At 33.9% G+C, this 142,657-nt stretch overlaps 14 protein-coding genes, 2 non-coding genes and 2 pseudogenes across 26 annotated transcripts; 12 read left to right on the top strand and 6 right to left on the bottom strand.

The window, feature by feature from the left end:
• Nucleotides 1-7,470: 7,470 nt before the first annotated feature.
• LOC120213224 (eukaryotic translation initiation factor 6-2-like) lies at nt 7,471-10,986 on the top strand. 2 transcript variants are annotated; one of them, XM_039211373.1, is made up of 9 exons: nt 7,471-7,540; nt 9,191-9,249; nt 9,386-9,482; nt 9,554-9,639; nt 9,724-9,768; nt 10,001-10,131; nt 10,360-10,470; nt 10,570-10,825; nt 10,862-10,986. In XM_039211373.1, coding segments are annotated over exons 2-9 (738 nt in total). In that variant the 5' UTR covers nt 7,471-7,540; nt 9,191-9,239; the 3' UTR covers nt 10,864-10,986. The 2 variants fall into 2 exon arrangements, with proteins under 2 accessions (XP_039067304.1, XP_039067305.1); XM_039211374.1 differs by lacking the exon at nt 10,862-10,986 and having other exon boundaries at nt 10,570-10,853.
• Nucleotides 10,987-12,674: 1,688 nt separating this feature from the next.
• On the top strand, nt 12,675-16,067 carry LOC120213219 (sarcolemmal membrane-associated protein-like). 2 transcript variants are annotated; one of them, XM_039211368.1, is made up of 4 exons: nt 12,675-12,832; nt 13,589-14,905; nt 15,044-15,144; nt 15,800-16,067. In XM_039211368.1, the coding sequence occupies exons 1-4, from the start codon at nt 12,698-12,700 to the stop codon at nt 15,801-15,803; spliced, it is 1,557 nt and encodes a 518-aa protein (XP_039067299.1). In that variant the 5' UTR covers nt 12,675-12,697; the 3' UTR covers nt 15,804-16,067. The 2 variants fall into 2 exon arrangements, with proteins under 2 accessions (XP_039067299.1, XP_039067297.1); XM_039211366.1 differs by having other exon boundaries at nt 15,747-16,067.
• Nucleotides 16,068-27,374: 11,307 nt separating this feature from the next.
• Nucleotides 27,375-40,018, top strand: LOC120213216. 3 transcript variants are annotated; one of them, XM_039211360.1, is made up of 9 exons: nt 27,375-28,561; nt 28,939-29,057; nt 29,576-30,202; nt 30,275-30,578; nt 30,908-31,076; nt 31,197-31,287; nt 31,417-31,607; nt 32,401-32,402; nt 40,005-40,018. In XM_039211360.1, exons 1-7 carry the CDS (start codon nt 27,401-27,403, stop codon nt 31,532-31,534), a joined length of 2,589 nt encoding a protein of 862 aa, XP_039067291.1. In that variant the 5' UTR covers nt 27,375-27,400; the 3' UTR covers nt 31,535-31,607; nt 32,401-32,402; nt 40,005-40,018. The 3 variants fall into 3 exon arrangements, with proteins under 3 accessions (XP_039067291.1, XP_039067290.1, XP_039067289.1); XM_039211359.1 differs by having other exon boundaries at nt 27,376-28,561; nt 30,911-31,076; nt 31,185-31,287; XM_039211358.1 differs by having other exon boundaries at nt 27,376-28,561; nt 31,185-31,287.
• LOC120213223 lies at nt 31,991-39,963 on the bottom strand (annotated as a pseudogene).
• Nucleotides 40,019-42,561: 2,543 nt separating the features above from the next.
• On the top strand, nt 42,562-42,635 carry TRNAN-GUU. The gene has a single exon. It is a non-coding gene; the product is annotated as a tRNA-Asn (tRNA).
• Nucleotides 42,636-42,782: 147 nt separating this feature from the next.
• TRNAI-AAU lies at nt 42,783-42,856 on the top strand. The gene has a single exon. It is a non-coding gene; the product is annotated as a tRNA-Ile (tRNA).
• Nucleotides 42,857-55,286: 12,430 nt separating this feature from the next.
• Nucleotides 55,287-69,100, top strand: LOC120213220 (bark storage protein A-like). 2 transcript variants are annotated; one of them, XM_039211370.1, is made up of 7 exons: nt 55,287-55,577; nt 55,684-55,751; nt 56,610-56,765; nt 56,844-57,053; nt 57,156-57,335; nt 58,086-58,280; nt 69,090-69,100. In XM_039211370.1, exons 1-6 carry the CDS (start codon nt 55,349-55,351, stop codon nt 58,260-58,262), a joined length of 1,020 nt encoding a protein of 339 aa, XP_039067301.1. In that variant the 5' UTR covers nt 55,287-55,348; the 3' UTR covers nt 58,263-58,280; nt 69,090-69,100. The 2 variants fall into 2 exon arrangements, with proteins under 2 accessions (XP_039067301.1, XP_039067300.1); XM_039211369.1 differs by lacking the exon at nt 69,090-69,100 and having other exon boundaries at nt 58,086-58,345.
• On the bottom strand, nt 58,585-59,501 carry LOC120213222 (metalloendoproteinase 5-MMP-like). The gene has a single exon (XM_039211372.1). It carries the CDS (start codon nt 59,492-59,494, stop codon nt 58,598-58,600), a length of 897 nt encoding a protein of 298 aa, XP_039067303.1. The 5' UTR covers nt 59,495-59,501; the 3' UTR covers nt 58,585-58,597.
• LOC120213217 (dihydrolipoyllysine-residue acetyltransferase component 1 of pyruvate dehydrogenase complex, mitochondrial-like) lies at nt 63,432-73,354 on the top strand. 5 transcript variants are annotated; one of them, XM_039211363.1, is made up of 23 exons: nt 63,433-63,673; nt 64,257-64,307; nt 64,774-64,831; nt 64,906-64,933; nt 65,976-66,025; nt 66,108-66,152; nt 66,333-66,406; nt 66,699-66,768; nt 67,236-67,424; nt 67,514-67,558; nt 67,665-67,738; nt 68,442-68,511; nt 68,651-69,046; nt 70,203-70,263; nt 70,342-70,386; nt 70,473-70,556; nt 71,443-71,519; nt 71,590-71,652; nt 72,003-72,073; nt 72,167-72,227; nt 72,673-72,733; nt 72,816-72,896; nt 73,030-73,346. In XM_039211363.1, exons 1-23 carry the CDS (start codon nt 63,570-63,572, stop codon nt 73,086-73,088), a joined length of 1,917 nt encoding a protein of 638 aa, XP_039067294.1. In that variant the 5' UTR covers nt 63,433-63,569; the 3' UTR covers nt 73,089-73,346. The 5 variants fall into 5 exon arrangements, with proteins under 5 accessions (XP_039067296.1, XP_039067294.1, XP_039067292.1 ...); XM_039211361.1 differs by having other exon boundaries at nt 64,900-64,933; XM_039211362.1 differs by having other exon boundaries at nt 64,777-64,831; nt 64,900-64,933; nt 73,030-73,345.
• A 170-nt stretch (nt 73,355-73,524) lies between these two features.
• Nucleotides 73,525-75,829, bottom strand: LOC120213221 (uncharacterized protein HI_0077-like). Its single transcript, XM_039211371.1, has 4 exons — nt 75,629-75,829; nt 75,400-75,519; nt 74,554-74,784; nt 73,525-74,084 (listed from the first exon to the last, which is right to left on the bottom strand). The coding sequence occupies exons 1-4, from the start codon at nt 75,824-75,826 to the stop codon at nt 73,689-73,691; spliced, it is 945 nt and encodes a 314-aa protein (XP_039067302.1). The 5' UTR covers nt 75,827-75,829; the 3' UTR covers nt 73,525-73,688.
• A 3,841-nt stretch (nt 75,830-79,670) lies between these two features.
• On the bottom strand, nt 79,671-112,338 carry LOC120213213 (pyruvate kinase 1, cytosolic-like). Of its 2 annotated transcripts, XR_005524777.1 has the most exons (19): nt 112,334-112,338; nt 108,008-108,016; nt 95,000-95,071; nt 94,009-94,105; nt 93,725-93,822; nt 93,365-93,520; nt 92,892-92,969; nt 92,647-92,778; nt 92,312-92,392; nt 92,073-92,144; nt 91,888-91,977; nt 91,410-91,554; nt 91,205-91,293; nt 90,874-90,969; nt 90,530-90,597; nt 90,289-90,388; nt 90,151-90,210; nt 89,856-90,071; nt 79,671-79,731 (listed from the first exon to the last, which is right to left on the bottom strand). XR_005524777.1 is itself a non-coding variant. In XM_039211355.1 (18 exons), the coding sequence occupies exons 3-18, from the start codon at nt 95,066-95,068 to the stop codon at nt 89,919-89,921; spliced, it is 1,584 nt and encodes a 527-aa protein (XP_039067286.1). In that variant the 5' UTR covers nt 95,069-95,071; nt 108,008-108,016; nt 112,334-112,338; the 3' UTR covers nt 89,811-89,918. The 2 variants fall into 2 exon arrangements, 1 of the variants encoding a protein (XP_039067286.1); XM_039211355.1 differs by lacking the exon at nt 79,671-79,731 and having other exon boundaries at nt 89,811-90,071.
• On the bottom strand, nt 79,788-86,073 carry LOC120213212 (annotated as a pseudogene).
• On the top strand, nt 96,026-96,970 carry LOC120213404 (protein PIN-LIKES 1-like). The gene is made up of 4 exons (XM_039211563.1): nt 96,026-96,080; nt 96,363-96,390; nt 96,459-96,697; nt 96,795-96,970. Exons 1-4 carry the CDS (start codon nt 96,026-96,028, stop codon nt 96,917-96,919), a joined length of 447 nt encoding a protein of 148 aa, XP_039067494.1. The 3' UTR covers nt 96,920-96,970.
• LOC120213215 (probable ATP-dependent RNA helicase ddx5) lies at nt 104,323-109,015 on the bottom strand. The gene is made up of 8 exons (XM_039211357.1): nt 108,739-109,015; nt 108,084-108,235; nt 107,582-107,915; nt 107,101-107,189; nt 106,915-107,014; nt 106,078-106,332; nt 104,977-105,149; nt 104,323-104,720 (listed from the first exon to the last, which is right to left on the bottom strand). Exons 1-8 carry the CDS (start codon nt 108,892-108,894, stop codon nt 104,453-104,455), a joined length of 1,527 nt encoding a protein of 508 aa, XP_039067288.1. The 5' UTR covers nt 108,895-109,015; the 3' UTR covers nt 104,323-104,452.
• LOC120213214 (glucomannan 4-beta-mannosyltransferase 9-like) lies at nt 110,565-114,023 on the top strand. Its single transcript, XM_039211356.1, has 8 exons — nt 110,565-110,849; nt 110,991-111,089; nt 111,167-111,419; nt 112,450-112,560; nt 112,644-112,894; nt 112,972-113,171; nt 113,506-113,700; nt 113,783-114,023. The coding sequence occupies exons 1-8, from the start codon at nt 110,613-110,615 to the stop codon at nt 113,943-113,945; spliced, it is 1,509 nt and encodes a 502-aa protein (XP_039067287.1). The 5' UTR covers nt 110,565-110,612; the 3' UTR covers nt 113,946-114,023.
• A 3,152-nt stretch (nt 114,024-117,175) lies between these two features.
• On the top strand, nt 117,176-118,716 carry LOC120213211 (probable O-methyltransferase 3). The gene is made up of 2 exons (XM_039211353.1): nt 117,176-117,970; nt 118,325-118,716. Exons 1-2 carry the CDS (start codon nt 117,185-117,187, stop codon nt 118,628-118,630), a joined length of 1,092 nt encoding a protein of 363 aa, XP_039067284.1. The 5' UTR covers nt 117,176-117,184; the 3' UTR covers nt 118,631-118,716.
• Nucleotides 118,663-130,826, top strand: LOC120213210 (probable O-methyltransferase 3). Its single transcript, XM_039211352.1, has 4 exons — nt 118,663-118,668; nt 120,491-120,495; nt 129,623-130,390; nt 130,481-130,826. Exons 1-4 carry the CDS (start codon nt 118,665-118,667, stop codon nt 130,796-130,798), a joined length of 1,095 nt encoding a protein of 364 aa, XP_039067283.1. The 5' UTR covers nt 118,663-118,664; the 3' UTR covers nt 130,799-130,826.
• Nucleotides 130,827-132,744: 1,918 nt separating this feature from the next.
• Nucleotides 132,745-134,983, top strand: LOC120213034 (salicylate carboxymethyltransferase-like). The gene is made up of 4 exons (XM_039211183.1): nt 132,745-132,880; nt 132,987-133,400; nt 133,461-133,721; nt 134,600-134,983. Exons 1-4 carry the CDS (start codon nt 132,806-132,808, stop codon nt 134,966-134,968), a joined length of 1,119 nt encoding a protein of 372 aa, XP_039067114.1. The 5' UTR covers nt 132,745-132,805; the 3' UTR covers nt 134,969-134,983.
• Nucleotides 134,984-142,657: the final 7,674 nt, after the last annotated feature.

Genomic DNA, 142,657 nt, shown 5'->3' with positions numbered 1-142,657 from the left:
TAGTAAAATAACATTAAGTCGGTGTTAATAATATTTTAAATTTCTAAATTTTACATGAAATATATATTACAACAAGTATTAAAACTTAAACTTTAAATTTTGATACTTATTAAAAAATTTAAAATATTATATATATTGACAATATTTTAAATTTTCTTGATAATTATCAAAATTTATTCAATAAATTTCTTTGAGGTCGCTTAGTCATACCACCCAATATTGGTTAAATATGAAATCAAGCGTGAACCAAGAACAAGTTTATGGTTAGATGTAATGGGCCGCCATCTTCGCCTGAGACTTCAAGTCCACTCCCAACTCATTTTCGTTTTCATTCACGTGGATTTTATTTGAATTTCCAAAGGGGTGTGTGAACCCAAAAAAACAATAGTAACTGAAAAGTGAAACATGATTAAAGAAAGGCAAACTACTTTATTGGTCACCTAATTATTGGGTTATTTTTATTTTGGTCATCAAATTAAAAAAATCAATTTCATCGTTGTTACAAAAAATTATTATTTTAATCATTTGTAGTTTTTTTAATATAAATATGTGATGTATAAAAGATAAGGTGATATATATTTAAAAACATTCAACCATTTGACAATAAACACTTAGACTCCTAACAACCATTTAACAATTAATGGACAATCTTCATCAAGCAATGGGTTATCGAGTAAGACTTTTATGCGATAACCTATCAACTATACGTCTAACAGAGAATCTAGTCTTTCATACAAGGACAAAACATATAGAAGTGCACTACCACTATGATCGCGAGAAGGCCCTTAAATGTGAGATTAAGGTGGTGCCAACAAAGACAAATGAACAAATTATAAATATTTTCACGAAGAGTTTGATTAGATCAAAGTTCGAGAAGTTCAGAGAGGCACTCAGAATGATCTGTAAATCATCTATGGAAAGAAGTTTGCATTGAGGGGAGTGTTGAAATACAATGCAACTTCTAGATAAATATATATAATTATTATTTAGAAGATATGTCTTAGGAATATTCTAGATTAATATATAAAGAGTATATATATATAATTATTCATAAAATAATTTAGACATTTGTTATATATATGATATTATATCTAGAATTACCTATTAGAATAATCTAGATATTTGTAATGTTATATATTAATATGTTGACATGTGTCAACAATCCAATGGACACGAAATATACAAATAGCAATGATTTTTACTATTGTTGTAAAAGTGAAAAAAGGGAAAAGAGTGTCAAAAGTGTCCGTTAGAGAAAGATAGCTTAGAGTTAGAGAAGACAAAAGTAGTGGGATAAGTGTGTAATATTGTGATTGTATATTGTATTGATAAAAGTGTTCTATTCTCTTAAGTTTATCGGTTAAACATTGGTTTATTTTAAGTTAGTAGTGCACTTATGTTAGTTTTATTATATAGTCGACCATGTCACCTGATTGATATATGGTTGGCTCTGCCGCCTGAATGATATATAGTCGATCTTGATGCCTAAGTATTATTGTGCACTAAGAATTTATATAATTAAAGGCTAACCAACATCAAAGAGTTGGTGTAGTATTAGTGATATATCTCGGGTCCTCTATAGTGAGTGAGTTGGGGTCATCGAAGTTTCCAACACTCAACGACAGGGCAGCAATTATGACAGCTACAACATCCACAAAGTCGTCTTTATCCGAGAAAATAATGGTGGTTTTTACACTATTGACATTTTCATTGATGGGCCTTTAGAACCTAAACAGAATAGGTCGCGTCATGTCCTTCCACTGGTATTCGACACTGCTAATGTAGACTCGGTGGTGCCCCTACCTACATGAAACCCATAAAAAATTGCATAATTGGATCCACAAGATCTCCATCGAGAAGGGATGTTGAAGCTTGAATTGGTGAATGCCCAAATTATGATCAACGTTCTCTAGTCGAGTATATGAGCAACTGAGGTGCGAACTGTTAGAACCAAATCATATTAAACATGATTTAATTATAGCGGGAAATTTTGAGATTTTACCTAGAAGGTTGAGATTTTGAAGATTATTTTATATCTTAATCTTATGATACTTTAATTTTATTTATTAATTTATTTCTTTATTAATGGTTTAAAAAAGTTATAAAACATTTAAATTTATATTAGATGAATTTAAACTAATGATTAAAATTAAAAATTAGGGTAAAATACATAAATAGTATATTGATTATAAGATATTGCTTTGTTGAGTCCCTCGACTATTAAAAGTTACAAAATGATCCTCGACTATGAGGAGTTGCTTTATTGAGTCCCTCAACTATTAAAAGTTTCAAAATTATAACACCCCCAATCCGTATTCGACCCGGATCCGAGTCCGAGGTCTCACATCAAATTTCAAAACCTTTACTTATTCAAAATAATGAAAATTTCCCGCTATAATGAAGCTTCATATTATTTCAAAATAAATGTAACCCCCTCAGACCGATGCGGATAACCCGATTCGATCTGGAGTGTCACATTATGACACCCTAATCAGTATAGGAAACTTTTATTAAAACATGTAAATTATAAAATGATTTATCATTATGCATAAATAAAATAGATTTTTAGACTCGTATATAAAAAAAACAATTACATGCCCCCTAATCACATGTACCATACTCTGATAACAACACCTGAAGAATTCCCTTACCGAAGTCGATAACTGCACGGGTACAATTCTTTTAACCTGCAATAGTGAGTAATAGAGTGAGCTTCAGAAAGCTTGCTGAAGAATGTGCAGATACAGATAAACATATATTTTCTTATCGGATAAGACATCTACAAATCTTTATGTTGAGTAGAGATCCTACTGATATTTCATGTAGTAAACTATAGTGCTTTCAGTTCAGATGGAAATATTTCGGATGTCTAGGTTCAAGAGATCATAATAGGTTATCTAGTGTGTTTCCGTAAAACCAGTAAAAATACAATTTTTTTAAAACACATATATATATGCCCCCATCCGTCACGAACAAAATGTGTAGGTTCCCAGAACCATACAACCCCGTCACGTATAGTAAGGCCCTGAGCACAAAGCCGAGGAACCTGCAAGTATTCTTCCTTCAATAATAAACCCAATAAAACATGTTCCGTCCGTAAACGGATATATCAAAAATCAAAACATAATTCAGGTCAAGTATCAGATCATAATCCATGTCATGTATCAGATCAGAATCCATGTCAGTATCAGATCAGAATTCAGGTCATGTATAATAACATAACTCAAATCGAAAATCAGATAAAATATTCATATGATTAGGGAACACACCAGAGTTTACGAATATTATTTAGAGGTACTGGATAATCTTATTTGGCAGAGAAACACATATATTCAGTACGTCGATAGAATGTTAAAATTTAGAATCACTATTGGAAGAGATCAATAACTGATGGAATCATCAGTTATTCAGAATGAGACTTGAGCTGATAAGGAAGAAATGAAGGTTCATGACATTTACAGTTTGTGTCGATCTATCGGATTATCGAAATAACCCAAGCTGAACAACTTCTAGAACTAATACATGTTGACGATCTATTCGTTGTCCTTCCAGGTACTCACTCTTTAATACCAACAATTATTGTTCATAAATCATCTTTGAGTCATCGCTGAATGAATCTTCCAATGGCCTTTATTTCATTTCCTCACTTCAACAATATCGGGAAATGCTGGCGTACTTGATTTTTGGTTCATAACCCACAATAATGGTACACTATGTAAACTCATCAGAGTTTTCAGACATATCCAAATCACTTACTTAATACTCAGTCATTGAGGTTACTTAGTTCATTTAATAGTCAAGTCCAATCCAGTTACTTCGGAGTTTTCCAGAGTAATTCGTACGTTTCTGAATTTCGGATACATATTGTACTCCCGTTCAATTCAAATTGGTCTTCGTGGTTGATTTGTCTAATGAATATCCATTTCTTAGTACCGAATGCTATCTAGTGTTGAGCTGAGCTGAGTATTTCCAAACTTATCATCGATCCAAACTTAAGGGGACGAACAAACATTCAAGTGGTACTTATATCATTCAGGAAATGATATAGCATTAGCGTTGGTTGACAAACTTAAGCTGCGTTCCATAACTTTTAAGAGCAGTACAACATCCATGTTTATTTGGATTTCTTAATTAATCCAAGACATTTATTTATTCTAGGCCATAAGGGTATTTTGGTCATTTTGATGCTCAGTTTGATTTCATTCATTTCAGAGCTCGAGGATATCCAATCATTCCTGAGCTTGGTGATATTCTTGATCATTTTCATTCTAAGGATATTCTGGTCATTTTACAGATCAAGTATATTCCAATAATTCATTTCGTTCGATCTTATTATTAAATTCAAACTTATCATTCATGTAAGTCGAGTATAGGAGCAACTGAGGTGCGAACTTTTTAATTATAAAATAAATACTAAATTTGTGGAAGCGTACCTGAATCTAATGTTGGATATTACCTAGAAGGTTGAGATTTTGAAGATTATTTTATAATTGCTATCTTTCAAGAAGATAAAATTTCCTAGAGTATGAACTCTCTGACGGGATAAGAGAAAATACAAGATGATTTATTTTTTAGGGGCCATAACCCCTTTATATATATGATTTAAGAATAAATTATTGTATGTAATTATAACTCTGCCCCTCATCAAATTATAAATACAACTTTAATAATATATACATTTTTATTTTCATAATACTTCTAATACTCTATGATTTTATAACATAATTGGTCACTTAATTTATTTCATATTTTAGGACAACAATATACATTATAAATATGTGTCCATAATTATAGATTTTAATCTAACACGAATCATGGGAAAGCGTATGTAATTAATATATGTATTGTCGGATTTTCGTATTCATATATGAATCATTGTTCACCAGCACGGTTGTAAAATTGTGATGACATTAGCATTTAGTATGTTTGTTGTTGAACAATGTTATAGATTTTTCCTGGTTGTGTAAGCCCCTGGTTGATACACTGTTAAATCTATCCAAAATAGGCCAAAGTTCACGATCATGATTTTAGTCTTTAATATATATATATATCATGTTCATGTGATACTATTGAGTCCAAGTTTAAGTGAAAGAAAGTCCAAGTTTAAGTGAAAAAAAATTTTGAGTAACATCAAGTACGAACACATAATTTTATATTGAGAGATGAGTTTGTAAAATTTTAAGGGGAGACAATTTTATAAAATTTTAGAGTGTAAAAATATATTTTAATAAAAAAATGTCAAAAAAATCTAAAAGCATATAAAATAATTTATAAATTTGTAAGGAGATAATCATTCTTACCCGCGGCTCATTCCATCCCTAGTAACATAATTATAAACAAGAACAGAACTCAAACACTACATTAGAGATAACATAAAACTCTTCTCTCGATTTGGTATTTGAAAATATTTATTCTTAATAAGATACTTTTATTATTATTATGTCAACTAATTTGATACTTACTATTGACTTCGTTAAATTATTGATACCTGACATTATGAGGTTATAACACGTGATAATATTCATGTTATTATGATACTATCATTATTAAAAAATTACTATAAATACAAAAAGAATATATAAAAGTATTTATATATTTAAAGTTCTTTTTTTAACTTACATCGACGAATTGTTGATTAATGTTGATTTTATTTATACTTTTTAAAATTTCTTATTTTATAGAGTTTTATAATTTTATAATTTTATTTTTAATATTTTTAAATACGTGTTTTTATTTATTTAAAATTATCAATTAAAAGTTTAAAATTTTAAAAGCATCTAGTCTTTTACATTTTGTATTTTTTAAAAAATTTCTTATATATGTTTGAATTATATATATTCCAAGTATTTATATTTTCTGTTAGTGCAGTTTTATTTAGTTAATTAATTTATATTATGGAAAATTCAAAAAATAAATATATTTTCAAATTTCTTATATCTTTAAAATTATATATATTTAACAAATTTATAATTTTAAGATATATATATTTTTTATTTGTTTCTTTTAGAAGATAAATTAGACGTTTTAAAATTATAAATTTTTTCTTAGGGTATATAAATATATTTTTAATTTTGTAATAAATTTTATAATTTTATACAAATTTCCGACAATGATATCCTTGCCAGGTGGCGCCATGTCTACTTGTTAAATGCTCATGACTTAATGACGGTAGTGAGAAATACTAAATTAGTGGCTGATTTGCTATTGTAGGATTCTTGAACAAAATTTGGTTGAATTAAGGTATCACTGTGATTATTTCTCAAGATGATGTGAATGCTATAATAATCAGAGAGTCGCAGGGAACATAGTGTGTCTTTCGGGGAAGACGTCGGGAACACAATGTGTCTTCCTCGTTTTTATGCCGTTGAACAAAACTGAAGACACTATTTTCTCGATTACTTTATGAAGATACACTGTATTTCCGACGTCTTTTAACAGGTATTATAACATTCATACTATACGAAAAAATAATTTCGGTAAAATCTTATTTCAACCAATAACTTTTTTCACAACACTATAAGAGCAATTCAACCTAAATTACTTAATGGAACGGAAATACATGTCTCAAGTTGAGAGTAAAAAAAAGTATCAAGTTGGAAAAACAGTGCATGATACATAAGTCTTTGAACCATAATTCTTTTAATGTAAATAGAAGTGACTTTTTTTTAAAGTTAATATTAAAATTAACATATAATTAAGGTATATGTCTATAATCATTAACCCAATAAATTAGTTATCTGATTGGAAAAACTGTGCATGATACATAAGTCTTTGAGCTATAATTTTTTTAATGTAAATAGAAGTGACTAATTTTAAAAAAATTAATATTAAAATTAACATATAATTAAGATATATATCTATAATCATTAACCCACTAAATTAGTTATCTGATCATATAAAGGAAAGATTAAAAAATACTAAAAAAAATTGAATAAAAGATAGATACAAATAGATCTAATTATATTGACAAACAAATCACAATATTATTATCGTCAATCACAAATCAGAGTCGAGCGTTATGAGAAAGCTATCTCCAAATGCAAGTCAAGTGTCCAAATATATTCCGATAGTCCAAAACAGAAAATATCAACAAGATAATAAATAAATTCATCTTGATAAGTCGATGTGTCGTTAAATCCAACCATGAAAAAATTAAACGATCAAATAATAAAAAATAAATAAATTATCAGAAAATATATCATAAAGATAGAGTTATTAAAAATTTAAAAAAAATAATACTAATAAATAAATTTATTAGTATACTAATTCTATTAGTGTCACAAAATTCTCTTATTTTTTTAATAAATTCAGATAATTATAAAAGAATGTCTTATAATATAATTGTATTTCTGATTTGCAACGAATACTTATATTTATTGGACAATCAAATTGTATTTAATAAATTTCCTTTTGCATTAAAACCCCTCCGAATCTCACACTAATATCTCTTCGCACATCTCCCGCCGTCAAAAAAAAACCTTACTTCTTCCTAAGCCCCTCTTTTGCCTTCCAATTACGAATCGGTAGAATCACAAATAAGGTAATATCTGAAACCCTAAACTTAATTTGAAGAAAAATCCTTTTCTGCTTGAGCCATGAGATTTTCAGTTGTGTTATCACCCTGCTATGTTTGATTGGTTTTCTTCATCTCACTGCTCGTTGTTCTGTCTCATCTCACTGCTCGTTGTTCTGTCTCATCTCATATACTCTCTCTGTTTATTGGTCATCGGTGTGAAATGTGTTTACACCGCTAATGAGGTCTGTTGCGGTGGCGGATGGCGCGCCACCGCTATTTGGAACCCTCACTTTCTGGGATTTAACAGTTTACCTATTTTTTTGCCTTGTTTTACTGTGTGAGTATTTGATTAAGTCGAATTAAATGTTTTGAAATTAATTGAGTTGACGAGTCTTATTCTATAAATCAAATTTTATTTGTTTTTTTTTTCAGAATCTAGTTTATGAAATTTGAATCAATTTATTCCCGTTTTTATTTAAAATTTAATCGTAAATATTTATAAATTTATGATATTTTTTTATTATAATTTGATATACGAATATCATATAGACTAGAATTTAAAAATTAATCCACTAATTATTGAAAATTTGATGTTATTCGAGATTTATTTTATAACTTAACTTAAATTTGAGTTTTTTTCAGTTGAGTCAGTCAAATCTATTCAAGTTTTTTAACGTCGAAAAATTCGTTTTTTTTCTACTCAGTAGAGTGTGAACGGATACTATCTCTCCCTGTATATTTTTTTCCTTTCTTTTCTTTGGTTTCTTCGGTTCAATAAGAATTGTAAGATTTTTGAGACTTAAGTTTTCATATTTATTTATACATTTAATTTTTGCCTTAAACCATACTATATATATATATATATATATATATATATATATATATATATGGATGGATGGATGGATGAATGATATGCAAAATTGCTGATATTGGCCTTAACATAATCTTTCTTCTTTTTGTTTCTGTTGGCATTTGGAATTGATGGTTAGAGCCTAGAGGTTTGTATTTAGTGGCATCAAATATGATATTTCCAAGCAGTTGATTTAGATGATACAGTTTTAGCGAAGCATTTAGCCCAATGATGTGTTTCTGTGTTATGTTGGATCGTGGAGGAGATGTGTAATGAGTTTTATTTATAAAAAAACAACTTTTTATTAGTTGTTATTTGATATCCATGAAATTTCTTTTGACCCTTGTTGTGTGAACTCTTGTTTTGGTTTTTTATCGACCTTCATAGAGTGTAAACTTACAAATTAGTTTACCTACTGTTTATGTCTTTGACTTATTAATGTGATCTTTATTCTTTGTAATCGAGTTACATGAATGAGGGCTAAATGTTGAGAGATAGTTTCGGATAAACTGAAACAACTAGTATAATGTCTACTAGATCATTGGGGAAAGTGCAAAACATTGTGCTTTTGCATTGGAGAAGTTTTGTTTGAGCCTCCAATGTGATCATTTTTAAATGTTCTATTAAGCACCTTTTTTTGGGGGGGGGGGGAAATGTATGAAAAGTTTGTTGTTTGAACTTGATCGCAAGTTTTATGAAAGTGTGTCTTGTTGGAATATGTTATTATGTATGGCGATATGAGGAATATAATTTTCTTTTCTAATCTCAGAATTGTATGATTCTTTTGTTTCCTGGTTGATTAAAACCCACCCTTTTTGTTGCAGAGCTTCTTCCTTTCTGTTTTCATCTTTGATCAATCGTACCCTCTTGATAATGGCAACTAGTAAGTTTCACTTCAGCCTTCAATATGTATATATATCTAATATTCTTTTGATATATTACTAAGATCATGTATATTGATTGGCATTGTATATACTAAGATCACATATATCACGAGTCTCATATTGTAATTTTTGCAGGGATTCAGTTTGAAAATTCATGTGAAGTTGGAGTCTTTTCCAAGCTGACCAACGCTTACTGCTTAGTTGCAATTGGAGGGTCAGAAAACTTCTATAGGTGAGCATGTCTTCTGCAATTTTCTTTTCCTATTCTTGATAATGTATTAAGGTTATATTGGCACCTTGCAGTGCTTTTGAGTCGGAGCTAGCAGATGTCATTCCAGTTGTTAAGACCTCTATTGCTGGCACTAGGATAATAGGACGGCTATGTGCTGGTGAGAAATTTTTGCGACTTTCACAATCTTATCTGTTTGGTGCCTCTGACTTCAATTATCTGAGCTTTGCTTTTGTTCTGACAGGAAATAAGAATGGGCTACTTGTTCCTCACAATACAACAGATCAAGGTAACTTTATGAGCTATTTTGAAGGATGAATGTAATGTCGTTTGACGTTCTTCTATTATTATTTTTTATTATTATTACTAATCTGGATCTGTACTGTGGCATGTAAATCCTAGTGGCTTTTAATCACATACTCTGTCGTTAATTTGAAGTTTAAACTCTGTTGTACGTCACTATTTTTAAAGTTTAACCACGGTTTCCGATATTAATGTTGGATTATTCTTTCTTATTGAAGAACTTCAACACTTGCGAAATAGTCTACCGGATCAAGTTGTTGTTCAGCGGATAGAGGAGAAACTTTCTGCTCTTGGGAACTGTATTGCTTGCAATGATCATGTTGCTTTGACACACACTGATCTAGACAAGGTAAAATTCTATATGCCATTGTAATAATTGATCGATATTTATAATGCTGTTCTTTTAACGGATCAACTATATCCACTTTGAGTTGGCCTTACTCGGGTGAATTTCTATGCATATCTCATCGGTGTGTTATTTTAGTTTTGGAGTAAGATGACAGGAGCATGTCTATTCTTTTGTATCTCAATATATTACAATATGTTTATAATGCTGTTGATCTGCAATTTGAACCAGGAAACTGAGGAGATAATCGCTGATGTTCTTGGTGTAGAAGTTTTCCGGCAGACAATTGCCGGTAATATTCTTGTAGGGAGCTACTGTGCCTTTTCTAACAGAGGTGGCTTGGTAAGATTGAATCTCGCAATGATAATTACCTCTTGTGTGTGTGTGTGTATATATATATATATATATATATATATTGATTTTGGGTTTTGGATGGTTCAGGTTCATCCTCATACATCCATTGAGGATTTGGATGAGCTTTCGACACTGCTTCAGGTTCCATTGGTGGCTGGTACTATCAACCGTGGGAGTGAAGTGATAGCTGCTGGGATGACCGTAAATGATTGGACCGCCTTTTGCGGGTCGGACACAACGGCAACGGAGCTTTCGGTGATCGAGAGTGTCTTCAAGCTGAGAGAAGCTCAGCCTACTGCCATTGTCGAGGAGATGAGGAAGTCATTGATTGATAGCTATGTTTAATCTTTTGTTTTGTTATGTGTCTTTTATCTAAATTGAAGTGCCCCTACATAAAAATGCTATTGCAATGTTTCATGTGATTTTAGAAGCTAAGAAACAGAAGCTTCTTTTTATGATGTGATGTTTAAAATTATGTTGAGAAAACCAAGTGTATTTGATGAACTTATATCTTAGTTTTTAGAGTAAAACTCGTAATTACTCGTAATTAAAAATGTATAAAGATATATTATAGTAACTATCGTTAAACTTCTCTTATATAGAGTGAAAAGGATATTATAGTAATTATTTTGGATCAATGAATTTTTTATCCAAACACGACTTCATTTAATTTTGACACTCTTCCACAAAACTTGTCCTAAATTCAAATTTCAAAAAGTAAATTCACCTTGTAAGATTGGGTTAAAGCCATCTAATTTAAAGTTTTTCTTTTATAGAAGTAGGTGATCAAAACGGAATAAAAATGATCAGAATAAAAATAATAGTTAGGGTATTAAATGTGTAACTTTCTTTTATAGGAGAAGCATAAGTGATCAAAATGGAATAAAAATAATAGTTAGGGTATTAAATGTGTAACTTACCCAATAATTTATTATGTATAGATATAATTTTATTATTTGCAAATCACATTGTGTGAGATTATCATCACGGTATTTTTTTTTCATGTTTGTAATTAATTGATCCGAAAAGGAAATGGTTCCCTAACTAAAACAGTGAATTAAAGTTCATTGAAATGAAATACTAACAATTTGATATTAATTTAAAAAAATTACATTAATTCCATGGATTATTTTATTAATTTTGTCTTAATGAAAAATAAGTGTCCAAAGTATATTCAAATATAATTTTAATATTTTTCGTTAAAAACAAACACCTAACGTTTTTCTATTATACTTTTAGGTGACTAATGTTTTCATCGTTATATTTTAAGTGTTTGGACTGTAATGGTCATTAAAAAAATACTGTTATCTATCACATGTCAAACATATATTGTTGTATTTAAAAAACACTTCAAATTAAATTTTATTAAAAAAACCCAAACCCTATATTTTTCTAAATTTATAAAAAAAAACTCAAAATCCCAAAATATCTTAATTTCAATCTCTTTAGTGTCGTCATCCGCCATCAACACCATTAATAGGTCGAATACTCAACGCTATTTGACTAGCCAACCACCCAACGATTGAAACTTCTTATTTTTCGTGACCGGTCGAACTCCCAACGACTATGTAAAAATAAGATTTCGTGATAAGATGAAAGGGGTTCTTCATGATGCAGTCGTCGGTTGGTCACTGCAATTAGAAGTTGGAGAAAGGGTTTTGATCATTGGGTGTTTGACCGATCTTACATCATTGGAATTTCGGTCAATTGGTGGCGATCGACGGTGATGAATGGATTGAAATTAAATTTTTAATGAAGTTTGTGATTTTTTATAATTTCAGAAAAATGTATTTTTTAAATAATTTTTTAAAGTGTTTTTTAAACAAAATTTTTTAAATTCTCATATATGTCAAATTTAACAACAATTACATTTTAGACAGCTAAAAAAATTTAATGTCTAAAAGTATAACGCAGAAAACATTAAACATCTATTTTTAACAAAAAAAAAATATTTTAAGCACTTAAAATTAATTTTAAATATATACTTTAGACACTTATGTCTATATTAATCCTTAAAATTTTCCAAACAGTATGAGAATGAGGCCCCCCAAAATTCAGATTTGAAAATCGTAGCGCGAAATAATTAATTCAAAAGAAAAAAACATAATTTCCCTTCAAATTTCCATGAACGGAAACTTAGTGACCCATACTGATCTTGGCCAACTAATTTTCAAATCCCCACTTGTTTTTTGTTTGAATATTTCAGGGGTTAGCAATGGCGAAGCTGGAGAAACTTGTTTTAGCTGAAGATAGTTTACACGAGTTAAAAGAAGCAGAGAACAGCGAGCGGTTAGCCGAAGAAGCAGTCACATTTGTTCAAAAAAAGCTGCATCGACGCGAATCTGGGAATGTCAGTGTTCTTCTTTACCCTAATTTTGCGCACGTTGCTTTGATTTTCTTTCTTTAGTCTTTTTTTTTGTTGCGATTAAGATATGTAGTGAAAGATTTGAATGCTAAAATGAGCTGATATTGCTAAGGAATTATCTGTTTTCACATTTCCGAACTGAAAATATTTAAAGGAAATCATATAACTAACTCGATAGAAAACATGATTATCAGTTATTAGATTGAAGGAACTAAAGAAATTACAATTTGTTTAGACTAGTATTCAGCATTGTTCTTGTTACGGTTTTTAAGGTTAGAAGTTGTGTTGAGTTTTTCGGACATTCAACGAGGCATGATTTTTGTCACGAGTGAATTTATATAATTTTAGGGGCAAAAATAGATTATCGATAGAAATATAAGGAAAATAATTTAAGATTTTTAGGAGGAGGCGATCGCCCCTGACTGCCCCTCTCGTCCATCCCTGCCTTCAACAAGTTTGGTATTGACCCCTGAGCCGGATTTTTTTTCTCTCCCAACTCCACTCACAGAGAAGCCGGCAAAGTGTCCTTTGAATCCCGATAGGGTTGTGGAGTCGGGAGACAAACGCTCCACTCGGAGGATCAATGCCAGACTTGTTTAGTGTCCAAATTCCTGAAAAAGTGCATTGCATAGGAATAAAGGGGTAAAAAGTTTTGCTTTTGCTGACAGCTATTTTATTGAAAGGGTTATCTGTAATAGTCAAGTGTTAAGCTTGATTCGTTTTTTCTTTTTTCCATTTCAGGTTGATCAAATGCATAACTGCAATATTGAAGATTTACATGTTACAGGAGTTGATCTTTTGTCAAAAGTTCATAATCTTGAGAATAGATTTGTTCGTGCCTTTGTAGAATCTAAGATTTCTGAATTGCCTATTGCTGAGTTTGATGAACAGATTCAACTTTGTTTAGCTGAGTTAAAGCAGTTGTGTACTCTTTATTCAATTGCAAATCCCAAAGGAACTCATGGATATGATAGTTTGGAATTTTTGAGAAGTTCGGATTTGATTAGTCAAACACGACAGGGTCCTCCTTGTCTGGAAGAAAGTGATCTGGTAAAGGAGTTGTCAGCAAAACTAATCGAGATAGAGAAGCTTAAATCGGACAATTTGGTCAAGGATAATGAGCTCGAGGCTTTGCGGCGTCGGCAAAAGCAGCTAGAAGCTCATATTTGCTCTGTTGAGGAGCAGAAAAGCCAGTTGGAGGAAAATATGGAAATAATGCGGAGAGAAGTTGTTGTTATGGCTAAATTCTTGGATGATTTGCGGAGTGAAGTGTTGGAACTCGATAGCAATATGGATTCGAGGATTTCTGCTGAGAAAATTCTCGCAAAGAAATCTTCAAAACTCGAAGATGGAAAGCAGGAAATAGAAGTTTATTTATCTGAACTAGAAGAAGGAAATTTACTTTTATCAGAAGGATTATGTGCTTTAGAAGAAAAATTAATGTATCCAAATGATAAGAGTGAGTATTGTCATATGGAACTACAAATTCCAGAGTTTGATGCTATGAATTTCAAAGATGAGATAATAAGAAGACTGGGAGACGAAATGGAGGTGCAAAGGTTTGTTATGAGACAGAAGATCGAAGAGATGCAAAGGCAGTGGCTAGTAGTTCAAGAAGAGTGCGAGTATCTTAAAATCGAAAATCTTAAACTCGTTGAAGAATGTAGTATCCTGCACAAAGAAAATGATGATATAAGGAAACAAACGATGGAGTTAAACGTTTGGTGTACAGTCTTAGAAGTAGAATTGAGAGAATCAGAAAATCTCCGAAGAGAAAACCAGCTTTTGGAAGAAGAAATTTTGGCTCAATTGCAGAAAAAGGTACTCCTTCAGGATGAAATTTTGGCTCTTAAGGAAACAATGAGTGAAATCAAGTTCGAGAATGAAATACTGGAAACTTCTTTTGTGATGCTATCAAGAGACTATGAAGAACTCAAGGCTGAAATGATGTTAATTCTTCAGAAAATCTCCAGTAGTTGCAGGTGTGATAAAGTTTCTCTTGCAGATGCCTTGGAAAATCGGGAAACTTCGCTGAAAAATGAGCAATCCTGCATACAGGTTAATATTGCTACATGTTTTCCGGTTCTTGCTAGTTGATTGGAATCTTTAACATTAAGCAACCATTCATTGCTTAGGTTCGGTATGACAGATAAGTTATAGTTTCTCAAAAAAACACGTCTTTCTCTTTTGTATCAGGTCGATAATGATTGGAACTGCAATACGGAAAGTCAATTTATGGGAGTTGAGCTTGCAGAAGTTTTAGAGGTAGATGACTTGTATAAGACCCAGCTAAAGAGGTATAGTTCCATATTTTGTGTCTGATGAACTTGCCTTATCTGAATAACCTGATAGCAATCAATTACTATCTTAATCTATAACATATTACAATTAAGTTCTATAAATACAACAAAGTAACAACATAATATCTTAAATATGTTAATTTCCCAGTTAGCTTCTTATGGTGCTGCATCAGCAATAAATATAAGAAATGAGACAAAAGATGCTTTCAAAGGAGTTGGAATGGTGCTTTTGCCGCCTCGATCTTAACTAATATTTCCTTCATTTTTACTCTTTGTTGAATTTTGACATCCATATTATCATCATGTACTATAGCAGAGTATCTGAGTAATGTTGTCATGTACTCTTTATTCTGGAATTCCCTCTTGAAGCCGGAATTATCGGCAAGCGAAAAGAGTCTCGGTTGAGCTTTGTTTAATCTTAAAGCTTCTTCTTGTTTGCTTATGCTAGCTTGAAAATGGAAGGGGAATCGAATAAACAAATAAGCATTGTAGTTATATGTAACTGTTAAAGGGATTGAGCTGACAGCCTTAAATTGCTCGGTAAATGGTTGTGGATATGAATATTAACAATCTTTTTACCAAATTTTGCTTGTGTTCAGTTTTCAGTCAAACGATGTACGCACTCGTATAGATGTTCCTGCAAATTCGACAGGTGAAAGTGCCGGAACAAATGACAGATATGAATGCAAGGCTCCGATACTCGAGATCGAGATGAGTGCAATGTATCAAATATGTTGAGTTAGAAGCTGCCGATCCAAAGCGACTTGCCGTGTGGAAAGAACTAGGTCCCGGAATCCTGGCTGAAAAGTTCGGTTTATATCTATCACTGATGCTGCCGCAACACTTAGTGACATTCACCGTTCCCTACTCCGGTGGCGTGCTTGCTCGGGAAGAAAGTTGTAGATTTGTACGGTTTAAGGGAGGAGTAACCGATACAAAATGTAACAATGACAACTCTGTATTAATGTATTCATAATGGTTTCATTTTAAAAAAATTGAGGACGAATTTTTATTTTTAAAGAGAGAATTATGACGACTCGAAATTCAATTGAATAAATTAATCGTTTAATTGAAGTTTTTATCCCTGATTTGAATGTTACATATCACTCCTTTAAATGGTATGTAGTATTATTTTTATATGAGAAAATCGTCTCAGTGACCAAAAAAAAGTTATAATATACGATTTTAACCAACTTTTTTTGGATTTGCCAAAATGACCAACAAAATCGCAACGCGAAATAAAAATCGCAACGCGATCCCCAGAATCGCAAATCAGTTTCCAGAATCGCAAATCAGTTTCCAAAATCGCAACGCGATTCTTGAAAATCGCGATGCGATAGTACAAATTCGCATTGCGATTTTCCAAAATCGCAACGCGAATATGAAAATCGCAACGCGAACACATAAATCGCAACGCGTATCCGTAAATCGCAACGTGTATCCGTAAATCGCAACGCGTATGGGTAAATCGCAATGCGTATCCGTATATCGCAACGCGTATCCGTAAATCGCAACGATAATACATAAAATCGCAACGCGTATCCGTAAATCGCAACGCGATATTTAAAGCGCCATTATAATCGCTACGCGTATTTTATTTTCAAATTACAAAAAGAATATTAAGACAAAATCCCGTAATCGCAACTCATAACCTAAAACCTAAAATCACAACTCAGTCCCATCTCCATCTCTCACTCTCTACGGCGAAGAAATCCGTCCCCATCTCCGAAGATTTTCGTCCCCATCTCCGGCGAAATCCCTCACAACCATTCACGGTCAGAAATCCCTCACAATATTCAGAAATGGAAAATCAACCTCCGAGGGTTAGTTTTTTTAATTATTTTTATTTTGAAATGTTTGCATTATTGTAGGTTTTTCATATTGAAACTGATGATAAGTTTACTGGTCATTTCAATAATAGATTAACCATTTCACTTAGATTTCATTTCGCGTTACGATTCTCTCGTTGCGATTTTCATTTCGCGTTGCTATTCTCTCGTTGCGATTTTCAAGTTAGTATTTGTCTTTGTCTTTGTTCTGTCTTTTGGTTGAAGTAATGCAATCCATTCAAGTTTCAATTTGCAGAAGAGTCGCAACGAGATAAATGAAAATCGCAACGAGAGAATGACTGTCGCAACGAGAGAATCGCAACGCGAAATGGAAATCGCAACGAGAGAATCGCAACGCGAAACCAAAATCGCATTGCGATTTTCATTTCGCGTTGCGATTCTCTCGTTGCGATTTTCATTTCGCGTTGCGATTCTCTCGTTGCGATTGTCATCTCGCGTTGCGATTCTCTCGTTGCGATTTTCATTTCAACCAAAAGACAAAACAGTGTTGCAAATTTTAGTTTAAAGAATAAACTACTACTTTTTATGTTTATTGTTTTGGTATATCTTCACAGTGTAGTTTTTGGTATATCTAACTTGGTATGTTTATTGTTTTTGTAGAAATTTTTTTCGGCTCAATTGACCTTGAGAAATAAAGTCAGCCTGGCCACTACAATTGCAAAGAAGCTTTCACCTGCTCAAAGACAATTGTTTGAGGAAACCTGCTTCGGGCCATGGCTGAGAGTACAGCATCCGGGTGGAGATGCTAATTTGACCCATTTGTGGCTTCAGACCATGACATCAAATCTACCCGACAGTATACAACGTGGTGAGGAAGAGATATGGTTTCATTTTCCACCAGCGTATACTTGCTTTGGGCGGAAGGAGTTCTGCTTAATCACTGGTCTACGATTCGGACACGATGATGTAGGCCGGTACACTCGTCATATCGCCCGCCCATCATGGTTATCCCGGGTTTTTCCGGATGAGTCAATGGAGAAGCCGAACCTACATGTCGACGACCTGAAGAAATTATTTAATAAGAAAGCTGGTTTCACTCGGATGGAAGACGTCGATGTTGTCCGAGTATGCCTTCTACTACTTGTGTATGCCGGCTTTTTAGGCAGAGAGGCCAGACAACCTATTCATCGGGAGCTAATAATATTGGTAGAGGACCTGAATGCATGGAATCTGTTTCCGTGGGGTTCGTATATATGGAAAGCTACCTGGACTAAGTTGTCGTCTGCCTTTGATGACCGCAAAAGTTTGCGGGGCGATGGGTCCAAATACACTTTGTCAGGCTTTGTTTGGGCCTTTAAGGTAAGAATTTCTATATAATGTTTCTAAAATTATAATTAATTATTTAACAATTACTAATTTTGTTATTATATTGTTTGTAGATTTGGATATTCGAGGCTTTCCCCAGCATGCGTACATATGCAATAAAAACGTCAAATGATATTCCCAGGGCTATTTCCTGGAAGAGGAAAACTCTGTTGGATTGGGAAGACTTAATACCATATGCCACAATAAATAATGTAAGTTAACACAAATACTTTCATATAATATATAAACAAGTTATTAATAGTAGACGTTTAACTTTGTTTGAGTTTTTATATTTTAGGAGGCCAACATTCCATTACAAAGACTGACACCCACGGAGGAAGAGCTTGCCACTGATTGGTGGCAAGCTAGTCAGAATTTTTTTGATGGCACGGATGATGAGCAGCATCCACTTCCTCCAATTCGAGAGCCATCACCTCACCTAGAGCCATCACCCGATCGACCCGACTATACATCTCTAGAACGAGAGCCATCACCTATCCCGTCACATCATCGAGCCTCTTCTCCACCATCACCTCATGATAGGCGACCGGCAAAGATGCCACGACTCCTATCTCCCTGTTCTCCACCTCCACCTCAACGGGATGAGTCAAGGGAGTTACGTGATGAGGTCAATGCCTTGCGTGAGGAGATCGGTACTCTACGCGATAACGATGGTGCATGGCGTGTGGAGGTGTCAACTTTACGTGGTGAGGTTGCCGCTCTACGTGAGATGATAGTATCGTTGCAGAATGAGGTTCATACTCTACGCAACGAGGTAAGTTTAAGATTTTCCATATTTAACTTAATGATAAATTTACTCGTAATTTCACTTAGATTAGCCATTTCACTTAGATTGCTTAGTAAATTTGTTCGGTTGCTGCCAATTCTGCTAAACTGTGTATTCTTTAACACTGTGAAATAGTATTTGTCTTTGTTTTGTCTTTTGGTTGAAAGTAAATTTGTTCGGTTGCTGCCAATTCTGCTAAACTGTGTATTCTTTAACACTGTGAAATATATTTGTCTTTGTTTTGTCTTTGGTTGAAAGTAAATTTGTTCGGTTGCTGCCAATTCTGCTAAACTGTGTATTCTTTAACACTGTGAAATATATTTGTCTTTGTTTTGTCTTTTGGTTGAAAGTAAATTTGTTCGGTTGCTGCCAATTCTGCTAAACTGTGTATTCTTTAACACTGTGAAATAGTATTTGTCTTTGTTTTGTCTTTTGGTTGAAAGTAAATTTGTTCGGTTGCTGCCAATTCTGCTAAACTGTGTATTCTTTAACACTGTGAAATAGTATTTGTCTTTGTTTTGTCTTTTGGTTGAAAGTAAATTTATCCATTCAAGTTTCAATTTGCAGAAGAAGAAATAGTTTACTTTCGCAACACGAAACTTAAAATCGCAACGCGAAACCAAAATCGCAACGCGAAATGAAAATCGCAACGACAGAATCGCAACGCGAAACCAAAATCGCAACGACAAGATCGCAACGCGAAACCAAAATCGCATTGCGATTTTCATTTCGCGTTGCGATTCTTTCGTTGCGATTTTCTTTTCGCATTGCGATTCTGTCGTTGCGATTTTCATTTCGCGTTGCGATTTTGGTTTCGCGTTGCGATTTTAAGTTTCGTGTTGCGAAAGTAAACTATTTCTTCTTCTGCAAATTGAAACTTGAATGGATTGCATTACTTCAACCAATAGACAAATCAAAGACAAATACTAACTTCAGGGTATTAGTTTGAAACATATTTTTCTTTGTTATCTGATGCATTTTGTGAACTATGATAGAATAATGACTTGGGTGAATACAATGCAAGTTTGAAACATATTTGTCTTTGTTTTCACTGTTTAAATATCATGTCTGTTTATTTACTGATTTTTGTATTTAATTATTTAGCGGCCCGATAGAGTGGATGCTTTACGTCGGGTTATGCTTGCACGACGGAGTTCACGCATCAGACAGCGTGCACGTGCTATTAAGTCTCCGTACACCCCAATAGTGCGAAGACACCGCAAGAAGAAGCCCGACTCGCCTGTCATCCCTCAAGAGTCCACTCCTATCGTTGAAGAGGCCCCCCATATCATTCCTCGAGAGTCCCCTCCCACCGTTCAAGAGGCAACTGTCATCGTTGAAGAGGTCCCTCCCACCATTCCAGAGCCCGATTCACATGGGGTAATATATCGAAGTATTGAGAAACCCCCACCGGTTCCGGACATGATGGATGAGAGTTGGCTCTCGTATGAGTTACCGGCCAGTACCATACCGGTATCTGAAGAGGAGAGGGAACAACTACCGGACACAATTTGGATAACACCCTTTGGGCTAAGACCGCAGTTGATTTTTATCTACATGAGCGGAGCAAGGGGTGTTTCACTGACATATGCAAGCTCACCGATGATATCTTTTTGTTGCTTGAACGGCCTTGGTGGGGCGTATTATTAGGGGTCGAAGACAATGGCTATTTCGATGGGGGGGTAAGTCTTATATTTTTCTTATATTTCAATTTGATTAATTTTTTTTTAAATTTATGTAAGTCACTAATATATGTCTTTTTTTGTAAAACAGCATATCGATGCGTGGGTGACACGTCTTCTAATAATAAGAAAACTTAAGAAAAATAAAAATATACGATATACAATAATGCCGACGTCTTTTCACGCCGTTCACTTGAAGAATGCACGAGATGAATCATTTGATTTGGGCAATGGACAAGCTAAACTTTATCCTGCATGGTGGGAGATCGATAAGGTTAGTATTTATTTTAGATTGAGTTTAAAGGTTTTATGAAATAAGTGCGCAAATGAATGAATTATTACTTATGATTGCAGGTGTTTATCCCTGTTTTGGAACGTAAACATTGGATTCTCGTCGAGCTTCAGCTCCCATCCCTTAAGACAATAGTGTATGACAGCATGATAAATTACATATCATTGGCTGATTTAAGAGATGTTATTAAGGGATGGAGCTCCCATCCCTTAACGCAAATGTTTGGTTTCTGCAGGTTAATCTCAGAAGTGAACTGCGTGAAAATGATGTCGAGCTGCAAAAGTTGATTCAATAGTTTAATTGATTGTTTTTTGATTGTTTAATTGATTTGTAAAAGTTGATTCAATTTTTGATTGTTTAATTGATTTGTAAAAGATGATTTGTAAAAGTTGATTTGTGTAATTGATGCGAACATAATTCTTATTTGTGCTTGTTTAATTGATTGAAATGTAATGGTTTATTTTGTTGATTTCAATCTGCATTATGTTGAAGGCAAAATGACTATCGCAATGCGAAATGAAAATCGCAATGCGAAATGAAAATCGCAACGAGAGAATCGCAATGCGAAATGAAAATCGCAATGCGGAAATGAAAATCGCAATGCGTTTATAATTTCGCATTGCGATTATCTCGTTGCGATTTTCATTTCGCATTGCGATTTTCATTTCGCATTGCGATTCTTTCGTTGCGATTTTCATTTCGCATTGCGATTTTCATTTCGCATTGCGATTTTCATTTCGTATTGCGATTTTAATTTCGCATTGCGATTATGTCGGTTCGATTTTCATTTCGCATTGCGATTTTCATTTCGCATTGCGATTCTCTCGTTGCGATTTTCATTTCGCATTGCGATTTTCATTTCGCATTGCGATTCTCTCGTTGCGATTTTCATTTCCGCATTGCGATTTTCATGTTGGGATTTTCATTTCGCGTTGCGATTGTATTTTCCGTGTTGCGATAGTCAAATGCATGCCTAATAGTGATAACAACTGAATAACAAGAGTTGGTTAAGTCAAAATGGTTGGCCTGAGTCATTAATTCAACTGAAAATGTTAAAAGTTCACACATAAAATCCACATAATACAACGTTTGCATATGAGCTTTTGATGGCAACGTTTACATAATACACATAAAATGTTAAATGTTAAAACGTTTACATAATACAACTGAATAACAACGTTTACATAATACAAAGTTCACACCATATGAGCTTTGGATTTTGATGAGGATCCATATTTTGGTAGAGGAAAAGATGATTTTGATGGCACTGGTGATCCACATGTCAACCTTGTATGACCACTTTCCTTGCACCGACTACATGTCGATCTCTTCTTCTCTTCACCCTTAGACGGTATACGATCGTGACTTTTTGGTCGGCCAGGTAGCCTTCTGTCCATGGCTGGTGGCAAAACTGTTTGTAAGTCATCTGGTATGTCCCACTCAGAAGGATGTGGAATAGGGTAGACAATCTCGGCATAAGTCTGTCGATAAACTTCTGTAGTGTAGCAATCCATAGCGTATGCGCTTGAATCATCTTGGTTTAAATGAAGAGCAACTTTTATAACATGGCCACACGGATAACCAGATGTTTGCCATTTCATACAACTACACGTCTTTGCATTTAGATCGACTAGCCCATTTAAGTTATTATCCAGTACTTGAAACAAAGTGTTTGAACATGGTTCAACTCTCCATGACGTTGACTTCACAACACGTTTCGTTATCTTTTTTTCAGTCCATGGTGTAACACGATGTTCCAATGTTCCTGTAAATTTAAATAAACAATACTTAGTAAAATATAAATATGATAAGTTACGAATTCAAAGAAATAATACCTGCATGGTTTCTTTTCTTGTAGTACCACTGTTGAATAGAGGCTCGAAAAAACTCCATTAACATAGTAATGGGTAATTTCCGGGAATGACGACTTAGAGCGTTGATTGATTCTGCACTATTAGACGTCATGAAACCATATCTTGCTCCAAGTTGATGTACTCTTGACCATCTTTCAAACCCGACATCTTCTAGTGTTTGAGCACACTGAGGCAAAACACGTCTTAAACAATTTATATGCTTATTGAAATCCACTTCCCGATAAGCTTTTACAGCCTTCCAGTATGTCCATTTGTGCTTTTTTATACCAGCAGACCTTGATTTTAGATTTCTATACAAATGAACACCACAAAGTCCATGAAAAGCATCTGGGAAACACCTTCTAACAGCGTTGTCAATTGAGTTTGCCCTATCGGATATGATTGTCAGATTGCTAATAGGACCTATGCAATCCCTAAGATGCCCCATAAACCATGTCCATGAATCAGAGGTTTCAGATTTGCCAACCCCGTAAGCTATTGGCAATATCCCATTGTTAGCATCCATGGCTACTGCTAATAAGTTTACTCCAAGGTATCGACCTTTCAAATGTGCTCCGTCAACTATAATAACTGGGCGCATGCAAGTAATAAACGAACGAATCTACAAAATAATATACACAAGAATATAATCATTTAAATGTTAAATGCATGTAACTAACAAAAATGAGTCAACAAAATTATATTGATTTACTAACCGTAGCACCAATGGCGATAAACAGCAACTCAAAGCGTCCATCTCTATCTGTTTTGATATGAGTTACCGACCCAGGATTTTTCAGCTTTAAATTGTGACAATAAGCCGGCAGTTGGGCAAACGATGCTTCTGGCGACCCCCTCAACAATTCCAAGGCATAACATTTGGCTCTCCAAGCTTGAGAATATGATATACTAATCTTGAACCGAGCATTCATGTCAGTCATAATTTCATGTCCCCGATATACCCTGCCATTCAAAAACATTAACTCAGCCAGAAAACCACCCAACACCTTTTTGTTTGCCTGTCTATGGTGAGGAAAAACTTGGGTTCTTGAACATGTATGTTTATCAATAAAAGTCCTAACTTGAAACATTTTGCAATCTTTTATTCTCTTTGCAATCATACGCCACGTACAGTTTTTGTCAATCATACACCTTGTTTCGAAACGATCTTTGCTTGATTTGTTAACTTTTAGTTGATAGCCATCTTCCACACATTTCGTATATAAAGCTATCTTCAAGTCTTCCTTTGTATCAAAACAATCATCTTTCTTGATACGAATAACTTTTGTGTAACAATCAACTGCTTTCTTTATCAACTCTTCTTCCGGTATCTGAAGTAATTCTGGCATATTCCAGTTATACGCCCGTGGCATTTTCTTTTCTTCGGGGACTTTTTCTTCTTCTTTTTCTTCTTCAGGATTATATGAATTACAGAATGGATGTTCAACATGTTCATTCACAGTCGTAACTTCCTCCTCATTATCATCAACATTACATTCTTCGGCAACGGCTGTTTCATCATCAAAATTCGGGTATTGACCAATATCAATATCATTACACGCATGGTCTGTTTCTTCTTCTGAAACATCATCAAAATCCGTGTATTGACCAATATCAAAGTCCGGATATTGACCAAGACCAAATTTCGAATACTGACTAGTACTCACAATTTTTTCTGTTGGCTCATCATCGTCTAACTGGTCAATACGAAAACCGGAATTTGGTGCTGAAAGTTGATTGGGATTTGGATTAGAGAAAGGTTGTGGGTTTTGAGAAAAACTTAGTTGATTACTACCCGCTACTGACCCAACAATACTACTTCTAGGTTCAACAACATACAATGTAACATCATCTTGTGAAACACTAATGTAAGCAATGAATCGTTCAACATCTTCATTGTCGGTTAACAAATAAACTTTACCATTTCTCTGATAAGATAGCCTAAATCCACTTAGGGGCTCTAAATTCAATTTATTTGAAACACGTAGCATTAGAGTTTCATAAGTTAACTTTTGTAAAGACAATTTTAGTTGAAGATTTATGGGTAAAGGCATATATTGTAAAACACCATTAACATTATCCCATGACCCTCCAAAACACAAATCTATCCAAACATGATCAACATTAGATGATTTCATGGTTGTAACTAAACAAACGAGATGCGAAACTAAGACCTGTTGCCGGATGGGGAAGGATGTCGTTGGATATAGGAACGGATGTCGCCGGAGAGAGTGATAGATGGAGATGGAATGAGTTGCGATTTAGGGATTTAGTTTATGATTTCAGTGTTATATACCCAAAATTTCAGTGTTGTGATTTACAGATTCTCGTTGCGATTTACGGATTATCGTTGCGATTTACAGATTCTCGTTGCGATTTACGGATTATCGTTGCGATTTACGGATACGCGTTGCGATTTACGGATTATCGTTGCGATTTACGGATACGCGTTGCGATTTACGGATACGCATTGCGATTTACGGATACGCGTTGCGATTTACGGATACACGTTGCGGTTTACGGATACGCGTTGCGATTTACGGATACGCGTTGCGATATACGGATACGCATTGCGATTTACCCATACGCGTTGCGATTTACGGATACACGTTGCGATTTACGGATACGCGTTGCGATTTATGTGTTCGCGTTGCGATTTTCATATTCGCGTTGCGATTATGGAAAATCGCAATGCGAATTTGTACTATCGCATCGCGATTTTCAAGAATCGCGTTGCGATTCTGGAAACTGATTTGCGATTCTGGGGATCGCGTTGCGATTTTTATTTCGCGTTGCGATTTTGTTGGTCATTTTGGCAAATCCAAAAAAAGTTGGTTAAAATCGTATATTATAACTTTTTTTTGGTCACTGAGGCGATTTTCTCTTTTTATATAGTTTATAAATAGAATAACTATAATTATTTATAAAACTGGTTTTTTTAAATATATATTTAATATTAATTATATTTATATTTCTAAATAAACTATTTTTTTGGGGGTGATATAAATAAATTAAAAAAGGTAAAGAGTGGTGTAGCGTCATGAAGCGTGAAGAAAGAAGTGACAGGGTCATTCCAAATAAATAATGACGTGGCGTAAAGTGATTGACTTCCAAAAGTATAATTAAAAATAATATCTAAAAGCCCAAATGTTTCAGGACGTGTCACTCTTTTTGTAAACCAGTGCGTCCTTCTTTTCCCTTAATAAAACAATTAGGATAAATTACAGTGAGGACACTTTTTTATTTTGATAACCATATTTTGAAAAGTATATTCTTGATCACTTATATTATTAATTTATTGTATTTTTGGACACTGATCTGTTAACTCTATTATTGATGTGGTACGTTAATAGTGGGATGAAAGATAAAAACAGGAGTTATTCATGAAAAGAATCAATTTTACCTAATTTATTTGAAAACATATTTTATAATTTGATACTATAAAATTTGATTTAAACCTAAATCTCATTTTTAATCTTTGACATTTCGATAGTTGGATGATAATCTCAACCGTGGAAAGATAAAGAATAAATAAAAGAAATATATAACTGCTTGATGATGATCTTACAATGTCAAAGGATAAATTGAAGTTTGAATGTATACACAATATTTGAGGAGATTTTTTTTAAAGCAAAAACAAATTGAGCCAATAAAGCAAAATAAGAGAACAATATAAAGTCGTTTGTAATATTTATCAATAAAAAAATCGATGATTCATGATTGTGACCTGATAATAAAAGTAAGAATTTTTTTAGGTAAGTCAAATTGATATTTTATTTAAAATTTAAAATAAAAAATAATATTTTTGTAAATGTGTCGCATCGTGAATCCATAATATAGGTAGTCAAAATGTTGTTTTTCAAAGTTTGTCGATCAAAATAAGAAGAAACTCGAACAAGAGTGACATCTTCGGTAAGTTTCTCTAAAAATGAAACCAAAATTACTTGAAAAACAAAATTTGCTATGCATTGGTACTTCGGAAGTAGTTTTGTCCCATCGTTGTAGGCTTTGATCCTTCTCTCCCTCCTTGTTTTTTCTGAACTTGTTTCGGTTTCTTATTTTGATTTTCAGGCAAACATTTCAATACACGAAAAGGAATGAAAATGATTTTCTTTTCATTCTTAAATTTCAGAAGGTACGTCTCTTTCGCCTCAAGTTTTTCAATCAATTTTTCCTCTCTTTTTTTTTTTACCTTTTCTTTTGATTTGTTGGGATTTTTTGGTATTTACTTATTTATTTATTTATTTTTGATATTTTTATCAGCTGAAGAAATGAGTTGGGGCTCTCTCCTTTTCCGAATTTAGGGCATACTTATTTTCTTTATTTCCTTTTGCTTTTTAATAGATTTTGAAAGCCAAATTAGGCTATGGTTTTCTAATTTTTGGCATATTTATATATGTATTTTATGTGGTTGTGATCTTGGGTAATTTTGAAGGCAAATGGGTTATCTGTATTAGAGGGAAGGGTTAGACGTAGGGGGGGAAATGACGGATTTTCAAGCTTTACAACAAAAACCAGAACCCGCGAATGACGTCAGAGCTGAATTGGAAAGGGGTTTGGAGGACTTGATGAGAGGGCATTTGGATGATTGCATGTCATTTGCATCCTGCAGTTCTAATGCAAATCCTGATGACGAGGATGATGATGGTGGTGATCAGCTTGTTAGGAGGAGGAGGAGGTCTGATCTTGAAGGTGATGATTTAGCTGAATCATCTGCAGCTAGAAGGCGGCATTCTAGGATTTTGAGTAGATGGGCTGCCAGGCAGGCTCAGGAAATGATAACAACCATGGAGAGGAGGAACAGGGAGTCTGAACTGATGGCTTTGGCTGGTTTACATACTGTTTCGATGCTCGACTCTTCATTCTTGAGAGAGTCGCAGTCACCTGCTTCTAGGAGACAAGGGGGGAATGATGAGAGGCCTAGTACTCGGGCTTCTTCGATTTTGCAAATGTGGAGGGAGTTGGAGGATGACCATATGTTGAATAGGGCACGAGAGAGGGTGAGGGAAAGGTTGAGGAGGCAAAGCGATGCTGATAATAATACGACAGTGTCTAGTGCAACTTTTTCTGAGAGTCGTGGGAGTGAGAATCAGGCGAGTGTTGGAGATGCGAGTGAGAATGAGAATGGAACATGGTCGCATGATCAGGGTGTGTCACAGAACGATCGTGGGTATAATAATGGGTCTATCAGGGAGCACTCCCCTGATCTCAGCGAAGTAGAGAGAGAAAGGGTGAGGCAGATTGTTCAGGGATGGATGGGGAGTGGGATTACTCAACATTCGTCCAATGTTACCCAAAGGACAAGCAATCCTAGCGCTGAATGGCTTGGCGAAACTGAGCGTGAGAGAGTTAGAATTGTCCGGGAGTGGGTGCAAATGACAACTCAGCAGCTAGGTGTTCGTGGGGGGCGGAGGGCAAATCAGCCAGCCACAGTTAGTGTGCAAGCCGGTCCTGTTCGAGAAGGCTCAGTTGCTGAGCATGATGAAGGCAGACAAGAGCATGTTCTGAGGGACTTGAGGAGGTTGCGTGGAAGACAAGCTGTAATCGACTTGCTTGTGCGGATTGAAAGAGAAAGACAGAGGGAACTTCAGGGTTTATTGGAGCACCGTGCTGTTTCTGATTTTGCTCATCGCAACCGCATTCAGGTTAGCTGGCTATCATGAAGTTTGTTAAGTTCGTGGTTCAGTAAGATGGTACTAGCTCCCATTTATTTTTGCATGCTGCAATACATTTCTTTCTTTCAAGGAACTATATTCAGATAAGCTTTGGGTATTTATTTTTAAACATCTAAGAGGATGCATGCGTTTTCTTCTTGGTAAACTGGGTAAAATTGCTGTATCAGGGTTAAAAGTGAAAGTAACATCATTTTTTCCTATAAATGTTTATTTTTTTAATGTGAAAATTTTGTTGATGACTGCATAATCTTACATATTTTCATGATGTTAATATATTTTTGTTTTCATCTTGTCTAGTGAAGGGCCTTTCTATGTTTTGTATGCTTATAATGCTTTTAACTTTGCAGACACTACTCAGAGGTAGATTCTTACGAAATGAAAGACCTGTTGAATGGGAAAGATCATCTTCATCCGCAGCAAGTGAATTAATTCAGTTAAGACAACGGAACACCGTATCTGACTTGAGGTATGAATATTTTCTGTTCATGCTCATAATGAAGAAGCTCTTGAAGAAGTTTTCACTGTTAATAAAAATGTTTTAATAGTTTTTGAAAGGTTCTTTGTGTGGAAATGATGTTATATGCTGAGGAACTTCGCATATGATATATATAACAAGACATTGACTTGAATAATACTTGGGATATGGTATTTTGGATTGACAATCTTGTTATGTTCTTGTTTATGTACTATGAAGCTAGACCTCATGTGTATTGATCTATAACTTTCTCCTATTCATGGAAAATTGGAACAACTTAGTTTGATTTTTTCCCTTTTGTGCTTTTTGTTTGAGAAGCATAAAAGTAGATATCGCCTGTAAACAATGAGAGAAATGTGGTGTGTATGGTTTTCTGTTGCAGTTCATCTACGTGCCTCTAGATTATGGCTCGAACAATTCTGTATAATGCTCTTTTTTTGCTTATTCAAGCACAAAGCTCTCGTACTTGTACCTTGATTTTCAGAACTGCTAATTATTTTACCATTCAGGGAAGGAGTCCATAACAGATTAGCAACAATTGTCCGCAATCAAGCTGACATCAATTCTGAAACCACATCTAACAATGTCATCTCTGATTCTGGAAATGAACTTCCCCAAACAAACATGTTGTCAGATGTCCAAAGTGAAAACAATGAGCACTTACAATTTAGGAGTTTGGAAACTGGCATCGCTGAGTTGCCTGATCAAACAGGAGATATGGTTAGCAACATGGCTTTTGAGAGCATAAGTTGGCAAGAAAATGCTAACCAAGGTGAGAATTGGCAGGAAGCAGGTGCCAATGATGAGGGAGGAAACTTGCAACAACCAACATATGCTCAGTTCAATCAATGGAGAGAGGGCGATGCTGAAGTAATGGATACAAATTGGCAGGAACATTCAGTTGGCGAGCATCGCCAAGACAATCCTGGAAATGAGAATGTAGAAGCGAGTCACCAAGAGGACGCCCGGAGGGATTTGCGTGAGGATCGCTCTCAAGAAGCTGTTGGTACTTGGTCAGAAGGGCCTTCTTATCGTCCAAGATCACGTCGTGCAGTTCCATTTAGAAGGTTAAACAGATTTTACCCACCTGAAGATGATAATCTGTATGGTATGGAACTTCGAGAACTTCTGAGCAGGTATTTGATAACATATTTGGCTTTTTCTTTTAACTTAAAATAGGAGTATTTGATGGTTTATCTAATTTGTAGGAGGAGTGTCTCTAATCTTCTTCGAAGTGGTTTCCGTGAAAGTCTAGACCAGTTAATTCAGTCTTATGTGGAAAGACAGGGTCATTCTCCCATTGATTGGGATCTGCATAGAAACTTGCCAACTCCAGCCTCCCCAGAGCATGGTCAAGAGCAGCAGATTGGTGAAACAAATGACGATCAGAACGATGCTATTAACAGACCTTCACTGTTACCTTCTCCTCCAGAGCCACCACCACAGCCGCTGAGGCATCATGATTTACATCACACTAGATGGTCCAGGCACAACATGCATAGACCAGAAATCGTAAGCCATTTTTCTTAGCCTTGCGACTATATATTACCAAAACTACTGAATCTGATTCAGTTTTGTTCTTCATAGAATTCTCTGTTATTTTGTTTTCCCCAATAATTGTGATTGTGAGTTCGATACTGAAGATAATCCGAATGTGAAATCAGTCATAATAATCAATTTCAAACAAACACTTTAGGCAACCGATGGATTTAATGATGTGTCTTCTTTTTATCATTTTATGTCGTCGGTCTCGGATAGTTCAATGGATGTGGAATACTATCTAAAAGTGGCCTAGATCTGCTGCATCTTTAAGTTTTTCTCATGAGGCTTTTTATTTTCAGCAGGAATGGGAGATGATTAATGATCTAAGAGCTGATATGGAAAGACTCCAGCAGGGAATGAGCAACATGCAGAGGATGTTGGAAGCCTGCATGGATATGCAGCTGGAGTTACAGCGATCTGTCAGGCAGGAAGTCTCTGCTGCTCTGAATCGTTCAGCTGGTGAAAAAGGTTTTAACTCCTCCCGACTTTTCTTTCCCGGGAAGCATTATTTTTAGATTCTTTTATTCATCAGGTAGTTTAGATCGGTTCTGTTTTTATTTTTCACTTTCATTACAGTTTTGAGTGCAGAAACATCAGAAGATAGGTCTAATTGGGGTCATGTAAAGAAAGGGACTTGTTGCGTCTGTTGTGATAGCCATATCGATTCACTATTGTACAGGTTTGCCTTATTAAACATGTCCAAATCTTCTCATTGTCAATATCACGCGAAAGCATGATATTAAACTCGTTTGATCCGACTTATATATCACAATCGTGTATTCTGCACATTAAAATGTTGGTTTTACAGATGTGGACACATGTGCACTTGTACAAAATGTGCGAACGAGCTGGTTCGTGGCGGAGGAAAATGCCCATTGTGTCGAGCACCTATCGTGGAGGTAATCCGTGCATACTCAATACTGTAAAGAGATGAAAGAACAGAATAAGAATTCAACAGAAAGAGTGGTATATAGTTAAAAAGGCTCCAAGCTGCAGAGAGTCCTAATTAAGGTTTCTTGCCTGTGTTCTTTTTTTTTTTTCTGATTATATGTAGAATGCTATGAAGTTTATACTTGGAATAACAATTGATATCATTGATTCATTCATGCGTTAAATAAATGTCAGTCATAGTTAATTCTTTGTTCCTCCTTTTTTTCTCCATTCCACTGTAAATTATTATTATGAAAATTATTCGATACACAAGGACGCGTAAAATTTAGACTCCGCAATCTTGTCTCTCAGTGATTGCTGAATTTATTACATCAAGGCTTACACTTCTGTTTTTTCTGTATACCCTCAAGAAATTAAAAAATATATATACTTGTATAACTTATATGTATCTTTGTATATTACAATTAACCTTCAATAAACCCTCAAAAAATTAAATGGTGGAAGATGAGAAGCTTAGTGTCGAAGGCCGGAGCGGGAGAAAGAATACGACCAAACTTACGTATAAGTCATTAGAATCAGCGCTTTCGACCACTGGCAGCTCTGGGCTGCATCACGAGTTTCTCCCGCTGATCTTCTACCTCTGCGTATTTGAGGCTCATGTGTAGGTATCGTTCGCGTAATTCTTACAGCTCGGTCTTGAACGCTGACATCTGGCAATCACATCGCTCTTTTCTTGCAGCCCTTTCACGGGTCGACTTCTCCCAAGCAGCTGGATATAAGCTTACTTCATCGCGTAACAAACTGCAGGCAAGCAAAATACGTAAAGAACGTTTAGCATTCACTGGTACGCGTGGAATCTGATTTCTCTTCTCGATTCTAAACATTCTGACACGGTGGTTAGGCGTTGGATCTTTTTATCTTAGGAGACCTCTCGTCCTAGGAGAAACCCAGGTTTACGTTCCCACACTTGCAATCCATAATGATGCCGGGTATTGTTATTTTATTAGATGATGTTAATTTGATAAAAGAACTAAATAATATTAATTTAATAAATGAAAATATATATTATAATTTAAATGGTATAATGTCAAAAATAGTCCCCAATGTATATTAAAATAGTCATTTTAGTCCTTAATCTTTGTTGAGCATTTTGGCTCCCAACGTTTCACTTTTGGGCAAAATGCTCCATCTATAGATGAAAATCATTAGTTAACACACTATTAACGTTTAAAAAATATGAGTATTTTTTATCCTAAAATGAAATATTGAGGGTTAGAATGCCCAAAAAAAAAATAAAGAACAAAGCGATTATTCTATTAAATGTTAGATTTTTTCGTGTGCCTAAAATGAAACGTTAAGAGTCAAAATATTCCAAAAAAAATAGAATAGGAGATAAAATACTTATTTTAATAAAGAGACAAATTTTAGCATTATGCTTATTTAAATCCACATCATAGTGCTATATTAATATTTTAATACATGTGAGTTTGTCACATCAATAACAACGGTTAATAGTCAATTAACTAACTATTTTTATAAAAGAAATTATTTTAACTAAAGTTAAAATATTAAAAAAAAGAAGATTAAATTGATTATAGGATGAATTTTTGAAAGCCTACCTATTAAGCTGGGCCTTGTACATGTCATTTGCTTCTAGAGCTTCTGCAAGTTCATTTTCAGGATTCTGAATTCTCGACGAAAGATCGACTCCTGAAACTTGAGGAATCTCATTATTGCAGTTTCGATTGTTATTGTCCTGAAAAGAGATCTTTGAGCCACAGTCTCATAGATAACCTTTGCAAAGATCTGATTGCCCAGTCTGAAATATTAGAAACAACTAACATGAAGTAAAAAGAAAAGAAAAACTGTAGACAGAATAACCTTCGTATGATTTTCATCCATATGTTGACGGGTTGGTTCGTTTCAGTTGATAGCGGGTTATTATTCTCTTCTATGTTATTCTAAATCAGGAAAAAGTCCTCATAAACCTTTTTGAGCTTATTTTTAATGAAATCAGGTACACATGAGAGAAATTCCAAACAAGAACTATAAAGGAGGGGTTCAAATAGCTAAACCGATGATAATAAACTACTAAGCTCGAAATTTTAGGAGGGTCGGATTTGACCGGCTGTGATCCAACCAAATTCGGTCCAGCCGAATTTTTATTTTGAAAATTCACATTCAGATTGGATCGGATATTTTGAGGGTGGAGTTGAGTCTGGGGTTATGTTTAAAAAATTTGATCTGATCATATAATATTATAATTATTTTTATATATTTAGAGATAGTTGTAATAATATCTTTTTATATTTTAATTAGATTTTTATTTTATCTAATAAAAATAATTATATATATATAAGGTTGGGTTGAGTGTAGATTTTAACCGAGTCTGGTCGGGTTTCAGTCCAAAATTTGGATCGGATGTAACTGGAGAGGTTTAACTTTTGTGTAAGATCTGAATGGAATAAAAACCTAATCCGACTCATGTCCATCACCACTTGGAATTATGGTAAAGAGACTCACATTCTTGGAATTGCTTTCATCCTGTTGTATCTGCTTCAGTTCCTCTTCAAGACCTTGAGCTTTCTTCAGGCACTCTTCTTTCTCCTCCTCAGGGTTCTTTATCTTCCTCTGAAGTTGGCTATTTTCTCTTTTAATTTGTGCCAGCTCGTTTTTCAGAGCGGCTTCCTGAGTTCCCAAGGCTTCTCTTGCGGTTAAATCACCCTGCAGCCAAATGATCTTTTCTTCAAGGGCAACTTTCCTACGTTTCAAAGCATCTAATTCGGAAACAGCTTGCTGACTGTTTGAGAATTTCTGGACTGAAATGGTTTTTTCAACTTTAAGTTCTTCATAGTCTCTAAATAGCATTCGGAAAGACAGTTCGAACCTTTCGTTTTCGAACTTGGCTTGACCGATTGTTCTTTTAAGAGCTAAAATTTCATCCTGAAGGAGCGCTGTTTTCAGCAATTGGACCTTAAGGCTGGAAATTTCTTCTTCCAACTGTTGATTCTCGTACTTGGAAGATTTGAGTTTCAGTTCAAGCCCTCTAACAGTGCCTTTCAGTTTGTCTTCAATGGATTTGACTTCTTCCAACAAATCTAATATTTTCTCATGGTCAGCCATCAAAATTTCCTGTTTTTGCTTTGCGGCGGCTAGCTCTTCCTTAAGTCCCTGAGACTCGGTTTCGGATTCCACCTATAAGGCAATGAGTTTGCTCTCGGATGATTGAAGCTTTCCTTGAAGATCTTGTACAGAAGCTTCAAGCATGGCTTTATCTGCACCTAAATGAGAAACTTCAAGCACAGCTTCTGATGCTGTTTTCTCCTTTTCATCCTGGGTAGCCGATATCTGTTCGGTGAGGTGAGCAACCTCTCTTTGGAGGTTGTCGACTTCCATTGTCTTCTCCAAGTACTTTCGGTTTAACAGGCTTTCTTCAAGCACAAGTTTTTCTTTCTGCTTCTTGATCTCATGAAGAAGTGCTTCTAGCTCGAAGTTAAGGGCTTTCTCTTTCGAGGCTATTTCTTCAAGCATCGAGGAATACTTTTCTTCCAAAGCTTCGATTTCGCTGGCCATGTTGGAAAAAACTTTTTCAGATTCCTTTAGTTCTGCTTCCAAGACCGAACAATGCTCATATAACTCCGCCTTTTGCTTCCTTAATTCTCCGTTTGTTTTCTGAAGCATACTGCATTCTTCAGTAAGACTTTCAGTGGTAGCTTGTAGTTTGGGATTCGCAACTTTTAGATACTCACACTCTTCTTTAACTTCTAACCACCGTTTTTGCATCTCTTCCATCTTCTTTCTCATATCAACCTTTTGTTCCTCCATTTCATTTTCCATTCTTTTTATCTCTTCCTTAAATTTCATTCCTTGAGATTCTGAATTTTGTAGTTCCAGACGATGGGACTCTCTCTCCAGTCAGATACCTTAATTGTGCTTCCAAACCAGAGATCCTTTCTGATAACTGTAGATTTTCTTCTTCTAGTTCAGACAAATGAACTTCCAGTTCCTGTTTACCGCTTTCGAGCTCCGTAGATTTCTTTATAAGAACCTGGTTGGCTGAAATCTGGGAATCCACGTTGCTATTAAGGACCATCATTTCGCTACGTAAATCTTCCGAGCATTTTGCAGTAACAGCAGCTTCTCTGAGCATGATTTCTTTGTTCTCCTCCAGCTGGCTTTTCTCCTTCTGAACAGAAGAAACCTGAGCTTCTAACTCCTTTTGATGATGTCTTAAAGCCTCAAGCTCATCTTCCTTTAGCAAATTGTCGGGTTTAAGTTTCTCCGTCTCAGAACTTTCTCCTAAATATTGTTTTTGCCGGAAAAAATTGTTCAAGATAATCTGAACTTGCTGATTTTGACTCATCAAATCTTTACTTTTTAAAATCTTCGAGTCATCCGAAACTATTTCCGCAGGGTTTGCATGTGAATTAAGAAGACCAGACTGTCGCTTTAACTCAGCTAAAGAAAGTTGAATTTGTTCATGTAACTCAGCAAGCAACGTAGAGATTTCAATGGCCTCAGGTGATTTGGAAATAGTGAATTCTTCAAAGGTAAGAACAGGTCGGTCCTTACTCTCAATTTCTTTTTGCTGGTAGCGCTGTAACTGTTGTTGCAGTGCGACAATTTCAATCTCCTGTTCTTCTCTGGCACGACATTTGGAGAGTTCATCATCTAGATAAGAAATTGTCCTTGAAAGCTTCCAACTGCTGCTCTAGGTCAGCACATCGATTTCTAAGAACTATAGATTGAATCTGTACAGGATCAGCAGAAGCTTCTGGTTCATGTCTAGAAAGAGAGTTCTTTCATGGATGATCGGGTAAAAAAAATTAGAGGTAGAACTATGATCTTTTCTTGATTCTTTGAGATAAAATGAAGTTTCAGATTTTCATCAGTAAGCCCATTTCCTTTAAACCTTGGACACCTAGAGCATCGGAAAATTTCATTTCCAAATAAATGATTTGTTGCTCTGTTTCATCTAATTTTCCCTTCCATTGAGCTTCGCAATCCATAAGCGATCGACTCCTTGAAACTTGTTCGATCTCCATTTCATGGTTCTTTTCTTTAAGAGTTTCCTCCAGAACCTGAGTAGTGCTTTTCAGTTTCCTATGTGATTCCTGCAGAAGCTGAAATTGGACCTCTAGATTTCTGTTCTCCGATTGCAAATATTGTCTTCGTTGTCCAAGAATATCGCTTTTGCATTCAGATTTTGCCGCAGAAAGGTTATCAATTTCTACTTTCTGCTTTTCTATTGTTTCTTCTAGTTCCTGAAGAATGGAAACAAGCTCAATATTTGATTCTTGGGTTTTTTTCAACTGTGAGGCCAAATCAGAATTTTCCTCTCACTGAAACCTTATCTCATCTTCCAACTCCTTTTGAAAGGAATCAGTATTTTTAATCTGAAACTTCAAACTGTTGGAAGCGGCCTGTTTCATCTGTGATTCCTCCAACAAGATCTTCACTTGTTTGATCTCCTTCTTCATGCAATCGCATTCAGCCTGGGATGTTGAAAGTGCTGTCTCAAGACTCTTTTGGCGGTTGGCAAGGTCAAAAAATTCCTTCTGCAATTTTTCCATATCAATCATCAACTTTCGAGCATTTTGGTCCCACATCCTAGCTTCTGCTCGAAGGTCCCCAATTGTGATTTCTGCATATTCCAAGACATTTTTAGATGAACCAGCATTACGTAGTGGAGAAGAGGGAACAAGAAGTGAAGCCCGATTCGAGTCTTCTTTGTGGTTATGAGAATGACTTCCAGAACTGGAGAGCTTTGGTGCCCCGGAGTGGTTTGACCTCGAAGAATAGGTAAAAGAATAAGATCTATGAGGAGAACAAGTTTGAGAACCAGTTGAATCTTGTCTTCCAATTAGATTGCTCATAACCCCGTTATGAGGGGAGAAAATTTCTCTATAGGAACCATCCAAGGAATCAAAGCTATTACGCGAGTCCGATGCTGACAAACTTGGTTCCTGAACAGACATGAGTAGGTTTCATCAGCCTCAAAGACAACGTGCACAGGAAACTAATTGAGAATGCTTATCATAGAGGCAAAGTTCTAGACTGCTTGTCGCATTCTTTGCAATCTACCAAACCTATTACTAGTGTTTTTGTAATTCATGTACTTTCAGGTAAGTTTGATTGACACTGGAGTGTTTTAACTATATTCAGATTAAATAACAGAATTAGTTAAAAGAAACACAATTGCAGAAAGGGAAGTTGACAAAAGGAAGTCTTAGCATATCCGCAAAACAACTAGGAATAATATCAAGGGACCATACCCTACCAGACAATTCTCCAGGATGAAGGGTACCCTCAAAGTGATAACTAGAAGAAGCTCCAACACTCCTGGTAAATGTACCATCAGAAGCATCAGACTTGGTTTCCAAGTTATCGTATTCCAGAGAAGCATCCTCCGAATACGACAAATCTATAATTTTCCATTGCTCATCCCTTTAAAAGATACAGTAGCCTTTTTTTACAATCATAATTCATAATACAAACTGAATCTCATAAAGTGTAAGGTTTCATGCAAAATCGTAAACCTGCGTTCTTCTCTTGGTGTCGAGCACTGAATTTTTAACCTGCAGATAATCATGAAGAAATAACATCAGAGAAAGGTGAATAATTGAGTTTCTGTTCCTAAATAAAAACATGTGATTGAGACATAAAATAAGTTTGACGACGAGTTTGTTGACCAGAAACCATGGTTTGGGTACTAGATTTCCGAAACTGTCGACAAATGTATCTGAATAAGCTTAAGTAATACTGAATCAATTTCTACATGATGATTCCTCCCTCAAAAGTAACTGAACTTTAAGCCATAACTAATTTTCTTTCCATGGATTCACTTTAAGAAGCACTGCAAACTTCTATCATCCACTATTTTAAGCAATAAAATTACAATTTAGCAACAAAACCAACACACAGTGGCAGCAAGCAATTCAAACTAGATGATCTTGTTCCATCGATTTAAAAGATTTATCCTTTAGAATTAGGAAAAAGTTGGTCTTAACTTTTATATATCAGTAAAGGTTGAAACTGTTGGGCACTTGAAACAAGAAGCAACTTTAGATCTCACCTGTAATACTGTTCCATGGTTACTTTTCTTTAATGGTAATGAAAGAGGAATTGAACTTTTTGAACTTATGTAGCTTTCAAGGTTAATTGTTGCCTCTCCAAGGAAGCCGGATCTAGATGATCCCTACAATAACATCAATTTAAGTTAATTATTTATAATCCTGACATAAATCAATTCCACAACAATATATAAAACTTCATAAAAGACCAAGGCAAAGCACCATACCATGGCAACAACAAGCTTAAATAAGCATCCATCAATCACTTTCGAAGTATCACCTCTTGCAATATAAATGGATTCTGAGAAGCTATGTCCATCGACAATTTTCATTCCGCACTGACTCTTTGCCCCATTTGTTTACAATTTTTCCAGTATCCACAGAAATAACTGACACAAAAAGCTTGTCCCATCCTTTTGGAATCTTCAAGAATTCAATAATCCACAATTAGAATGCATGAAAGAAATCAAACCATTCGTGGGAATAGGCTCGCTATTTTGTTACAAGAACTTTTAGATTTTTATTTAAATTATTTTTAGCTTAGTCAAGTAACCGCAATTAGCATAAATAATGCACATACAGAGCCTAATATAACAGTCAACAGAATCTAAACTTTATTATCACATTTTATATTTTAGTAGGAATCAAGTAATCGTCATTAAATCAAAATTATCTTGAGTAAATTTTAAGAAATAAACCTCAAATTATATCAAAAAACCCCACGACAATTTGTATAACGATTTCAACTACAATTCCCGCTTCATAATTATTTACGGTATTTTACAGCGCAACTAGAAATAAAGTTAATGTACAAGATGAAAAACATTATAGAAGTCAAAACTGAAGCGTCAACATATCTGACTAAAAGAAAATCCAAACTAAAAATGTAGCCATCCTTACTGCTTATCGTAGATCTTCGTATAATGAAATTACAATTAAATTACAAATAAATTCATCGATAAATAAAAAATTGTAAAAGAATATTATTAGTAACTCTCCACAAACGCACTCAGAAATGAAATGATACAAATAAAAAAGCATCTTCCAACCATAAAAAAGGAAACTTAAATCTGCAGCGAATTGACAGTGAGAACGTAAACTTGAAAAAGAAAATTGAAGGGGAAAAAAACGAAAAACGTTTGAAGTTGAGTTTTGCCGATGTAACAGCGGATTCAATGTTAACATTACAATGAAGTAATAATTCAGAAAATGTAAAAAAAATACAAAAGAAAAAGAAAACAGAGTGAAAGGAGATACCTGAACAGCTTGGAAGCTGGAGAACTTGAAATCGAATCTCTCACCGGATTTATCAGACTTTTGCTTATGTAATCTGAACATATTTTTCTTCTTTTTTGCTCAGATTTGATTATCTCCTGCAGGTTTCCCAGTTTTTCGCACGGCCTAGAATGAGAGAAGGTGCCAAAAGCGTTAGCTGTGATTTTGCTTTGAAGTATGTAAGCTGTTTCTTTTGTAGCTTTATTTATTCGTTTGGTTTAAATTTTTCTCTAGTTTATTTATCAGATTCGCCCCTTGAACTTTTATAACTCAGTCTAATACCCTTCTTCTCTTATATTCCAGTTGGCTTATTTTTAGATTAAATTGAATCCAGACGTTAATTATTGGGTAAACTACGCCAATGGTCACTGATGTTTGGGTAAGTTTTTGTTTTCACCACTAATGTTTCAAAAGTTACAAATCGGTCACTAACGTTATCGTTTGTGATAAAATGGTCACTGGCCATTAACAACCGTTAAGAGGCGTGACGAAAAATACAGCTGGACCGTTATATGCTGAGTTGGATCATTGACCGCCATTTGACTAGCTCTTCTTCTTCTTCAACCTTTTCCCCATCTTCTTTTTCTTCACTTTTCTTCTTCTTTCTTTCTCTTCACTTTTCTTCACTTTTCAGTCTTTTGCTTACTTGATAAAGGTTCCTTTGCTCATTGGTTATCTTCTTACTGTTACAGGTATGCATTTTTATTTTCCTATGTAATGTAAGCAATATGGGGTAAAAATCTTGTGTCAAATGTTGTGAATGATGCCTTGGCTTCATTAAAGGAGAGGATATTTCAAATTATGTGTTTGAGGATTTTCAACAGCTAGTGGAGTACACAATGCTGGAGATGATTAGCGTGCTTAGAGAGGTTAAATCATCTCTATCAATTGCATAAGCAATGTGGTGGCTGTTAATGTTTGAGCTAAACATTTCGATGGCTTGTGAAGGAGAAGGAGATATATTCTGTAATGTTGGGTGCAAAGAAATCTTGGGGGAGAGCTCCTCTGACTCTATCCCCCAGTTGAGACCAGAATCACAAAACCCAGAAACCATTCTTCCATGCCCAAATGCTCACCATATTTTAAAACCATGTTCTCATTGGAAAAGAAGAAAAGTGAAGAGAAAGAAAGAAGAAGAAAAGTGAAGAAAAAGAAGATGGGGAATGGGTTGAAGAAGAAGAAGAGTCAGTCAAAATGGAGGTCAACGATCCAACTCAGCAGATAACGGTCCAGCTGTATTTTTCGTCACGCCTCTTAACAGCTGTTAACGACCAATGACCATTTTGTCACAAACGATAATGTTAGTGATCGATTTGTAACTTTTGAAACATTAGTGGTGAAAACGAAAACTTACCTAAATATCAGTGACCATTGGTGTAATTTACCCTTAATTATTTCCCCTTTTTATAACAAATATAATTTTTTACTAGATTTTGTTGACATAAATAAATGAAATATTTTTATATAACAATATTAATAAATGAATATAGGTAGAGTGATAAAGAACTCATATATAAAGGTTTAATTTAAAATAAGTACATAAAATATGTAACTTTTTTATTTAAGTACTTAGATAACATTTTTCATCTACGCACTTAAAATATTTTTTAATCAATGTCACGTGTTAATTTTCGATATTCTAGAGGGAAAATATTATATACTTTAGGTATCTACTTTGACAAAAAAATATTTTACGTACTTAAATAAAAAAGATAAATACTTTAAGTACCTATCTTAATCAAAAGAATGTTTTAAGGGTACGTTTGGATGGGGATATGTGAGTTTACCGGGGGGAATATTCTTTCCAGAATGTGATTCCCAACCCTCGGTAATAAGTCATTCCAAGCGTTTTGGACTAAAATGCCCTTAACATATTTTTTTTTCTTCAAAAATATCATTCTTCTGTCGTTGAATAAAAAAAATTCTACGAAAGTTAAATTGTAAATTTATTCTTAAACTTTTTTAGATTTACAAAAAAAGTCCATAGACTTTTATATGAAGTTCAAGGGTTAAAATAACATTAAATCCTTTCATTAAACCTATTTATCTTTTACATTTTGTATAAAAATTATATAAATTTTATGAATTTAAATTTTTTAAATAAAATATATAAATTAAAAATAATAAAATTATATATTTTCTATGATATTTTATACAAATATTTTCATTTTAATATTTATAATTCAACTTGTTAAAAAAACCGATATATAATAAGGACAATTTGGTAAAATATACATTCAAATAATATTTTATTCCTTTAACCAAACAATGTAATATTACATTCATGCTAAACGAACCAAACATAACAATGCAACATTCCCAGTAATGTGTTAGGTAATGTTACATTCCGGTAATCCTATTCCCGGAGGTAATGATACATTCTATGAACCAAACGTACCCTAAGTACTTAAATAATAATTATGATAAACTTTAAATATCTATTTTCTAAATAAAGCATATATAAATATATTAATTTTATATTTAATCTTCAAATAATAATTAAATTTTTATGATATATTTAATTGGGTCTTTATTAAATTAACATACTCAATTATTTTAATCATAACCGATCTAATAATTAAAATAATTGATTAAAATTAAAATACGATAAAGCTCGTAAACTTAATTAATTCAAAAAAAATTAACCTGATTTGCCATCCTTACCCAACTTTACTAAATTAAAAAATTTAAGTCATTTATCGCCTTAGCAAAAGGCTGGAGTAGCTCAGTTGGTTAGAGCGTGTGGCTGTTAACCACAAGGTCGGAGGTTCAAGCCCTCCTTCTAGCGTTTTCGTCTTTTTTCTCCTCCAATTTACTTAGAATATGTTACCCAAATAACAAAACTGACACAAAAATGTTCCAACAGAACTGATCCAATCCAGTTCTAACTGAAAAAAAGAGAAATCTATCAGAAACGTGTGAGATAAAAAACATTGGCCTATTAGCTCAGTTGGTTAAAGTGTTGTGCTAATGACGCGAAGGTCGCAGGTTCGAAACCTGCATGTGCCATAACCTTTTTTTACCTTTTCCTCCTAATGTCATACTCTTTTTGGCCAACTCTTGTTCTTGCATTGCATGTTCGTTTTGGGATTCACACCCAGGATTTACTTTGATTCTTTTTTTGTGCGTGTCTGTGTGTGAACGGTTTGGTTCCCTATTAAAATGATTGAAAAGAGTTGTTTTTCTATGTAGTGGGGTTGCAAGAAATTGAAGAGAAGGGGTTAAAAGAAATCCTTTTTATTTTTTCAATTTTTTATGGAGTTTGAGATGAGGAAATAATATTAGGGAGTTTGAGACAGTGAACAGATGAACAGATTAGGCAATTGTAAATTTGTAACTGAGTAGATAACTGTAAACATTAGGCATGGAAATTAATTCAGTTGTCCCTGCAGATGGCAAGAGGAAAATATATATGAAAAGCTGTGCCTTTTTCATTGTATTTTATGTTCATCTTCTTGTCCTATGCTTGAGCAATATCTTGGTCTTTACGTTCAACTTTATGTCATATGTCCATTGAACTTTGCTAGCTGTTTTTGATGTTTCCAGGGGTGGATTTCAAAATCAAGATGGTCACAATTGGTGGGAAAAGATTGAAGCTTACAATCTGGACACAGGTAATTGATGGATATAGCCAACGCTTTGCAACTACTTGTTCTTACTTAGACCTATATATTTCCCGTGTTTCCCCTTTGTATCTTGTTCGTTGCACGACTATTTTACATGCGAGAGGCCCGTAGTTGATGCTGCTGCTGCACTCATCTTGAGTCTTGATTCAGAAAAGAAAAGTGGGGTTTGAAATTGTTTCATCCTTGTTGGAAACAGCAGGAAGGTTGAAGAATGTTTTTGAGTGTTAACTTTTGGTTTTTATTTTATACTAGATTTCAATCACTCTAGAGTTTTAGTACTGGAGTAGTAGCAAATCACAGAAGTTGTCAAGATTTCGACATTTTTGAGTATCTCAAAGATGTGTCAGTTTGATCTTTGAATCAAAATGATTAGGAGAAGAGTAGTATTTAGGGGATGCTATACTCTTTCTCATATGTTTTAAACATCATTCTAGGACAAATGAACTTTTTTAAGCATCATTTTTCTGTTTAGTCATTAGTGAAGTCAAACATGATTGCAGGGGTACATGAGCAAAGGTAACTGCGTAAGTTTATGTCGTATATACCGGTTTTAACCATACAAAACACCTTGCATATAAACTTAAATTTCTAGCATCACTGTTTTGGAAGTATCGACTAAATTTGTTAACAAGTTCATAATAGCAGAAGCTTAGCCTTAAACATGGATATGCCCCCTACGTGCTTTACATTAGGGGTTTAGTTTAATTCAGTGAATGTAAGATTATCTTTGAGAATAAGATTATTGGAATGTAATATTACTCTAAGAATATTGTACAAAGATTTAATTAAAAAGTTTATAAAATATTGGGGACTTAAGATAAATTTACAAAAAATTGTTACTTTTAATGGGAGACTCTTGAGCACATTTTTAATGCTCACCCAACCACCAATTTTTTCAAATCATATTATCACTCATGAATACGTAATAAGGTGTCATGTCATCATTTATGAATATGTGATATGTATTATGTTATCATTTACGTACATGTAACATGTATTATGTCATCACTTACGTACACGTGACATATGTCATGTCATTATTTATGTATATGTGATTATGTTATGTCTTATCTTTCTCTTCCACCCTCATCCCTCTTCCCTGTTTCCTTTGAATTTAATATTTGAAATTCTATTATTTTTATTAGGCATAATAAAAAATACTTCAAACATGTAATTCAATAATCGTTTTAATTTTTATTCTTTTTTTTTGAGTATTTTAACTCTAAATTTTTATTTTATGATAAAATAATCTCTAGTTTGATAAAAATCATTAATTGACTAACGATCAACACTTGTCGTTGATGTGATGATTTTTATATTTAAAAGTGATAACATAACACATGTTACGTATACATAAATAATGACATGACATATGTCATATGTACATTAGTAATGACAAGATACATGTCACATGTACGTAAATGATGACATAACAGATATCACATGTTCATAAATGATGATATGACACATACCACGTGTTTATAAGTTATTATATGTCATATGCTACATATACATAAGTGATGCCATCCAATCAAATGTCATTATGTTTTAAAACGAGACGTTGGGACTAAAGTGCTCTAAAAAAATAATACGAACCAAAATGATTATTTTATCAAATACTAAGAGTGAAGTTTGATATTATACCTTCTATTAATGTTTTTATTTTAGAGAAAATAACATTAGTGACAAAAAATGCCTTATAATATACGCAGTGACCAAAAATGCCTTATAATATACGATTTTAACCAACTTTTTTTGGATTTGCCAAAATGACCAACTAAATCGCAATGCGATCGATAATTCGCAACGCGATCTCCGGTATCGCAAATCAGTTTCCAGATTCGCAACGCGATAGTCCAAAATCGCAACGACTGATGGTATTGCATTTGTTTCTTAATAATTTTCTCTAAAAAGACACGACCACGACCACGACAACGACCCGACCCGACCCGACCCGAGACGAGACGAGACGAGACGGACAGCGACGGCGGCGGCACGCGAGAGTCCCCCTTGTTCTCTATCACTCAACAAGGAAGTGGGAAAGCCAAGCCTTAAATACCATTCCCAATAGTATTTCCAATACTATGTGGGATTGAGCATTACCAACACTTGTTCCCAATACTATGTGGGATTGAGCCTTAAATAGTGATATAATTTTTGAATGTTTTGCTTAAAATTGCAATAATCGCGATTGATTGTAGATTGACTTTTAATTATGACATATTTAATCGTATAATACTAATGCAATTGGTTGTTGATTTAGTTATTTTAAGGTGCATGATTGTTAATTGTTTCCTGAATAATCACATTGTATTGGAAACAAGTGTTTGTAATGCTCAATCCCACATAGTATTGGAAACACTATTGGGAATGGTATTTAAGGATTGGCTTTCCCACTTCCTTGTTGAGTGACAGAGAACAAGGGGGACTCTCGCGCGCCGTCGCCGCCGCCGTCCGTCTCGGGTCGGGGTCGGGATCGTGGTCGTGAGAATTCTCAAACTAATAGTGATCGAACTCGGGGACCAATCTTCCCTAGTCCCGAGCTAGATCCAATTTTAAACTTGAAAAGTATCACAATTTTAACTCAACAAGCTTTAGAATCTGTAATTGAACGCGCTGCACAACTAAATAATTTCGGTGATAAATAAATAATTATTATTTTTTTAGATCTCGGATTAGAGTACTATAGATATGTGTGTTCATGTCAAATGATTGAGACTTATCTTTAAACAAATATTACATTATACTACCCTAGATTAATAAAAAAAATTAAACGAGCACTAATTATTAAATATTTTTTTGAGATATAATTAATTGTAGTCTTGTAGATTAATAATTAGTTTTAAGATATAATTACAGAAATATATTGTATATAAATAATTACATCTAATAAAAATAATTCAAGTTTATAGTACCTTATACTACCATAGATTAATAAAAAAAATAAACGAACACTAATTATTAAATATACTACCCAAATTTGAATTCGAAATAATTTAAACTCAAACAAATTTTAAACTGAAAAAAAAATAAAATCAAAAGATTGAAACATATTATAAAAAAATGGATTGGACTTGGGCCTTGAGAATTAACAAATCCAGAAATATTTCCACCGCTCACTTTGAGGGTGCGTTTGGTTCACAGAATGTAAGATTACTAGGATTACCGGCGGAAATAAGATTACTAGAATATTGTATTTTGTGTATGGTTCGTTTAGCAGAAATGTAAGATTACATTGTTTGGTTAAAAGAATAAAAAATTATTGAAATATATATTTTACCAAATTGTCCTTATTATATATTTGTTTTTAAACAAGTTGAATTCTACTATAATTAATTTATATATTTTCTTTAAAAAATTTAAATTCATAAAATTTATATAATTTTTTTTACAAAATTGAAAAGATAAATAGGTTTAATGAAAGGGTAAAATTTTATTTTAACCCCTGAACTTCATATAAAATTCTAATTACGGAATTTTTTTAAATCTAAAATAGTTTAAGGATAAATTTGTAATTTAACCTTCATAGATTTTTTTATTAAGCGACAGAAGAAATATATTTTTGAAAAAAAAAATAAGGGCATTTTAGTCCAAAATGCCATGAATGTTACAATACCTAAGGAAATGGAGATAAGCACATTCCCGATAATATACTCCCAAAATACCACTGTTGGGAATAACTTATTACTGGGGGTTGAGAATGTTTGCCAACCAATTAGAGGAATGACATTCTATTTCTTCGGTAACGTGAGATACCTTAAACCAAACGTCTCCTAAGTGTAGAGCTCAATTTGGCTCGTATATCAAACAACTATTTTGATAAAATCTATTTTTAAACCTAATACTACACTTTTTTTATCAAAATTATCTTAAATATTATAATTGAATTCATAGACAGTTGACACATTTTGATCGTTCCAATAAGTCATCTATTTTATAATTGTTGTTTTCACATCATTAGATCCTTTTTAACAAGATAGGATATCTCATCCATCTGACTTTTGTTATTATATAATATATTTCCTACGTGTTTCGCGAGGGTGTTTTATCGAAATGTCACCTATATTTTATAATTTTTCCTGTCAGGTATTCTTTAGATTATTTTTCTCGATCTAACACCCTTCGCAGTAAGATGTATCCCCTGCAACACGTTTTACGATGATCTAGCGGCACATACATGCTCAATTATTAGACATGCATAATGCAATGCGCGGTGCAGGGACCGCTCCTTGTATTATTTACTCGGACCTCTTGGCTTTAAAGCATCCTCTCTCAGCTATAAATAGCCCCCTCCCCCTAAACTCTCTCACAATTCCCTCTCAACCGAAAAATTAATACAACAATCCTTTCAACCAGTAAATAACACCCGACAATCCTCTTATATTTAATTTAGAAGTTCGTTCGATCTTTCGTTATAAGGTAACTTTGTTATAATATTTTTTTATTATACTTATTGTTTATTATGATTATTTGAAAAAATATTATAGTAATTGTTTTCAATTAATTTCTATGCCAGTTCAAGGGGAAAACAGAAGCATACGTCGAAATATTTTTGCGGTGCAAGTAATAATATAAAATTATATTATTTAAATTATTTATGTTTATGTGTAAAAAATTATTGTGTTATATTTTAATTCATATATTATTTATTTAATTAGGTTTGTTTCAGCTGTTTTTTTTGCATATATAATATTGTCGCACTTTTAAACTCTAAGAATGGCGCGACTTTCAGCTATTGTTTATTATGATGGAGAAATTCGAGAAGATGAAACCGACATTATTTTCGTATCAAATGAGCGTGTTAAAATATCATTCAAGAGAAACATAACTCTTGAGGAGCTTATAACGAAGATTTCGAGGAAGGTTCATGTTAGAAGTAGTAGAAGAATATCGTCGTTGCAGTACAAATTTCCAACATCATTCTTTCGAACTATCGAACAATGATGATGTTGAAATGATGGTTGATTCTTAAAGTAATTATTTAGACGATGATATTGAGATGTATGCAAAGCTTGTTCAAGTGCGTGCTGTTAGGGGTCAGTCATTAAGCTCCCACTATGGGCTGGCTGAACAAGTTGATCAAGTTGACAGCCCGACTACAGTAATGTGTAATGATTTTAACGCCATAATGAGAAATCCGCATCATGGTGCCATCACATCAACTTCAATGGGGAGACATTCATCCGCAACTCCTCACGATATGTACCGAGGTGGGTCCACGAACAATCCGTATGACAACATCTCGTCCACTTCAAGGGGAAGTCATTCATCTGCAAATTTCTTTGACCTTAATATGGTGATGACATCGACGCAACAAACTGTGCAGTTTCCATTTGACATGATGACTTCAAGCTCCAGGGGGAGACATTCCACTGTGAGCTTTTTCGATCTCAATGTCAATATGCATTCTAGTTCAAGGGGAAGATGTGCAAGTAGTAGGTTCTTCGACCTAAATGTGGAGAGCATGGAGGAACCATCATCTCCACTAGAAGAACCGCTTCGTGAGCCAGGTGCGGATAGTGCTGAGACTGGACTATTCATTTACCCATAATCACTGCAATTCAACTCCGATGATGATGATAATGTAGATGAAGTTCCATTAAATGTGGCACAAACTGACCCTACAGCACACATGTATGAAGCTGATTATGGTGCAATGTACGGGCCATAATTTGCGGATATGCCTCATCTCGATAACTATGGATATTACTCATCAATAAATAATGGTAAGTTATCTTTAGGCATGGAGTTTTTAAGCAAAGAAGAAGCGATGATGGCTATAAAAAATTACAATATCCGTAATTCTGTTCAATCGAGAGTCGACCGCTCTACGACAGAAAAATATGTATGTTACTATACCCGACGCGAAAACGGATGCAATTGGATGGTTCGCGTATCGAAGAGGAAAAACAACATATGAGAACTAACAATATACAATGGTCCTCACACATGTTATGCTGGAGGGGTCAACCAAGATCATCTCAACTTGGACTCTGAAGTGATATGCCAAACCATCATGCCCATGGTAAAAACAAGCTCTCATATAGTTGTTGTTGTGTTGATTTCAGCTACACAACCGCAGTATGGAACACTGTCTCCTACAAAAAAACTTGGTTGGCAAAACAAAATTCCATTGTCAAACTTCATGGCGAATAAGATGCATCTTACAAAGAACTTTCAGGCTGGTTTAGGCTGGTGCGGAGGTGGACTTCGAAACCTCTTATGCATACCATAATGATCGAGTTCTTCACGATCGATGCCAATTCTATCGGGTTTTTTGGACTTACCCACAGTGCGTTAATGCTGTCAAATATTGCATGCTTGTGGTCCAGATCGACGGGACTTTCTTGTATGGAAAATATAAACAAGTTTTATTATTAGCAGTTGTCCAAGATGGCAATCGCAACATTCTTCCAATTGCTTTTGCTCTTGTTGAAGGAGAAGATATAGATTCTTGGGCTTTTTTCCTCCGAAACTTATGCGCACATATTATCATGAGGAAAAAAATCTGTGTCATTTCAGATCGCGGAGCTGGGATCAAAGCAGCAATGAAGTCTTTGGGTCCAATGTGGCAACCATCCTTTGCCCAACATATGTATTGTCTCCGACACATTGCTGTGAACTACCATGGAAGATACAAGAAGAATGATGAACGTCAATTAATTGTACGCATAGGTAAGTGAAATTGATGTAGTTTGTTTTCTTTCGATCATTTTAATTTTGCAACGAAAGCAAGTTAGTAAGTTATACAATTTTTGATCAGGTTACGAATTACTTCCTCAAACGTTTGAATTAATACTTCAAGATTTGCATGCGAAAAATGAGGAAGGATACGATTACATCAGCCTCATCGATAAAGAAATGTAGACGAACGCATATGATAGTGGATATCGATATGGACACATGACGACCTACTTGGCTGAGGCAATCAATTCAACCTTAAAGGGTGCACGCCACTTACCTTTAGCGGCTTTGGTAAAAACTATATATTTTCGTTTGGGGGCGCTTTTTGAGAATCTCGGGGGACAAGCTCAAACCTGGATGCAAGGTTGTTATGTCTATCACCCTAGATTAGTTGCAGGTCTACAAAAAAATTGTTACATCAAATGGAATGTTTGTAACAAGCTTCCCTAGAAGACATGAAATGTTTCATGTCACAGAGTTGACGTAACCTCTTCAAGGGATTGAAGTTGTGTCGTTAAGAGTAAATCTACGGGACAGAACGTGCGACTGTAGGTTTTTTCAAGCTCTGAAGTATCCATGCTCTCATGTGATAGCAGCTTGCTCGCATACACGTCAAGACTATAACTGTTTTGTGGATCCCGTATACCTACTATCTAAAGTTTTTAAGGTATACGAATTTGAGTTCCCCCTATAGGTAATGACAAAGACCATGATGAGGTTCAGGATTGGCTTCCGATTGTACCAAATCCAACTTTATTGAGGGAGCATAGTCGTCCAAAATCCAATCAAATTCATTGTGATATGGATATTCGAGAAAGATCTAGACAAGACAAAAGATGTGGGCATTGTAGAAACCCAGGACACACTAGAAAAACATGTCCACTTCTGTTGTCATCAAGTAACAATTGATGAGAAAATGATGTAGTTGTTTATCAAATAAGAATTCTTGTACTTTAATTTGCATTTACTTCAAGTTAATGTCATTCGATCTTACAATAAGTGACAAACTGAAGAAAATTATCGAACACAATTATTAAATTTTATCAAAACAATAACGATTTGGTGTTTGAATATAATTTTAAATACAACAAACTTACAATAAGTATTAAATGGTAAATGATAAACAAATTACAATAACTGATATTAAATGATAATAAACAAAATTAACCAAAATACATTAACAAAAAGTTCAACAAATTTAACAAAATAAATTAAAATAAATCCAACCAAATTAATGAAATAAAGTAAGTATTAAATGATACATAACAAAACAATTACAATAAAAAATCCAATAAACAACTAAATACAAATATAATAAAAAATAAAATATATCGATACCTGCGACGTGAATGTGTTCCGCAAGGCGGTGGTTGTCGGTCTCGAGGAGGATTTATCAGTGGTTGTGACTCATCGTTGTCATCATCATCACCATCATCTTCGTCGTCATGAGCAGCTACATTAGGTTGATGAGGAGCTGATGACGATGAAGCTCCTTCATAGAATAAGGACCCTGGAGGTATATGACTGACTATCCCACCTGCATGCGAAAACTGGGAAAACTCATAAAACCCAGACATCGCTGAGTGTGAAAACTGTACAGGAGGTGTCTGTGCTGCGACCATGGGTGATGAGGTTGAACCCGCCAAAATGTGTGTATATGAACCCCAAGTCGGATATACAAACATAGACCCATAATATCCTCCAGGAGGGGTCATAAAACTCGATGATCGCATAACAGATTAAAGGGACCATCGCCATCCAAACATCTAATGGGTCCCTCAACTCAGGTGAGATCACCATCCTCACATCATCATTAGAATATGACACCCATTCAAACTAAAACAAATATATATAATTTTTATCAAAATAATAATCTAATTATACAACTATACTCTAAAATCGATTTTTAAACATTCAAATGCATACCTGTGTGTCAGCCTTATGATTGATTAGCATCCTAATTTTTTTCTAAATCAGTTATACACTGTATAAAATGATTAATATACGAAATCAGTTATATAATTACCTCAATAGTAGCAGAAATACGAATGAGTTCTTGACAACGGGACATAAAAAGGGAAATCGATACCATGCCCAAGAATGCAGTAGCAAGAGATATCCGCCGATAGCATTTTTCTTGTAGTCAGTGGCTCGACACATCTCCCTGTACAGGAAAACCAAAACTGCCGAGCCCCAACTGAGTGATCCGACCAGACGAAAGTCACCAAGATGTCACAACCACATACAGTGAACTTGGTTGCGCGATTTGTCCGGCATCAACAACCCTCCTATCAGTTGCAGTATGCATGCCCGTGCATACATTTTAACTTCATCATCAGAGGCGTCCTAGCTCAACTTCCGAAAATTGACATCTAACCAATTTAACGGTATCCGAACACCGTTAAAACTTTCTGGGACACGTCCTAAATAGTCCCGGCACAAAGCATTCCATGAACCGTGCGCCATCCCCGATATCACATCTCCATCCACCGGAATCCTCAGGTGCATAGAAACATCCTCAAGTATAATCGTGCACTCTCCGCACGGAAGATGGAATATGTAGGTCTCCGGCCTCCACCGCTCCACTAAGGCAGAAATAAGGTCTGACTCTATCTTACAGTGACCCTCATATCTACCTATGTGACCGAATCCAACCTCTACTAAATACGGCAAGACACATTTAGGTATCACTAACTTAATGTTCCTAATAAAAGGATCTAATACACGATCTCTCTCCTAAAATTAAATAATTACAAAAATTAATTTTTAAACTAATAATCATGCATTAAATAAATAAATAAATAAATTATTACTAATAATTTAAATTATATTAAAACGTTAAAATGTTATTGTATCAATAAAATGTCGCGATATATGATTTTCATCCAAGCGAAGTAGACCTCCTTCCATTTTATATATGCAAAAAAATTAATTAAATAGATTATTAAAATTTCAAATACTTAAATAAATTAAAAACAAAATATTAAACATAATAAAATATACCTTAAACAGTTAAAATAGAATATAAGAGTATTTGAGAGAAGTTGAGATGATTTGGTGTGATGAAAGTGATTGAGAATGGGGGTATTTATAGGGAGGGGGTGGGGTGTGAACGGCCGGGGTAGGTGGGTAATTAAACCTAAGGTCTTTTCTGACGCGTGTCATCTTTAAAGGTAAAGCGCGACCCCTGCCCTGCGCTATATCCCACGTGTCGCCAGATCAGCATAAAGCGTGTTGCAGGGGGTGCGCCTTACCCTACGTGACGCCATATTAGCGTAAAGTGCGCTGCAGGGGGAGCGCCTTCCTGCAAAGGGTGCTAGATCAAGAAAAATAGTCTGAAGGGTGCATGACAGGGAAAATTATAGGGTATATGAGATATTTCGGGAAAAACACCTTTCCCAAGATCAATACAAGATACGGTTTTATTTTTCTTTGTAATTGAATACATTTAGAGATTAAATTATAAAAAAAATAATTTGTTTAACTTTAAAATAAATAAAGTTTAAAAAGAAATTAAATTATAAAAACTAACACATCAAGGGTTTAATTTCATAAAATTTAAAATTCAAAAGTCTTAAAAAATAATTAAACCAGATAAACTTAAGTTTAAAGTTTAATTTTATTAATTTTAAAATTGAAAGTATCCTAAAAATAATTATATTAAAAAAAGTTGTGAAAAGAACAAAGAATTTTTCGAGTTCAAGTTTTTTCAAACTAGAGTCGAACTTCAATTTTTTATTTTGAGTTTGAGTTGAGCTTAATAGTTTTAAGCTCGTGAGCTTTTGAGTCGAGTGGAGCATCAATTTTTGATTTCGAGTTCGAGTCGAGCTTGACAATTTTAAACTCACAAGCTTACAAGTTGAGTCGAGTTCAACTTTGATTTTTTTGAGTTGAGTTCAACAATATTCGAGCTCAACTCGACTCGTTTACAATCCTATTGATAATATACACACGTCCTAAAGATACAACAACTCAAACTTGAGACACTCTCTTTTACCAATAAAATCACTCAATGAATTCAATAAAATACATTAAAATACTAATCGGAGCCTTGGCCCATCCATTTTTTTAAAGTATTAATTAATATTAAAAATATATATATATATTTTTCAAAAAATAAATTAAAAAATTTATCCGATCCCTTTAATTAAAAAATTATATTTATAAAAAATAAAAAATATTTGTAACCTCCACCTTAATAAATTTATAGGTCTACTCCTAATACTAATAATCGTAACAAACACAGCCCAACAAAATATATTTACCTACTCCAATTTAAATTACGAAAAAGAACAATATCTCATGAGCCCACAAAGAACCTACTTGATTTAAATATATAATAATATAAAATAGATTTATATATCAAATATAACTTTCTACTTGTATTAAAAAATCAATGAGTTTTTAGTTTTAATCATGGATTAAATGTGTATTTATTTAAAAGATTATGATAAAATAAATCTTTAAATATTGAAAACACTAATATAAATTTGGTCGCGATTTATTAAATATGGAGACATTTGATTTATTTTTTAATTATTAGTTCATTTCATCGTAATTTTTTATATAAAGATTCATTTGATCTATTATTCAAACTATGGAGTTATTTGATTTTTGGGTACCGTCAAAAGGGTCAATTTGGTGTATAAGCCTATAAAATAAACAGTAAAATAAATAAGAGATCTCTAAATTATGATCAAATGATTTTTTTAGTCACTAAATTATCAAGAAAATATAAAATTTGTTTTAAATTTATGGAACTATTATAAAATGTTCATTATATTATAAAATATCATTAAACTTATTAAACTATTATAAAATAATCATTAAACTTATGGAACTATTACAAAATGATTGTTAACTTTATCAACTTTTATGACCATACAAATGTCACAATAATCATTTATAACAACTTGATAAATTCAATGTTTATTTATAAATTTTTAAAATTTCAATGATGAAAAAGATCAATTTAAATATAGCTGAAATACCTCTCATGTAATTTACCCTAAAACAAAAACAATAGCACATGGTTGCCCATGCTTAACATGTGCGAGACGATTTTATCAATAAAAAACAGTGTCACAGATCAGCACCAATGTTCTTTCTCCCCTTTAAATTGGAGTCGCCGGTGCTGTCATTCCTCGGATATCAGAGGACCTTCTTCTTCGACGAGCTAAATCTTTATGCCATGGGTGGACAAGTTAAACCATGTTTGGTGCTGGTCTTCACCTTTTTTTTGCTTGTTCTTGCTTCAGCTGTATCCACAAATAGAATCAAGTTTTTGAAACAAATCAGAGAGGTGAACCGTAGAGGGCCGTACATCGGTCTCATCACGGTGTTTGCCACCGAGGAAGATGCATTTTTCGCTTCGGGATCATTTAAACCCGACCCCAAGTATCCTTTCATCGATTTATCGGGTATATTTCGATTTTTAGACGTTGTTAATGGAAAAAAAATACACCTCAATATAATTTCTTTTATTTCAATTCGATTCGAATGGATTTTTTTGGGGAGATATTGCAGGAAGAAGATTTCGCATTGGACAAGTTCGTGGAAGAGAAGTCGTTTATGTCAGATGTGGGATTGGAACGGTAGGAATTAAGATTAATCATAAATGTTGACCCTTTAAGGTTAAACAATAGTCTTGGTCCCCCTATTATGTTTAAATTTTATCTTTATACTTTAATTTGACATTATTTTTTTTCTTTCTTTATAATATCATTTGTTAGTCGAAAGAGTTAGCGTTGTTAATTATTTAAGTTAAATTCATTTATCGTAATAAGTTGTTGGGAGCGTTTTTTTCTTTATTTTTTTCTATATTTTTAATATCTCCTTATCTTGCCGAATAAAAAAAATAAAAGAAAATATTCATGTCAGGTGGGTCAAAGTTAGTTTTATTCTAAAATTTAAGATAGATTCGAGGTTGATAGAATATCACCAAATGTCGGGATGATTAAAATTAGGTAAAAGCTTCAATTTTTTATTTAGAGTCGGATAACAAGAAAGTCAACCTATTTTTCTTTCTTTATAATATCATTTGTTAGTCGAAAGAGTTAGCGTCGTTAATTATTTAAGTTAAATTCATTTATCGTAATAAGTTGTTGGGGGTGTTTTTTTTCTTTCTTTTTCTCTATATTTTTAATATCTCCTTATCTTGCCGAATAAAAAAAATAAAAGAAAATATTCATGTCAGGTGGGTCAAAGTTAGTTTTATTCTAAAATTAAGATAGATTCGAGGTTGATAGAATATCACCAAATGTCGGGATGATTAAAATTAGGTAAAAGCTTCAATTTTTTATTTAGAGTCGGATAACAAGAAAGTCAACCTATGCCATCTCGTATCCGTCCTTAATCATAAATTTATGTAATATTTGATATGAATTAATCGATTAATAGTTAGATATAATTTCTAACATTAATCTTGTTTTAACTGTGGACGTTCAAATCAGATCAATGCGGTTGCGGCAACACAACAAATGCTTGACGTATTTCATATGAAAGGGATCATCCATTTCGGTATTGCTGGCAACACAAACAACTCAATGTCCATTGGAGATGTTACCATCCCAAAGCAAGTTGCTCATACTGGCATTTGGGATTGGGTGGTGAGTTTGATCCACATCTCTTTTCCAAACTTTAACACGATTTCCGGCTAACTAGGGACCGTTTTCGTTTGTGAATAGAACCCGAATTCAACCGTCGATCCTGCCGATGTTGCTCAACTGGACATCGGAAACTACAATGTCGCAAAAAGAAATGGAACTAACCTCTTGGGTCATATTGGATACAACAAAGAGCAATTTTATTCAGTATCAGGGGAACCAAATGTTGCTGAACGACTGGTTTGGGCTGAAATAACTCCGCATTGGCTTCGGCTTGCTTCCAGCTTGGAGGTTAGTTATATTCGTAGTTCATTATCGTGCCGTCGGTCGGATATTGGTATCGGCAAATCGTTCCGCTATTTCCGAGTTGACGTCGGGTTTCTTGCACAACAGGGCATTAAACTAGAGCAGTGTGTGAATTCAAGCCTGTGCCTACCGGAAAAACCCAAGCTAGTTGTTGGTTTGAGGGCCTCAACAGCCAACATTTTTGTGGACAATGCAGCATATAGAGACTTCCTTCTTCAAGAATTTGGGGTTTCATCAGCTGATATGGAGAGTGCAGCTGTAGTAATGGTAATGAATTACGCACCGTACATCTTCAAATTATGATAGTCGAAATTTTAAATTAGTCCTTAAACTTTAAAAATTTCGATTGAATCATTAAGACTAAAGTATCTTTCTAACCAGGTCCTCTTGTCAATACAACAGTCAAGTTTGCCATTAAAAAAAGAGTTGTTGCATCATATGTCCCTAAACTATGACACTCATTCTAAATTGGTACTTCAACTTTTAAATATTCTAATTTCATCCTCAAACTATGATTATGGTTCTAAATTAATCTTTGAACTTTTGAATCTTCCAATTTCATCCCAAATTATTACCCTTATTCTAAATTGGTCCCTAAACTTTGGAAATTTCATCCATGAGTTCAATCATATTTTAACCTAAGTTTTATTTTTCTTCAAACATATAATAATATAGTCTGACATGATGGTTTTACTAATAGGGGATGTGATTAGCATATACTGATCATTTGAGATGAAATTAAAATATTTAAAAGTGTGATGACTAATTTAAAATGAGAGTCATAGTTTAGGGATGAAATTAAAATATTTAAAAGTTTGAGGACTAATTTAGAATGAGAGTCATAGTTTCGGGATGAAATTGAACCGTTCAAAAATACTTTAGTTTGAGGATTCAATTGTAATATGCCCGTAGTTTAAGGACGTTTGATGCAATTAACCCTTTACGTATAAACGAATTTTTGAAAATTTAAAAAATTAAAAGAAGTAATTATATGATAATGGTGGGATATGGATGCAGACAAGCTTGTCAAATGGATTCCCAGTGATTGTGATAAGAGGGCTATCAGATTTAGCTGGAAACCAGCAAGGAGACAATGCTTGGATCAAATTTGGGAGCCTTGCTGCTTTAAACAGTGTCAAAGTTGTTTTGGGATTCATTTCTAATCTACCACATACTACTACCGCTACAAGTTAATTACAATCTTTCAATGTTGTTGCCTTTTTCTTTATTAAAATTCCAAATAAGCATCTAAATAAGAAAAGTTTATTTAATTTTGATGTTTCTTTCTATAACCGGAAAATTTTAGTATCATTTATCTTACGATGTCTCGAATACAACTCTTACCACATTTCTTAAGTTAATTTAACGAAAGATATGCACGTGAGTCTTATTTTTAATCACTCGATGAATATATGTTAAAGGCTATATTGAATAGAAATGCAATTGGATAATCAAATCGATGCTTACAAAATAGTTTCTGATTGAACAGAAAATGTAACATGATGCATAGTATATTTTTTTTCTTTCACTCATAATAATCCGTATAAGGCGCGGATACCGTGAACGTCATCCCTGTTCAGCCTCCTCTTCGTAACGCCGGAGTCGAAGTACGCATACATGACTGCATCAGGGATCATGCTGTGCTGAAGCCCGAGAAGGTGGCCGATTTCGTGCACAGTGACCGATTCCAAGTCGATCTCATCAGGACCAGGGTTAGTGCTCCAGTTTTCATCAGCATCATAGTGCAACTTTCCCCCTGTTGGTGGACTAGCATGAGCCAGAGTCCCCTGCGGACCATCGAAGGGGTTCCCGTCTCCATGGTCGCCACTATGGAATCCGATTTCAATATCGGCAATGTAGTCATCCGATACTTCTTCAAACGTAAAGCGGCTCACATCTGCCCATCGTTCGAAAGATCTGAAACAAATGGACCTTATGTCTTCATCGAGAGGGACTTCAACACTCGAACGAAAGTTGTAGGTTAGATGAGTCTTCGAGATCGGCCATTTCAGATTCCCAAGAAAGAATTCGTAACGAGCGGCTTCGAATCGGTACACAGACTTGGAATTTTTATCACCATTTAGTCGTAAATCCGCAATGCCGCATCTCGGCTTCATCATTTGTTTCAAAGTATCGTCATCTAGGCTGCCTGTGACATTCAACTGATAATTAACCTGGTATGCTTTGATACCAGACTCCAAATCCTCATCGAACTTGTCATCCTTAGCACCGTCGTGATTCAAGTATCCGAGTTTATCGACAAACTGTTTGAGCTCGGAAACCCCTTCGGCGGTATGATCTTTGCGGCACCCCACTAGATGTCGGAAAGTTTGAGCGGTCATCGTCGGCTTCAATTCGACAGTGCTTAGCACCATCTGGAGCAGAACAAACAAAACAAGAACCGGAGAAGATGTTGGAGAAGCCATTTCCAAGGAAGCTTTCCACTTGAGAAACACTGCTGATATGATATTATATACATGTAATTGAATGTTGGGTTTCAACTAAGAAGTCAGCCATTAAAGTTAGATGAAATACAGATTCTTGTCACATAACACTCACAAGTCCACATACTTTTGATATATTCCTCCAGATTTTCCGGGAAATTTTTTTCTTAGCCATTGTGTTGGTTAACACTCACGGGGACTTTAAGTGCCTCAATTTTTGTTGTAATTCATGCATTTTGTGTGTTTGGGGTCAGAGAAAGAGAGTTATGATTAATCATACCCGTCTTTCACATGACTCCAACGTTTACGAAGCAAGAGAAAAGGGAGCTATAACATGAAAAAAAATTAAAATATAAATTATTATTGTATTTTTATAATTAACTTTAAATAATTATATTTTTAATTTATTTAAATTAAATTCGAATTGGGTTAGCAGACTAAAACTGTTTGTCCATTTTAAAACTAAACCAAGTCGACTGAACTAGATGAATCATCGAATCATAAGTAGGTTATATATAAAAAAGGGAATCTGTTGACACGGTATTAATTATGTAGTTATCATATTATTTGGAAGCATATACAACAACATTAGGCAGAATGAAGCAGCTTTGAAGAATAAGAAACTGAGCATAAGATGTAGATAGCATTGGATTGGTAAGGACGGATGTTGTGGTAGTCTTATCTGAAAATTTCAAATTTTTCTATGTTTTAAATTCTTTTTATTGGTAATCTATTTTCTCCTTCTCTAAAATTTTATAAGTTAGTTTCCTTTTAAATTTTTATAAGTTAACCCCTTTAACATAAACTCATGTGTTTGTCCCTCAATTAGAGACATAAACTCATGTGTTTGTCCCTCAATTAGAGACATAAGTCTTACAATATTATTCAAATTATATGTATGTTAAAAAAACAGAAAAAGGATGAAGTTTGTCATTATCAATACTAAACCTCGTATTCATAAGATCATTAAGGAACCTATACATACATGACCATAATCATAAAAATTAGGAACAGAAATAAAGAGAGAAAATTTAACAATTAACATAATGATTATCATTTGAATAGATAAACATTACCATAGTAACTGATCTGAGCTCAGCTAGAATGCCCTACAACACAACATTTATTTATTTTCTTAAGAACTGCAACATGCAGTTGATCAGCACAAGTGCATAGCACCTCTAGCTTACAAGCTGCAGAACTTATATTCTTCACCATATCCTTCTCCTTCATACTGTGTTTCTTTTCTTAGTCTTTTTTACCTTCTTCTTTGAGTACCTCTCCAAACTTAGCATATTTCATCAGTTTTAGCTCCATAACAAGCTTCCCTTTAAATCACCACATAACACTTAACAAACAATACATTAACATTTAGAAGAAGAAGAAACAAAAATGGCAATATCATATTGTAATTGTTATTTAAATTCTTTGTCAATGATGTAGTTATTGGAATAATTAGCAATAAACGAATACGAAAGAACACCAAGATTACATGGAAAACCTAAAATTCTATTTCCTACTTTTTATTTATAGGGATAGAAAACAAAAGAAACTTAAATCAGAAGAACTATACTTGAACTGAATTTTCTTTCTTTGTCAACATAAAGGCAGCTGAAGAATTAGAGTTTCAAACGGATTATACTACTCTGGCAGAAGAAAATTTCACCCGTTTTATAGGCCTCACACTTTTATCATTGTTTTGATTTTAACTTCATAACCTGGTCCAAGAAGAAATTGGGTCACAACTATAACAATCAACCCACATAGGAAACTCACTCGTGTTAGTTGATCTACCCCTGAAGATTTGTTTGCCAATTTTCCTAAAATTGAATAGCCAAGGGTTAACTTTATGTTGTCATTATCATTGTTTCGATCCCTCTGGCAGTTTCTCTCACATGTGCATAGTTACTACAGACTAGCTTACTGGTTCATTTTTGTGCTCCTATAAAACTTCATTTTCTGAGACTCAACATAATAACATATGTTGTGTTTATACAAAGTACTCGAATTAAAAAAAAGTATTTGATTATGTGAACAACTCATTACAGCAAAAGTTAATTAGAGACGGTGAATTTGTACACCTTACTTGTAGTGCATTCAAGACCATTGAATAACTTTGGGGTTCGAAAGAAAATTTAAACAGAGTTGTCTTAGATATTTTTAGGGCCGAAAAATCAAAAATAGACTTTTATAAAGTTAAGGCATATTTCATTACTTTAAACAATTAATTTAATATTACATAAATAAACCATAGAAAAATGATTAAATTTTGGTAAAACACATTATTTTTATTATTTTATTTAGAAAATACCATAAATACAACTAAGTGAGAATAAATATAAAAAAATTGAATGCGAGTATGATACATAATTTTGAATAATAAAAAAAAAATTGGGGCCTTAAATGGTTACTCAAACTGCTCCCCTAAGAGTCGGCCCTAACTTTAAAGTGTGGTGAATACTGTGATAAAGACGATCGGAAAAACATTAGACAACGATCACATAAAAAAAACTGATGTTTGTTAATTTGGAAAAAAAAATCTTTTTAAGGTTTTCCAGAGAAGAAGATGTCTTTAACGTGCCATTTAAACATTTTTAACGATAACTGATAATAGTGGAGAAAATAACCTCAGTGACCAAAAATCTCAGATAATATACGATTTTGATCAACTTTTTTTGGATTTACGAAAATGACCAACAAAATCGCAATGCGATCTCTAATTCGCATTGCGATCTCCACTATCGCAAATTCGCGTTGCATTTCGCGTTGCGATAGTTGAAAATCGCGTTGTGATTTTCCATTTCGCGTTGCGATAGTCTACAGTCGCGTTGCGATTTTCCATTTCGCGTTGCGATAGTTGAAAATCGCGTTGCGATAGTCTACAGTCGCGTTGCGATTTTCCATTTCGCGTTGCGATAGTTGAAAATCGCGTTGCGATTTTCCATTTCGCGTTGCGATAGTATACAGTTGCGATCGCGATTTTCCGTTTCGCGTTATAGTCTACAGTTGTCGTTGCGATTTTCCAAATTGCGATAGTTAAAAAAAGATTTTGTTTCTTAAGAATTTTCTCTAAAAAGATAGTATCCGCGCGGACGTGTCGAAGACACGTATTACCACGACCACGACCACGACGGCGGCGCGCGAGAGTCTCCCTTGTTCTCTATCACTCAACAATGAAGTGGGAAAGCCAAGCCTTAAATACCATTCCCAATAGTGTTTCCAATACTATGTGGGATTTGAGCATTACCAACACTTGTTCCCAATACTATGTGGGATTGAGCCTTAAATAGTGATATTATTTTTTTTAACTATCGCAACGAATTTGGAAAATCGCAACGCGACTGTAGACTATCGCAACGCGAAATGGAAAATCGCAACGCGATTTTCAACTATCGCAACGCGAAATGGAAAATCGCAACGCGAAATGGAAAATCGCAACGCGATTTTCAACTATCGCAACGCGAAATGCAACACGAATTTGCGATGATGGAGATCGCGTTGCGATTTCAACTATCGCAACGCGAAATGGAAAATCGCAACGCGATCTCCAACTATCGCAACGCGAAATGGAAAAACGCAACGCGATTTTCAACTATCGCAATGCGAAATGCAACGTGAATTTGCGATAGTGGAGATCGCAATGCAAATTAGAGATCGCATTGCGATTTTGTTGGTCATTTTCGCAAATCCAAAAAAAATTGGTCAAAATCGTATATTATCTAAGATTTTTGGTCACTGAGGTTATTTTCTCGAATAATAGTGGCGGTTGTGGAAGTGTAAAAATTCAGTGGTTTAAGTGACCAAAATGTAATTGTTGTTATATATTTATGTAATTTACCCTAAACAAAATTGTATAGTCATAACATGTGCCTTTGTGTAGCTATTTGCGAACTAATGAGCAACCGAACCAACTTTTATTTTGCTTTCTTTTGATCAATCAATCGAAGCATAAACTCAATAAACCCAGTTCATTCTCTCTTCTTCCTTTATGAAACTGCAACTTTAATAGAATCCAAGCTATTAATTATCTCAGTTTTTTTTACGAACACCAATTTCAATGGCAGTTTCACGTCTTAGGAACCTAGTTTTCTCAAGAGCCGTCCCATCTCTCTTCAGAGCTCGTTTTCTATCTTCCTACGCTTCACCCAGACCACTTTCTCGGTACTGTTCTATTTCTTTCCATTTCTTTATGTGTTTTATGAACGGTTTTGGATTCCCACCATGATGATCATCTTATGCATCTGATTGGAATTTGTTTTTGGAAAAAAAAGTAATAACTTTTAATTAAAGATAGTGGTATTCAGAGTTGGGTTTGTGAGAACTTTTGTTTTGAAATTAGATGAAGATTTTTTTTTTTGCAATGGTGGTTGAAATAATGTAATTTGAACTTTACAATGGATATGCAACTATGGAGGAAAATGTTACTGGGTAATCTTTCTTTCTCACTGTTATTATATATATAGTTATTGGTCTTATTTATTATGTTACATTATGCATTATGTACTAACTATCTAATTAATGCTTTCATTTTTATATAAAAAAAATTATATCCTTTTGTTCCAAGTGAAAAATAGCAGCTTGACATTTTAAGTTCCCTCTTATGAGGTGGGAATCTGATTCTTAATTATTACTTTTCTTTGGCACTTATATCATATGCCCTTTAATTCGTGTTAACTATTGAGTATAACACCTTCACATGAGTTTCTGTTCTTTTGCTTATGTTCTTATTGATTTGCTGCTATAGCACTTCAAATGTGGAAAGGCCTTTCAAGGACTGGAATGGGTCTTGCTTAAGGTTTGCATCTGTTGACTTCCTATTATCATGAATAAATTTTGTTACTATTGCTTTACATGATTTATTACTCACTTATGCAATGATTTCACATTTTTCATCATTAATGTACCTACTTTAAGACCTATACCAATTTTATTTGTATTTATAACATGTAAAATATTATGAAGAGAATACTTTCTAACTACATATTATACATTAAATATAAATATGTAACATAACGACAGCCTTTTTGGTTCACTTAGCACAATTTTAAACCAAACAAAATTCAAGGAATAACTTTTAACGAGGTTTGAGTTGGCCAATGTTGTTTTCCCTTCTTGATTTTCTAACCAAAAACCAATACAATCTTATGTAAATAATGAAAATATGTTGTAGTTGACTCAATTTGATTTATTATGCCTTTATTTGGAATATTTATAGCTGGGTTGTATACTTTCTGAATCTTACCTGGTTCTTCCCCTCAAAGCAGGCCCAATGCTTTGTCCAGCATAGTTGGGGTATGCAGTAATTCATCAAAGCTCAAGGTTGGTATTTAATTATTACTTGCATTGTTCTATGATAAGAATGTGTGCTGATGTAATATTTTTTGCAGTTGCAGATTGGAATTCGGCATTTCTCTTCTGCAGGTTAATGAGCTCTTTACTTCAAAACATTTCCCTCTTCCCATATATGCCCATCTAGTTTTCAAAGTCTTGAAAAAGTGCCTCAGAGTGGTTTACTTCGCATTTTTTGCTCATTTCTAGTAACTGCGAAGTAGATATGATCGTATGATTGGTATCTGGGCCAAAAAAATTGCCATCTATCTATTACAAATTTACTTATTGACTCAATCTACTTATAGTACTTATTGGCTGTCCCGCTGTTGCATGAATTTCTTGTAGTAGAGCCATAACCTAGCACTTAGCAAATGCTCGGTTTCATCTTATAGTACCTACTGGTTTTATGTCTTACTGCTAGTCATGAATATATCTAGGCATAGAACTATTTACTGGTAAATTTTCATAAAACTGTATTTGTTGAAGTAAGAAGCATCTATATTTATTAATCAGAAACAATTGTGCACGATGAGTGGTGGAAATTCTAAAATCCAATTGAACTAGATTTTATAATATCATACAAAGGTTATTTATGATACTATGGTTCATTATTTTAGATTTCTCAGTAGTTATAAATCTGCTTGGCCAAACGGTATTTAACTTCCTGGCCTGAGTGATATATGTACTATGTGGCAAAGAATTAGCTGTTCCTACTTTTAGGTTATTGGTTGGATGTCGTGTTTGAGTCTCTGCTTCAAAGGACAAATGCTGGTTAGACTAATGCTGAATCAGTACATTGTCTTTGTGCAAGATCTGTTTGAAAATCTTTTACTTACATTCTTCCACTTACATGTAAACTATTTCAATGTTTCAAATTGGAATGTATCACTTTTGGTTACATAAGTCAAATAGATTTTCTGGTCTCATAACACCTTGGTGGGCTGTTGGGTCTTAGACTAACTTTAAAAGTATGGAGAGAGATTATAGGAGGTTCTAGGTTCATGTATACTTATTAAATAGTAAATATTTCCTTTCTATTTTTGGATACTAATGCTTGTGTCCTTTCATTGTGATATCTGCCAAAGTTTTGTATCCTTGCTTATCATTAAGTTATATTATATTGTTATTACAGACCTTCCTGATCATACAGTGCTGGGGATGCCTGCTTTGTCTCCAACAATGGTAATATATAGTTGGGCCTTAGCCTAGCTTTGTCTCTTGTATTCCAACGGTCAAGCTTATGGTACTTGTTGCTTCTGTGCAGAGCCAGGGTAACATTGCAAAATGGAAGAAGAAAGAAGGAGATAAGGTCAGTTATATAGTAATTACTGGAAGGTGTAGATTTTACAGACTAATGCCTTTTTTTCTGAACTATAAATTAAAAATGATTGTTAAAAAGGGAAAAAAATCTTGTCATAAGGTGCAGAGAATTAATTGATTTAATTCTTTCATTGCGACTTATTTTTCATCATTGATGCTTATCTAACAGATTGAGCCGGGTGATATTCTGTGTGAAATAGAGACAGATAAAGCCACACTTGAGTTTGAATGTCTTGAAGAAGGGTGAATATATTCTTTCTTCTCACTGCTTTATTTTTTTTTCAACTTCTATAGTGTCTGATTTATGGTGTAATTTATTACTTAGAGTGGCATATTGGTAATGCCACTAAATTTTGCTCTGCCTATGGATTTTCAGTTTCCCTTTACTACTTTCTATTGCTTCATGTGAACCCTTTGTACAATTCTCTCGTTTCATCTTGTATATATTAATCAAAGGGCACATCTCAATTATTCAATTTCATAACCATTCTAGATTTCTTTTCCTTTCGCTCATGGTTGTAGTGCTTATCTGCAGGTTTCTGGCCAAGATACTAGTACCTGAAGGTTCAAAAGATGTTCCTGTGGGGCAACCCATTGCAGTAATGGTATTTATTCTTTTGTCCATACTTTAGGGACATACTATAAATAAATTTATAAATCTGATTCAATTTGAATTTTTTAAGAAGAAAACAGTCTTGCTTGGCACTTGTTTTTTTTTTTTTTTTATCTTCCGTATCATGCTCTTCTATGCTCCTTTCTGATCTAATGAACATCTGCTCTGTGTACCAAATTCTGCAAGTTATCCACTTCTTTTTTATGTTCCTTAGGTTTTGATAATGGTTAAGGATTAGCAACATACAAGTAAGACTTATGTTCATAAGATTCGTAAAAGTGTCAACATCATTGGAAAAGTTCCTTCCGATTAACAATAAATTTTGATCTTATTGTACAGTGAATAGCTTTTGATAACTATTTTTTTTCTTTCATTTTTATGCTTTTTAATAGTAATTTTTGTCGAGTACCAACTATGCGATAAACAGTTTGTTAAGACTCATTTGGATGGATTGAAAAGGTTGAGGATGAACAAAATATCGAGAAGATCCCTTCTACACTTGGGGGTGAATCAGATGTTAAGGAGAAAACAGCTCCTAAGGATATCGAAAGCTCCAAAGTGGAAAACGAACCAAGCTCTACCAATGTCAATGCATCAGATATTCCTCCACACATTGTTATTGGTATGCCAGCACTCTCTCCCACAATGGTAAGAAAATTTAGTTTAAAACATGAACCTATTTTTCTGACATTTTTACTGCAAAACTTATGTTTTCGCTTTCATATTTTCATATGCAGAATCAGGGTAACATTTTCAAGTGGACGAAAAAAGAAGGGGACAAGGTTAGTTTTATAATCACACGTTATTAGATTACTTTAAAAAGCCATCACTTTCTATTTGAGTGAATCATGACCTTATTCACATCGATTTGCCTAACTATGCGAGCAGATAGAAGTGGGGGACATCATATGTGAGATTGAGACTGACAAAGCAACCCTTGAATTTGAGAGCCTTGAAGAGGGGTAATATTTTTTCATTGCTTTGGAGTTTATTGCTGGTTGCAATCCTGATGGGACAGCGCTAAAGTGACACCCATAGATAGTGTAGATGCCACACTAGCTTAATTTCTATAGTTGACCATTTGTTATTTTCTCCATCCAAAAGGATGAGAAATAGTGAAGTATCAAGCTTAAGTTATCCAAAATGCTGCTTATGGAGTATTCAATATGAATTAAGATGATGAGCACCTTTGGGTATTAACTATTAATATTTTTATACTTGTTTTCAAGGGAATATGACCATGCTCATATATGCTTATTACACTTGGTAGTCACCTAAACCAAGGCAGTTATTTCTATACCCCCAAAATCATGGGGCATGAACATTGGTGTGAGGCATAAGCATGAGATTGCCATAGAGCACATATGTAGATATCATGTCATATCTAATGAGACTAACAGTTTAAAAATACTCATAAGATGCCAAATTGAGAACACACCATTTTGGAAAAATTGGACTGTATTTACGTGGTTATTTAAGTCAAATACTATGAAATTGACCACAGAAGCAGGTTGATCACAGTTCAATCAAGAAGCAGGGGTTTTTCTATGGATTAATAGCCAAGGAAAAACTTTCTTAGATGTGAGATTGGCATTGTTTTCATTTCTTCGAGTAATTTATATTAATGGTAAGTTTACAATTGTGAGTTTAAATTGTTGGGTGCAGCTACCTTGCAAAGATACTGGCTCCTGAAGGTACAAAGGATGTGGCTGTGGGACAACCTATTGCAATAACAGTGAGTTGACATTATGTGCTTTTAAGTGGAGTATTTCTTATTGTTGTTAATTGACCTCATTATGTTGAGTCGCAAAATTTTTCAAAGTTAATGGTAATGATGTCAAGCATATGAGGAATAATGCTTGTTACTTTGCAAGGTTGAAGATCCAGATGACATTGAAGCTGTGAAGACTTCTGTTGCTGGTGATTCAGCTGTCAAAAAGCAAGAACCAATGTGTCAAGAATCCAAAAGTGAAGTTAAAGAGCAGAAGTCTGGTTTTACAAAGATCAGTCCATCAACCAAGTTGCTTATTTCAGAATATGAGTTAGATGCATCATCACTGAAGGCATCAGGTCCTCATGGTACTTTGCTTAAAGGGGATGTTTTGGCTGCAATTAAGTCTGGAAAAGGATCTTCCAAAATTTCACCATCTGAAAGAAAACCATGTCCTCAAATCAGCACTCAGAAATCTCCTTCAGGGAGGCCTGAGTCGAAGACTCATCCACTGCAGTCAATTTCTTTTGAAGACTTGCCCGATACTCAAATTCGGAAGGTATGTTTCATTGACTGGTTATAAGGTAACTACAAGGAAAGAGACTTTGTCATTGGACTTTCTAACTAGGTCAATATTTAAAGATGAAAATCAACCTATTTGTAAACTTAAGTGTAGCTTGATGTAGGATTTTTTTTTTTTTGGGGGGGGGGTACATAATGAATTCAACATAAGAAAGTTAATATATATATGTGATAATAACTGATGTTAAAGGCGGATGGTAGAGTTTAATTTGGAAATAAAATGGTGCTAGGTACTTTGCCAAACGGGAGTTTACATGAATACATTTGATTGAAGTTAAGCGGAGCAAAAGTCAAAGGACTTAGTTTGCAGAGTCTGCATGTAATTGTTTAATCACTCTGTCGCATTGAAAAGTAAATTATTTTAATCTGAGTTCAGAAGGACCCAGGCCTTTATGGTTATTCCACAATAGATTCATAGATTATTGATTGAATAGGATAATTAGAGATTTGAGCAAGAGGGTTTTCGTATTTTATTTATTTATTTTCTGCTCTACTTTGAATTGAAATGAGGAATCTATAGAATATGAACCTCAGAGTGTTTTGAAATGTCTATGTGAACAAATCAAGATATTTAAGAGACAGAGGGGAGCATGCTGTTTTTCACTGTGTTCCACTTTTAGGCATGCCTTCCAGATTTTGTTTGAGTCAAATGCATATGGAATGGCCATATAATTAGCAGTATTCTCAAACTATAGTTGCAATAGAAGTATTTGAAAATGCTAATCTTCCTTCAAGTTCATGTATGTAAATGTCTGATGGCTTTGTATAAATATTATTTTTTTGTTCAGATGATAAAATATGTAAGCTCAAGGAAAGTCCTGTTATTGATTCTTTATTGTGAAATCTAAGTAGTTTGAAGAAAAATTGTATCTGTTACTGCTATAAGTTCTGCCAAGTGTTGACAACCTCTTATACTGTCAAATGTTGCTATTAAGACATATTCCAATTGATCTGTTTGTTTGGTATTCTTGGATTTTTTTCTTTAACAAATTTCATTTACTATATTTGAATATTGTTCCAATTGGTCTCTATCACTATGTTGTTTTATATGGTTTAATGAGTTAATTATAGAAAGTTGATTTAATGGCGAACATTGGTTCCTTCTTTTTACTGCATTTGTGTTCATTTTGCAGGTTATTGCAAGGAGGTTATTGGAATCTAAACAGACTATACCACATTTGTATTTATCTTCAGGTAGGAACATAAAATATTCATCTACAAGTTTTAGTATAATTTAACCTTCTAACTTAATGGTTTTATTGTGTTAATCAGATGTTGTACTGGATCCTCTTCTTTCTTTTAGGAAGGACCTTAAAGGTGTAGGATGAATCCCTGTATCATCAGTTTGATTTTTCTTGTCTGTTGCTTGCCTTACTGCTGATCGTTCTATGCTTAATTTGCAGAGAAGCATGGTATTAAAGTTTCAGTCAATGACATTGTCATAAAAGCGGTTGCAATTGCTCTGAAAAATGTACCTGAAGCTAATGGTAAGACATAATTTCATTGAAGTTGGTCCTTGTAGTTTTCTGAGTAAACATGAGTAGCCAAGCCAAGGCAACTAATAAGAGCATGATCTATTGTAAGATATAAAGATTCCTAGAGATGTTGGGTGATATTTCTCTCTTAGACTAGAATCCAACCTGTTTTACAGCTGTAAACATTGGCAGTGACACATTTTTAATCTGATGCATGTCCAAAGATGTATTTTCAGTGCTTTTGCATAATAAAATATTTTTTATTCATTTCTACCTTCATGCATATTTTTATTTTTTGAGTCATTGTTTGAATTATTAGTTGGGGTGTAATCTACTCTCATTCTGTTCCCGGCGCTGCTTGCTTTTTCGCACTCAAACCTGAACTTCAACATTCCTTAACGAAAGAAATGCCTTAGACTGTGTGGTCATTTTGTTTCTTATACATCAGTAAGTAATTCAACAGCTAGTTTGCAGTCGCTGGTTTATAGATTTTTTTCAGCTTTGTTCAAATGATCATTCTAGAAGCTGTTTTAATGTCGCTGGTCTAACATTAGTTCTAGGTGGGTGTATGATGAGCCTTCTCTAACATCCAAATGTGGGAAAGCTTTGTTGTGTCAATAGTGTGTGGTTGCATTGAATAAGTTCCAAACCGTAAGGGTACTTGAGTACTAATTTGTTTGAAAAAGTTTCAAACTGGAAGGGCACTAAGGTTGTTAGCTGGTCTAGCATGTGTGGAGTATACTCACTATATATAAGGAATTCCAGCATCAGATTACCAATAGTTAGTGCATTTTTATAGAGCGGACAATACGTATATAATTCATTATTCTTCAGTGATAGCTTTCAAGCCTTTTCGCTTTTTTTCTAACTAAAAATGCTGCTATGTCAATGACTGCAGCTTATTGGGATGTTGAGAAAGGAGAAATAATTTTGTATGATTCTGTTGACATATCAATTGCTGTTGCTACTGAGAAGGTACGCTTCCAATAACAAGTTTTCAGATTTTATGGAGACCAACCTACTTATTTCTTTTTTTGCATTGCAGGGTTTAATGACCCCAATTGTAAGGAATGCAGATCAGAAATCCATTTCATCCATCTCCTCAGAGGTACTTTAATCTTCAACCTCTACCTGCTTTTTAGGAAAGCAACTTTGTTGGCTCCTCTACCCATTGAGCTTGTGCTTGAATCTTGAGTTTGTTTAGATAGAAGTACAGAACACATATTGATATTTTCTTGTAAAATATGTCTACTAATCGAAACTCCGTGTAGGTGTAGCTTAAGTACAACTAGATGTTTAAAACAATTTGCAATGTACTAGATGATGGCCAACAAGGTCAGAATTATGTGCTAATTTCTATTTTTTGGCCTGGTTCTTCTCAGTTAATATTTTAGTAATCATCAATTTACTTTCTGGTTTTGGTTCCATCATGCTCATCTTCTTTAACTTGGCCTTCAGGTCAAGCAACTAGCTGAAAAGGCACGGGCCGGGAAGCTTTTACCAAATGAATTTCAAGGAGGAACATTCAGGTATGAATTTTATTATAAACCTATGGGATATTAGTTTCCATTCTATCTTTTTAATAGTTGAAAGAAATATTGAGAAATTGTCAATTTTTGCAGCATTTCAAATCTGGGAATGTTTCCTGTTGACCATTTTTGTGTAATTATAAATCCCCCACAGGTACTCTCTCACACACGTGTGTGAATGCACATGTTTGTACATATATATGATGTGAATGTGCATATATGATGAGAATGTGCTACATGGTTCCTCACACTTGCACTCACCAAAATAGTCTATCACAACATCCTGCGCCTTTATCGAGAGAACATTAAAATATAGCTTCAGCTTATCCCATCCATGAATGGTGTTACATTCAATCCTCAAAAGGAAAAAGTAGCTGGTCTAATGACATTTTTTTCCTACAGAAAGCAATAAATTTGGAAAAAGCATAGTTCAATCTTTTCCATTTATCGATTGAAAACAGTGGAGAACTACTAACGCCGTTTTCTTTCTGGACTTTATCCTAGAGGCACTCTAGAATATTTAACCACTGTAATGGGTGCTGCTATAAAGTGATCCAGACATCGTAAGGTGCTTTAAATCTCTGTTCATTTTATGGCAGGCTGGCATCCTTGCTGTTGGTAGAGGAAACAAATTTGTTGAACCGGTGGCCAGAAGTGATGGTAAATAACCCTTGTCCAGCATGCTTCTTTATACTTTATGCTTCAAAGTGTTTCGCATTTCATTTGTTAAATTCCTGCGCAGGGACCGAGATGCCTGCAGTCGTGACAAAAATGAACTTAACGTTATCTGCTGATCATCGTGTTTTCTGCGGCAAAGTTAGAGGTATGTCATGGTGCAAGTCGTTTAGCCACTGCTTTAAGTACGGATCTTCTGATGGACAATGGATACCCTAATCTAAACCCTAAAAGTATCTCAATATGATACCTGCATGATATTTCTGCAATATTTGTTGCAGGTGCATTTGTTTCAGCATTACAAGCAAACTTCAGTGATATTCCGAGGCTGCTTCTGTGATAACATTTGTGTTGCTGAAATCCCAAGAGATTCAGCTATGTTGGAGAGGTGACTTTCTTAAAAGCTAGTTAATAATTCTCCAAACTGATCATTTTCATTTTTCCCAGAATTTCCATTGTGGCAGAGAAGTTGTTGTGCAATCCGGGTTACCGACATGGTTGCCACAATTTGTTCAACTCATTCAACTTCTTCACAAGAGCCAAGTTGTTTCAGATGTAAAATTTTGCTTGAATTTGTTCAGTTTTACCACTTTCATCAGTTTTTATGCCTTTTTCAGGGCTGCTCCTGCAATTTCATGCTTACATATGATAAATAAAGATGTAATGGGAAAATGCCGATACCGAAATTACCAATGACATTTCTGTTGTATGCAATTCCTTCTTTTCATGGTTTAAATGACCTATACAATACACCATTCACTGCACGAAACCATGTCTTATCCAATCAAGAAAAAAATGTTATAATCAAATACATTTGGAACATTTCATAGATGTTGATCAGCAATATGAGCAAAAAGAAAAATAAAGCAATACTCAAACCTGTAGGTTCCCACAAGCAATACAAATATGATGAAAACTGCTCAAGAGAATTCGAGTATGTCTACTTGTTAGAATTGTGAGGCCCTTTCACGACAAGGGGCTCATACCACTGAGGGCCGAAGCCGGCAGCTTTCCTCGCTTTCTCATTAAAGGGTGGCTTCAATGGTCCCCTAAAGTGCGTCCGCACTATTTCATGAAATTTCTTAATCACCTCTTCACTTACCTCCTCCATTTGGGTCTCACCTCCTTCGGCTTCACTTTCTTGTGATACCACGCTGTCTTGATACAAAGATGGATTTCGGGATCTCAGGCAAAGATACTTAAACCACTTTACTCCTGCAGCACAATGTGTAATCTCTTCAGGGTAAACTACTCTCTCCAATAAATCAGCTGTATCATCATCGCCTCCATTACGGAACCTAGAGATGGTTGTCGGGAGAACATCAAGTCCCCTAGCCTGCATAGTATTTTCAGATGCTTCATCAAAGTGAACATTTAGTGCACGTGTTGCATATTTAGATGCATCAAATCCACCGTCTTTTATTTCATTACAAGGTTCCCAAGATATTCACATGAAATAAAGTTGTTCCATCTGTACTTGAGTCCAGAAAGAACTTGTTAAATTAATAATAGTGCTTCATGTGCATTACTTTGTGCGTTATCCCCTTTTATATATACGCTTGATAATCAATCACCTAAATATGACCAAGGCCTTATCTTTCCATCACATGGCAAGTACACTAAAGGAACTTAAATAGAGATACTTTTGCAAGCGAATCTCACACCGTCTATTAGGAGTATAGAAGGCAATTAGAAAGCAGGACTTTTCATCGAATTCATATATTAATACGGAATTAAGTGATTATAATTTTTCATTAATGCAATGCAACACTTATAATACAGATGAGTACAAGAAAATCATGCACCTCATGTACACAGTGTTCAATTGCCAATCGTGCCAACAGGTCCTTGGAAGTAGCAATTGCAGAGTCCCAAAGCCCATCATGAGCAGGTAACGCACCATAAGAAGAACCAAGCTCCTCAAGTCGAGATGCAAGCAGGCTGAAGTGGCGACCTTCATCTTGAGCTACCTTCACAAAATCTGTGAAGAACTCTCTTGGCATTGCTTCTTTCTTACCAAATCGAGCAATTATATCCTATATGAAATCTATAAATGAAAATGAATCGATACAAATACACCAGTTCCTAAATCATCAACTCTTTTCTTTTGATAGAAAGTAGGCATCATTAAAACCTCCTTCAAGCCCTACCATGTTATGAAGGTAACATGACGGAACAAAGGAGGAAAAGAGTGCCAAGAAACTTTTATTCACAAGAGCCAAATTACAAAGACTGAACAAACTCCTAAACTTTCAACTAGACTTAAAACAGACCACCTAACAAACAGGAAAATACAATTCCTGCTAATCAACACGATCATAAAACCCAAAAATCACCCTATCCCACCTTTAAAACTGGAAATCCCTAGTTCCCAACAATTAACTAGAGACATAGCAAACATTTTAAATTGAAGTCTTAAATGGTATGAATGTATCCCATATTCACACTCCAAAATTCCAAATTCTAAATTTCTAACTATAGAAAAATGGGTCAAGCATGAGGTCAGTAATTATCAACAGGGTTGATTCTCTACAATCTTAAATATTTCATGGGTTGGTTCTACAATCTTAAATGCCTTGAAACAATGCAATCAACCATAATCATACACAAAACAACTAAAATAAGAACAAAGGGCAAAAGCAAAAAGGTACCCAAGACAAGTCAATAGCCCAACTCTCCGTGTGTACGAGACTATGCACGATGGCTTGCCTGCTCTGCAAGCTACCTGCTTTCCCAAGCTTTGGCATCAAACTTGGAGACACCAACTTAACCTTAAAAAAACAAAACAAAAAATCAAAAAACGAATAACCCATTATTTTATAATTGAAACATTTTAATAATAGATAGCGTATGGGAAAATCTAGTGCAGCTGCTACGTACGTTGGAGAGCCTGGCGGGGCGGACGGGAACGGGAAGGTCCTGCGATGGGTCGTAGGGTTGGGTGATGGTTCCTTGGAGCCATTTGGATGCGACCGAGTCGCCGAGTCGAGCCTTCTCCAAAGGGTCCGCTGTGTTGAGAACACACAGCGCCGCTTCTACTAGCGTCTCGTTTTCTCGCGCCATTTGAACTCCGCTCATCTCTTTTCGCTCGCTCTGCAGTGACTTGAAACCCAACCGACAAATTTATTTTATAGTAACAACTATATTTCATTTTCATTTTTTTTAGAGTTTAAATATACCATTACCCCTAAATTATATTCTAAAATTTTATTTTCGATATATTTTATCTCTTGAAATTTGAATTATTATCTCATTTACTTTAAATATTTAATTCTATTAAAAACGATAAAAATAAATTAATATGTTTAGTCACTCAACTTTTTTAAATCTGGATCTTAAAATGAGCCCGGTTCTAAAATCCTAAAATCTTTAACCTTGGCCCAAAATCAAGTCCAATCCACCACCCAATTCTGAACCTAGACTGACATAGGTCGTCTAACTCTAGCTCGAAAAAATCTAAGGTGAAGTATACCAATGATCCCTCGATTTAAGACGTTATTTTATTAAATTCATTAACTATTAAAATTTATAAAATAATCATCTAATCATTAATATGTTCTAAATTTATCATTTATTGTTAAAAATTGATGACAATCTAAGCTTAACGTTAACATGTTGATTGAAATATAATAATCATATGAGATTATGATATTAGATTTTTATCATATTATAACCAACAGTTAACGTTCAACTTAAAATTACCATTTGTTTTTTGACAGAAAATGATAAGTTTAAGACATGAATAATCAAGTAATTATTTTATAACTTTTAATAATTAGGGGACTCAACAAAATAATACCCTATAATCAAAGAAATATTTCATAACTTTTAATAATCAGAAGACTCAACAAAACAACATCCTATAATCGAGGATCATTAATGTATTTTGCCCAAAATTCTTCAATCAAGAACCTTTCTCCTCTTTCAACTTCAACCACCTCTCATTCCGTTCAAATTCAAACACCAACCATTTATTTAACATAACCCTCAACTCGTATCCTCTATCGATCATATCTTTTTTTTTTTGGTTGAAACGGGTACAAAGGGCTGTTTAGATGCCCGTTCTATCAGAAATCAGAAACTTCTCGGCTTCCTTGGGAGGGTTCTGCAGCAAAACTGAATCCCCTTGGTAACTCCATAATTGCCTGGTGATAACATCCGCTACTCGATTTGCCTCTCTAGGTATGTGCTTCAGTTCAACCATCCAATTTCTCTTGAGCAAAATCTCTATGTGCTGCAGAATAGTTAATTTTCTGTGTTCAGTCGACTTGTTTCTGATGAGGTTTATGGCTTCTTTGCTGTCAGATTCCAAAATCACTTTCCTTTCACCCTTCATCCATGCAACTTTTAATCCCTCGTGAATACCCCAAAGTTCTGCTTCTAAGATTGAACAAATCCCAATTTTCTTACCAAAACCCCAATTCCAGTTTCCGTTATGGTCTCTTGCAATTCCCCCCGCACACGGCTTCTCCCGTATTCTGTCGTTTGGCTCCATCTGTATTAATCTTGCAATAGTTTCTGTCTGGTTTTTGCCATTTGTATTGATCGCTATTTCTTCTCTTTGTATTTCCAGTCTTAGAACTTTCTGTATTCTGAATATCTTGGGATAGTCTTAAGGCTTGTTGAATAATAGAGTCTCTTTCAATCATTTCCGGGTCGAAAATCACCTGATTTCTTATTTTCCATATGTACCAGATAACAGCGCTGAAAAAAGTAATCCAGTTCTCGATCCTCGGTGATGGGGATTGGTTTGTTTCAATGTTTTCAATGAGTCATTCCTTTATGTTGATACTCAGGAACTTTTCCATTTTCTGGGTACCCAGAAGTTCAATCCATATCTGCAAAATTTTTGGGCAGAATCTCATCAAATGGTTGATATCTTCTGATTCATAGTTGCACATAGGGCATCTTTCATCTGTTGTCAAATGTCTACGGGCTCTTTCTGAATTGGTTAGTAATCTGTCGTTTCCTATAAGCCATAGGAAAGTTTTAATTCTGGGTATGCTATTATGCTTGGCAATGGTGGACTAGATTTTCTCCTCTGATGAATTGATATTTGCGATTTTCTTATAAGCAGATTTGACAGTGAAGACTCTTTTCTCCGAGGGAATCCAGCCGGTCGAGTCTGCAATGCTAACTTCTATTGGAGGAGGTGTAGCTTTCAATTTGTTGATGATTTGGTCTGGAAGTAGCCGATGAATCTTGTTCCAATCCCATGTACTATTCTGGTTGATCATCTCATTTACTTTGGATTTGTCGTTTTCCACTTCAACTGGATGGATGCATGAATTTGATAAAGGGCCATTCTGATCTAGCCAATTGTCGTGCCAAAATTGAACATGATTTCCGTTACCAATGTTCCAGCAGATATTCTGCTTAAACTCTGACCAAAGGTTGCATATGTGGTTCCAGAGAGCTGAACCTCCCTTCTTAGTTAGCTTCTCAGGCAGGATTCCTTCCACTTTATATTGTTTCTCATCACCTGCACCCATAACAGATCATTTCTATTAATAAGTTTATAAGCCAGTTTAAAGAGGAAAGCCTTGTTTTGCATCCTCAGTTCTTTAGGCCTTGTCCCCATCTTTAATAGGTTTACAAAGGGTATCCCAGTTCACCAGATGAACACCTCTCTGTCATTAGTATGACCCCAGATAAAGTTTCTAGTAAATCTTTCCAGTTCATCGCAAGTTCCTTAGGGATAAGAATTGACTGCATAGTGTAAGCTGGAATTGAGTTGAGGACAGATTTAGCAAGGGTGATTCTTCCCGCCAAAGATAATGTCTTAGCCTTCCAACCTGAGAGTCTGTCTTTCACTTTCTGAATGATGCTGCTATAGGTGTTTTTATTGATTCTGTTGTGTAATAGAGGAACGCCCAAGTAATTTCCAAGATTGTGGACCTCTTTGATTCCAATCATGTTCGTAATAGTGTCTCTGGTTTGAACATTCAAATTGCTTGAGTAAAATATATTGGATTTCTGCAGATTAACTTTCTGACCCGAACTGCTACAGAATTTTTGGAGCGTATTCTGAATAACCTTAATTTGGGACTTGTCTGCTTCAGCAAAGAGCATAAGGTCATCTGCAAAAAAGAGGTGAGAAATGTTAGGACCTTTTCTAGATATTTTAATTGGTTTCCACTTACCTTGATCCACATTTAATGCAATTTCTTGCGCTAATCTCTCCATACAGATGACAAATAGGTAAGGCGAAAGGGGGTCACCCTGTCTGATTCCCCTTGATGGTTTAAAAGGCTCCGTAAGACCACCATTCCAATTAATTTGGATCGTCGTGGAGGTAATACAATTCATAATAGCCATAATAAATCTATTAGGTAAGCCCAACTTCACAATACTATCTCTAATAAAGTTCCAATCTAATCGATCATATCTTTTATATGTTCAAATTTTAACTTTTTATAAAACAAATTCAATTATCTAACAATATTTTAGTTTCACTTCAAAAAAAGTTTGAAATCTATTATCAAAGATAATCGAACACTTGGGTGGTTCTAGTGATTAAAAGGAATTTATAATCGAACTCTTAGAATGATTCCAGTGATTAAAAGGAATTTATTCTTCTTCAGTGACCCGAGTTCGAACGATGTAAGTCTAGTTCTAAATACTTTTCAAAAAAAAAAAAAAATCGAACAAAGGTTAATATATAATCCAAAATGTATCATCAGCTCAACTTTAGATAAATGACGTGATTAAGAGACTATCTGATTTACTAATTTAGTTTTAATGAAACTGTCTACGAGTGCGGACTATTAGTGTCTTGTTCGTTCATAAGCTTGTTTGTTAATTGAATTGCTTATAAAATCTCCCTAAAAGTGTCAATGTTAACGAACATGTTAACGGGTTATTTGGGGCCTACAGAGAATATTCAGCAACCTCTGTGCATATATCTTCCAATCTGTTCTTCTGAGACGCAAAACTCCCTAAAGTACGCGCAAAAAGCATGGATGGTTTGACAATATATTTATGGCAGTGCAGTTTGATTCATCGTGGCGAACTCATATACGAGGTATAGAAGGTATTTCCACGAAGCCATGCATACGGTTTTACGTTATACATACTTTAATTCTAGTCTTCAAGTTCAATGATCTTTACCACTGATGCATCACCAAGCTTCTGGCAAACGACGACTCGATCATGTGGCTTTATGACACCTGAGGCCTTACCATGGTCTAAAGCAACCTTTAAAACCGATTCGTTTGTGCTGCTTTTCGACTCCGCCTGCAAAGCCCAAGTACAGTAAAATGGAATCGTTAAATCGCATGCTTTATGAGATTCATATGATATTATGCTATGGTCCCAAAGAAATCTGGCTTTTCTTCAAGGAAATTGTCAATCCAAATATTCAAAAGTAGTGGTTCAAATACGGCAGCATTTACTATTTAGCTCTTCGAATGAGGAACATCACTATAACAAGCATAAATGAACCTTACCGGATGTCGAGGGTCAGCCAGCATGGGGAAAAGGCCTCTGACAATGAGGGATTGCCTTGCCTACAACAGTTCAAAAAGAGAAAGAGTGATGAAAAGACTGTCAGAGGGATTGCCTTGCCTACAACAGTTCAAAGGAGAGAAAGAGTGATGAAAAGACTAATTTCGAGTTTATAACCAGCAATACTAGAATGAGGATTATTCTGATTGATCCTTTTTTCTATCTTTAAACATCCGTCGCATGAAATGTCAAATAAGTGGTATATAATTTAAAAATAGTTTGACGAGTGTTGCATCAGTTAAAACTATTTATCGTAAAAGCATTTAACAAAGTGGTTTGGTAATAAGTTGAGACGAGGAAGAAACTCAACTCCTGTGAAACAAAGTTAAAAGCATCCATTCCAAATGTAATTCAAGTTTCCCACGTCTGTGAAACAGACTCGTTCGCGTAGGCAACGTGGAAAATATCACCAGTAGCATACCTCAAAAGCACCAGTGAAAGTCCAGCGTAGTTGATTTGTCTTTAGACGAGGGATGACAACAGATATCACAGGCATTGATGGCCTGTACTTTGCAATCACTATACAAAGACATTTGCAGTTACAATTAGCAATCAATCAGCTAAGAAAAAAAGTATAAGCATAATGTCCTCACGCCATGCAGGAAGATAGATATGCAATAACATGTAGAAATCCCCCAGTTATAAGCATTTGCATAAATTATAAGAACACAAACTGCAGAAACTGATACAGAGACTTTCTCACAAACACACAAAGTGGACACAACAAATGTAACCTTGCAGCTCTTCCAGATGAAGTGAAACAAATAATTGCAGAGGCTTTGACCTTGATAGCTGCACGTACCTGTGGTTACATTAAATCCACTTGTACATAAGAGGAACTAAAGAAATTTGACTTCAAAACACTTCAGTCAGAAAATCACAAGGCGATACCATGACTATGTAAACCTATTCCAAATAGATTGATCCTAACATAGCATATCCAAATTATATGAAATCCCATAGAAGGCACAAGTGTGGAATTTACACCATCTTAATTTGTATTTGGTTGGATTACTAACCATCTTCTTATCCTATAACGAAAATAAATGAATCGGATGGCGAAATATAGGATAAAGAATCCTTTGATGAATCTACCTTTCCCTAAGGTAACTATCCTATTCTTAATATAATACCTTGTTTAACTGTATCGCATGGAGAGACAGAGAAACAGTTCAAAGGACGAAGCATCAATGATAAATACCGCAGAGGAAGCAATGGATTCCAGATGAGTCATTGGTTCTCCAACATATTTGACAGTTTTCTTGAAGTATAAATCTTAATTGAAAACTTTTTCCGCCTGCAGAAATCAATTAATTGAAAGTTTGCCAGGTTGGCAACATTTAGAATAATGTACTAAAAAATTACAACAGGCCGTAAAATTTTGCTTTGTAATACTCAAACTATTTCGCTTTGTAATGCTTAAACTATATAACAAGAAAGAGAAATTATAGCTCAAATCTGACAAGTTGAAATAAAGCATGGTTGTTTTCCATACTTCCTTTTGTTCATTAGCTTGAGCACAAAGAGAGGCCATGTTTAGTACAATGATCAGTCTTAAGCTGATAGGAGTGTAAAATCAAACCCTCTTAACCCTTGTATATATTGAAGAGAAACCAATAAACTGAGATTGTTAAATAGATTGAACATTCATATATTGAAGAGTAACCGGAACTCACCTCTGCACAAATTTTTCCAACTGTTGAGACAGTTTCAACAGGATACAGTCCGCGCAAGGTTTCAGCCCTAAAATTATTGCATCGGTCCCTGAACCAAAAAGTAGACAAAAATAAGATTCCAATAAACTGAATCCTTATTGGAAGTCATTATTAAACAGGAATCCAGGAGATTAAGAAATATTGACAAAATAATTAAGAGATTCCATCGAACTTGACACAAAGGTCACACTAAGGAGAAAAGAAAAAGCGTTGTATAAGTGACCAAAAATAGACCATCCAACACAGCATTGGCAACATCAGTTGCTTCAGCACGAGTAGGCCTTAGGTTGTCTGTCATACTATCCACGACACGAGTGACCACTGCAGGCTTTCCAACCATGTTGCACTTGTAAACAGCAGCTTTTTGAAATAGAAACACCTGTAAAATCCAAATGGAAAAACAGCAAAAGAAACAAGTTGGAGGTGCTTATATAGTCCCATAATTTAAAAGAATGGACTATTCATTCTTATGAAGAACGACTCCATAACTCGGAGAGCAGTCTTATGAAGAATCCACTTCATATGTAGGGGTGCACCATTTTGACTACAATTTACTAGATGATATTTGATTATGAGTGAATATATGCTTTCAATCAAGTTATAATACTGAACAGATATAATATGCTGGTGAGGATGCAAGCCAGTCAGCACTTTTCTATATTCTGCTCCTTAACATTTTATACGATAGTTTGGAAGGAAATAATGCATATAGAAACATGGTCCCATTCTGATAAATACTTCTGTGATAAAAAAAAATGTAACCTTCTCAGGTGGGAGATCTATCCCCAGATTTCCCCGAGACAGGATGATTCCATCTGCTTCTTGTAAGATCTCATCAAAATGATTTAACCCCTACAAGTAGTTGACGAAAGACAAGGTACTTATTACAAACCAAATCACGTCTCAAACACAAAATAAGTGTTAAAAATTGCCTTTTTATACATCTGACCTCTATATTTTCAATCTTTGCAAAAATTTGAGTCTGATTGAGCTCACCCAGCTTAGAAAGAAAAGAACGAGCCTGAACACAGAAATGTTGAAAGTAAAATGGAAAGAAATCATAACTGCATATTCTGAAACAGGGACGGACTTTAAAGAAATCATAATGATGAAGATGCAGTGAGAAACTGAAATAGTTAAACAATATGAGCTCCAAGCAGGAAAGTTCTTACATGACGAACATCTTCTGCATGTCGAGTATAAGACAAAGAAAGGAAGTCAATACTGTTTCGAACACCCCAGGTGCTAATAACCTGATATTCAAAAACTCAGGTTAACAAAATCACAAAGTGCACCTTCAAAGCAGAAATATCATGCCATTCTTTTCTTATTGTGTAGTTCGATGAAAACAATCTGCTGGAGACAAAATGTTCATATTCTATCTAAACCGAGTTGTATCTTTAGTGAAGTACAATATAAGCATCTATTAATAATGCTACATACAAGGCCTGTCATCAACATGGATAGTACAAGATCTGGAATCCAATGTCAGATGACATGACTTCAAGCAAAGTGATAATAGACATACCATCCTATTGTAGATTCTTCTTGGGGGGAATGTAATATCCAACCAACAACTAATGGATTACCTTATCAGAAAAATTAAAAAAGCATCTAGTAGAAGTAGAAAAATTACCTCCTTATCCTTATCAGTTAAAGTAGGCATATCAATATGAATTTGAGAGACATGCAAGGTATACAATGTCCCAGACAAGGTAGCAGAATTCTTGATTAGTCAAACCACATCTTCACCATTCAACTCATCAACCTGGACCATGACACAAGTCACATTAATAGCCCTTAAATTTCACCACCTTTTTAACTTCTCATCCTCTAGGCAATACATTTTTCATTAGCAAGAGGGAAAATATTTTCCCTGCTCTTATAAAGTGCCAATAAGTCAATAACCATAAGAAATGCCCAATACAGGATGTAAACCACTATTCTGTCAAGTCAGAATGAGCTCATCCCTTCAACTTTCACTTACCTCTAACCACACTGAAGTAGTTTCATTTCCGGTAAACAGGTATTGGCCAATAAATATGGTATCTCCCTTCTTAACTGCCTGCAAATACCAAATAGAACAGGTTCAACTATTGAAACTAGAATAAAAAAGTTACCATAATACCTTCTTCCTTTTCGTGATAAAACCTAGAGGAAGAGAGGGCAGCTAGAGAATCAGAAGACAAGGGAAAGTGTATGGGAGATGATAAAGTCCCCTGAAGTATACTAATCCGAAAAAGAAAAGGTCACATCCACTGTGGATAAAGAAATTCAGTTAACTAGCATGTGAAGCATGGATTATGAAAAGAAATCCCCTTTTATTAATGTACAACCTATACCGACAATAAATTCTGAGTTTAAATGAACATAAGAATGCCATGGGACACAAAGATTTCACCCATATGCTTGTTGCCCATTTTATAGCCACTTCACAAGGATTCTTCAGTCTTCACTTGGTCAAACCACTATGTTTAAACTAATTCCTGTAAATTTGACACTTAAAACTGGCCATTTATCTTGTTTACCGTATTTAGCAGCAAAAGAAGGTTCTCAAAAAATTGTCAGACTGAAACCATTCCTCGTAATAAAAAAGCTAATGTGTAAAAATTACACAAGTTTTAGTTCAACAAAAACCAACAAAAGTTTCCTTCTATCCATATGTAAGTCATTGAAAAAAGAATAAGATAACATGAGATGCAAAAGTGAGACAGCTAATAGACTCAGATAGTCCATAAAATTTATAGATTTCACAAAAGAGCTGCTCACCTTAGATAGCCCATGAAAATTTATTGGAAGCAGATTTGAAGTAGATTTTTTATCTTGATCTGGGGTTAGGATGACTTTCGTATCTGCCTCAAGGGAAATGGGGTGCTCCGTTTTATTAACTACTTGCAATTCTGGACCCCCAGTATCAAGCATAATCTGAAATCCAATGTCCAATCTTGTAACACTTGAATTCATGATGAAATTTACAAGGGAAAAAAATAAAAATTTCATAAAGGCTTGGATAAACTTTTTTGTGATCACATCAAGTAAAGGACTTTCATGGAGTAATATAACAGAAGCAGAATAAAGGGTCAGTTTTAAACTAAAGTACAAAAGAGACTTACAGCACAAAGCTTCTTAGTACTCTTAATAGCAGTCTTCAAAGTTTCTAATGTCTCTTGGTGAAATTCAACATCACCCCATGAAAAATCGAACCTCGCCACTGAAGAAAACAAAGCACAATCATTTCAAATGCATATGAAATTCTAATCTACTAGTCAAGTACAAAAATTCAGCTTAAAGAACTAAGATTGGATGAAAATTGTCATCCACAGCCTAAGCAAAGAAACAACATCAAGCGAAAAATGCATTTTCAGACTCTGATCACATAGAACCAATATTACAAAAGGGAGAAAAACGTGTAATACCAGACATCCCAGCCTTAAGGCAACCAGATATTACTTCATCAGTTCGCGACTTCGGACCGAGTGTCCCCACAATCTTTATCATTGCAGGAAAGAAACTCTGCAATAACATTCAACCCAAAAAGTAGTTTTGAATAACTACAAATAAATCCAACTAAAACATAACTGTGGCATATTATTCTATATAAATATATATTTAATCAATCTTTTATTCAAGTCCCAACAAGTTCCTTTAACTCATTCGAAGTAGAATTCTTTGGATTTCTTCAAATTTTCTTATCAAACAAACAATCGTCTAGGAAAGTATCCCACCATCTATACCCAAGTTCTATTTTGCCTCAATCTTTATTTTTCCCCCCTTTGGAAACCCATCAATTAGGCCACAAATTCAGTACAAGCTAAACATATATTCCTCTTGTGTTTTTCTAATTTGTTCTTTAGATTTATCCTCATGTTACTCATCACCAAAAACTATCAGAAGATTGATAAACAGTACAAACAAGATTTCTAAAATAATAATTGCAGAAAGGAAAAATGTGTAACTTACAGGCTTTGATGGCTCGAGAATGGAAGCCATTCTGATGGGCTCTTCAAGAAGTAAGTGATTCGAATTCATTTTGTCCCTTAGAAATCAAATTCAAGAAAAAGAACACCGAGAAGAGACTGAAGAAATTAAACTGGAATATTTTTGTGTTTCTTTTTTGGACTCGGATTTCAGAGATAAAGCGTCATCTTTTACTTTCTTTTTACTTCATTAGTTTTTCGTTTCCTTTGTTGTCCATTTCCTTTCCTTCTTTTTTAAATGTTTTTCTAACATCCGTACAGTGACAAAACCGATAATTATTTATTTAATGAATTTAAGCGTCGGATTTGTGATGACTCAAAGGTTGTTGTTTGAGGGCGCTACACCAGATATTGAAAAAGGGTACACTACACGTTTAGTACCCAACTATCACCTGTATTCTGTTTAAGTTGCCAAACTACTTTTTTTTATATAGAAATCATACTTAACGTAGGTTTTTATTTCATTTTGGTGTTAAAAAAATGATAATGTTGCATTACCTAATGATAACACATCAACATTACAATTAATTATTAATGAGGAAAACTAAAATTAAACATTAGTTATGATTTTGAAAAAAAATAGTTAGGCAACCAAAATAAAACAAAAGTGATAGTTGGGATACTGAACTTGTAGTTTACTCTTAAAAGCTTAAATCGAGTATCACTCGATTCGGTTTAATAGAATTAATTTTGAGCTAATTGCATCATATGTCCTCATACTATGACAGTCATTTCAAATTGGTTATTAAACTTTTGAATCTTCCAATTTCATACTCAAATTATGACTCTCATTCTAAATTAGTCCTTAATTTTTTGAATATTCAAATTTTATCCCCCACACTATGAGTTTTATTCTAAATTTGTCCCTAAACTTTTGAATCTTCCAATTTCACCCATAAATTCATCCATATATGTAAGTAGTTTCAATCATAGTTTAACTTCAATTTCAATTTTTCTCAAACATATAATAATATAACTTGTCCTAAAAAATTTATTAATAAGGGATGTGATTAGTATATACATATAGTTTGGGATGAAATTGAAAATTTAAAAAGTTTAGTGGCAATTTAGAATGAATGTCATATCTTGGGGATGAAACAAAAATATTTAAAAGTTTAAGGATTAATTTAGAATGATTATCATATTTTAGGGATGAATTTATAATGTTTAAAAGTTTAGTGACCAATTTAAAATGAGGATCATAATTTGAAGACATGTAATTAACTCATTAATTTTTATAAAATTTAAATTTTGAGTTAGATGAAATCATATTTAAAATGAATTTGTCCACTAACAATCAGTTGGTTTAGTAGGATAAGATACTAGATTTTTTAAGTAAGGTTGTAGGGTTCGAACCTGGTGTTTGCGAATGGAACAAACTGGTTTGAGGGTCGCCCTCACTTTTACAGTATCCGATCTAGAGTAGTCGGTAATAGATTAGATACCAATGATTAATTAAAAAAAGAATTTATCTTGTCTCATTTTAAAATAATTATAAAAATATATTAATAGATTTATAAATTATTTGTTAAGTTTTAATAAAAATATTTAAGTTAAAATTTAATTTAACATTTTTTATTAAATTAAATAAATTATTATTTTTTGTTTTGATAAAATTTAAGTGAAAATTTTAAAATCATGTTAAATCATATCGAATCGGATCGAGTTCAAGATGAGTAGAAATATTTTAAACTCGTATTGAATTAAGATCAAGTTTTTTTATGATACAATTATGTTAGATTTATTCCGATAAAAAAAATCTATATTTATCCATCTTGTTGTCATCTCTAGAGATGAAAATCGATCGGATCAGATTTTAGATCGGCCCAATATGACTCAAGTATTAGACTACTATATTCATTACTTAATCCAATTTAAAATAAGTGAGGCTTCACTCGACTTAATTTTTGGGTAAAAGCCCACACTTGACCATACACAAATATATATAAAATTTTCATTTTTATTTGGTAAATAAGAGACCTAATTGAAAAAAATATAGATATGATAGTATCGTTACAATTATCTTTAAATAAATAAGAAATAATTACACAATTATTTTGGGTAAAATTAATATTTTTCACCTTAAATTCAATTTAAATTTGAATTAAAAAAATATAAAATCATATCAAAATATACCAAATTTGTATCTCATAAAGCATCACTATACACAACTCTAATATTAAATTTCATAAGATCGAGAAAAAATCTATGATATGTAGGAATTCATTCTTCAAAATTGGATTTTTATAAGTTTATCCAAAATATTTTTCCTAAGGGTGAGAAAAATTCTAGGGATAGTATTCATGATGAGACATTTTTTGGATACACTGATACAGAAGTCACTTTTATGTTCACTTTATCTTATTTTGTTCATGAAATTTTAAAAATAAATTTCAATCACTTATATTATCAATTTATTATAATTTAGTCATTAAGACATGACACATTAACAAAAATAATTAATTTTTAATTTGGTTTTATTTTTTTTATAACATTTTAACTATAATTATATACAAACCCTAGTTATCATCCTTGTATCCACCGCCTCCGCTTCTTCGATTATCTTCTCTGATCAGAACTAACATCAAAATCCATAAATTAACTTCAAACTCAACCTACTACCTAAAACAAAATCCAAAAAGAGAAAAATAGCATAAAGAGGTCAAATTTGACATGAAAAAAAACCTCAAGACAAACTAATATTCAGAATTACATCCAGATCTAAAAATGTATTGGTCCAGAGGAAACGACGTTGTTTAAAAATGAGTGGAAATATGAAAAATTGGCACATGCAGGTTTTAAACATGTTACCTTCTTGTTATTAGCACGACACTCTAACCAATTGAGCTAATAGGTCGAATAGGATTTTAGGCAAATGTTTTATATTATCATATAAACGCATCTTTTGAGTCCTTCTTGATTGAAAAAAATATCAATGATCATTTATTTATCTATAAAAACTGTGAATTCATTATTTTAAATTATTCATCAAAATATCATTTTAAAATATTTTTCTGTTGGTATTAATTATTTTCTTTTCTTTTCTTATAGTGTATCCTTACTTTTTAATTGTATTTAAATTTTCAATAACTTTGTCTTTATGATAAGTTTTCATCTCTTTTTATGACACATTTTCAGTCGTTTGATAATTGTTTTTATTTTTCTTAAGATTAGATTTGACATTGTCACAACTGATTAAAATTGTGCTTTATTTGTTAGCATACTAATCATCCTTACTTTGGACTTTATGATTAGATTTGGATACATAATTTACGTTCGTGGATAGTTTTTTCACATCACTCGAGTTTGATTTGCAGTTTATCGGTGATCTTTTAATAACATGATCCATTTTAAGGTTTCTTTGCCGATACAATCAAATATGTTCGTATCTACCTTCTGTTCAACCTTATTTAGTCAAATATTTTAATCATTTCCTTATATAGTCCTTGTGTGATGTTAAGTGATTAGTTTTTTTGTATTAATAATTAAAAAAATATATATTAATTATGTATTAGTTTACCTGGTCGCAACTTTTATTTATATGAATATTTTTATTTTTAATAAAATTAACAATTTTGAAATATTTAATTGATTTTCTGAATTTTAAAGAACTAGTTGTACAAGAAAAAATGAATATATTCTAAAGCTTATTTCGTGCTATTTATTTTATGTTGTTGTCCTTTTAAGATATGTATTTTTAACATACATCTGCCTAATCGAATCGATAATAATATTAATTGAATTCATTTAAAAAGACTGAATATATTTATTATATATTCTATTTTTTATAGAAAATATATATTCTATTAAGTTTAATTGGGTTTGTTTTATCGATTAATCGAATATTTATCAAGATAAAATTTATTCCCGCGATGCCGGTTTTATTTTATACGTCTACTAACGCCCCTTTTCAGGTCATGGACTCGGTAAAACTGTGATACATCTCATCAACATTACCTTCAAACTTCCATTCTAATCTTCAAGTTCAATGATCTTCACCACCGATGCATCACCGAGCTTCTGGCAGATGACGACACGGTCGTGAGGCTTTATAATACCCGAGGCCTTCCCATGATCTAAAGCGACCTTCAAAACAGATTCGTTCGTGCCGTTTTTCGTCTCCGCCTGCAAAACCCGAGCATGGTAGAGAAGGCTGCAAGATTCATATGAAATATTATGCTACAGCCCCGAATAAATGGCTTACCGGATGTCGAGGGTCAGCCAGCATGGGGAAAAGGCCTCTAACAATGAGGGATTGCCTTGCCTGCAACGGTTGGAAGAAAAGAAACAGAGTGACGAAGAGACTAATTTCGAGCTTTCGAATGAATAACCAGTGACATACCTCGAAAGCACCGGAGAAAGTCCAGCGTAGTTGATTTGTCCTTAGCCGAGGGATGACAACAGATATCACAGGCATTAATGGTCTGTACTTTGCGATCAGCCTGCACTAGTACAACAATGTTTGAAGTTACAACTAGCCATCAGTCAGCAAAGAAAGAAGTATATGCATAATGTTTGCGTGCCATGCTCGAAGAACTAAAAAAAAAAACAAGAAGAAATGGACACAATATAATAAAGTTAACCTCGCCGCCCGTCCGGATGAAGTGAAGCAAATAATTGCAGAGGCTTTGACCTTGATAGCCGCTCGTACCTGCAGTACATTAAATTCGCTTATACATACGAGGACTCGAAAATTTGACTTCCAGATGTTTTAGTCGTATAATTACAAGGTAATACCATAACTATGCAAGCCTACATCGAACACAAATCAATTATATGACAATAGATAGGATAGAGATTCCTTTAATGAATCTACCTGTCTCCAAGGTAGCTATTTTCTTTCCATTACAATACCTTGTTTCGACCGTATCGCATGGATAGATGGAAACAGAAACAGTTTAAAGGAGGAAGCATCAAAGGTAAATACCGCAGAAGAAGCAATGGATTCCAGATGAGTCATTGGTTCTCCGACATGTTTGACAGTTTTCTTGAAGTATACATCTTGATTGAAAACTTTTTCTGCCTGCAGAAAGCAATTCATTTAGAGGCCGAGTTCAGTACAATGATCAGCCTTAGGCTCATCGGAACGAAAATTCAAACCCTTGAACCCTTATATATACCGAAGGGAAACCGATAAGAATGAACATTCATGTATAAGGAAATTACAACAGGCACAATATGTGGTTCCATAAAACTTCTTAGGATAGTAGAAACAAACAGGCTTCCTGATCAAGGGTAAACCGAAGTACCGAACTCACCTCTGCACAAATTTTTCCAACCGTAGAGACGGTCTCGACGGGGTATAGTCCACGCAAGGTTTCTGCCCCTAGAAGTATTGCATCACTCCCTGAACCAAAAAGTAGAAGAAAAATAAGATTCCAATAGATTGAATTCATCAAACCTGACACAAAGGCAACAGAATGGAGGGAAAAAAGGGCATTGTATAAGTGAACAAAAATCAACCATCCAACACAGCATTGGCAACATCAGTTGCTTCGGCACGAGTAGGTCTCAGGTTGTCTGTCATACTGTCCACGACACGAGTGATCACCGCAGGCTTTCCCATCATGTTGCACTTGTAAACAGAAGCTTTTTGAAATAGAAACACCTGTAAATCTCAAATGGAAGAATGATAAAAGAAACTAGTTAGAGGTGCTGGTCTAGTCCCATAAATTAAAAGAATGGGATATCCATTCTTATGAAGAAGAATGTCCGAATAACTAGTAGGGCAGTTTTATGAAGAAACAAAAGTCCACTTCAGATGTAGGGATGCATCACTTTGCCTACAAATACAATTTACTAGCTGATGTTTGGTTAAAAATCAGATAAATAAATAAATAAATGATGCCACTCAATACCTCCTAGCTATCAGCAACATCATCAAGCCTTTTAAATTCGGACAACTATTCGGTGCACTGCCAGTGGAAATAAAAAAGCTAACCTTCTCAGGAGGGAGATCTACCCCGAGAGTTCCCCGAGCAAAGATGATTCCGTCTGCTTCTTGTAAGATCTCATCGAAATGAGTTAACCCCTACAAGCATTTGATAAAAGACAAGGTTCTGATTCGAAACCGATCTCAAGTACAAATCAAATGAGTGTTAGAAACTGCCTTTTTATGCATCTGACCTCTATATTTTCGATCTTTGCAAAAATTTGAGTCTGGTTGAGCTCACCCAGTTTAGAAAGAAAAGAACGAGCCTGTACACAGAAATGATAAACGTAACTAGTAAAATGGAAAGAAATCATAACTTCAGGCCTAAATATTATGAATTTGGGACCAACTTTAAGAAACCAGAATGATGAAAATGCAAAGGGGGAAAGTGAAATAATTAAACAATAGGAACTCCGGGCAAGGAAGTTCTTACTTGACGAACATCTTCCGCTTGCCGGGTATATGACAAAGAAAGGAAGTCTATATTGTTTCGAACACCCCAGGTGCTTATAACCTGATGCAAAACATAATCATGTTAACAAAATCTCAAAAAGTGCCTTCAAAACATATCATTTTGTTTATGTTCTTGGAGTAAAAGAAACAAAGAAAAAATCTATCAAACACTCGATGGATTGGCTCGTCACATAATTTAAACATGCATCTAACAGCAATTGACTATTCTATTTCTAGTATTACACAAGGTATATTAGTTTTTTATGCTCGTTCTTCCATTGCACATCCAACATCAAATAGAAATACGAAAATTACCTCCTTATCTTTATCAGTCAAAGTAGGCATTTCGATACGAATTTGAGAGACGTGCAAGGTATACAATGTCCCAGACAGAGTAGCAGAATTCTTGATTAGGCAAACCACATCTTCACCATTCAACTCGTCGACCTGGACCAAGACACGAATCACATTAATGGCCCTTAAATTTCCACACCATTTTAACTTCTCATCCTCTATGCAATATATTTTTCATTAGCAAGGGATGCAACCTTTTCCCTTACCTCTAACCACACTGATGTAGTTTCATTTCCGGTAAACAGGTATTGGCCGATAAATATAGTATCTCCCTTCTTAACCGCCTGCAAGTACCAAATGGAACAGAGTCAACTACTGTCGTTAGAATGCAGAAATTAACACGCTACTTTTTCATGAGAAAACCTGGAGGAAGGGAGGGGAAGAATACGAGAGATAATGAAGTCTTTTCCAGTGTACTACTAATCGAAAACAGAAAGGTCACATCCACTACGGATAAAGAAATTCAGTTAACAAGTATGTGAAGAAGTGGATGATGAACAAGAAAATCCCCTTTCATTAATATACAACCTCTAAGGACAATAATTATGGAGTACATGAAGACATACGATCCATATGTAAGATATTGAAAAGAAATTGATAATATGAGATGCAAAAGTGAGATAAATATCAGACTACTGATACTCCATGAAATTTATAGATCTCACAAGAAGTTGCTGACCTTATATAGTCCATGAAAATTTATTGGTAGCAGATTTGAAGTAGCTTGTTTATCTTGATCCGGGGTAAGTATTACTTTTGTATCTGCCTCGAGGGTAATCGGGTGCTCGGATTTATTAACTACTTGCAATTCTGGACCTCCGGTCTCAAGCATAATCTGAAATCACAAGTCCAACATTGCAGTATTTATATTTCTAGTAAATGAGGATGGGATTTCCAAGGAAGAACAAAAAACAAAAACAAACAAATTCATCTAGGCTAGGATGAACCGTTGTATGAACATACGAAGGACTTCAATTGAGTAAAATGACAGAAGGAAAATAAAAAGCCGGTTTTAAATGAAAGAGCAAAGGAGGCTTACAGCACAAAGCTTCTTAGTAATCTTAACAGCAGCCTTCAGATTTTCCAATGTCTCTTGGTGAAATTCAGTATCACCCCACGAAAAATCAAACCTTGCCACTGAAGAAAACAAAGCATAATCATCCAAAAAGCTAACGTGAAAAAGTAAATTGAACTGCCTTCCAATGAAAACAAATACAGCCGAAAGGACTCAGATTTGATGTCAAAAATTAGACAAAAAATTGCACTATCATGACTATGATAACGCAAATTTAATATTCAAAAGCCAGGAAAAGAAAGTATTACCAGACATTCCAGCCTTAAGACAACTAGATATTATTTCAACAGATTGCGAATTCGGACCGAGTGTCCCCACAATTTTTGTCATTGCAGGAAAGAAACTCTGCAATCCACATTCAAACCAAAAAAATTAGTAATATGATCCAAAAACTTCTAAGGATTAAAAAAAATAATTATAGTATACTCTTCACACACACACACACACACACACACACACACACACACACACACTCGGACCGAGTGTCCCCACAATTTTGTCATTGCAGGAAAGAAACTCTGCAATCCACATTCAAACCAAAAAAATTAGTAATATGATCCAAAAACTTCTAAGGATTAAAAAAATAATTATAGTATACTCTTCCACACACACACACACACACACACACACACACACACACTCGGACCGAGTGTCCCCACAATTTTTGTCATTGCAGGAAAGAAACTCTGCAATCCACATTCAAACCAAAAAAATTAGTAATATGATCCAAAAACTTCTAAGGATTAAAAAAAAATAATTATAGTATACTCTTCCACACACACACACACACACACACACACACACACACACACACACACACACACACACACACACACACAAGTTCCTTTAACTAATTAGAAGTAAAACTGTTCAAATTCTCAGATCAAACAAACAATGATCTTGATTGTTTATTTTGCCAGGATCAAACAAATTCTCAGATCATACATATAATGCTCTTGTTTTTACTCATTTCTTCACACACACACACACACACACACACACACACAAGTTCCTTTAACTAATTAGAAGTAAAACTGTTCAAATTCTCAGATCAAACAAACAATGATCTTGATTGTTTATTTTGCCAGGATCAAACAAATTCTCAGATCATACATATAATGCTCTTGTTTTTACTCATTTCTTCTTTTGATTTCTCCTCATGTTACTCATCACCAAGAAAATCAGAAGATCAATAAACAGTAAAAACAAAAAGAATTTTTGAAAAAGAAAGAAACTTACAGGCTTTGATGGCTCAAGAATAGAAGCCATTCGCATGGGCTCTTCAAGAAACAAGTTATTTGAATTCATTTTCTGAGAGAATCAATGGCTTCTTAGGGATGACAGAACTGGACAATGATTCAATACGCAATCATCGTACACGGTATTTATGTAATAATTTCAAGCGGCGGATTAGTGGAAATTGTCGGAGATTACAAACCACTTCATAAATCCGGTGGCAACATTTAACAAGTCCAACCAATAGATTTTGACTATACTATAAATAGAATTAGGGTGAATTACACTAAATGTCACTGAATTATATTCAAATGATTATTTTAATAATTAAACTTTTGAAAATTAAAAATTGATTGTTTTGATCATTAAACTTTAAAAATTAAAAACGATTATTGAATTTGTCAAATTATTATAAAATAGTAATTACAATATTAAGTTAGATCAAAAAGTGAAGTTCATGTATCAATTTGAATCGAGAATCAACATTTAACTATCTAATTGAGAAAAAAAATCACAAGTACTAAATTGAACAAATGAGTTAAATTTTGGTATCTATTTAAAATAAAATTCAAATTCAAGCAGTTAATTGAACTAAGTAAAATTTAAGTATAAATTAAAACTTGAAACTAAAATTATGTGCCAATATCAATATTTACCCAAATTTATAAATGCTTGTTTTGATATTAAAAGAGAAATTTGTCTAAGACAACTTTAATACAAGTGGCGGTTGGCCGTGGATTCATACAATCATTCATGAATTTGTCAATATTGTTTAAATTATTTATTTTGAATAATTGACATGCACTATTTAAAGGGTCGTGATAATAATATATTTGATCAATCTTATTTCTATGAGTAAAGTATATAAATAGTCATCAACTATAGGACGTTGTTTTGTTGAGTCTATTAATTATTAAATATTATAAAATAATCATCTAATTATAGAACGTTATTAGTTTAAATTTCTCTTTGTTTAGTCTTAATCAACAGATAGGATCCATTTTTATGTGGCCGTATGTGTATACCATCATGCGCAAGCATGCAAGTGAAGGGGAAGCTTTACTACCTTCAACAAATTGCCATGGTTCTGAATATTATTTCGCGCGAGATGGACTGCCTCGAACGACCTACGGGGGAGGAGAAAAGGTTTATCGCACTGAAATTTTCATCTCCACTCTCTAGTGCTATCTTTGTTGCAAATGTTGATTGGAAGCCATTCATTTATATGATTAAGTGCTTGTTTTTGAGATGATAATTCATCATCTTAAGATGATTATGAGGAAGATTGATCTGAAGAAGGTGTTTGCACCTACAGCAACTGCAGTGGTATTTGAAAAATACTTTTAACTGCTGGCAACTGCTGTAGGTAATGACACTACTGTAAATTTGTTGGGGTATGAAACAATTCATCATAGACATCTGGTGTAATTACAAGTAGCCTTATCTGTTTTCTGATATGCAGGGAGGCAGCAATTCCATGCTTGACCTTGATACTAGGGGCAAACCTTCTGAGAGGTTTAAATGGATCAGAAGTTAGCCTGTCTGTGATTATAGGGATTTTAGCAGTGAGGAACATAGTGATGCCTCTCTTGGGGATATATTTTGTGAAAGCAGCTCACCGTTCGGGAATCGTCACATCGGATTCCTTATATCGATTCGTTTTGATGCTTCAGTATGCTGTTCCGCCTGCAACTGCTGTAGGTAATGACACAACTTGTACTATGTATGATTTTTTGCATCATCTTCTATGGCAGAAGTGAAAGTTGAGTGATGTAAATGAACAATGGGTGCGCTGCAGGTACGATATCTGAGATTTTGCAGCTCGGTCAGAGTGAAAGTTCAGTGATTATGATATGGACTTATGCAGTGGCGTCAATCTCCCTCACACTTTGGTCAACCTTATTCATGCGGCTTCTGGCTTGAATTGTTTTCTTCAAATAAGGGCCATATAGCCTAATTTGCATCCAGATTTTTGTTTCTGAAGACTTCCTTTTGTAGGATGCTGGAAATTGATTAGACTTGTTGAATTTTTTTATGGGAAGGATTGTACTGTTGAGGTCTAAACTAAGCATCTATTTAGGCTTCATCAATGTTGAGGTTGAATTTAAATTTGAGTCCACCATAATGAGTCTTTGTACTGTCCGTGTTATATTCAGATTATTCGATTAATAGATTAGATACTTGTGATTAAATAACATACCAACAATCAGTTGATCTAATGGGAAGAGACATTAGATCTCTTAAGAAAAGTTAGGAATCAAATTCCTGACATTTGTGAATGGAGCTGTAACACCCATTTCCAGTATACGTTACTGAATACGAGTTCAAGATGTTACATGATACTTTTAAAACATTTGTTATTCGAAAATCAGTAAAATTTGTTTCTTTCTAAAATCATTCAAATAATGTCAAAGACTTAAAAATTCCAAATCGCATAACATCAAAATATAATATTTTAATATTCAACTCAAATCCATTTTCAGGCAGCAACATGACAGTTCAATATTGTTTCATGTAAAGAGTGATATTGCCTAAAACACAATTCGTTTTGATAGCAAATAGTCAAATTTACTAAAATACTAATTAGTAAACCATGTTTATTATTGGTAATTGAAAACAAATATTATCCATTTTAAACTAGTTTCAAACATATTCATATCATATTTTAATTACTAAAAACCTCATAAACAACTTTTACATATCATTTAAAATTATAGACATATCAGAGCATCCCTTCATATAAAAACATATGACAACAGTAGGATGTCATTACTGATTTCAGTAATATACCTTGATAAATGATGCCAAACTATGCTCCTTACTCCACTCAACTTCCTTTACCTATGTGTGAAAAATCATTAGACGCTAAGTAAATATTTAGTGAGGTAGATAACTTTAAAATAAATAATAAAAATCATATAAAAGTTTTTAATAAAACCAATTTAACTTACTAAAGTCAATATCATATAAAATAACTTGTAAAAAAACATTTCATATATATAAGGCTTTCAATGCCAAATCAAAGTTCTCGATGGAAACTTTGTTCCAACGTAAGTAGATCAAACTTGTACTTTTCCATCTCACTTCAATTCTTGTACTTTTCATTTCATTTCAAACTTGTGCCTTTCACTTTTATTCATTTCATAGTCCAATGTAAACCAATGAGAATGTAAGGTATGCGAGTCAGTCGAACATATACTATTGCACTTTTAGTGCCACATATAATGCATAAGTACAGTAGTACACAATATCAATGTGCTAATAATAAGAAATACATCGCATCAACATCACATATGTGCGGGTACCAATATCACATACGTGTCATAAATGTATTCGGAATGTACATTAGCACCACCATCACATAAGTAACGTTAGATGTGCGAGTACCAATATCAAATATGTGCCATAAATGTATTCGGAATGTACATTAGCACCACTGTCACATAAGTAACATTAGACGTTCTAAGTACCATATAACTAATAGTAGCACCACTGTTACATAACGTCAGAAGTGCTAAATACCATGCAGTTGCTAGTAGCACCACCATTATATAAGTAACGTCAAACGTGCTAAATGCTCCACCTCTATGGCATGCCAATAATACTTATGACTCTCAATGCATTTACAATAAGCATTTTCATCAAAATCATATATCATTCACTTATCATGATCTTTTCAAATGTCAACAGAATCAAGTATCATATAATAGTACAATAGGCAATTCATGCTCGAAATTATTCAATATCATTTAATAAAATAATATGAAATGTAGAAAATACGATTTGAAAATCTTTTTCTTTTCGAATCTTTCAATGTTGATTCATCGCAAATCTTCCTCATGTTATACTTGTAATAGTGTAAGTAAAATGCACTCACATGGTAATGCCTCACTGGTAACCTTACTTAGCGATTCATACTTCACTCCTGAACTTTTTCGTTAGTTTTAAGCTTGCTTTGATTTCGATTTTGATCACGATCTTCATGTACACATATACAAATCACATACAATTTCAAAGTACATGTTAGTGTCTTACTAACATGAACATAATATCACATTAGCATAAAAATTTCTAAAATTATTTTGATTCTTAATCGATATTAAATCCATTTCATATAATTCATGTTGACCTTAACACTTCAAAATACAACTTCAATCCTCATAATACTCATATCAACCAATAGCTCACATAATCATTTCAAAATCTACAATCTAACCATTCAAATGAATTCTTTTAGAATTCATCCCAACATATCATGTTTATTCACAATGGTCCCCACCTATTTAACTTCAAATTCAACCATCTAATAACATGGTCAAGCCATATGACATTTATTCAAGCATAGTACATTAACTTCAATCAATTTCCACTTCATTTCTATAATTTCCATATCTTGACAGCCTGCACTACCCTTAAAGAATGATTATTCTGTATTAATCTACACAATGAAATTTAATTTCGTTTGTTCCGTTTGAAATTAAATTCAAATACGAATCTAACCATATAAAGCACTCTTTCTAATTCAACATGTACAATTTATAGTAAATCTTATAATCCAATTTCTAGATTCTGTTTTGAGTAGAATTTGCTGCCATGTTTTCTGACCTATCATCGATAAAAAATTCATATATTTTACTATTTACTTTGAAATCAATCCTTGTTTGCTTTAAAAGAAACTAGATTGACATAATAACACAACAATATAAAAATAACGTCCTAATAATTTTATAGAATTTCTAGTGATTTTTTAAACTTACTGCCAGATTAAAAAATCTAAACAGTTTTTATTGTTTTGCATCCTTAATTTCTTCACCGTGGCCGAATGATATAGGGTATTTTAGCATCATTTCCACTTTGATTCAAGCGTGAATTCAAGTTCCTACCACCAATTCCATGTAACTCCAACCAATTACATATCAACTTCAATTAAAACTTCCAATTTCAACATAAACCCTAAGTAGCCAAATTCAACATAAGCATTTCCAAGTGATTTCAATCATCATACAAGCATGAAAAATCAACTTAAATCCAATGGTCCATATTAAATCCTTACGAATTAAGACATGTAAATGACATTATTGACATTGTCTTATCATCCTCCAAAATATCTAAAAAATCTGATTCGTTCCGATTATGTGAATTTTTCCAACTGATTTTTTATACAAGCATGAAAAATCAACTTAAATCAAATGGTCCATATTAAATCCTTCTGAATTAATACATGGAAATGATAATATTGACATTACCTTATCATCCTCCAAAATATCTCAAAAATCTAATTCAATCCAATTATCCGAATTTTTTTCGAATTTTATTGCATTATAGTTTTTAATACAAAATCCGTACAAAAAATTTGAAACTCTTAGAAACATCATTATTGGGGGTAAACTATTTATTTACGGGACCAAATTACATAACTTTTTAAAATTACACTTTGGTCCCTAAACTCTTCTCACATTTATATTTTAACCACTAAACTTTCAATTTATTCATTTTAGTCACTAACAGAATTTTGGGGTATTACAAGAGCAAACTGGGTTGGGAGGGTCGCCCATAATAGACCTATGTAAAATTCAATTCGAAATAGTCGATCATAAGATCATATACCGATGATTAAACAAAAAGAAGAATAAAATATTGCTTTAAACCATGTGAGTCCACTGAATTTGATGTATATATAAGATTATTTCTTTTGAAAAAGATGTATAAGATTAAAGCTTTTAAATTAAGTATATTCCATCATTTTTTTTATAAAAATCTTCTCATTTCTTAATGTTAATCTTAACAATTAATTTTCACCCGTTCAACAATTTAAAAATATATAAAATTTAAAAGTTTTATATTGGATCAAGAGAAAGATAGAATTAGGGATGACAACTCAACCCGAACCCGATGGGTTCCGACCCGACCCGATCGGGTCAGATTTTTTTTAAAAAAAATCCGGGGTCCGGTCGGGTCGGGTTTGGGTTTAGGGTGGAAAAATCTGACCCGACCCGACCCGAAAAATATATATAATTTTATCCTATATATTTAGAGATAATTACAATAATACCCCTCTATATATAATTTTTTTCAATTAAGTCATTATTTTTATTAAATAAAAATATATATTTTTTTATTATTTCGGGTCGGGTCGGGTTTCTAAGTCATATATTCGGGTCGGGTCGGGTGAAACCTTAATTTCATCAGGTCGGGTCACGGGTGGAGGATATTTTCTTCTCGGGTCGGGTCGGATGGCCCAAAAACCAGACCCGACCCATTGCCATCCCTAGATAGAATCCATTAACATATTATAAAAACTTTTAAATTTCACCTACTTTTTGCATCGTTAAATGAACTAAAGTGGACAAATGAGATTTGGAGATTTATGAGACAAAGGAAAAAAAAGAATAGATTATCTAAAATTCAAGAATTTTAATTCCGATCACTAAATTTAATTAGTCTAAAGATTTAAAAACATATAAAAATTAAAGTCTTTACTATGTGTATCTAGTGAATAATTGATCACTTAATTAACGAATTAGTGGAATGCTTCCTCACGTTATTAAATCTTGTATTTAAACTCGACTTTTGATTGCTTGTAAACAAGCTAAGGCTATTGGATGGTGTTTTATATTAAATGTTCCGTATCGTCTAATTTATAACAAATAAATTAGTAAACGCAATTGGTGGAGTATAACATATTTTAAGCTGACAAATTAACCACATGCAAATTAATACTTTACCTTTCTCTCTCACTTTAATCCTCTTCTATTCATTCAAATTAACAAATAAATGTTTCTTTACCTTATTTATATTTGTAGGTTTTGTTTTAGAGATTTATTTTGTAGAACAGTCTTCTTTATTTTATTTTGTTTAATACATCTTTTATTTTTTTTCTTTGAAAACAATGGGGTTTTTTTTTAATTTTCAGGGTTGTTTCTAATATTGTTTCTCTAGCTGACAGTTATTTAGTTATGTTGTAGATCTATTTCCTACTTTAAACACAAGAGTTGATTCGATAGCTACTTGTAATCTTCCCATACATATCATGCTTGAATTGTATAAAGCCACTTGTCCTGGTTTTTCCCACCATTTGGGATCTCTGTTAATGGCCCATGCATTGATCCAGATCGTAGCGTTCGAAGGAACGTCGTAGCCTCCGAGTTTGACACTTGTTGATGTTCTTCGAAGAACAAAAACACCAGGCGGATGTAGTCTTAAAGTTTCTTTGACCACACACTTTTAAGTATTTCATTTTGTTGATGTCCTCCATTTCTACCTTGTGTTTGTTTCCCACTACGTTTCTTACCTCTTCTTGGACCTTTTTCATGGAACTTGCGTTGTTTAAAAGCTCAGCCATTACCCACTCGGTTGTTGTTGCAGTGGTCTCCAGTACTCACCGTAGGGTGAAAAACCCAAGCTTTTTGAGTCATAAAACAAGGTGTCTACGGCTGTGGTTTTTTGTCTGCTGGAGAAGACGATGTCATGGTTTTTGAGAATTTCTCTGACCATTTCGACTGATGAAACTACTAGAGTTGGATTGTACCCCCAACTGCAGAAACATGAGGGGACCGTAGTTTCTCGAGAGGTCTCGGAGAGAGCGGTGGGGGAGTTTGCCGAGCTGATGAATGTTGCCGATGACTGGGAGCTTTGGGGGTGATGGGGGAAGATTAAGGATTATTGATTTTGCTAGTTTGAGCCAGATTAAAAGGGAGAGAAGGAGAATCAGAGACGGAAACAATGCATTCATGGAAAGTTTAGCTATATTATTCGGCAGCTCCATTAGCAAATTTGATGATGAAATTCTGCACCAATTTGCCTCTTTTATAGCTTTGCGGGGATCGACCGAGGGTACGCGGAGATAATCGCTTTTCTAAATATTTTAAATATATATTTTTATTAATAATCTATTTTCATTCTTAAATTTGCAAACGTTAATAACGTTAGTAATCAGTACGTAAATTTGTGAAGTTTGATTACTAAAACAAAACCACACTAATAGTCGACTGACTAACGGTGTTGTTTATCCTAAATTTTTAAAGATTGACGAAGAAGTAAAGGCAGTTTAGGTAAACAAGTAACAATACTTAGCCTAACAAATCTTGGAAAGAAATTCTGTCGTAAAATATAAATTTTTTAATATAATTATGATGGAGACATAATACGAGGATGCATTATAAAAACTTGTAAAATATATGTTAATAATGCACGATAAACATGATTACGTAATACAAATCTAATATGAGAAATCTTAAATTCAGATAAAATAATGTAAACTTTTCAAAAGTTATATTTGTGCATATATTTTAGGGTAAATTACACATATTTTAATCATTTAACTCCTTTTTTAGTTTGTCACCAAATTTTTAAAAATTATAATATAGTCCCTAAAATTATCAAAAAGATAACTTTAGTAATGGTCATTGATTCTTTAATCAGATGGTGTGACCTAACACATTAACCCAAAGGGATGGACCCTTTAATAATAATTAGAATTTAATCAAATATAATTATCTAAAAAGTTTATAAATTTATCACTTGATAAGTTATTTTTGCAAGACCCTGTCCGGAGACTTGCTTGTTTAAGGAGAATCACATTAACAATTATGCTAGTTTGGTGAACGTACCATTCAAGAGTGCTATCCAATGTCGGTATTGCAAGAACTACGATCACAGAGAAACTAATTGTTGGATTAAACACAAAGATGAGCAAAACCATCAAAATCAAGTCAATTTCGTAGAGAAAATGACAAGGAGAGTATGTTAATTATGTTCCAATCGTATTGTTGTTAAAAGGACTTGGTGAGTCACAGATAGTAGGAGTTCGACTTGGCAATGACAAGCTGAATAGAAATGCAAACTTGCATCCGTTAAGAAAGATATTTGCCGCTGTGATCTTTGGCCGATTGGAGAAAACGATGGCATGGTTTTTGACGATTTCTCTAACCGTGTCGGCTGATGAAACCAGTAAAGTCGATTTTTACCCCAACTGCAGAAGCAAGAGGGAACCATATTTACCCGAGGTCTCGGAAGAGCAGTGGGGAAGCTTGCCTAGTTGATGGATGTTGCCAATAATTGGTAGTTTTGGGGTGGAGGCAGATTCAGGTTTTTCCTTTTTGCCGGTTTAAGCCAAGTTAATAGGAAGAAGGGGAGGATCATAGATAGAAACAATGGATTGCTGTAAAGTTTGACTACATTCAAGAGTTCCATTGTAAAGATCAAAATCAAATAACACATAGCCTTTTCTAGTTGTGGTAGAACGCCACTAATTGTCAACTCAACCATTGAATATTTAAAACTATATGTTAAAATAATTGTTGCCACAACCTAATTTTACAAATTCTTAGCAAAACGTGCGGGCTAAATGTAAAAGAATGCACAGTTCACCTTACAACATTTCCCGCAAAGAGACTGGAGGATCTTTGAAAGAACTATACTTATTTTCGAAGATGCTAACATGGTCGATACACGTCGTCACAAGTTTTTTAGCTCTTCAGGTACTGCCAAACCACATTGTTCAAGGATTCCAATCAATGGACCGGCATGCCGTGCATCATCTTTAGTTAAAAAGCTATGCAATATACCATTGACTGTGTGCCTTGCCATCCTTGTGAGAATTTGAACATAATAATCAACTGATGGTACATAATCTGGAACTATTACAACACCATACTCTCCTAAATCTGTAGAATTGATGTGTTCAGTATCAATAATGGAGACTGCAGGTCTGCCACAATCGAGACTGGGGAAGAAAATAACAACATATCAGTTACGAATACAAGCACCGGAAATAGCTGGCAAGCTCCTTGAAAAGAACAGTAACATCCATCGAATATCAAGGATAAGTATCATGGAAAAATATAGAACAGAGTCACAGAAAACCTAAATAGTTAAAGTCAAACATGACTTTTAGATTGAGTCTCACATGCGTAAATCTTTTAAATCAAATCTTCATGACATTAAGTAGTTCGAAAAGGAACATATAATTCGTAATTTACCTGTTTTCAAATTCCATAACTTTCGAGAAGCAGCTGGTTGAGATGGAATATCCCTTGAATTTGATAGCTGACGCTAACTTTTGAACATTATTGTTTTTTCCAACTATGTACAGCACCTTCAAAGGTTGTGGTATTATTTGATTGCTGCATGCATTATCCAAAGCATGAATGCCCTGTAAAATATCATTATTAACAAGTTTTCAGAATACTAAATTATGGAAAACTGAAAGTCAAATCTTAACGCCCAAAATACTGATCAATGTCAACTGAAACTACAAATCTATGATCAATTGATCATTGTTTGATAAAAATAGCAACCACGTGTTTTCCACGTCCCCACATCCCATGATGATCCACATTACCCTACTCTTTACCAAGGTTGTCAAGGTGTGTGCCTAGGAACTAAGGTGCAGCGATAAATGAGGTACTTAAGCGGGGCGAGTTTAAAGGGGCGCTCGCCTTTTGACACTTTAGTGTGCCTCAGGCTTCAAAACAAGGCCACAGAAATGCGGGCTTCATTGAAGCCATAGTTTTTGGACTCCTCGTCCAACGACCATAAAAGGAAAGAAGAAGATGAAATAGAAAAATGATTAAGCATGTCATGTAGAAAACCCGAAGGAGCATAATGGTAACCATTACATCAATCACAGCAAAATGATGATAAATAGGTGATAAATGAACAGAGATAAAATGGAAAGCATCTATAACCAATTACCAATGGGATCAGATATTTCAGAATGAATCCCAACATTAAGTCTGACCGTATCTCTAAAATATTCCTTCCAAAAACAGAAAGTTAATTGCAGTAAAATGTTGAATGGTCTAATCCTAAAAGTTACTGACAGCCAATGTGTCAGAAGAAGAGAGATCGGTGAATTGCATTCAAAACCAAACCAATTTAACTCAGTTGGAACCTATATCAAGCTAAACATATTTGCTTGATTCAGACTGCTTTAGTTTTAATAAAGTTTAGAGACCGTATAAATTTCAGTTTTTATTTTAAAAAATAAAACAAACTCAATGGTAAGATATTTTCATTTTTCATCCACAATATATATCAAGTCAACATTCAAATGTTCAAACACATAAAAAAAAGCCCACCTTCTTTATCTTTTCTTCCTTTGAAGCGCACACATGTATAGACTGGATGATGCAAGCGCTTTGACTGGCGACAGAATCATTGAGTGATAATCTATAGACTGATCCATTCAGTAGATTTTGCACAGCCGGAACAGAAGCATTACTGAAGGAATTAAAGAATACCGTGGTATGGGGTTTTCCAGAAATAGCCTGCTTGATGGATTTTACTGTATCAAGATAACAACCACCAGAAGTAGACTCCATACCATCAATAACCTATTAAAGAATTTAATCATTAGGAAATAAAATTTAATGACTTCAATGAAATGTGATTTGATGTTTAAGGCCGTCACAGAAGGTTGATAGAAACGATTTTTAATTTCAACATAAATACCAACAAACATACATGTAGATATGTAAAGGGAGAAAAGTAGCAAGGATGCGTGTGCAAGTAGAAGTCAATGGGTCAAAAATCTATGTTTCAGAATGAAACTTGATGACATTCCAAAATAGAAAAAAATATTCAAATAACGTATAAGCTTCCTATATGCAATGTGTACGATACAAAAACAAACTTGAATTGCACTACTGATGCACAAGAATAACGACATTTGAAAATCAAACTATCAAGCAATACTGGAACAAATGGAACTGAGAAAAAAAAATATGACAGGAGAAATTTCAGTATAAAAGAAGGCTTAAGAAGACAACCTAGTTATATACACATTGATAACCATAAATATTGACCAATAATTTTAGATATTTGTTAGCATAAATAACATTAAAGTCTGAGCATGGAAATGAGGGAGCATATCATAAGCAACAAAGAGAATTTTCAAATGAAAAAGACATGTTTACCAGCATGGAGACCCCAGATATATCTATGGCCTTCAAGGAAATTAACTCCAAGAGTCTCTCGGGTGTTGACACAAGAAACTCAGGTTCACAACTCTGCAGACTACAGAAGAAACCACGGAAATTGAGGGAAACAAGACGACATTAATCTTTTACAGCAAAAGGTTTAAAGATTTAGATTATATTTACCCACTGATCTGATGGTCTATGGAAGCACCTGAGTGTAAACTCACTGTATGTATGCCTTGAGCTTTCAGGGGCTTGCAGAGTGAACGCACCTGAGCAGGATTGATGAGAAATTATTAAATAAACAAACTAACAAAATATTGGCTTACCGCATCAAATGCATTAACAATTAAACTAGCAAAACAGACTCTATTCAAATGTGATAATTTTCTTGTGTATTTGTAACGCTTGGATATACGTTTACATTTATTTCCATTTATCTTAGCAGACGGTGAAATATTAATATAGCCACAAAGTCCCTTCTATCAAATATCTTAATATTAGCTTATATCACAGTAGGCCAATCATGTTATATTACTGATTTGTGTCCGGCTTCTAAAGATAGAATAAAGATAACAGAAGAAAAACTGCTGGAGAAAAAAGGTCATTAAATATAAAAACTAATAAGTATATAATGGAAAGGCATAGAGAGGATTATACAAACCCGGAGAGCTTTTTCTTTGGATGGTACAATGAAAAGAATGAAAGGACCAGTGAATAAGTAACCTTCTTTCTCTCTCCTAGAAATAACATCAGCAGCAGTTGAAGCTATCCATGCAATTTGCTCAAAATCAGAAGGTGGGCCACTTGTCTCAAGTATATCCTTACCAGCAGAATAACATTTCCAGAACTCAATACCCCATGGGTTTACAAATAGATGCTTTCCCTCTTCTCCATTGTAGGTACCATCAGGATACAGTGAATCCTCTATTGTTTTCAGGCAGATTATAAGATACTTCGATGGACAATCAGAACTTTCACAGGCTAGTTCCCGATTACTATGGACACCCACCTTCTTTCTATCTGGCTGAATCTTCAATCTTCCAGTGTCTATGTGTCTAGTCTTCCCCACATTCGTAATTAATGTAACTGATTTTTTCTGTTCATCCTTCAAAGCCCTTACCTTCTCATTTACCTTTCCAAAACTATCTACTTTCACATTATGCCCAAGAACAGCTCCTTTTGTTGGAACATTGTCCTCCCTCTTGGCTGAAACTTTCTGATCCCGTTTTGAAGGCATGGTTTTGATACTGATATCCTTCTTATCAAGTCTATCATTGAAGGGATCGTCAGGAGTAGGAAGGCTAAAACACATCCCCTGAATAACATGTTAAAATCCACTATGTTAAGAAGACAGATTAAAGCCGATGACCTTTCTCACTCATATCCACCTGAACAATCTTATAATTCATGAAAATAAAAACCATGCCCAAACCTACTATCATTCCTGATTCAAGCTCATCATGCAAAATTCTCATTCTATGGTACAAACAAATCAGTATTTAGTTCTTTCCCGACAGACCTATAACAGATATGCTGATAAACTACTAATTCAATCCCAAATGCTATTAAGAACATTTAAAAAATAATCCCTACCAATAATGTTTCTACATTTCCCACGTAATACGATAAATTGGATAAAGAAATTCATAAAAGAAATAAAAACACGCCATTCATGATCAGTCCCCTATCTTTAACTCAAAAAATTCAATACTATATCATATGCACTTCAAAAAATAATAAAAGAACCAAATTTAACCCAGAAAAAAAAATAACCAGCATGAAAAAACAATAGTTCTTATAAAAGGGTTATTAGAATACCTGACACATGCTGCGTTTACCGGATTTTCGGCGCTTTTTGGCGGCGATAATGGAAGCAATTCGAGCTGAGACAGTTGAGGAATCATTTTTCCTATTTAGTTTCTTTCTTTGTACTTTGTTTTTCTTTCTTCTAACTGAATCATCTCCCTTGGCCATTAAAAGCTAACAAAAAATTGTTTCTAATTTTACAATTTGTTTTGAATAAGTGATGAAAAATGCAACCTTTGAGAGGATTGTTGCTGCAATGGAAAATAAAAAGCAGCCGGGTTGAGTTTCAGTTAGGGTTTATGAAGCTTTATTGGGTGGTACTTTTAGTGGCATTTTAGATATTTTAAGACCAAACGAAGGATTAAATTGGTAAAGGAGGCACTTTACGTGGCTGGGCTTTTGTAATTTTGGGCTCCAGTCTAATTGATTAGTTCATAAGATTGTTTTTGCATGTGTGAGTGTTCGATTGAATCGAGTGAAAAGAAAGTTTAAATTATTTGAGTTAATGAATTATATTTTATAATTCAAATATTATTTAAATTTATTTTAGAATCAAGCCAAATTTATAAAATTTCAATAGAGTTGAATTGAGTTATTCAAGTTTTTGTTTAGATTTAATTGTAAATAATTATAATATTATGATACTATTTGATTGCAATTTAAATGATTTTCTATAACCATATAAAATACATTTATATCTCTTCATATTTTTTTATATGTGATATTATATATCATACATAATTGAAGGGTTGACTCTAACTTAAAAATCAATCCACTAATTACTAAAAGTTTAAAGTTATTATTCGAGTTATATTTTATAACTCGTTGTAAATTTAATTTTTTTAATTGAGTCAAATTTATAAAATTTTGATTCGAAGCAATTCGAATTTAGTCCAAAAACTAATATTTTTAATCAAATCAAGTTTTACTTACCCGAGAATAAATCATCAAAAATGTGTAATATAAGGGTCTTGATATATAAGGGTGAGATGCATTTATATAACGTAAAATTATTTTAGTTTTATATAGATTTAGGATCATTAGATGAATGAAAATATATGGTTAAGATTAATTACTGTATAAAATGAGAAAATATTCACCTAGAAAAATAAGTTAATTTCAACAATATATTTTTATTCATCAAACGATCATAAATTATACGTGTATATATATATATATATATATATATATATATATATATATATATTATGTAAGTGATACTAACCTATATATATTATAACTAAAAATATTATTTATAGAAATCCTATCATCATTTTCTGTCATCCATCACCCCAAAGCCAAATGATTGAAAGCGATGTGTAAACCCGGCTGGGTTAGCTGCATGTTGAAAAATATACCAAATTCCAAAGGGACGAAAGCCTGGGAATTGGCCTAATTTCATCGCCTGTTTAAGTTCCGCTATTTTTTTTATTAGTTGGGATGATTATGAGTTAGTATTATTTGAAATATTTTTAACTAATTGGTGATAAAATATATGCATCTTGGATACGTCATACTCAAATTTGAGAAAGAAAAATATTCTCTTTCACTACTGAAATCGTTTAGATTAAGTTCAGTTGATCCTTTCTTAGTTTTGACCATTTTTCCTCGGCGAACCTTTGTGGTGTGGTGCTGAAATGGAGTGCTTTGATCTACTTACTGACAAAACCCTAGTTTGCTTTGCTGTCTCTAATACAACCTTGCATGTACGTAACTCACAAGCATTAATCACACCTCCTAGGATACCAAATAAAACATTCATGTTCTTCTTTATAACCAAACCAAACCACACACAATATACATATACATATATCTCGATGGAGCAGATACCGGTGACATCGACGACAAGCATCGTCACAGGCCAAATCGGGTTGATATGGAAGCAAATGAAGGCATCGCTGATCGTGCCGTTTCTGCAAGCTATGGTCATCTTGTGTCTGGCCATGTCGATAATGCTTTTCGTCGACAGGTTGTATATGGGGATTGTCATAGTCTTTCTCAAGTTGTTTGGGAAAAAGCCTGAGAAGAAGTACAAATGGGAGCCGATGAAGGATGATGTTGAGCTCGGTAATGGTGCTTACCCCATGGTTCTAATACAAATCCCAATGTACAATGAAAAAGAGGTTCGTATTTAGCATAAAATCATGAGTATGTACCGTTATCAATAGAAAATATTTAAGTTATATAAGAATATGAAATTTTTAAAGGGAACTGGCCAGTCCCCTCAATCCATCTCTGATCTGAGATTTGTGGTATATACACAGGTTTATCAACTTTCCATCGGAGCTGCCTGTGGACTTTCATGGCCATCGGATCGGATCATAATCCAAGTTCTCGACGACTCGACGGATCATAGCATCAAGGTATTTGGAGTAGCTTTACTCATGTATGAAATATTAGTAGCGTTTATTGGAATATTGATGTTGGAATCCGATGGTAGAGCATGGTGGAACAAGAATGCCGAAGATGGACAAGCAAAGGGATGAACATAAAGTACGAGATAAGGGACAATAGGAATGGATACAAAGCAGGTGCTTTGAAAGAAGGAATGAAGCGTAGCTACGTGAAACAGTGTGATTATGTGGCCATTTTCGATGCAGATTTCCAGCCCGAACCAGACTTCCTATGGCGAGCCATCCCTTTCCTTGTCAACAACCCTGAAATCGCACTTGTTCAAGCACGTTGGGAATTTGGTAACCTTCATTACCACACCTTTAATTTCTTCCAACTCTATTAAGTAACTTTTGCTGTCTCTTTTGCTGGACACCTTCTTTCTCTTTGTGTCGGTGCTCCTGCTGTATTTCCTTTTAAATTACGATAAATTTTATTACACGTCACTCAATTGTTAGTAAAACTACAAATGTGTCACTCAATTGTTAGTAAAATTACAAATGTGTCACTAAATTTCACTCTATTGTTGTAATCAGGCCACGCGATTGTAATTAAAAAATTAAAGTTTGTTACACACTAATAATAGAGTGACATCTTTGTAACGATCAATTAATTGAATAATCCATTTGTAATGTTTTAACGTTCATTCACTTGTTTATAATCTTACTAATAATTGAGTGACATATGGTGTGATTTATCCTTTAAATTAGGTTATTTAGAAAATAGGTATGTTCTATTTTACATACAGTGTTCATTTTTTTTTTAAATTTAGGTATGTAAAGTAATTTTTATCAAAATAGGTATCTCAACTATACATCTTTTTCATCTTTATATCTAGAAGTTGACACATGGCTATAGGTACCTAGATGAAATTTAGGTTAAATTATGGTTGAAACTAATTAAATATTTGGATGAATTTGAGGATGAAATTGGAACACTCAAAAGTTTTGGGACCAATTTAGAAAGAGGGTCATAGTTTAGAGATGAAATTAGAATGTTCAAAAGTTTAAGGACTAATTTAGAATGAGAGTCATAGTTTGGGGATTAAATTAGAATACTTAAAAGTTTAAGGACCAATTTTAAATGAGGATTATAGTCTGGGGACATGATGCAATTAACTCACAAATTAAAAAAAATGTAATCAAGGGAACCGAGGTTGGTGGGGCTAACTATTTTCATCTAATTAAAGAAATGATAAAAGAGAATTGTCAATTACTTGGAACAAAAATGACACATGATGTTGATACATTTGAATCCTTTACTAGATTCTGCATTGATCTTTCATTTTCAGCCGATTAACATACTGATTATGAGTTCTGGTTTATGTTGCAGTCAACGCAGATGAATGCTTAATGACAAGGATGCAAGAGATGTCATTAGATTACCATTTCAAATTTGAACAAGAAGTGGGATCTTCAACCTATGCTTTCTTTGGTTTCAATGGTAAACAAAGGGCATCAATAGTTTTAATTAAGTCCTCTAATTACATAAGACATGGTTATAAGAAGGTATATAACATGTTGCAGGAACTGCTGGTGTATGGAGAATTTCGGCACTCAACGAGGCCGGTGGATGGAAAGACCGAACGACGGTGGAGGACATGGATTTGGCGGTCCGGGCTAGCCTTAAAGGCTGGAAATTCGTTTATGTAGGTGACCTCAAGGTGAAGAATGAATTGCCAAGTACTTTCAAAGCTTACAGGTATCAGCAGCATAGATGGTCTTGTGGACCAGCTAATCTCTTCAAGAAAATGGCAATGGGAATCATGAGAAATAGGGTACGAACACGAAATCATAATGAAAATGAAATCAAAATCGATTGTTTTGTACTCATTAACCTGCATTTTGATTGCAGAAAGTTACTGTATGGAAGAAGCTTTATGTGATCTACTGTTTCTTCTTTGTCCGAAAGATAGTGGCTCACATTGTCACATTTGTTTTCTACTGTGTCGTTTTACCCTCAACTGTGTTCCTTCCTGAAGTCCAAGTTCCTAAGTGGGGTGCTGTCTACATTCCTTCCATCATCACTATTCTCAATGCCGTCGGAACTCCGAGGTACTTGGGTCGATGCTTATAGGATTAAAAACTCTATCCACAAGATAAAGTACCGATACAATTCGAAGTCTATATTTTATTCTTGACTCTTAATCTTATTAGATTTCTATGTACTTGATGTATTGAGTCTCTCAAATGGGAGCTTTTTGGATGGTAACAAGCACAACTCGATTTTAGAGAGCTTTTTGATTTTGATGCATTGCTCGAAACTCCTAAGGCACTTATGTTTGCAACCTTGATTTGTGATCTGTGACACTAGAATATTGTATCCGATACCTGTGACTAATGCATATTCAAATATAAATCCAAGTACATGTTTACTAAAATGTTGCAGGTCATTGCATCTAGTGGTGTTCTGGATTCTTTTCGAGAATGTCATGTCTCTACATCGGACAAAGGGGACGTTCATCGGTCTGCTGGAGGCTGGAAGAGTGAACGAATGGGTTGTTACTGAGAAACTGGGAGATGCTCTCAAGACTAAATTAGTTGCAAAATCTCCCAAGAAAACCCATAATCGAATCGGAGACAGGTAATTACTCTCGACCGATTAACATTTACTATCTTCGTCGAGTCACAATCTATGATGAACATATTTGCATATACATTTATAGGCTTCATTTGCTTGAGCTTGGTGTTGGGGCATACCTCTTCTTGTGTGGCTGCTACGATATGGCTTTCGGAAAGAACCGCTACTTCATCTTCCTCTTCCTCCAGTCGATCGCCTTCTTCGTCACAGGTTTCGGTTATGTCGGAACCTTTGTTCCAACCTCTTAGCCCCAAAATTATCAAACCAGAATCCATCTCTCTATGTCTTCTCCAAATATAAGAGCACTTCAATTTCTTTGATTGTTTTTGTTTTTGTTTATTTCATTCAATTGTATTTGTGATCTATTTCAAGCCGTATAAGAATGCACGTTACGGGCAATTAGCATTGTTTTTTATTCTTTAAAGCAAAGTCTCGTATCATGCCCGTCCCAAAAATATGTAGATCATATGTTACTTTTTAAAACGAGATCCTTAAAATATTTAATAATAAGGATTAATTTATTAAATTTAGAATTACGAGAGATCTAAGAGGTATTTTTGTCAAAATTCATAATAGAAAAATGATTAAAGATAATATAAAAAATCTATGTTTTCAATTTTCTCTACCATTTTCCCGATAACCAAACGGAAAATTTATTTTCCATTCAAGCGGAAAGTTTATAATAAGGTTAAATGTCATATTGATTGATCAAAATTAAATAAGACAAACATTCATCAATCATCAAATTAGGAGTTAAATTGTCAAATTTGTTCATGGCACATATTTTATCACCAAAAGGGGTCTAAAATACAATTGAGCACATTTTAAGAACTTAATTGTAAATATTTATAGTCTTAAGGATCACTTAAAATATTCATTTTATTGACTAAACCTATGTCTAAAATACAAGGATTCATTCAAAAGATTGTACAAGTTCTTAATTTGCTTAGTTTTAGCTTATGCACTTTTGAAAGCTCGATTCAAGATATTAATCATATTAATATATTTTTACTTATTGACAATAAAATAACGTGTAATTTTTTTTGTTAATTTAATACATAATATAAATACACACAACAAATTAAAATACGACATCAAACAGTGAAGCGCACCAAAGAGAACAGGTAAATGAAAAGATTTAGTAAATCTAGCTTGATTTAACACATAATGATATAATACAGAAATAGTTTTTCCCACCATGTATTGGCTTTTTGTTTAATGGAAATCATATTTTATAGGAAAAAAAATTCTTTGGATTTTAGTCCAAAATGAGATGGGCCATCCAATCAATTGATAATTTAAAATAATTCTATTAAATTATGCAAAAGAATAGTGAAAACAAAAATTTATTGAATGATCTTAATTGTTAAATAAAGTATTATTTTTAAAATTAATAATTATGTCTATAGAGTATATATATTGTCAATAATTTAAAAAAATATTATGAACAAATATTATCTTATAATAATATTATATTATTAAAAACACACACACAGATAAACAACAAACGCATTTAAATTTAATATTAACTAATTTACCTACTCCCTTCCGTTTTTTTCCTTACAATTTTGGTATATAAAAAGAATTATGATGACCCATTGTCATCCCTTTCCAAACATATAAAACTAATAATTCAACAACAAATATTATCCCTTAACGTGATTTTCATACATTTATATTAAAGTATTATGTTTTAAAATTTATTCATAAATGTATTTTAAGTATGTTCTTTTTTGCTCAGCTATAATTTTTAATAACAAATTGGATTACACCTGAAGATGTGAAATTTATATTTTTAATAACATAAGAAGATTTACAGAATATAATTTGATGTATTACAAAACAAACTTGGGCATTAACAAATTGTATTATATAAAGATGCTAAATTAAATATGTTGTTGAAATGAGAAGATTTAGTGAATCTGATTTGATGTTTTACAAAATAAATATTTAAAATAATCGATTTAATTTAATTTGGCTGATATCGTTAGCAGTATATTATACTAGAAGATGTGAAATTAAATTGCTTGGCATTTAATATCTTTCGATTTATGAATAAAATAAAATAAATATATATATCAAAAATAATATTTCAAATAAAATAGCTATATATATATTTGGAATTGATCACTTAACTACTCCCACCTTTAGTTCCACTACTGCAAAAGTATTGATATTTAATATATGTTATTGAAATGAGAGATTTAGTGAATCTAAATAAGATAATTTAAAATAGTATCAAATTTTAAAAGAAATAAAAAATGATTAACACATTTCATATGCCGACATAAATGTGTGTGTATATATCTAATAGTATCTAATTTTTTTTTCTTTGATAATTTCTCTCTTCATATTTTATATTTACGATCCCAACTATATAAATAATAATTTTATAAAACTAATCAGATACAAGCAGTTGAAAAAGCAATATTTTCTCTCTTTTATATTATTATTTATTTTTCTTTCGCCTTTCTTTATTTCTTATAACAAATTTTATAATCTTGCGTCAAATGTTTATTTATTTATTCATTTATTAATGTAGATATATATAATTCAATAATAAAAATAATTGTTTAAACAAATAAAGACTTCGAATAAAAGATAATTCATACTTAATTTATTGAAATATACTAATTAATTTATTATCGATTAATAAATCAGAAACATATTTATGAAAAAACGATCACTGAAGGAACGTTACTTTAATATTAATATACTTACAATAATCAATGAAGCTTTATCTAATTTCCTATCCGTTCTTAAAGATAGCGTTGGACTAAATCTATTATTGATGCGTGAGAAAAAAATAAATGATTTGAGGTGCAGGGGCAACAATGACGAACAAAGGCATAAAAAAATATTGAATTTTTAAATTTAATTATCAGCATTTAATCTTGACTTATTCTGATAGGATATTACAAAGATTCATCATAGGGCAACAGATTTAATTCAGTTTTTTCCCCAGCAAATTTGATTTTATTCATAATTTGTATAAATCATTTAATCCTGAAATGTATCTCATTAATAACTTCCCTAATCTTATTCGGAGGAAAAGAATACACCATCCAATACAGACACAAACAATTTCATCAAAATAAATTCAGCAAAACATTGCAGTCCCATACCTGACAGATAACAAGACTATATATAAGTTTGATCTGTTCAAAACACCAAATCTTAAATCTTAATTATACTCAAAGGATTTAATGTTCATCTCATAATAACATTTTTTTTATTTATCTGTTTTATCGTAGAATTTATTGAGTGTCTTTAGTAGTAAAATGGAATGTAATTCTCTTTAAAGGACATTGATTTGAATAATTGTGTCCGTAAAATGTGTACATTATTAATATATTAAGAAAATTTTTGAATTAATATTATATTGTATTCGTATAATATTATTAAAAATAATCTATTTTACTGTATATAAACGATATAGTTTTGTATTGTGGTGGTTTCATATCAAACTAGAAAAACATTGACTAAGATGTATATGGTCAATAATGTAAACGGGGAGCATGTTAACGAGCTCCTTCAAGCTCAAGCACACGTCTGGAACCACATTTTCAGCTTCATAAATTCCATGTCTCTACAATGCGCCATTGATTTAGGCATCCCAGACATCATCCAAAACCATGGCAAGCCGATGACTGTTACCGAGCTGGTTGCAGCACTGCCGACGCTCAACCCTACCAAGGCACCCAACATCTACCGGCTCATGCGTGTTTTACTTCACTCGGGCTTCGTTGCACAACAATACCTAGGCGACAACAACAACGGAGAAGAAGGCTATGTTCTTACCAGCGCTTCTCGTCTCCTGCTCAAGAACAATCCCTTGAGCATAACGCCGTATCTGAAACTTATTTTGAACCCCGTTTTGATAAAGCCTTGGTACTTTTTAGGGACCTGGTTCCAAAATCATGATCATACTGCATTTGATTCGGCACATGGTGAGACATTTTGGGAATATTTTAGCCATGAACCAGAACTATTGAATTCGTTTAACCAAAGCATGGCTAATGATACTCCATTGGTTACTAGAGCCTTGAGTGAAAAGTGTTCGGAGTTATTCGAGGAATTCGAGTCGCTGGTGGATGTTGGGGGTGGCACAGGAACCATGGCCAAGGCCATTGCTGATGTATTTCCATACTTGAAGTGCACAGTGTTTGATCTTCCTCAAGTGGTTACCGTCCAACAAGATGGACGGAACTTGAAATACGTCGGAGGGAACATGTTTGAATCAATTCCAGCTGCAGATGCAATTCTACTAAAGGTTTATTTTACCAAACCCTCTCTAAGATTTTCTTAAAGGGTAAATTACATATTTAGTCACCCATTTAATCCCATGGTTCCATTTTGATCGTTAAACTATTTTTTTCAAAATCATACTCAATGTTATGTTTTTATTCTATTTTGATCTCATGCAGTTAAAAAAATAAATATGACGTGATATTATTTATATATTTTTTAATGATGATGTGACATTATGTGACACTTCATTATCACCGTTAATAATCGGATAACCAAAACAGAACCAAAGTAAATTATGGGATACTAAATATGTAGTTTTCCCCTTTTTTTAATGCTCTCTGTGTTTTGAACTAATTATTAACGACGAATTGAACAGTGGATACTTCACAACTGGAGTGACGAAGATTGCTTGAAGATTTTGAAACGATGTAAAGAGGCGATTTCAGGTGGAGACAAGAAGGGTGGGAAGGTGATTATAATAGACATAGTAGTAAGGTTGAATGATGAAGCCTTTAAGTTGATCGAAACGCAGCTCTTCTTCGACATGATGATGATGATGGCGGTGAATGGAAGAGAGAGGGAAGAAGAAGAGTGGGCTAAGCTGTTTTTCGCTGCTGGTTTTAGTGATTATAAAATTACTCCTATACTTGGTTTGAGATCTCTCATTGAAGTTTACCCTTAACAATATTACCAAATTCTCTAAAACCATTGTAAAAATGGGTTCTTATTAAAGGAGGAAAGATTAGAGATTGAAGTAAGAAAGATAAATTGCACAAATAAAATTATATAAGATTATTGTGGACACCAATTTTCATCCATATATAATATCATATATATATCACATATATATATTACTTAAATAATATATTTTTTCTTTATTTTACAGATTCCAGGACCCGAACCAGTCAACAACCGTTTCAGCCCTCCACCAGCACCGCTTCTCACGCATCCAACAACCCATGCACCGGATTTCTCGGTACCAATATTACCAACAAACTACCCACCTAATAACCTACCACTATCACCACTACCTTACCACTCTCTGCCACTTCGCGAACTCCTCCACCTCCACACATTTATATACCACTTTTCTATACAAGAAGGTGGGGGGATTTCTGGGGACAGCCCCACTCTTTCCATTTCCCCAAAGTCTAACCTGGTGGGGGAATTAATTATTTCCCTCTGCAAACTGGAAAAGACGCTTATCTTTAAAAGAACCACTGGCGCCGACAACGAATCCAATACCTTTCTTTTTCAACTTTGTCAAAGTAGCTTTACCTCAAAACCCATCCTAAAATTTGGCTCTCACCGCTCTCATATCTTCTTCTTCATCACTGACCAAGAACACGCACGATTTCATGGGCAGTGGCAACTTGTTACCCTCGACAGGGCTTTACTCAAACATGCAAGAATAATCGTGCTCGATGAGGCAAAAGCATCGGTTGATACTGCCACCAATAATCTCACACAGAAGATCATCAGAACAGAGTTCATGAATTGCACTGTTTGCACTATTGCACATCGTATTCCACCGTAATCGACAATGATCTTGTTTTGGTGTTGAGTGATGGTCGAGTTACAGAGTTTGATACTCCGGCACGTCTCTTGGAGGATAAGTCATCAATGTTCCTAAAGTTAATAACCGAGTATTCCTCTAGATCAAGTGGTACACCAGATTTTTGAAATAGATTGCAAGTCCAAATTCTTCTTCCACTCGGGCATAAGGAGCTGAGGGACTGTACAAGAATGAACCTGTGCCACTGCTTCTTTCTCGCAGCACTCAGCTAACACAACGACAAAGGGAAATGGAAAATGAGAAGACCAAGCCATTTAACCAAAAATCCAAGGAGAATTTGGGGCCACCATGCTGGCAAATGACGTGGAGGAGGGTGTCTGGGACTGTTAGCACAAAATTAAAGATGCTAGGACCTTGGCTTGGGGCTACTGCTCGCGTGGAAGGGAGCTTCTGGGGCTTGTTGGTAGATACTGCTCGCGTGGAAGGGAGCTTCTGGGGCTTGTTGGTAGCAGCTGCTGGCGTGGATGAGCGTTGGGGATCATTCGGCGTGTGACTCGACTGTTAGGGGGTGGCTTGGGCGCTGATGTGCCTTCATCATGGATGGAGGACTACGGGTGGCTGCTGAAGAGCCGTGGGAGTGCGAATGAAACCTTAAAAGGGTTTGTAGGTTTGTGATAGTAATAGGGGTTATTTTCTCTTTTAGTATATGTATTGTTTGATATTTTCTTATTTTTTCTTAATATATTTATTGTTATTTTCTCAATTTATCTATTTATTTATTTTTCTCTCTCCGATTTATTTAGTATTTATTTTTCAATCTAACATTTTTGACCTTTTTAGGGGTAATTCCAATCGATCAAAGGTAAGTAATTCGAATCGAATTTTTAAATTTCAATTTAAATTCTTAATTTTTGCAATTAAAGACAACCGACAAATTAATTGGTACCGAAAGGGCGGTTCAAGGGTGCTAATCCTTCCTTAACCATAACCGACTCCCGAACCCGACACATTTCTGGTAAAACGCAGATCAGGTAAGATGGTGTCCGACCTACCTAAATTCGTTTTAAAATGGTCGGTGGCGACTCCAATTCGTTTAATCCAAGTCGAAGCCCAATTCCGGGGCCCAACCGAAAGACGGTTGCGACAGCTTGGCGACTCCACTGGGGAAAGGTAAGTGAGTCAGGCCAGAATTAATTTTCGGTTGTCTTTTTATGCGAAGATTGTAAATTTAAATTTTAATTTATTTATTCGATTCCAATTATTTACCTTTGATTATTTTTCCAAGTAATTAGTTGTACTAACATTTTTTTCAATGATTTCAGATTTTCGAAAAGTTTCATCTCAGGCTCTATACCCGAGCTCCGAACCCTTTTAAGTGGGGGTGAAAGCGACGCATTCGTGTGAATTTATTCACCGCATATGCCTAGCAAGTAGCCTTCGGGATTCATATACCTTATGTCTTCGTGTGAATTTATTCACCGTGCGGGCATAAGGGAATGTGTCCCCTCGAGTTTAACTTAGTCCACACAAGCCTGTGATGGGTTTAGGACTAAGGGTCTGGTAAGCCCAAGGGGACACCGGCAAGGAGAACTCGAGTACCGTTTTTTAGAACCTAAACCTGGAGACTTTGAAGGAGTTAGAGCCCACCCCAAAACCTCATTTCAAACCCTAGGATGCCGGAATTATTTCCTGCTTTACTTTCTGTTCAAAGCATGTGAACTAGAAATTTATGCGGTTAGGACTTGTTCAAAATCAACTTGCGGGATAGAGATCATGTCCGGGTAGGAATAATAAGCATGTGGGGTAGATATCATGTGGGGTAAGGCTTTTCATTTTTATCATTTTTTTATCATCATTATCTCACTAACTTTTTTTTTCCTCCTTTCATTTTTTTTCTTTGGCATTTTTTTTATCATTCGCATCATTAAAACGAGGTATTGATCCACCAAAAATGTGTTTGTTAAACGTAAATAATCTGCATTAATGGACAAAGGGGTTATAATACAAAGAGATAAAAAGCTCAGAAGTCCAACCGTGATCAAAGAATACTCAGAGGCAAAAGTTGTAGGGGCAAGACGAGGAAATGGTTACTGACCCGCAGAGTCCTTTCGAAAATTACGAGAACAAGATGGTGAAACCCTAGCTAAGCCGGAGACCATTATTGGTTAATTCCAAGAACAGGTCGACAAACTTCGGATTGAGGGCTCCAATGGCACTTTCGTTTGGAACGAGCTCGGCATAGAGTGAAGGCCGGAGATGCAGTCATTCGAGACATTTTTTGGGGTAAGCAACTCGTTACCCGCACAAGTTTAGCCAAAGGAACTGGAATGGTTCAACAAGATATTCAACCGGTGAAAAAGCGGAAGACGAATCAACTTTCCAGAGGCTGTGCAGGATCTATACCATCAAAAAAGTTTTTTGTCTCTTCAGACGTAACATTTTTGTCCCCAATAAGGATTATTCAGAATAATAGGCACATTTTTCGGATCAATGCCTCGAACATTTCATGCATCATACATTCAGACATATTGTGCATTTTGTTATTTTTTCTTTACATTCGCATTATGATTCCCTTTTTTCATTACATTCACATGTCTCATCAAAAATGAGAACATTCCGATCCTATGACATATAAGGAGCTTTACCAACAGTTGTTTGATGCACACGTGGTGTCCATGAAGACCCGTACCCCAGGTAGTATGATGAGAACGCTCATTGCGAAAATCATAGCGGAGTCCCAGGGTGCACTATCGAGAATTACTCCACCATCAAGAGAATCATACAGAAAATACGTAACAATCGGATCGACTTCAACAACTTGGGGGCATCCAAGTGAGGCATATCATCTCATCATTTGAGCCATTCTGTTTGGATTTGTTTTTTCATTCTTTTCTCAAGTTTTTGCAAGGACTTTTAAATAAATTTATGTTGCTTTAATGATGGCGAGCAATAAATCACATTTGCAAACTTGCAATTCTTTGAATATCATTTGAATTAAGAAACTCTGTTAATGGTTCAAAGTTACGGATCTTTGACAAAGTAACATGATTTAAAAAAAAGGACTTTGACCTTATCCAAAATATACCCTCAAACACCATACCCTGCTCTTGTAATTAACCAATATACCCTTTTCCTTTCATAAGGTGCGGACAACACGGGGCATCATTTTCATATGACAATTACTAAGTTTTTTATTTAAGACGTTCAATGACGATGATGATCTTTACAAATGAAAGAGTCGAGTAGGTGAATCCAGTTTAGGTCAGTTGCTTGAAAATTGAACTATAAAGATGAGATTCCTTGACTTTCAAAAAACACCTAGGCTATAACAGGTTCTTCTTGACAATCTTAGGAAATTAAATCCGTAAAAAACTGAGCTATTCCGCTAAGGCAATTGGTTATAGAGGAAACTTGAAAGCCCTGGCCTTATGAGTAGATTACGTTCAAACCATGACATTGCTCGGACACTTGGCAATTCGGTGTTTGCTCCACTGCTCTTGTCAGGCTGAAGACTCTGTGATGAGATGAACCATTCAGTTAACTTGATAACTGTGATTATAATATTAAGCTGTCCCTCTAAAGCAATTGGTTAAACACCCCGGCTTTATGGATTCAGCTAGTCAGATAACGACAAATTAAATCAAATTTATCTAAGCAAGAAATTTTCGGTAAAATGGACTAAGGGAGTTAAGGAACACCTGTTATAGTCAACTACACACGAGCACTCAAGAATTTCATTTTTAGACCGATGTTTTTGCACTGCCTTTGTTAGAGGAGCCTACAAAGCTTGAACAAATAGAAGATTTCAGAGGACTGAAATAAAAGGTCCAGTAAGTCATCATGCTAGTTGTGTCATTTTGTCCGCACCCAATTGAAGTGCCAAAGCATGTTGCGATATTTCAAAAAAAAATGACATTTTTTTTCCAAAACCTTATAAAGGAGGCCAAGCTAAAGCCAACCCATCCATTTGACACTGGTCAAAGAGCTGTAACTCTGAAAACGTTAAAAGAGCTATTGATTCCTTTGATATTCTTTGAACTCACGTTTATAATTTGATTCAATTGCGAATAATATTGTACAATATTTTTATCGTTTTCTCTCCTGAAACAAGAAAAATGAGAAAAACATTTTCAAACAGAACAATCTCAGATATGAAATGTCTGTAAAGCCCAAGCTCGAGAAGCAAATGGGGCACGATCGATTCCATGGACCAGATTGGCAGACAAAGCACGAAGAGATAACACATAATTCATTCATGTTGCATGCATCTTAGACATACTTAGGTGCGTCACATTCATCATTTTAACATACACGTTTTTGCAGCTTTTAGAGTCAAGTTTTGACTTCAGGATGAAGGATACTCGATTCTCAAGTGCCTTCAAAGAAGGATGGTGGTTGCTTAACTCGGCAGTAAGGAGCTACACCTCAACCGACTTGATATCTCAGAACCAATTTCAGATAGGTTCGAGAACCAGTTCAAAACAAATCCAGTTCGACTCAAACTCATCCATGAGCATCATGTTTCCAGTTAAAACTTTCAAGCCAGATTTCAATTCCACGACGGAAGATATCCGACTCAAAATTTGGCGAGAAGGGCCATCATTCATTTAAAGGAAATTTACAGCACAGCTTAAGTCAAGAAAAGTTGGTTGTCAATAAACAACTTCTCAATTTCAGAGCCAATTTCAACTTCACAGTGAAGGATATTGGACTCCAGACAACGCATGTTCAACTTCACGACGAAGGGACCGCTGGTTGTCAACAAACAACTTCTCAATTTTAGAGCCAATTTCAACTTCACAACGAAGGATATTGGACTCCAGACAACGCAAGTTCAACTTCACGACGAAGGGACCGCTGGTTGTCAACAAACAACTTCTCAATTTCAGAGCCAATTTCAGCTTCACAGCGAAGGATATTGGACTCCAGACAACGCAAGTTCAACTTCACGACGAAGGGACCGCTGGTTGTCAATAAACAACTTTTCAATTTCAGAGCCAATTTCAACTTCACAACGAAGGATATTGGACTCCAGACAACGCAAGTTCAACCTCACGACGAAGGGACCGTTGGTTGTCAACAAACAACTTCCTAATTTCAGAGCCAATTTTAACTTCACAACGAAGGATATTGGACTCCAGACAGCGCAAGTTCAACTTCACGACGAAGGGACCGCTGGTTGTCAACAAACATTTCTCAATTTCAGAGCCAATTTCAACTTCACAGCGAAGGATATTGGACTCAAGACAACGCAAGTTCAACTTCACGACGAAGGGACCGCTGGTTGTCAACAAATATTTCTCAATTTCAGAGCCAATTTCAACTTCACAGCGAAGGATATTGGACTCCAGACAACGCAAGTTCAACTTCACGACGAAGGGACCGCTGGTTGTCAACAAACATTTTTCAATTTCAGAGCCAATTTCAACTTCACAACGAAGGATATTGGACTCCAGACAATGCAAGTTCAACTTCACGACGAAGGGACCGCTGGTTGTCAACAAACATTTCTCAATTTCAGAGCCAATTTCAACTTCACAGCGAAGGATATTGGACTCAAGACAACGCAAGTTCAACTTCACGACGAAGGGACCACTGGTTGTCAACAACAACTTCCCAATTTCAGAGCCAATTTCAACTTCACAGCGAAGGATATTGGACTCAAGACAACGCAAGTTCAACTTCACGACGAAGGGACCGCTGGTTGTCAACAAACAATTTCCCAATTTCAGAGCCAATTTCAACTTCACAACAAAGGATATTGGACTCGAGACAACACAAGTTCAACTTCACAACGAAGGGACGACTGGTTGTCAACAAACAATTTCCCAATTTCAGAGCCAATTTTAACTTCACAGCGAAGGATATTGGACTCGAGACAACATAACTTTCATTGGATTTCAACTTCACGACGAAGGATATCCAATTCGAGGCTCAACTTCACAACGAGAGGCCATCCATGGTTTCAATTTCACGGTGAAGGGAATCGTGCCAACCAAAGACCTTTGAGATCGACCACGCTCGGCTCCAAGGCATGTCATTTGCAGCATAGCTTAAGTCGGGAAGGGCTATCTGCCAACGAAGACCTTCTGAGTTCGATTTCATTCAACTCGAGGGCCTATCAACCATAGGGTGGAGTCAATGAATTATTGTCCAGTCGAATTTTTCACCGAAGTCTTCAAACCGAGAAGAAGACCAACGTTGACTACAATTTGACAACGATAAGCCACATTCTGATTCAAATTCAGAATTATGGCTTCAATTTCATTTCAAGATGGACCTGACTTCGCAACTAAGGAGTCATCCGCAACTCAAATCGACAGGGAGTTATTCTTAATTGAAATATTAGAATCAATTTTCAACTCCACCGAACGAAAATTTGTGTCTTTTTGTCTTTGTCCTATTTTTCATTCCACGAAAAAGGACAAAGAGGGGCAGCTGTGGACACCAATTTTCATCCATATATAATATCATATATATATCACATATATATATTACTTAAATAATATATTTTTTCTTTATTTTACAGATTCCAGGACCCGAACCAGTCAACAACCGTTTCAGCCCTCCACCAGCACCGCTTCTCACGCATCCAACAACCCATGCACCGGATTTCTCGGTACCAATATTACCAACAAACTACCCACCTAATAACCTACCACTATCACCACTACCTTACCACTCTCTGCCACTTCGCGAACTCCTCCACCTCCACACATTTATATACCACTTTTCTATACAAGAAGGTGGGGGGATTTCTGGGGACAGCCCCACTCTTTCCATTTCCCCAAAGTCTAACCTGGTGGGGGAATTAATTATTTCCCTCTGCAAACTGGAAAAGACGCTTATCTTTAAAAGAACCACTGGCGCCGACAACGAATCCAATACCTTTCTTTTTCAACTTTGTCAAAGTAGCTTTACCTCAAAACCCATCCTAAAATTTGGCTCTCACCGCTCTCATATCTTCTTCTTCATCACTGACCAAGAACACGCACGATTTCATGGGCAGTGGCAACTTGTTACCCTCGACAGGGCTTTACTCAAACATGCAAGAATAATCGTGCTCGATGAGGCAAAAGCATCGGTTGATACTGCCACCAATAATCTCACACAGAAGATCATCAGAACAGAGTTCATGAATTGCACTGTTTGCACTATTGCACATCGTATTCCACCGTAATCGACAATGATCTTGTTTTGGTGTTGAGTGATGGTCGAGTTACAGAGTTTGATACTCCGGCACGTCTCTTGGAGGATAAGTCATCAATGTTCCTAAAGTTAATAACCGAGTATTCCTCTAGATCAAGTGGTACACCAGATTTTTGAAATAGATTGCAAGTCCAAAATTCTTCTTCCACTCGGGCATAAGGAGCTGAGGGACTGTACAAGAATGAACCTGTGCCACTGCTTCTTTCTCGCAGCACTCAGCTAACACAACGACAAAGGGAAATGGAAAATGAGAAGACCAAGCCATTTAACCAAAAATCCAAGGAGAATTTGGGGCCACCATGCTGGCAAATGACGTGGAGGAGGGTGTCTGGGACTGTTAGCACAAAATTAAAGATGCTAGGACCTTGGCTTGGGGCTACTGCTCGCGTGGAAGGGAGCTTCTGGGGCTTGTTGGTAGATACTGCTCGCGTGGAAGGGAGCTTCTGGGGCTTGTTGGTAGCAGCTGCTGGCGTGGATGAGCGTTGGGGATCATTCGGCGTGTGACTCGACTGTTAGGGGGTGGCTTGGGCGCTGATGTGCCTTCATCATGGATGGAGGACTACGGGTGGCTGCTGAAGAGCCGTGGGAGTGCGAATGAAACCTTAAAAGGGTTTGTAGGTTTGTGATAGTAATAGGGGTTATTTTCTCTTTTAGTATATGTATTGTTTGATATTTTCTTATTTTTTCTTAATATATTTATTGTTATTTTCTCAATTTATCTATTTATTTATTTTTCTCTCTCCGATTTATTTAGTATTTATTTTTCAATCTAACATTTTTGACCTTTTTAGGGGTAATTCCAATCGATCAAAGGTAAGTAATTCGAATCGAATTTTTAAATTTCAATTTAAATTCTTAATTTTTGCAATTAAAGACAACCGACAAATTAATTGGTACCGAAAGGGCGGTTCAAGGGTGCTAATCCTTCCTTAACCATAACCGACTCCCGAACCCGACACATTTCTGGTAAAACGCAGATCAGGTAAGATGGTGTCCGACCTACCTAAATTCGTTTTAAAATGGTCGGTGGCGACTCCAATTCGTTTAATCCAAGTCGAAGCCCAATTCCGGGGCCCAACCGAAAGACGGTTGCGACAATTATTTTTTATATCATAGGTTTTTTTGCATGAAATTAATTAAAAAAAATATCACATCAACATTTAACAACAAAAATGAATGAAAAAACTTAACGAAAGAACTATTTTACTCTGTACAAAATGTATAAAATTAGTTTATTCATTTTTAATAGAATAATTAAAATGTAATCTTATATATAATTCATAAATTGTAATCATACTTAGGGGTATTCAAAGAGTTAATTCGGTCACCTATTGAACTAGATTAATCGATTTTTTTTCTTTTAACCATTAACTGAATCAAACTTTTTTTAAAATTGTTAACCGAACAAGAATTATTTGAACATATTTTTAGTTATATTAATTTAAATTTAATAGAGGTATTTTTTTCATTTGGATTAAATTTGATTGGATTTTAAAAGTTTAATGGGTCTGTGTGGTTAAGAATAGTTGAACTTTAATTCTTAATGAGTTTGAGCTTAAAATATATAATATATATACATATTTAATATTTAATATTTTTGGTTAATTCAGTTAATTAACTGATTTCAAATCAAATTAATCGTTAAACGAACTTTAAAATTTTTCTTAACCATTAACCCATCTAACATAAAATTAACCGACCATTTAATCAAACTAAATTTTAATTTGATTGATTAATTCAGTTAAAATAAAAATAAACACTCCCTGATCATTCTTTTACTTTTATTACAACTGTGAGATTAAAACAAATAGTTGTATATATGATAAAATATTACTGCAAAATCGAGATATTAATAATTATTATAATTATTTATATGATTCAAACTCGTCATTCTCAATTAAAAAGTTGACAGTCGTTTGAGTTAGACGTTAACTCGTTGACTGAAATATAATAAAATCTGATTCCATAACCTTTTCAACTATATAGTCATTTAAGATTTTGAGTTTGAATTTTATTATACCCAGACAACAGGTTAATGTCCAACTCAGAATGTCATCAAAATTTTAATGAAAAAAGACGAGTTTAGAACATATGAATAGTTGGATGATCATTTTATAACTTTTAATAGTCATGAGACTCAACAAGACAACATTCTATAGTTAGAGAATAATTTTATAACTTTTAATAGTTAAGAGACTGGACAAAATAATATCTTATAATTAAGAGAATATTTATATATGTTTCCCTGTTACCTTAAAAGCATTTTTGTTCTGATCGAAAAATGTGATTTCAAAATAAATAAATAAAACCCCAACTGTTAAATTTAAAGAAAAACCATTTAACACATAATTCTCACATGATACGTGTTAACAAATAAATATATCAAGCAAACGATGATACATCTTTAAATCTTATCCCAAAGATTATATCCAATATATGTGAATTTAGGGGTGAGTATTTTTATGAGTCAAAATATTTTAAATTATTCAAATTTAGTATATTCTAACATTATTGATGTACTCTAAGTCGTTGAAATCAAAAGACCTGGTGAACTTAATTTGATTTAATATGTAATAGAAATAGTTTTTCCTTTATACTCATTTAATTATAACTCAATCCTTGGAGATTAGCTCAAAACAAAATGGGTTATACTAGAAATAGATTAAACAATATGCTATTTGTGGGCCATAAAATAGATACAAGGAGAGGGAAGATTGCCTTATATACAGATTAAACAAAATGTTATTTGTGGGCACAGCAACGACGTGAATAAAAAATATTAATTAATTATTCCACTTGTTTCGTGGAAAAAATCATTTAAAGCCAGTTCCTGTATGTATTATAGGCTTCCCTCTCCTTGTATCCATTTTATGGCCTATAAATAACATATTCATAGGCATACTGCTTTCATAGCAGAACAGAAGTTCCTTAGCAAAGATCATGTGTGAGGTTAACGTCAAGGGAGAGAATGTTAGTGAGCTACTTGAAGCTCAAGCTCACGTTTGGAGCCACATCTTCAGCTTCATAAATTCCATGTCTCTGCAGTCAGCTGTTGATTTAGACATTCCTGATATCATTCAAAACCACGGCAAGCCGATGACCGTCACCGAGTTGGTCGCGGCATTACCGACGCTCAACCCTACCAAGGCCTGCAACATCTACCGGCTCATGCGTATTTTAGTTCACTCGGGCTTCTTTGCAAAACAAAAGCTTGGCGTCGGCGATGGCGATGGTTATGTTCTTACCAACGCTTCTCGTCTCCTTCTCAAGGATAATCCCTTGAGCGCAATACCATTTTTGAAATCCATGCTAGATCCAATTTTGATGAAGCCATGGCATTTTCTTGGGACCTGGTTCCAAAATGATGATCGGACCCCATTTGTTACTACACATGGGGAGATGTTGTGGGACTATTGTAGCCATGATTCACATGTAAACAATTCTTTCAATCAAGGCATGGCTAGCGATGCTCGACTCGTAGCTCGAATTTTGATTGACAAGTATAAGGAGGCATTTGAGGGATTGAATTCCTTGGTGGATGTTGCAGGGGGCACAGGAACACTGGGAAAGACCATTGCTGATGCATTTCCACATTTGGAGTGCACTGTGTTTGATCTTCCTCATGTTGTTGCTGGCCAACAAGATAGTGGGAACGTGAAATATGTTGGAGGAAACATGTTCGAGCAAGTTCCGGCTGCAGATGCAGTTTTACTAAAGGTTTTTACTGATCTGTTTATTATCTCTTTTTTATGCTTTTTTCTTTGGCCAAGTGAATGATTCATTCATACTCTTGAGTTGATAAAACAGTGGATAATGCACGATTGGAGTGACGATGAATGTGTGAAGATTTTGAAGCGATGTAAAGAGGCAATTAGCAGTGGAGGCAAAGAGGAAGGGAAAGTGATGATAATAGACATGGTAGTGATGAAGAACAAGAAAGTGAATGAAGAAGGGTTGGACTTGATGGAAACGCAGCTCTTCCTTGATATGGTGATGATGGTGTTGATGACTGGAAAAGAGAGAGACGAGGAAGAATGGGCTAAGCTGTTTTCTGCAGCTGGGTTTAGTGGTTATAAAATTATTCCTATTCTAGGTTTGAGATCCCTCATTGAGGTTTATCCTTGATAATGAAGTTACAACTCTCCGTTTAAACAAAAATGGATAATTTCCATCACCAATATCTGTCATCAAGGTTTATCCTTGATAATGAAGTTGTAACTCTTTCCACTTTGTTTTTTATTTCCTCCTACCGTTCATCAAATAAACCGTTGCTTTTACTTGGATATTATTGGTGCCATTACCTTTTTCAAATTGGAATCCAAAGTTTATCTATCGGTGCTAACATGTGTTAATTGTGAAACCTATAGCAATGATTAGAGCTCATCTATTAAGCGTATTAAATTTCATTGACATATCATTGTGATTAATCTTTTTTTTTTAATTTGTTGTTTCCTTTTTGATTGTTAATCTTACTTTTATTAATCAGTTATCACATACAAATTCAATTCAAAATTTTGATTTGAGTTCTATCTTAATTAAGGGATCAAAGTGTCAAATCATCATATATGGGGACTAGATTGCACCTTACAACATTTAGAAGTGTCATGTACAAATTCAATTCAAACTTTAATCAACCAATCCGTTATTGAGAATGTCGCTTTTATCTTAATGAAGGGACCAAAGTGTCAAACCCGTCATATATGTAATGCCTTGAAATATATATATATATATATATATCATTATTTTAATTGTCATATTTTTTAAAAGAAATTATAAATTATTTCGATCCTTTCATTGATAAATTAAAATAATATAACTTCATGAATTCAAAAATATATATATAATATCTAACTAAAAACAATAATGTGAGATATGCGGGGATAAGACGAGTACAATATCATACTCATGTCTATCCTATCACTCACGACATGTCTAAGTTTTATCCTAATCCTTGCCCCTTCTCCTGCAAAACATAATACCCATCTCCACTCAATTGAGTGCAAAGTAAGGCATTAGCCTCTCTAACATTAATATTTGATCCAATAATTTTAAAATAGTCTCATTAATATTTCTATAAATGAATTTAAAAATGTCACATTGGACGACTTAGCCTACCCCTAAAATTTTAAATCATTCTTTACCCTTTGAAAACATCATAATTTCATAATTAAAAGTAAAAATACAAATGATCAAGTTAAAAAATGTATTATATAAAATCAAAGCTCTGATAAAATACAAATTAAGTATTTTAGAACCATTAAATGACCTCATTGATTAAAAGAAATAGCATTTTTTTTAGAAATTCTGAATTTAAAAAGCTACATATACAATTGTGTGTCCACCCAAAATTATTAAAAAAGAGTATAGTTTATAAAATAACACAAAAAATAAGGGTTCAATGAATATATATATATATATATATATATAAAGGAATAAAAATTGTACTCTAAAATTTTTTGAAGTTGAAACTCCTTGTTGATGACACCGCTGTAACTCAATCACCAATAATCTATCAATATGTGTACGGAAACAATTTACACTTTGAGCTTTATAATACATAGCTGTACATTATTATTCTACTATATCACTTGGAGTAGATAAATCTATATTGGTAAATACCAACAATCAACATGCAATTTAAGTCACATGTATCGAGATTGTTATTTTTGCCTGAAATCAATTAACCCACGTAGAAACAATTACGTGAATAGTAACACCAGAATTTATTCACTCTAACCTATTCTCACTTTACCTAATTTGAAATAAATATATTTATAAAAGGTTATTAATTTTATTTAATAAAATATAGATTTGATTAAAAATAAAGACGATTATTATTATAATTATCCTTAAATATATAGGATATAATTACATTATTTTCTGATCGGGTTGGGACAAATATTTCCACTCTAAGTTTGAATCCGACTGGTCCAAACTTATCCTTTAAAAATCCCACCGAATCCCATATTTAAAAAAAAATATCTAATAAAATTAGATCAAGTCAGAATCTATCAAATTTAAGTCGCATGCTCCTTCCTAGTAGCTAGTGCCTAAAAATACAACGGAATATTTTAAGCTATGACAACAAAACTGGAGATAAAAAGATCCTTAATTTAAGTTTCAAGTATAGCAATGAAGGTAGAGCAAGTTCTCCACATGAAGGGAGGAGTAGGAAAAGACAGCTATGGAAACAATTCATCTCATCCAGTAACACTATTTCTTCATAATTCTGTTTGCTATTGAGATTCGAATCTCGTATATAATCATCACTGAGTTTGTTTTGGCATAAATGCTTTGGTTTTGTGGTTTTCAGAGGAGTGTGATATCAATGGTGAAGCCAATACTTGGAGAAAGCATAATAGAGGTTTATAGTGCAATGTCATCATTCGAGTGCTTGAAGATTGCAGATTTAGGTTGCTCTGCCGGACCCAATGCTCTTTTAGTGGTATCCGAAATCATCGACATCGTCGATGAAATATGCCGAAGATTAAAGCGTCCCCGGCCATGTTTACAAGCATTCTTGAATGATCTTCCTGGAAATGATTTTAATGCAGTTTTTACCTACTCATTACCAAGTTTCTACGAGCGTCTTGAACGAGAAAAAGGCACCAAGTTCCGCAATAATTGTTTTGTTGCAGGAGTTCCTGGATCTTTCTATGGCAGACTATTTCCTCCTAATAGCTTGCACTTTGTTCAATCTTCTTATGCCATCATGTGGATCTCCAAGGTATATTACACACACACACATACATACATTTAACTAGGGATTAAGTCATTGATTTTTCAGGCACCGAAAGAGTTGGTTAGTAAAACAGGATCATCATTGAACAAGGGGAACATTTGCGTAGCAAAAACAAGCCCTACGGCTGTGTTAGAAGCATACTTGGAGCAACTCAAAAGAGATTTTGAACTGTTCCTGAGGTGTCGAGCAGAAGAGATTGTCTCCAGAGGTTGCATGATCCTAACAACAATGGGCAGCATCAACAGCAATGATCCCCTCACCATCTGGGAATTTGTTGGATTGAAACTAAATGAAATGGTCGCTGAGATATTATAATTAAATTAGGAATTATGGCTTAAATTCTATTATTTTTTTAAAATGCTTTAATTGAGTCTATATTAATCAGTGATGGATTTATATGGATAGAGTAAATAAGTGTCCACCTTAAAATATGATTTCTTTTTTGTTTTTGTTAATTATTCATTTTATTGGTTGTGTTCACCTTAAGATTTTATCTATGTACATCCATATACAAAATATTTTTGTTGTAAATATATGTGTCTACCTTTTAACATAGAGTTAAAAGCTCACAGTTACACTTCTCCTCTTTCCTAAATCGCGAGTTCAATATTTATTAAAATTAAAATTTTCTTTTCCTCTCTTCTTAAAAATAAATTATTAAAAAAAATCTTATATGACATATATTTAAGACATGTGAATCATAAGAAGTATATATTATACCATGAACAACCTAGATTTATATAAGTATTTTATATTGACAGCAACATCATTATTATTAAACAAAAGTAGGAAAAGACAATAACCTAATAGAATAATTGGTATAATATATCACAAGTCATTTATCATATATTTGATAATAAACGGGTTATTTTTCTGAAAAAATAAATTTAATAATTCAATGAAAATTTTATTATTAGTAGATTATTAGTCGCTAAAATTGAAACATATCTCTAATGTGATTTGATATAAAAATAATTATTGTCTCTAACACTTATACACTCTATTAATTTAGGTTTAATTTAAAATAATTCAATAAATTTAAACTTTTATATTTAAAAAATTTTATTAACTTGGCCCTTTTTGTAATATTTATCAGATCAAATGAGTTTGTCACATCAAAACAACGATTAGATAGTTGTATTTTGCCCATATTGATTTTAGTCCAATAATAATTGTACGCACAGGGTTTGATCGAGGATGAAAAATTGGTATCATTCGATTTGCCATATTATGCAGCGAGTGTAAAAGAAGTGAAAAACGTGATAGAAGCCGAAGGGTCTTTCAAGTTGCAAAAACTGGAGTCTTTCAGCATAGATAGGGACGATTACATAAAGAAAGCCGACAACGACCACGTGGTCGACAAGACAGCAAGATCAGCAATAATTGCTAGAGATATTAGAGCGGTAGGTGAACCCATTCTAGCCAGTCACTTTGGGCAAGACATCATGGACGATCTGTTCTGCAGGTTTGAAGATGGTGTGCTTGACTACATGGAAGCCCATAAATGTCAGTATATTAATATAGTTATGTCCTTGACAAAGAAGGATGTATAATATATAAAAGGTTAACATAAATTAAGTAATTTTAGTGGTTAAAATAATGATTTTTTTTAAATATCTTAGGTTTGAATATGATGTTTATAAAGAAATATTTGAGCATTAATTATTAAATGATTGAGAATATTTCTAATATATACTATCTTATAATCATTCTATATTGATTATATATATATATATATAAGGTTAACAACAATATGTCTTCTTTTCTATTTTCTGCCAAACGATCAGTACCCTTCCACTTTGCAAAGAACAAAGGGTTCTACTTGGTTGTTATAGAGTTGGATTTAAAGGCATGGTTTAGTTTTATCTTTGTTTGGTCCAATCATTACCGGTTCCTTAGGTTTATGTTTTCGTTTGATTTAAGTGTCGGTGAACTTTAAAATAACTCAATAATAATTAGATGTAAATAACATAATCATAAAGAAAATTTAAAAAAATGAAAGTTGTTCATAGAATGTGAAATTTTCAAACACTTTGAGTTACTTGTACAAAGTATCTTCGAGAGACCTTGAGTGGAGGATATGATACTAGAGTATTGACTTTGGAAGTATATAATAATTTAAATCAGAATTGAACTATTAGCAAAATTTGTTCAAGCATATATAAACAGTTTCTTTTAAATAGATTTATCTTAATCTTAATGCTTGTTAGGAGTCTATCTCCCATGAAACAACAACCGATATTGATAAGCGGTAACAACATCACTCCAACAAACAAATCGAACTCAATATTTTCTTTTTTATCATAAAATTAAATATTTAGAAGGCGAAAGTTTTAAAGTATCTAAAAAACATTTTCCGTCAATTTTTTTTAAAGAGATGAAAGGTCAAATAAAAAGATATTATATGGAATTAATAGATTTGGTGGACGAACCTATGAAATGAAAAGTCACAAACATTAATTGTAAAAATTAAACTTCAACGAATATTTAATCTTTGTAACAATAAGGGATAGAATTATGCTGAGGGAAAATATAAAATGAGCTAAAAATATTTTTTTGATGAAATAAAGATGAAGAAGTTACACAAATTAAAACTCTGCTGTCAATACACAGCCAGCAGTTTCCTGTTGCACCAAGTTGACGACTTCCATTGACGGAGTGTTGAAAACCATGTGGACTTCGCCCCTCGCTGTAGCTAACTTCACTAATGTATCAACCACTTTGTTTGCAGCCCGGTGAATATGCTTCAAAATCGCATTTCAATCCCGATGTAACAACCCCTTAACACAATATTTCACGGTGTTCACATTATAAGAGTGCATTTCCAACCCCGATTAAAATTGATTCTAAACCCGATACACTTCTCATGTATGATAAAAGTGTTTTAAGATACATAATTTTTCCTCAACAACATTTAAATGTAACTTATTTTAAATATTAATTTTTCAATTATCATATAATCATTTTAAGCATATTATACACCATTTTAAGTCTCACACCTCAACAACCTTTGCATGTACATAAGTCGGCCAATAGGGTAACTCTCACTCTAACCCAATGGTCAACTTATGAGGCATTATTTACTCGTTTGGTTTGGATTGTGAAGTAAATGACAGATTTCTCCAATTGCCGACGATCAGCATCAAAGATCAAACTCATAATATCTATAGTTCCTTTTATGTTTTATAGTTGCTTGATTAAATATCCACCGTCTTCTGGAATCATCTAGATCCATATTGTTTGTTCAAAATGACTTGAACAACAAAATCCGTATGATCCCTTGTAACACCCCAACCCGTACCTGACCCGGATACGAGTTCGAGATGTCACATTAACTTTTAAAATCGATATTCTTACAAAATATCAAAACATTTGAACTCATTTTAAGAAAATATAACAATATTCTATTAACTTATGTTTCAGTATAAAAATTCAAGTCAAAAACGTATTTATGAACAGTACTATATGGTATGAACAATACCATGAACAATAATGAACAGTACCATAAACAATGCCAAATGCTAATTTTTTCCAGATTGCTTCAGGGGTATCGATACCCCTGGTGCAGGTACCGATACCTTGCTACAGTACTGCTATAGTAATTTCGTAAAATACATATAAATTCATAAAAATCTAAGTTTTCATCCGTATAAAATTTACCATTTACATATACACATTTAAAACATTACAAAACTCAATCATATGATTTTACAAACCATTTAGAACATATCGGAGTCAAATCTTTATATACATGCCAACCAATATCAGTATTACAAAATACATATTATTCAATTCTTTTCTTATATGATCTTTGGAAATGAGAAACTGATCTGTCTTGCATAACTTTTATCAATCTTCCTCTTCTCGAAACCTACGTGTGAAACAATCACACACTAAGTCGTTCACTTAGTGAGGCATATAAAACATATAATATAAACCATAAAACATTTCATATATCAAATCCACACATGTACATATATGATTATCTTCTTTCTTATCATTATCCTATTATTATCATTAATACCTTTTATCATATAATCATATACTTATCATGTATACACATCATATATCATTTCATAAAGAAATACACTTAACATCATATAATTCATGTAATATAGTTCATATAACTAAAAACATATATCTTTTCATATAACCAATACATGAATCCTGTAATTTATTTCATATAACAAATCACATGTACTTATCACATTCAATATATTTGTTTAATCTTTTTATTAGCCCATGTACACATGTAAGAACTTAAGGTATGAGAGTACATTGAGGTTGCGCACTAATGCTGTCACCACAGCTCGTATAAGTCCCACTGAGTGGCATATGAAATTTTGTCCCGAAGGACCTGTGAATATGTCCCGAAGGACATATGAGTTGTCCCGAAGGACCGCGTAGACCCTCGAATCTTGGCATGCCAACTATACCTATAGTTCTCGTATCATATAACATGGACATTATCATTTATTCATTTCATATCATATAACATATATCACATGTTGCATATAATCACATAGCATATAAACTTATACATATATTCATGTACATACTTACATATATTTCATATATCAATGCCAAATAACTTATGTCATGTTTTCCTTTATTCATGTAATTCATTATTACATATTACATATTACATATACTCATTTCCATTTACTCATGTATTCATACAATTCATGTAACATATGTAATAATATATATCACATACACTCATGCCACATAAGCATCATATAAATCAAAATTCAAATAATATTTAACGAGTCACTTTTTACCATAGTAACTCCATCATTGGCTCATCGCAAACCAATGTTTGTTCGATAACATAAGTACAATTAAATTTGCACTCACCTTAGTCTTGCTTTGATTCGATCCTAATTCTTTGATTGTTCCAGAACTTGTTTAGGCTCAATATCTACATAAACATAATTTTCGAGACAATTATCAGAAGCCTAAACCTTATAACTTGATGTTAATAACTTAATCTAGTTTAATGAACCAAAATTTCATTTTTCCTTTAGGGGATATCGGTACCTCTCCCTAGGGTATCGGTACCCTTATAGAAATCTGTAAATTTTGCCCAGAAATCACTATTCATGCACGAAAATTTACTATTTCCAACTTCAACACTTCATGTTTCATTCCCTTTCATATTCTTAACTCAAATATACATACTTAAACCAATTTCTACTCATTTATCACATCTCAAACCTCAAAATCCCATCTTTTATATGAAATCAATAATCATACCCAATTTTCAATATAATCCAAATTCAATTCTATCACTTCATATATCTTAGTTAAGTTGATGACAAGTCAAATTTAGTTTCAAATTCAACTTATCAACTCTATTTCAAGATCTCACTCAAGAATTCCAAATCTTTAATCTTCTCTAACTCCTTTATCTTTTGATTTTAAGATAACTTAAGCTTTCCTTAAGCTTAGTTATCATCTACTGATCAAAACCCAAACTTTAAATCAAAAACAAAGAAACTCATCTTTGCCTTTGGGGTTCACGGTGAAGAGAAGAGAAGAAAGAAAGAATAAGAAGATAACTTTTTCCCCCTACATGATTCATTCATATAAGGGGGAAAATATCTTTCTTGTTGCTTGTCAAATGACCATTTTGCTCTTTAATTCATTGGATAATTACTAACAACTTTCAGAAAATATTCTCAAATAAATCATTGAACTATTCAACTATTCTACTTTAATTACCAAATTCTAAAATTTTACAATTTGGTCACTAACCCGGTATTGAGGATGTTACATCCCTCCTCTTGAAGAATTTGTTACCCAAAACCTAAAGGTGGTTTATGTGACTACTCAAAAATTTGAAATTAATACTCGTGTCAACACTCGAGATTTTATAAATTCGGTTATTGAACACATTTGACTTGTTGGACCAAGAGTTTAAATTAATTGGATGAGAAATACAACTCATTTAGATATAGAAAAGGGGTTTTAAAACTCCAACTCAAAGTAGGAGGACTGAGAAGGTAATTAACCCAATTTATGAAAAGATGATGCACCACACAAGTTGAGCATTTGGTTCATTCCCTTCAACCTCTGCTTTTGTTCTTCTTTCCTAAAGCTTGGGTAAAATCAACCAACTAGTAAGGTGGGGAAAATTTTTCCTACATATTAGTAGATGGAATTTATTTTTTTAAGTAGAATTCTATTTATAGTACGTTAAAGAAGACATCGAAATTACATAACGTCTTCTATATTTTTATAAGAAAAATATTGTATTATCTTATCGTCTTTCGATAAGACGTCATGTCATTCGACTATCTTCCAGGAATATTGTAAATTTCTCCCAAATTAAGAAAATTAAAAATAAATAACAACACACTTGAAATATTTTCTCATTGTCCTATCTTAGCATTTATTTTCATAAATCGTTAGTATTATATCCAAAGAAAGCAGCCAAAGCTACTACCAGGGAATATGTGTATCAAACAAAACTCGATACTCAATCATGAATACCCCAAACTATACATAATTGAGAAATAAAGGTGGTGAGTTATAAAGATCAGTGCGATCAATATGTGTGAATAAACAAATTATTCAGAAAGACAATCAACAAACATAATCACAGTCCGAGTCATAATATTCATGGTGCGAATAAATATGCGAATGTAATGCACCCATACATCTCACATTGTCCGAAGAGTAGGCTTCCCAGAACTACTCTAACTACAACACATCATCCGAAGTGGAGTCCGTCACAAAGGTAGAGATAACTGAATCCGAAGTGAAATTCACCCTGTCGGGCGAACACATTGAACTTCCTCTATCAATCCCAAACTAATGTGTCATGATATCAAAATAAACATATCTGAATTCTGATCCGATCCGAATGTAAAAATATTTACATAGTTTCAAAGTCTGAATGCATAACATAAATTCTGAAGCCGATATATAACATATGTCACATAACATATTTATACGAATTGAATTTAATACAATAATATCACAGAACAGTCATGCTTTAAACCAATTTTCAACCAATCAAACAATTATTACAGAACAGATTTAGCACCAGATAAAGAAACATAGAGATTTAGATACATCACCACGATAACAATCAGAATTTAATTATTACAGATTTTACAAACAAAAAAAACTATCAAACGGAATTAAAACTGTTGTAGCACGTAAGACATGCACCTTAAATCGTATAGAGGTAAACATACTAATGAGCAAAGACTTTTGTGGTCGGAATCTTGAGTTGAAGGTTTAGTAGAGAGACGCCACACGATCTTAGAAAAATTAACTAAATTAATAGTCACTGAATTTGAAACGAAATAATAAGTGAAAAGATGAATTTGTTCTCTTTCTTTCATGGCAATATATAGAGTTTAGGAAGAAATAAAAAAAAAATACTTTATAAATGAATAAGATCAAATTCAACTAAAATAAAGATAAAGATAGAAGTCCTATTTAAAAATCAATTCTAAAATAGATAATTTATGAAATATATTTTAGAATTAAAATAAATAATATAATAGATAATATAAAAGAAACAAATTAAGATTATAAGATAATATTTATGAGATAATAAGAAAAAACACTTGAAATAAAACAAACTTAGAAATTTATTCTAAAATTAAATAATTGAAGCTAATAAAAATTCTGATTTATCAAAACTAAAATATTAACCCGAATTTTACGATGTGGCATACTCTTTGAACAGGAACATACCCGATCCAACTCCATTGTCCATGACATCACTACTCTCCTCAACCTACGAAGACTAAGGACTCTTCTCCAAATTCCAATAGACAAGAAACATTAAAAAAGAACATGCTCTCTAGTCTCAGCAGCTAGACCACACAATATACAAGGATTATCAGCAATAATCCCCATACAGTTTAACCTTTGGAAGCAAGACGATTCAAAAGAGCAAGCCAAGCAATAATTGAATGTTTAGGCATATGTATCCGAAACATAATCAATCGGTGCCAAGGATCTTTGATCTCTACCCGCATTTCATCCCAAATCCCACAAGTACTCGCTACCATCGAACCATCAGCAGTAAAGATCGGGCATGCTTCATTCCCCATCGAAACGATAACTAAAGATTGTTTTCAAGATGGTGACTTTTCTAAATTTACACCATCCATAAAAGATAATCATCTTCTTTCCCTTATCATGACCCTTAAAATGGTTCAATATGAGATTAACAAAAGTTTATGAAAGGGAGAGTTTTTCAATCCTTTCTTTATTTTCGTATTCATTTTCAACTTTGTTTTTGTACTCTAACATGAAAGATATCATTTTGAATTATTGTTTTCATGGTTTAAGCTTCTAAAGAGATTGATGAATCCTCCAAAACTAAGGGAAGGAAAAGATGGCAGAACTTTAAATGAACACTCTTCTTACTTGAAAAACAAAGATAATACACTCATACTTCATAAATTAAGATAAAAATGATATGAATCAAAGATGGAATAATTTTTTAAAGTTTGATTGAAGATTATACATAACAATATGGTTAATAAAGATAAGATTAACGATCAAAATGATATCGATTAAGAAAGAAATTAGTAATTAAAATAAGGGTATGTTACACATTTAGTACCTCATCTATTACTTTTATTCTGTTTTAGTCACTCAACTATTATCTTTTTCAAAATCATATCTAACGTTACGTTATGGTTTCATTTTGGTCACCCGTCGTTATGACGTGACATTTTTCTAAATTTTTCCAATGATGGTGTGGCATTACCTTATGATGACACGCCAGCTCACTGTTAATTTTTTTAACTATGGGTGGACCAAAATGAAACAAAAACATAACATTATGTATGTTTCTAAAACAAAAATAGTTAACTGACTAAAACGAAACAAAAGTAATAGTTGGGATACTAAATGCGTAGTTTACCCTTAAAATAATATAGGGTAATGAGACGCCCATCATTGATGATATAGATTTTAGGGTAAAGTACATAAATGGTCCCTCGACTATAGGATATTACTTTGTTGAGGGTAAAGTACATAAATGGTCCCTCCACTATAGGATGTTACTTTGTTGAGGGTAAAGTACATAAATGGTCATCGACTATAGGGTATTACTTTGTTGAGTCTCCCGACTATTAAAAGTTACAAAATGGTCACTCGACTATTCATATGTTCTAAACTCATCATTTTTATGTTAAAAATTTGACGGTCGTTTGAGTTTGACGTTATCCTGCTAATCGAGATATGATAAAATCTGATATCAGAATCTC

The sequence above is a fragment of the Hibiscus syriacus genome, unplaced genomic scaffold, assembly GCF_006381635.1.
Source record: "Hibiscus syriacus cultivar Baekdansim isolate YM2019G1 unplaced genomic scaffold, ASM638163v2 tig00110020_pilon, whole genome shotgun sequence".
In the NCBI taxonomy this organism is placed as follows: Eukaryota; Viridiplantae; Streptophyta; class Magnoliopsida; order Malvales; family Malvaceae; genus Hibiscus; species Hibiscus syriacus.
The sequence above is the reverse complement of the archived record's forward strand: the minus strand, read 5'-3'. Positions and strand labels throughout refer to the sequence as shown.

What these genes read in the sequence shown, in the direction of transcription:
- LOC120213224 (XM_039211373.1), top strand. An exon ending in CACACACTGATCTAGACAAG is followed by an intron (nt 10,132 to 10,359) that starts GTAAAATTCTAT and finishes AATTTGAACCAG; the next exon opens with GAAACTGAGGAGATAATCGC. An exon ending in TTTCTAACAGAGGTGGCTTG is followed by an intron (nt 10,471 to 10,569) that starts GTAAGATTGAAT and finishes TGGATGGTTCAG; the next exon opens with GTTCATCCTCATACATCCAT.
- LOC120213219 (XM_039211366.1), top strand. Translation starts at nt 12,698, where the DNA reads ATGGCGAAGCTGGAGAAACTTGTTTTAGCTGAAGATAGTTTACACGAG. An exon ending in ATGAGCAATCCTGCATACAG is followed by an intron (nt 14,906 to 15,043) that starts GTTAATATTGCT and finishes CTTTTGTATCAG; the next exon opens with GTCGATAATGATTGGAACTG. An exon ending in TATAAGACCCAGCTAAAGAG is followed by an intron (nt 15,145 to 15,746) that starts GTATAGTTCCAT and finishes GCTTGTGTTCAG; the next exon opens with TTTTCAGTCAAACGATGTAC.
- LOC120213216 (XM_039211358.1), top strand. Translation starts at nt 27,401, where the DNA reads ATGACGGATTTTCAAGCTTTACAACAAAAACCAGAACCCGCGAATGAC. An exon ending in CTTCGAGAACTTCTGAGCAG is followed by an intron (nt 30,203 to 30,274) that starts GTATTTGATAAC and finishes TCTAATTTGTAG; the next exon opens with GAGGAGTGTCTCTAATCTTC. An exon ending in TCGTTCAGCTGGTGAAAAAG is followed by an intron (nt 31,077 to 31,184) that starts GTTTTAACTCCT and finishes CTTTCATTACAG; the next exon opens with TTTTGAGTGCAGAAACATCA.
- LOC120213220 (XM_039211370.1), top strand. Translation starts at nt 55,349, where the DNA reads ATGGGTGGACAAGTTAAACCATGTTTGGTGCTGGTCTTCACCTTTTTT. An exon ending in CTGGCATTTGGGATTGGGTG is followed by an intron (nt 56,766 to 56,843) that starts GTGAGTTTGATC and finishes GTTTGTGAATAG; the next exon opens with AACCCGAATTCAACCGTCGA. An exon ending in AGAGTGCAGCTGTAGTAATG is followed by an intron (nt 57,336 to 58,085) that starts GTAATGAATTAC and finishes ATATGGATGCAG; the next exon opens with ACAAGCTTGTCAAATGGATT.
- LOC120213222 (XM_039211372.1), bottom strand. Translation starts at nt 59,494, where the DNA reads ATGGCTTCTCCAACATCTTCTCCGGTTCTTGTTTTGTTTGTTCTGCTC.
- LOC120213217 (XM_039211361.1), top strand. Translation starts at nt 63,570, where the DNA reads ATGGCAGTTTCACGTCTTAGGAACCTAGTTTTCTCAAGAGCCGTCCCA. An exon ending in TCACCCAGACCACTTTCTCG is followed by an intron (nt 63,674 to 64,256) that starts GTACTGTTCTAT and finishes TTGCTGCTATAG; the next exon opens with CACTTCAAATGTGGAAAGGC. An exon ending in ACATTTGTATTTATCTTCAG is followed by an intron (nt 70,264 to 70,341) that starts GTAGGAACATAA and finishes TGTGTTAATCAG; the next exon opens with ATGTTGTACTGGATCCTCTT.
- LOC120213221 (XM_039211371.1), bottom strand. Translation starts at nt 75,826, where the DNA reads ATGAGCGGAGTTCAAATGGCGCGAGAAAACGAGACGCTAGTAGAAGCG. An exon ending in GGGCTATTGACTTGTCTTGG is followed by an intron (nt 74,785 to 75,399) that starts GTACCTTTTTGC and finishes GATTTCATATAG; the next exon opens with GATATAATTGCTCGATTTGG. An exon ending in TTGAACACTGTGTACATGAG is followed by an intron (nt 74,085 to 74,553) that starts GTGCATGATTTT and finishes AATACTATGCAG; the next exon opens with GCTAGGGGACTTGATGTTCT.
- LOC120213213 (XM_039211355.1), bottom strand. Translation starts at nt 95,068, where the DNA reads ATGAATTCAAATAACTTGTTTCTTGAAGAGCCCATGCGAATGGCTTCT. An exon ending in TGACTGATAAAGATAAGGAG is followed by an intron (nt 92,393 to 92,646) that starts GTAATTTTCGTA and finishes GTTTTGCATCAG; the next exon opens with GTTATAAGCACCTGGGGTGT. An exon ending in CTTTCTCCGGTGCTTTCGAG is followed by an intron (nt 90,211 to 90,288) that starts GTATGTCACTGG and finishes CAACCGTTGCAG; the next exon opens with GCAAGGCAATCCCTCATTGT.
- LOC120213404 (XM_039211563.1), top strand. Translation starts at nt 96,026, where the DNA reads ATGCGCAAGCATGCAAGTGAAGGGGAAGCTTTACTACCTTCAACAAAT. An exon ending in ACCTTCAACAAATTGCCATG is followed by an intron (nt 96,081 to 96,362) that starts GTTCTGAATATT and finishes CAACTGCTGTAG; the next exon opens with GTAATGACACTACTGTAAAT. An exon ending in TCCGCCTGCAACTGCTGTAG is followed by an intron (nt 96,698 to 96,794) that starts GTAATGACACAA and finishes GGTGCGCTGCAG; the next exon opens with GTACGATATCTGAGATTTTG.
- LOC120213215 (XM_039211357.1), bottom strand. Translation starts at nt 108,894, where the DNA reads ATGGCCAAGGGAGATGATTCAGTTAGAAGAAAGAAAAACAAAGTACAA. An exon ending in GTAAACGCAGCATGTGTCAG is followed by an intron (nt 108,236 to 108,738) that starts GTATTCTAATAA and finishes CATGTTATTCAG; the next exon opens with GGGATGTGTTTTAGCCTTCC. An exon ending in GTTATGGAATTTGAAAACAG is followed by an intron (nt 104,721 to 104,976) that starts GTAAATTACGAA and finishes TTTCTTCCCCAG; the next exon opens with TCTCGATTGTGGCAGACCTG.
- LOC120213214 (XM_039211356.1), top strand. Translation starts at nt 110,613, where the DNA reads ATGAAGGCATCGCTGATCGTGCCGTTTCTGCAAGCTATGGTCATCTTG. An exon ending in CGACGGATCATAGCATCAAG is followed by an intron (nt 111,090 to 111,166) that starts GTATTTGGAGTA and finishes ATCCGATGGTAG; the next exon opens with AGCATGGTGGAACAAGAATG. An exon ending in TGGGAATCATGAGAAATAGG is followed by an intron (nt 112,895 to 112,971) that starts GTACGAACACGA and finishes TTTTGATTGCAG; the next exon opens with AAAGTTACTGTATGGAAGAA.
- LOC120213211 (XM_039211353.1), top strand. Translation starts at nt 117,185, where the DNA reads ATGTATATGGTCAATAATGTAAACGGGGAGCATGTTAACGAGCTCCTT. An exon ending in CAGATGCAATTCTACTAAAG is followed by an intron (nt 117,971 to 118,324) that starts GTTTATTTTACC and finishes CGAATTGAACAG; the next exon opens with TGGATACTTCACAACTGGAG.
- LOC120213210 (XM_039211352.1), top strand. An exon ending in CAGATGCAGTTTTACTAAAG is followed by an intron (nt 130,391 to 130,480) that starts GTTTTTACTGAT and finishes TTGATAAAACAG; the next exon opens with TGGATAATGCACGATTGGAG.
- LOC120213034 (XM_039211183.1), top strand. Translation starts at nt 132,806, where the DNA reads ATGAAGGTAGAGCAAGTTCTCCACATGAAGGGAGGAGTAGGAAAAGAC. An exon ending in GAAACAATTCATCTCATCCA is followed by an intron (nt 132,881 to 132,986) that starts GTAACACTATTT and finishes TGTGGTTTTCAG; the next exon opens with AGGAGTGTGATATCAATGGT. An exon ending in TAAATGAAATGGTCGCTGAG is followed by an intron (nt 133,722 to 134,599) that starts ATATTATAATTA and finishes TTGTACGCACAG; the next exon opens with GGTTTGATCGAGGATGAAAA.